Below are 144,179 nucleotides of genomic sequence, written 5' to 3'. Positions count from 1 at the left end.
ACGAAATGTAATTTACTCTCTCTGAACCTCAGTTTCCTCATCTGTAAAATGGGAATGATAATATCTTATAGTAGACACTTCACAGCATCAATCAATAATATGTATTACATATGTATGAATGTAACAAATCGCCATATAAATTTCAAGCCATCCTTCCAACTTTATACTTCTATGATTCTCTTCTATGACCTATTTGGTCACAGATTTAGGTTATCCAATCTAGTCCAACCCCTCACTTAACAGAGTGGGGAATTCAGACCCAGAAAAGATCCAATGATCTCCCTACATTTCATTACTGACAACCAGATCTGCCTCTTGAGTCAGTGATATTTCTACTACAACATAAAGTCCTTTTCCTCCGAGCTTTCTAAGGTCCTTTATAAGTCTAAAATTTCACGATATAATATGTTTTCCTGAGTTCTATTGACCTCACCACCCTCTTCTCACTAATACCTGATAGATACCAATTCACATTTTCTAAAGTAAACCCACGGGGGTAATGAAGTTCCAAAGAGTTTCATTTAAGAGCCAATTTTATTTTTTTTTACATTTGCTCAATCTGTGTGGTATATAGAAAAGGTCATTTAAACAGATTCTTATGGGGGTACAGGGGAGAAATAGATGTTCTAAATCACTTCATAGACTCATAGAGCTATAAAAGACCTAAGAGATAATCTAATAGATTTTTACAGTTGGGGAAACTGAGCACCAGAGAGGCTGAACGACTTATTCAAAATCCCCCATGAACAAGAAGTAGAGAGAGAGGTTAAATCCAAGTCATTTGATTTCGAATCTAAATAGAAGTTAGGTGACTTGCCCAGGGCACACAGCTAGTAAACTTCTAAGCCCAGATTTGAGTTTTAGTTATACCTCACTGCTTCCTCAATACCTTCTGAAGAATAGAACACTACTGTATTGGCAAGAGTCTATAAACTAGGGGTCAAGAAAATAGCTTGTACTGTGACTTTGATCTCTCCCCCATCTGAGCTTCAGTTTCCTTATCTGTACCAAAAAGGGATGTAGCTATACTCCTACCTTATAGCCTATGGAGTACACAAAGAGTAGGAATTCTCTCAAAGCTCCCACCACTAAAAACACCTGAAAGAACTAACAAAGACTGGTGAGTAGATTCAGCCTGGAATGGAAATGAACGAGAGTTTTTCTAAGCCAGAGAGAACTATAAAGACCACCATTTGCATAGGGGTAGCCTACTCCTGGCCCCATAAACTTGTTCCTACAACAAGAGTATCACAGCTACTCCTCACACTTAAAGCAGGTTCATTAAGTGAGCCATGAATATGTGTTGCTAGAGAAGCTGGAAGCATGACCAGAGCAAGCAGCCAGCAACAGGCAAAGAGAATGGGTGGAGATAGGATCAGCTGCAAATGAGATGACTTGAGGAAGAACTAGTATATTACCAGATTGACAGTGACTGCCCTTAAGGAGGAGACGTAGATAAATAAAGCCAGGTATCCTAGGTCCTCCAAATAACTAGACTTGGACCCTCCAGGAGGTTTTGCTGTGAATACAACACCTTTTGGAAATGCCTGCTTGCTCCATGTAGGAACAGCTGAGAAGCAATTTTAAATCGAACTATTTCACTACTAACTGAACTGCCTGATCTAGGAGTGACTCGTACCTAGTCTCATGCAGGCACTGGTTTTGTAACGTATGTGACTCTTATTCCTTTTTTCCTCTTTGGTTGAGTAAAGAGCTGTATAAATTTATACCATGGAGGTGTGATTGAGTCTATTTAAATGCAGCAGCAAAAGGAATAGGGCAGAGTTTCTTGGATTGTGGGGACACCTTGAATAGAAGTCTAATTGAATAAATCTGCAAATCCACAAAAAGGGGGGAAGCTTAGAGATGGAGGTAGCTAGCTAGAACGATAGAGAGCTTGGTATTACCCAAGAATGCCCTCTAGTGTTGAGTAGAGAGCATTGCTTCTGGGAAGCAATGGCCAACACTTGACCCTCCTCACTGAAAAGGGTTATGTACTTGTGAGGGGGAGTTAGGAGGAATGTAAAATGTAAAATGGAGAAGTCTGAGTCTAGATGAGCTCAAATGCATTTCCAACTCCAAAATTCTATCACTATGTGATTCTATGTTTCTCTGGTCTTTCTATGGTTATATTAATCTGTGGCTTCCTCCTGATCTAAAAATCAAGATTTTGTTCTGAATGTCCAGAGTGACTCTACAAGTCTAGGAATATGGAAGCCATTGCCTATGTCTTCGTGTCCACATGCTCCAGGTCTAAATTTGATGGAACAGGCATGATGGTGGCTCTGTGGCCCCAGGCCTATCTTGATCCTGGCCACAAATTTCTTCAGACGCTGAAGGGAACCGGACAGAATAGAGGCCATAGGTCATACCTCCCTACACATTCTGCTTTCAATAACCTCTGCTTGAGATGAGCTGCTAACCACCAGTACAACCCCTCAATATAACACTTAATTCGCAATGCTCTATACCGTTCAGTAAGTATGAAAAATGAACAATTTTAATCAGCTTCTCAGATTCTTATGTGTAATAAAATGTACCGATCTTCCTAACCTGGATATATTTAAACCCCTTCCTCCAATATAAAATGTAAAAAAAAGAATTGTAGTAACTTCGACAATACAAGAATCACCCTGTCTGCCCTCTCCCCTTTTTTTTCTTATGGTTTCTTGGCATTCTTGGCAGCTGGTTAATAATTCTAGGATTCCACTGGGGGCAATTTAAAATCCATTGTCCAGGGTCAGGCTGGCTCTCCCAAAATGTGATGGGAGGTATATTGTACCCCAAGCACTACTAGCTTGCAAGATGTATGAAAGGATGCTGAGCTAGACGTCATTACAGTAGCACAGGGTCTCCAGCTGGGTCTCCAGTATGTCCATATGGACTTATAAATATCTGCTGTAAAAAAGTAAATAAGGAATTCATGCCATAGAAGGTAAAAACTCCCCCCAAAGTCCTGTGATTGGGAAATAAACATTTTAAAACAGTGCCTAAGTATGATGCAATTCACAGAGCCAACTGCAATGATTTCATATACATTCATGATCTGGTCTCTTCTCTCTTACCCTCTGTTTCTAATCATGACCATAAAAAAAAAACAAGAAAAAGTACAAAAAAAAGATAAACTTTAAAGGTCCAAATTGAAAACACAACCTATGGTTTCTAAATTGCTTAGAGACCTTAGGAGGGAATGGCAAAGAAATAAAAAAGGATTACAGAGAGTAACATTACCATTAAGGAGCAAAATTCTAAGCAGGACAAAAATGTCTGTTTGGTGGTAAACAGTTGAGAGGTTCAATACTGTCTGCATCTGAGTTGGTATCACATTATCTCTTTCTGCATTGTTCTGTACCATTGTTCAGCATGGTACAGTGGATCTGGACCTGTGTTCAAATCCTGACTCTTGTCATTTGGCCACTCATGGAACCTTGAGCAAATCAATTCACCTACGTGTCAATTTCCTCATCTTTAAAATAAAGAAGTTAGCTTAGATGATATTTAAATCAAATCGGAAGATGTGAGATCTAAATCCATGATTTGATGCTAAAAGGCTCTGAACTTGAACACTTCTGTGATATGTAAAATGTAAAATGAAGAAGTCTGAGTCCAGATGAGCTCAAATACACTTGAATGATGAGGTTTTCATGAAGTCCACATGGTTTTGGCTAAACAGAGAACGGCGGGAGGGACTGTCTTGCTTTTTTGTATTTGTACCCCTGGCTTCTAATACAGTACATGGAACACAGTAAGTACTTAATAAATGCTATTTTTATTCATTAATGCATTCATACCCATGTCTATTTCACAAGAATCTTGTGAAAATCAAATGAGATGGTATGTAAAGCCCTTTATAGTAATAGAATGTTATATAAATGTGAATGTAATGTAATAGTATTAGTATTAATATGAAGCAATATGTTAAAGAAAGATGAAGATGAAAATACAATCATGCCCACTTTAATCTTCAAGACTTAAATTGCAGTCTTATTTACAAGAGTAGTAAAAAAAAGGGGAGGAGGGGGAAGAGAGAGAAGACAATACTTTCCTCCCAAATAAAAGGCCATGATGAATAACTATGTGCAAGTGTGTATATATACACATGCTCACATGAGATTCTACCAGCATTAAGATAGCACTTCGTATCATGCATGCAAATAAGCTCTATCCCTCTTCATTCATGGGGGCTATCTAGGGAACATGCACAAAGAGGGATCTGTTTCTGGATATAAGAAACCATGTGGATGTCAAGAAGAAGGGATGGAGATGCCAAACTCCACACAGGACCTGGAGAGAGGCCTGCATAACCATATGGCCCCAACAGAAAACCATATGCACTGAAGAATCAGTACCAGCTGAAGAAACTATAAGGAAGACAGATCCACAAGGAAAAAGAAAACATCAGAAGACCTTGCTTTTGCTAGTACTAAAGTGATGGGTGTAGCAGGGGAACCAGGTGAGCTAAAAAGGGCAGCTCAAATTATGCTTTCAGTGGCTCTCGACACGGCATTCAAGGCCCTCCAACTCGGCTTCCACTTACCTTTCCAGGCCTATCTCACACTTCTCATTTCTCTATATTCTACATACACTCTACATCTCTATACACACTCTACACTCCAGACAAGCAAGCCCTCACCCCAGAGGTGCCAGTCCTTCCTGAACACCTATACACTCCAGGGTTGCTCATCCATCTTTGGTGTCTACCTTCACCCAACTCTAACCTGTGGCTCCAAGAAGCGGTAGCATGCACAGCAGTCACAACCTAGTAAACTGTCTCAGCAGACAAGCTAAGACAGGCTGAGGGTAAACAACAGGCCTCAAATCTGTCTATGAGTTAATGCAGTATCTACCCTAAGCACGTGAAGACTTGCCCTTGTGGAATGGGTGGATGAGAACAATTTGTTCCAATAACCACGAAGGTAGCTGAAGTAGGCACTGTGGAGCGCTTGAGCTTGGTCAGACATCGAAGATGCCAAGGTCATCCACTGCATCCCAAGCCACTGCCAGTGATATTGACTTTCGTCTTGCCACTGGACTTGGATGACTCTGGAAGAGAGTGAGATTGAAGATTTTGTGCAACTCTGCCTCACACAAATCCAATTCACGTGCAAGTCAAGACATCACCTCATGACGCCATTGGTCTTCTTCAAAAATGAAGGTGAACAACAACGTTCTGGCCAAACTGAGCTACTCTCAATCACCTGTTGTCATCCGGCTCTATTTGCTTTCTATACCTTTGCTTGTATCATGCTGTTCATTTCTGGGATGGATTCTCACCCCACTCCACCTCTAATCTCTCCTCTATTTCAGTCCCTCAACTTCTTTCCAGGCCAAATTCAGTTGCTGCCTTCTCTGTGAAGCCTTTCTTAATTCTCCCAGCTCAAAGTGACTCTCCAATATGAAATTTCTCATCATCCTGTCGTGGACCTCTCCTTTGCACTCCTTGAGAACAAGTAATGTACACTTTTAATAATGTCTCTGTATCCATGGTGCCTACATAATAGGTACCTAATAAATACCTGTTGAGTGAATGACTGATGGGCAGGAAACACTTTGCACAGAAACCAGGCACTGAGCAGACAAGGGATTAGAGCAGGGAGAAGCAATGCCAAAGAGAAGAATAGGCAAACCAAGGTTGGTGGCAGAAATATAGGTGGGTTGTTCAGGGTCTGGTGAGACCTCATGGGAGGTTTTCAAGAGGAAGTTGGGTGAGCATTGTCAGCAATGTTGTAGAAGAGATGCAAGAATGGGTTCAGGTTAAAGAGAGAGCCTATGAGCCACCTTTCTTCTCTGAGATTCTATGAGCCCAGGCTGACCAGAGCGAGGGATTCCTGTCTCTGAGTAATAAACAATATGAGCCTGAAAAAGCAATCAACGCAATAGTTCACATTTTGCAGCACTTTAAGGTTTCTAAAAATATCATCAGATCATAGCCCCTGAGGTTAGTAGTGTGAGTATCCCCATTTTACAGATTAGAAAATGGAGGCTCAGAAAGTGTTAGTGGGCAGCTAGCAAACAGCAGACTTTTCTGATTCGATTCCAAGCCTAGCGATCTCTCCATTAATCCCATTCTGCATCTATCAAAAAAGATCTCAGTTCAAAGAACCATTTGACCGTATTTCCAATGTATCCCTCTCTTGTAGGTCAGATAATAATAAATCATATGTGGGGAAATAGTTAGACAATCATTTGTCTTTAAGAGATCTAGATATTTACTGGGCTGCAAGCTTTATAAGTCAATGGTGTGATAGTGACAGGCCAAAATTCCATTTTGGGGTCCTTTAAGATAGGCCTAACTTCTGGGAATAAGGAGGGGACAGTCCTTCCACACTCTTCTCTGGTCTAGAGGATTGTGTTCAGTTCTAGACATACTATTTTAGGTAGGACATTGTCCAGGTCCTTTTATCATGCCTAGTGAAATGGATCACTCAGAGTCTGAAGGCTCAACCAAAAAAGTCCTTTAATAAAAACATCCAATAACCACCAGGTAAAAGGCAATCCCCAAGGCAATAAAAAGCAGTCCAGGAAAGTAAAAGCATGTAAAAGTAATCAGCAAGGAGGTTCCCTGGGGCCCCAGGGACTCTCACACCAAAGTTATAAAGCTGATTTTATATCTTCCTTGCCCAAAGAGTACACAGCTAAGTCTCAGCTCAATCCACCGGAGGGCCCAGTTAAATCAGACCGCTCCAGGTCTTCTCCACAGCCTTGGTTTACAATAGCCCTATTGATGTTATGGGACTATGGGATGTTAACTCAAGCCTCCCTGCTCTGTTAGTGTCCTGGCCCACAGCACACACTGATGAACTAGAAAACTCCAGCAGGATGGGGATGTTTACCCCCTCTGAAAAGAAGACTCAGGAGGACCTTGATTTGTAGTTGAGTCATGGCCAACTCTTCATGACCCCATTTTTTTCTTAGCAAAGATATTAGAGCGGTCTGCCATTTCTTCTCCAGTTCATTTTACAGATGAGGAAACTGAGGCAAACAGGGTTAAGTGACTTGCCCAGGGTCGCATAGCTAGTGTGAGGCCAGATTTGAACTCAGGAAAATGAATCTTTTTCGACTATCCACTGCACCATCTAGCCACCCTAACTTAGTAGCTACCTTCAAATACTTGAAAGTCTGTCATGGGAAAGAAGGGTTAGGCTTATTCTGTCTGTCTCCAAAGACCAAAAAATAAGTTAGAGTTGTGAGGAGTCAAATTTAGGATTTATATCAGGAAAATTTTCCTAATTAGAGCTATCCCCAAGTAAAATGAGATGACTTGGGAAATCATGGCTTCCCAATCATGGAGGGTCTTCAGGCAAACACTAGATAAACACTTGTTGGCTATATCATAAAAGAGTTTCTTTGGGAGGAATAGTGACCAAGTGGTCACTGAAGTCCTTCAAAAATTTTGAAATTCTGAGATTGCAAAGGGCTTTAACGTTTGCAAAGCATTTTCCTCCAAACAACCATGTAAGGTACATAGTCCCAGGACAATTAGCCCATAATACAGATGAAGAAACTGAGGTTCAGAGAGGTGATTTAACTGGGTCATAAAACTAATGAGGGCTGTAGCTAGGACCTGAACCCAGACCTTTACATGGCAAGTCCAGCACCCTTTGCACCCCTGTACACTGCTTCTTGTCTTTTTTCCTGGGAGAAAAAAGCAGTCCAGTTTTTACCTCATACATCACAGTTTCTTAACAGTGTCAGTATGCTCCCATGATCCACCAGTCACCACCTGAAAACAAACTGACATCCTCAGCCCAAGCTGAAAAAGCTTCAGGAACAGCAGAGAGGGATTAAGAATAACAGTTCTGCTTTATTCCACCCGAACACCATGGATTTGTACCAGAGGGAAAAGTGAAGTCAGCAAAGCTGACTTGGGTGTCTGACAGTTCAGTATGTGTTGCCCTTCCCTCTGAGTTAATACTGACCCCATGGCCCCATCATGCTGTTCAGGAGCTCAGGGCTGCTGAAGGAGCCATCCGTCAAAGAGGATACAATTGGAAGGTCATAACCATTTTTGTTCCTTAGAGATCTCGTGGCAGTTTCACTGATACCTTGGCCCAAGTCCAACTTGGATAATTAAATTTTACCTGCCTCCAACTCTCCTGTGATTTCCTATGGAGTAGGTATTCCTCCTTCTCCTTCTCTCACTCCTCCCTTCTGTGCTGGCAAGCAGCTGCCTTCTCAAAGACCTCTACATTTTACTGAGGGATACCATCAGGTTTCTTCCCTCATGATGCAAATCTCATTATAAATATTCATTCATCCTTTCCCCAACCATGGCTATTTTTTTCCTGCAATGTCTCTAGATTGAAATGTTATACAGCTGAAATTGGGCAGGATGTCATATCTGATTGTTCAGGGAGGCCTGGGGATCTTTAGGTAGATCGGTGAAGGGCTGACCCAGGAGAAGGTCACCTGGAATATCTCCTCTGACAGTCAAAGCCTCATAGAAGCTTCTAACCATTAAGTACAAAGGAAACAGTTTGGTTGCTAATCCACTTTCTGATTTCTCCCCTTTCTCCACAAACGACAACGCAAACACAACTTGGCATCTCTCCCCCACATTACCCTTTCTGAAGTAGGTTAGCTTACTTCATGACCAGAATCTTCCACATCCTATTATATCATTAACCTCCGACAGTCGCCTGCATCTGATTCCAAAATCTGCCAGAGCATTGCTGGCAACAGCCGGGGAGTGCAATAATCATCATTCAGCTTCTCAACAACCCTTGAGCATTGAACACTCAACAGAATGCTCAACAGAACGGGAGGGTCAAGTGGAAGACAACGCCCTGTAGTCCTATGAATGTGTTAGAGGATTTTCTCTGAAACCACCTGGGGGATACATGGACATTCTGGTCCTATTAGACTATCCAAGCCTCTCGCAACATCTGTTCCAACAACATCTCTAGACAATACATGCAATGTCATCTTTAGAACACAATTTTTTTAAAGCCCTAAACAATTGTTAAGATTTTTTTCTTCATTCAGAAAAAAAAGACCTCGTATATTTCCCTACAATCTCCAGACAAGAAAAAATAACAATAGCTAAGGTTTATATACAGCTTTAAGTTTGCAAATGCTCTATATATGTTATCTTATTTGATCCTCCCAACAACCCTATGAGAGAAGTACTATAATTATCCCCATTTTACAGATGAGGAAATGGAGGCTGAGAGAAGTTGAGAGACTTGGCCAGAGTCACACTGCTATTTATATTTCTGAGGCAAGTTTTAAATTCAGAGCTGTCTGACCTCCAAGCCTAGAGTTCTCCCCCCTGCATCACTTACCTGTCTCCACCAGAGAATGCAACAAGATGACTAAAATGATGCAGGTATTTGGTAACAGCAAAAGAAGGAAATCATATTCACAGCAAGAAAAGAAGATTCGATCACTGTGAATGAATGAATGCTGAATATTAGCATGCTCATGCAGATTCTATAATTTGACTATTTCTACATTCAACAATAAACATCAGTCATTTACCTGATCAAAACATAAAAATCACAGATTTATTGCTACTCAGAAGCTGGAAGGGACCTCAAGGCTCAACTGGTCCAACCCCCATCTGAACAGAATCCTTTTAAAATGATTTACATGAAGGGAGGGCCCTCATCCCCCATTGCCTGGGCTATTGCAATAGCCTACTAATGAACTTAATTGCTTCCTCTCCAAGCCATCCTCCACACAGATGCCTAAGTATCATTCCTTAAAAATAGATCTGACCACATCCTTCAGTAGCTCCCTATTGCCTCTACAATAAATATAAATTCTTCATCTTGACATATAAAGCCTGCTACAATATGTCTTCCCTCCTACCCATCTAGATTGATTTCATGGACTCAACATTTGGGCCAACTGGTGAAGCAATACAAAATCTTTGCACATCTATACTTTAATTGTGCAGGTAAATCTGGTCTTTACCAAAGAAAGGCAGTAGGCAGTGGAAAGTGCTCAGGATTGCAAGTCAGGAAAATTGGGTTCTAATTATGACTTTGCCACTACATCCCTGCGTGACCTTGAACTGGTAACTAAAACTCTTTGGGTCTTCTGTTTTCTTCATCCTTAAAATATAGCTAGACTGTACGATGGCAAAAGTTCTTTCATCTCTAACATTCTTTGATTTTAAATATAATAACTATCTTCAAGTGTTTGAAGGATTGTCAATGGAAGAGGAATTAGACTTGTTCTCTTTGGCTCCAAAGGGAGGACTGAGAAGCAAGGGGGAGAAGGGAATAGTTGCAAAGAGATAAATTTAGGGATTAGGTTGGAAAAAAACTTCCTACCAATTAGAGCTATCCAAAAATGGAATGATTTGTCTCAAAAGGTAGTGAGTTTCCATTTAACTGCAGGTCTTTAAGTAGAACGTGGATAACCACTTTGGGGGTATAATGTAATGGGGAATTCTTTTTCAGATGTGAGTCAGCTAGCTACTGAGGTCTCTTCCAACTCTGAAATTCCTTAATTCTGTAATATTTTCCCAATTTTCTAAAAGGGGAAAAGTGTATTCTTCAAATGGTAGTCCAGTAACTTGACGATGATTTCTGTTAAAATTTTAGAGCTCATTATCAAAGTAATAATTTGTGAATATTTAGAAAGGAAAGAGATGACAACAAGGTACCAACATGGGTTCATTAAGAATGCCATGCTAAGCTAATTTCATTTTCCTTTTTGACAAGTCTATTGAACTCTAATTAATAGCTCAGATTTATATAGCCTTAAAAGTTGACAAAGCACTTTACTAACAACAGTCCTATGAGGTAGATAGTATAATTATCTTTAACACCATTTTACAGATGAGGAAACTGATGCTCAAGGAAATTGTGACTTGCCTATAGTTATCCCAAAAACACATTTTATATATATAATACACACATATATCACACACACTATATGTATACACACACACACATATATATTATATATATATATATATGTCACAAAGATATATTAAAATAATAAGAACAAGAAAGGAAAAGAGAAAGAAAGAAGGAACAAAGAAAGAAACAAAGAAAGGTATCAGGGTTCCATGCTGGTAAATGTTTAATAACCAGCTCTACAGGAAAAAAATTATACACAATACACTTTGAAGTTTAAACTGAATCATTTAGATTTTCTCCATCACTTTCTTGAGTCTAGATAATCAATGAAACAATACATCAAGCTCTGATCTTTAGTATTTACTGATGATGTCAAAGGTATAAATGATCATACTAGAAATTTAACAATAGACTCTCCTGAGCTAGTATGGGCTAGCTCCAGTACACTACTGGTTCCAATCCAGGTTTTTTATTCAGACTGACAAATGTCTAATAAGATACTGAGGAGACTTTAGGAACAGTCAAGGCTAATGCCCAACTTTAGAAGAATCAACATCATGAAGGAAATGTTGCCCAGTCTTCCCCAAAATACATGCTGGTGTCTCTCTGAGAGATAGATTACTAGGTAGATGAGCCCCAGATCTGACCACATGGGACATTTCTTTTGTTCTTATTCTCTGTGGAAAGTGCTGGATGCTAGTCCTGACTTTTCTGCTTCCTAGCTGTGTGACATTGGACAAATCACATCAAAATCTTCGCAAGTGACATTTATCTAGCACTTCAAGGTTTGCAAAACATCTCACATATGTTACATTATCTCAGTTGATTCTCATATCCCTTTGAGAGAGATGCTATAATTATATCATTTTGTAAAGTAGGAAGCTGAAGTTTCCAAAAGATAACACAGCTTATTAATGCCAAAGGCAAGATTTCAACCTAGGTTTTTCTGACTGTAGGTCCAACATTCTACCCACTATGCCACACTGCCATTTAATTGTTCTATAAAATGGGAAACTCAAAAGATGGTTGTGAAAATCAAATGAAGTAATGGATGGATAGCAATTTTAAACTACAAAATACTATACATGTATATACTTCAGTTACGTTATCTGTTCATTAGTATTGATACTAGTCTATTATTAATAATATAATAATGCTCTTATTGTTCCCCAAAGAAGTTTGGGGTCATTAAAAACATTGCACAATTTCCCAAATGCAATCCAGTCCACTATCCTCCCCCATTCTATCCTGGGCATGATTCTTTGTTTGTCTGCAGCTTGTATCTAAAATACAGAGAGAGAAAAAGAGAGAGAGAGAGAGAGAGAGAGAGAGAGAGAGAGAGAGAGAGAAAACAGCTCTTTGACTTACCCCAAAAGTATATCATAGCATTGATAGTAGACATTCTTCATCCACTTTGTTTTTCTTCTATAGATAGCTGGGCCCCACTCTTCTGCGTAGGTCTTCCGTAGAACAGTTTTGCAGCGTTTCACACAATGCCATCAGCAGAGATAAGTTACTTGACCATGCATAATGAATCCCTCATTCATTTGATACCGCACTGCCGTCCTACATGACAGTGACAAGCACCTCTAGCTCTTGCTTGATATTTAGAATCAAAAGATTGTGATAGTTATCTCCATTGTAGTTTTCCCGGAATTTTATACTACTTTAATCCCTTGTTGAAAAATTGTCATCCACTCAAAAAAAGTTCATATTCAATAAACACCACAGTCTTGTATTCTCTAAACCTTTTAGAGAATTGTAAAGGTGTAGTCTGCTATTGTTGTTCAGTCATTTTCAGCCATGTCCCAACTTTTCATGAACCAATTTGAGGTTTTCTTGGGAAAGATACTGGAATGCCATTGCCATTTGCCATTTCCTTCTCCAGCTCATTTTACAGATGAGGAAACTCGGGCAAATAGGGTTAAGTGACTGACCCAGGGTCACACAGCTAGTAAGTATCTGTGGCCGCATTTAAACTCAGGTCTTCTTGACTCCAGGCCCAATGCTGTATCTACTGTACCACCTAGGTGCCCTTGGTCAGCTATAGATTATAATTTATGAATGCCTGTATATTCCCTTCTCATATCATTGTAAGCCATAGCCAAGAGCCCTCAAAATCGGAGGCTCATTTATGTACATTTTTTCAGTAGCTGTTACCTTTTACCAAATGTTACAAATGTTACATTTTACCAGATGTTACCAAAGAGTTACCCTTTCTCTTTGGTTCAGTGCTCCCACCTATAATAATCCAGGAAAAATCTCTAACTATCCTTAGCATGTCTAGATTTCCCCACATGTAGGTCACAGGATCCTCAAATCCCATGCAGACACTTGAGGTACCAAGTGTATATCAGGTATGAACAGCCTTTATTTCACACCCACAGAAAATGTATAAGAAGCAAGGGACTCTCAAGAGTCATGAATATAAAAACATATAAAGCACTCAAAAAGATCATTAGACATGGAAATGTTTTACATGATTGCACAGTATAACCTGTATCAGACTGCTTACCATCTCTGGGAGGAGGGAGGGAAGGGAGACAGGGATAAAATCTGAAACTCAAAACTTTTTTCAAAAATTTTAATTTTTTTACATGCAGTTGGTGGGGGAAGTAAACTATTATTTAAAAAAAAGGATTATTAAAATTCAACATATTATGTCTCCAACATGTACTAGCTGTGCAAACCTTAGTAAATCAGTTCTGAGTATTATTTTCCTCATCTCTAAAATGAAAATGTTAATGTTCACAGGAGTGCTGTAAAGAAAGCATTTTATAAACTGTAAAGTGTAATAGAAATGTGAATTATTAAGACTGATTCCAGGCTGGAAAAGAAGAAGGAATGACCAAGCTGAAAATGGCCATCCTCAAGGATAAACCCAGTTTCATAGTCATTGCTTTTTTTCAAACCCAAGCATTTTAAATCAATCCTCCTGGTCACTCTATCATACCCAGTAGAAGAACCAATTAGACTTGTGCTTAGCCCCAGAGATCAGAACTAACTAGGAACAACTGCTATATGTGTTACAGTTTGTCACAAAGGTGCCCAATACTGGAAAATCTTCCCCAATACTGAAGAATTGGGTTCAGATGTGAGGTTATCAGACATGAAATTCTGGGGCAAAATCTACAGGACACATCAGCTCTGGTCAAGTTCCCCTCTATTAATTGGATCCTATGTAAACATAGGACCTGACCATGGCCCATACAAGCCCCTCAGGGAAATACAGATACCACACAAACTCTTGACTGATTCTTTCCTATTTTGTAGTCTTGAGTCAAAATCATTTGGTATTGTAATTTGCATAAAGAGCTATTGCCACTAGGCCCTGGATGGAAAGTGGGCTTGTTCAATTCTACTCTGTTATTAGAACAATTTTAATTTTATTCTTCTCTCTCATGACCAAAATTTGCCCACTGGCCACATGCCCCAAACAGATATGCATTTAAATAATTTGTAAGGAGCCAAATGTGTGAAATTCACTCCTTTGATCTTCTCACATAAGTGAAAGAGATTTACCAGGTTTCAAGAGGCATCATTTTAAAGACGTCAAAAACAAAAACCACGAGAGGCCTTCAAAAAGTCTTCTCACCCCAGTACCACATTGCCTATAAATATATATGTATATATACACATACACACATGTTATATACAGTATATGTGTACATATATTCATACATACATATATACACATAACTACCTATGTGTGTGCATGCATATACATATATACATGTACATGCACATGCACATATACATACACATGTACATATACATACATATACACAAATACATGCAGATATACATACACATACACATATACATACACATACACATATACACACACATAGACATGCACATATACATATACATACACATATACATACACATACACATACACATGCACATACACATACATATACATATACATATACATATACATATACATATACATATACATATACATATACATATACATATACATATACATATACATATACAGTCAATTCTAATTGCCTTTGGGCTGCAAAGCTAACCTACTGATTTGGACCTCACTCATGATACAGGATTTTTCTCTTGAATCTTGGCATTTTCCTTTGGCTGAAGGCCCTCCCCCTCCTACCCTGCCCTTCAATCCACCTCCACACTCAAACTTGTTTGTTTTCAGACCCTGATTCACTGATGTGCCTATAGTAGCATTTCCATAGTACAGGTGGAGGTCCTCGGATAGTGCACTATAACCCTCTGCTCCCACTCAAAAGCCCAATCTCACTATCAACCAGGGCATTTTCACCAGTCTCATAAAAATCATGCTTAATAGACCAGCAGACTTTCCCTTCATTGAAGCAGAAAGGAAAGTAAGTCCGGGATCTTCTACAACATTTTACTTTCCTCCTGACTTCCTCTGCAGTTGAATATTGGTTATCTTCACTACCAAAGAAGAACAACAATAATAATAATACTTGCATAATTATAATAACCATCCCTGGGCCCATAGGGGCTGGGGCTCTTGTCCTCTCTGTCTCCTCTAAGAGGCCACCCTCAGGTTCAAACAATGTATGTGTCGTCAAGATACTATTAGGAGCACCCTTTTTTCCAGAGCTAAGGCCCAGCAAGGAAGCTGCGCCCTGAGCTTGGCATAACAACAGTCCTCTGCATTCACCCTCTGGATGATCTCAGCCACAACAAATCCCAGAATTGTTTCACATAATCATTGTATTGCTTTGACCAGCATCAGGTGATCTCTGACCTACAAGGTGAATGAAATATAGGGCTGCTATTTATTTCTTCTACACAAAAGAAATGCTTAACATACACAAGATCCATAAGCGTATGTTGACAGAAAAACAAACAGAAGTAGTAACATTACGATGGTTATAATCTCTTGGGAAGTTGAGACAAACTTCAGAACATGAAGCAGTTTGTGAAACCGCTAAGAAGGCATCTTAAATTTCGTTTCTGCTCTGCACTGTCCAACTAATTCCTTTCAGTTTCATGTCTTCTGACATGTGCAAGGCAGGGATTGGGCTCATCCTCTCACCAGTACTGAGTAAGAAGCACTGAGTAATTATTGAGGCATCCTCCAAAAGTGCAGCCAGAACTAACAAAGGACCAAAATCTGCATACCTCCAAAAGTCACAAGAATGCCTCCATGGCTGGAAATAGACATCTCAGTTACCTATACTCAAGAAAAAATGAAAATAGAAGTAGTCCAAAACCCAGTCTCAAGCTTATGTAGGCAGGAAACATACTCTAGCTGCCACATGCTTATGGCCACCATATTGCCAGAGTGAAACAAAAGCCCTACCCCTACACCTCCAGATATTGGCTCTAACTCATGTTTTGCTTGGAAAATAGGAAGAGAGAAATAGAAGACAGGGCTGTTCCCATTAAAATCCATTGATGGGGTCACTTCTCCTGGCTTAATGACCAATCCTCTCTGATACAGCTTTAATATAGGCTCTCCCCACCTTCAGCCATCAAAAAGTAGATGTCTGAGGGAACCTCCAGGCTTTGCTGTGTCACTCCAAAGTAATGAGTCTCTCCAAAGTGAGCATGTTTCCCCAGAAGTAGCCAGGTCATAGTTTCAGCACTCAGTGGTGTATGCCCTAGCCAGACTAGACCAAGGGACCCATTGTTTACCTGCATTACTCTCTCCCTCCAGTTGATTTGCTGTCCTCAGTGAGTCAGCTTGGGTGCATAGTTCATATCTGTCCATACCTCAATTCAAGAAAGTTCTCTAAGGTTCTAGGGAGTCTCAAGTACTATTATTTCAAATGCCTACCCCAGTGCCTAGAACTAAAAGTTCTCAATAAATCCATGTGGTATGATTCTTAATGGCCTCCTAAATGGAAATGGAAAAATACAAAATAATCCATTCAGCATGGTTCTTATGAAATTTCAAAATTAAGTGTTAAGATAAGCCCAGACTCGTGGGCTTAGAGTTTATCTTACCAATGTGGGCATCCATTTGCCATTACATTTCACAACTCCTTCTTATCTAATCCTTCTGTGATATTTGTCTTCACATAAATAATCCTTGGATAACCTACCTGAAGTTCCAGAAGATTTCCTTTAGTTCTTTAAATGGTTCATAAATGCCAGTGAAACACTAAAGCTGTACTGTTCACTGATTATTCCTTATTTTCAATACATGTGTAGGCCACCTCTTTATCTTTTATGTTATATTTTATGCACATACTTTCCTAGGAGTATAAATGGGGTAAGGGGGAGTACCCTAGACCCACTCCTACTTAAAGCAATTGGCAAGACCCTGATACCTTTGTCAAATGAGGATAATCCTTGATTGAATCAATGGCATGGACTAGTTGAAATACGAAGTCCATTCAGATTCGTTAATCTCTGCTTTGATTTTTAGAATTTCCATTTTGGTGTTTAATTGGGGCTTTTAATTTATTGTTCTTCAAGTATTTTTAGTTGCATACCTAATCTATTGATCTGTTGGGTTTTTTCCCTTTTTTGTTGATAAAGGTGTTTAGATATATAAATTTTCTCCTAAGGACTGCTTTCTATGTATCTCTAAAATTTTGATATGTTGTCTCATTTTCTTTAATGAAATTATCATTTCTATGATTTGTTCTTTGAACCATTAATTCTTTAAGACTAAGTTATTTATTTTCCAATTGATTTTAAGACTTTTTAGTGACTTTATTTTACATCATTTTATTAAATCGTGGAAAGTAAAAGATGTATACAATATCTGGGGTTGTTTAGTTTTGGGGTTTTTTTTTGCTTTTGTTCATAACGATTTCATGTCTGGAGGTATGATACTTTTTGGAAGGTGATATGCATAGCTGAGAAATATGAATACTCCTTTCTATTCACAAGAAGTTCATCATATCTAATTTTTCTAAAATTCTATTTAGATGCTTAACCTTTTTCTTTTTTTGTTAGATTTAAGTAGGAGTGATAAGACCGATGGACTGACTTAGTGACACACTGTGGGACTTGTATAAAACAAGGAAGCTTGTTTGGAATTCAGGTTTTAAGCAGCTGGTAACTTAGGTTAGATGCTTTCAAGCCAATTTCCTAAGAAGTAATTGCTTAGTGAGTAAGAGAAGAGAGCTCTTTGGCCAGGGAGAGACTTGTGATTTTTCTAGAATGTGTGGATTTGGATATTTTCATCAATATCCTCGCAATGTCCATGAGATAGCAGTGTCTGAATCAGGAGTGTAAGGCAGATTAGATGTGATGTGAAAAATGAAGATTCAGGGTTCTACAAGAATCCCAGCAGAAAATCTACACTACACCCAAAGCGAACATTTTGAGGACTCCAGAAAGAGTACTTCCAGAGTTGGAGTTCATTCCTTTGCCATATGCTTTCTCTAAAGCTGATCCCTTTCCTTTGGATTGTTTATACACTCTTAAGAGAATGTGTCACAGTTCTTTTCAGGAGGTAGGCAGGATGTTGTATACCAACCACACCACCATAATATATATCCAATTCTAAAAGCTAATTAAGTTTGTATGATTAAGTAACATCAGCTGATACTCATGGGTAGAAGCATGTGGGGGCTTATGAGCTAACAGCATTAGAAAGACACCATAACCCCTAGAAATGTTGGGCTAGGTGCAATAGCAAGCCTCTAGACATCCATTCTGCCAGTGCAAGTCAGGGTTGGGAGAATAGCTCCAGAATCTATGCTATACAATCGTCTGCTAATATGCCTCAGCCTGCTTACACCCAGGACACATCTCTCTCTGTTGCCCTCTAGGTCAACTAAAATTCTGATTCTTCTCACATACCATAGAGCACATATAATTGTATTAGCCCAACAGACTGTGTTGGTAAGCAAAATGGGCCCTTAGCATTCAGTTCAACTAAGTGCCCTTGAAGAGTTTGGCCTTTGTTTCCTTGATTAGATTTGGGTGTCTTTGGTGCCTCCTTGCCTCAGGGGAGGGCCTAGTTTACACATGAGTTTGAGTGACATGTCTGGGACAGCAGAGGTTTTTAGACCACTTGGGTTTAAGTTGCCTCTTTGTGACAATTCTAGGTCACGTGGGTGAGTCGCATGTGTGACTCACCCTTGACCCTGAAAAAGATTTAAAACCAAGGGTTGGCTTTCTCTTCTTTGGAGCTCTTACCCACAGCAGTGGTGGCGCGAGGGACTCTGGGCCAGCCCATGTTATGAGCTCCTGGGCTGAACCTAGATGTTGGTAACTATGAATCTATATTTGCTCTGTCTGTCGATGTCTGTAATTTGTGGCTCACAGAGACTCCGGGCAGCTGTAGCTAAGAGCCCTCCAGCTTGTAAACCTGGATGCTGGGACTTTGTTAAACTCTGGTAATTATGTATTGGGATTTGAATAGACAAGGTCTGTCTGTCAATGTTTGTACTTTGTTTGTATTTTGTTCCGAAGTTCAGGGTGTTGGCTTTTTCCCCTGAACTAAGTGAATGATATTTGTATGCTGAATTAAAATAAGCTTGTCAACTCCTTAACGTTGCTTTCCTTACTGAAGCAGATCAAAAGAACCTGTGCTTTTGCAGTGTGCTGGTAGCATTCTTGTTGTTGGGCTTGTGCTGGTCTTTTACCCCCACAACAGCTGCTAGCCAGATTGTTGAAACACAGACCAGTCAATATTTGGTTCCAAATCACCGAGGACAGGAGAGACTTAAGAGTGAAATGAAGTTTATTAGAAGAATGCAAAAGAATAGGTGTCGATTATCTGCCCTTTGCACTAGTGGATGCAACCTCAGCAGGCCTTGAATCAGCAACCCCAACAGCAATGCATTGAGCCAAAGCCCTGAATTCCTATTACTAGGGTCTTAATACACCCTGTCAATATGGGCAATATGCATTCTTCATCCATTTTGTTTTTCCAGTGTAGATTATTGGGCTTAATCTCTTTGGAGGGACCTCTCTGAAAAGACCTTATCAATTTCCAGGTATTGATGCAATGAATATCATATCATCCATGAACACATTTTTCCCTGTAGGCTAATAAGTGACAATATACTTTCCCAGCAACGTTAACATAGTGCTGCCAGCATATGGAGAATAAATACAGCTAGAAATCTATTTTTTGGCCCAGAAGAAACTACCCACAGTCAGTATCATTTATTTGATCAGTTACAGATGTACCTAAAGTTGGGAAGAGGCAGGCTTGGATTTGGAAGCTGATTTTTGGCATTCTTCTCTGGACGGAATAAGTTTTTCTATTAATGCATTCATTATTATATGCATTTATCCAAACTTAATCTCAATACAAAGCATTTCCATTCTAAAACACAAACCAGGAAACCTATATGGCCTCTCTGTTCAACACCCCAATTTTTACCTGAAAGCCACTTCCTGGTGTGTGTGTGTGTGTGTGTGTGTGTGTGTGTGTGTGTGTGTGTGTTCCTTGGGTTAGCTATGGTAAAATTATCTCTCTTCCCTAAAATTTCTCAAAGCACTTTGCCTGGACCTCTTTTTGGCACTTAATAGGGTTTAGAGCTGGAAGAGTCTTAGAAATCTAGTCCAACTATTCATTTTACAAATGGGAAAACTGAATCCCAGAGAGACTGTCACTTATCAAAATCACTTCTGCCTTGTATCACAGTTCATAAATCAAAAGATTTAGAGCCATATGGGACTTAACAGGTCATCTTATCCAAACCGTTCTTTTTATAAATAGGGAAACTGAGGCTTATAGAGGTTAGTTATTTGGTCAACGTCATACAGTCACAAAGCCAGGATTTTAAGCCAGGTGCTCGGACTTTAAATTCAACACTTTACTGTACCATGTTTTTGAAATTCTCATCTTTTCCCCCCAGTAGATTATAACTCCCTTGAAAGCAGGACCTTACTGGATTAATCTTTGTATTCTCTGTGTCTGGCACTTAGTAGGTATTTAATATGTTTTTAATTGAATTGCAATAGATATATTGCAGATGTTTTCTGAAAATTGCTTTCTGACTCAGAATATAAAATTGATGTTTGTCCAGGCTCCCACAGTGAGACTAATGTAACCAATAGGTTCCCATCAGAAGTTCCTATTTTTTGGCATCTATTCATCCCACACTCACTGAACTATTCACCATTCCCCTGTCTGCACCCCATCCTTTTTCTTCCACACATCTAAGAAGGCTTTTCCCACCCATCTCTACCAACCTCCCAATCCTCTTTTAGTCATCTCTCAGAAAATCAATCGACTTTAATCTGACACTTTGCCTCCTGGGCTCTTCCTCAGTTTCATTCAATCATGGATGATCATAGATTTAGGGCCAGAAGGGACCTTAGAGATCACCTAATCCAACCCCCACATTTCACAGAAGAGGAAATAAACCCTGATTAAGCACCTAAGTGATTCTTTCCCACTATATCACACATCCTGAGTAGTCCTCATACTCTTCAATACTTCACTTCAGCCACTAAAGGTACATTCAGTATCTGCCCACTGAGATTGGAGAGAGCAGATCTGCTATCCCTAATTAGCAGGCAAGCTCACCCTACAGGGAACTCAAAAATCACAGGGGCCTGGAGAAGAGCCACAGAATGGGAGGGGATCACTGACTCAATTTGCTTGGATTTTTTATAATAATCTTAGATTTGACTTAATTTGAAATTTAGATCACTTCCGATATTTTCCATAACATCCATGTAGTTAACTTTTTATCATCAGGTTGACTAAGTCCATAAATCAGCCTCCTACCTCAAAACAGATATAAAAATAGCTCATATTCACAGAGCACTTTCAGGTCTGCACAATGACATAGGGAGGGAGATAGTACAATTAATATCCCCACACAAGCGAAGAAACTAAGGCTCAGAAGAGTCACAGAATCATAGATTTAGGGCTTGATAGGATCTTAGAGGTCAATAGCAACAATCCAAATCCTCCTTATTCTGGAGATGAGAAAAATGAGACTCGCAGAAATTAAATTAGTCTTCCAGGGTCACAGAGCTAGTAAGCATTTAAAGTAGGCATTTAAATCTAATTCCTAAACACCAAATCCAGTACTGTTTCCCACCATGCAATGGTGCCTCTTAAATAGGAATCCTCTTTCTGTGAAACAATAATAATAGCTCACATTTGTATGGAGCTTAAATGTTGGTAAAGTACATATATTATCTCATTTTATCATTACAATAATCCTTTGGGGTACATACTATTATATCCATTTTACAGAAGAAACTGACACTCAGGGATGTTGAGTAATTTGTCAAGGGTGACATAACCAGTAAATGTCTGAGGCAGAATTTGAACCTACACCTTCCTTACTCCGAGCCCAGTATTCTATCATTTTGCCACACTACTTCTTACACATATTTATTTATGTATATAAATACATAATAATATAATATATAAATATATAATATAAATACATATAGACATCAATCAATAAGGATTCCTTCGTATCAATAAACATTTATTAAGCATTTACTATACACAGAGCATTGATAGGTACACAGAGATATGGCATTTAGCTAAAATAGGATTCCTTTCCTCAAAGATTTTATAGTCTCTTAGGGGTGATGATATACCAAAAGAGGTAAATACATAGCTCTACATGTGAAATGCATTAGAAAGATGAAAACAAAGGACTGTTTGAGATCCAAGGGGTCCATTGATCAATATGGGAGGAGAATATAAGCATGAACAATGAAAGTAGAAAAATGTAGGTTATTTGATGGCGGGGGGAGGGGTGGGAAGGGAGAATCAAGAAGCAGACCAGTTTGGCTGACACACAGAATGAATGGAAAAGAGTAGATTGTGGAGGGTCTTGAATGCCAAGCTAAGGAGCCTGAACTTTATACAATAAATAATAGGGAGCCACTGAAGATTTGTGAGTAGAAGAGCACATAACTAGATATGCAAACAAAGAAGATGAGTCTTAACAGTGATATAAAGAAAAGAGAAGAGAAATAGGATAAGAAATGAAGGGAAAAGATCTGTTAGGAGGTTATTTCTATAGCAAGTGGTAATGAAGGTTAATGGTAATGGACATGCTGATAAAAATTGTCAAGGAGAACAGAAACTCAATTTTAAATGAAAAATAATAGCCTATAAGCAACCTAATCATCACTTTATATGGTTTCCATAGAGATGGTAGACAACAGAGCCAACAGCTGGGCAAGGAAACAAGGTAGGTAACACAAACATGTTTACAGAAGATACCATATCCTGAAATCTGACACTGAATTTCTTTGTGCCTCTGTGAGTGTGCCTTTCTGTGCCTCTGTGAAAACCCTCCCCCTCCAAAATCACAAGTAGTTGGAGAGTATCCTTACATGACTGAGAATGGATGAACTGAAACATAATTGAATTGAGTAAAATAACATTTTTGTTGGGAAGAGAATGAAAACCAATTTTTATCAACTAAACAAATATTCCATAAGCTCCTACTAGGTGCAAAGCGTTGTGCCTGACACTGTGGGAACAAAGAAGTTCATAGGCAGACTCTGTACTCAAGATGCTGATGTTATGGTCAATAACAAGACAAGTGGGAAATAACGTGGCTTAAATTTATTACTACAGAAACTATTCTAGAAGTTGCAGCAACATCAACCATGGAAATCTAAGGGGACAAAACTCCAAGAAGTTAAAAGCTTGTACCACAAAACCGTCCAAAAATATTCTAAACATTACTCCCCATATAAACTTTTAAGAGTCTTTTGAGATTTAAAAGGAAAAGCTTTAGAGGAGACCAGTCAAGGTGGCAGAATAGGAAGCAGTACAATTCAGTTGTGCCCAACAATTACTCCACAAGGATCTAGAATACATACCACACCACACTGAATTCTATTCTGGAAATCCAAGAAAAAAAATCAGACATTTTTCTAGTCCATGTCAGCATATGGAGAGAGAAAGGTCAGTGGATATGGTTGACTAGGTCTAGTCAGGAGCGTGCCATGAAGACCTTTCGAACCTGGGAACTGAACAAGGGCCAGTGGCTGTATGCTATAGCCCAGATCTGGCACAGAGGGATCTGAGGCTTTGAAGGGAGCAGGAATAAGTACTAAGGGATGGCTCTGTCACTCATACGCCAAATCTGAGTCACAGATCCAAGGTAGATTAAGGAGGGGACATGTGCCTAGGAGTGGAAGTCTTAAGCAAAGAGCCATTCCAGGCCCTAGATTGTGTATTAAGCAAGGAATAAGTACAGAAACAAACAGAATTTGTGTAGCTCTGATACCAGGAACATAAAGGGGTCTCAGACCAGCCCCTGGTCCAACCTGAATCCTGCAGCAGGATAAAGATAGCGAGACCAGATATAGGTCCCCAAAGTGGGCAATACCACCCCTTGGGGGTGCTGGGAGGATCCGGGGGGTGGTAGTAGCCTTGGGTGCAATTGTGGGATGTTAAAAATAAAGAGGCAGTGGAAGCATAAGGAAAGAAGTTAAGAAAATTATTAAAAACCATTCCTACATATTTCATCTGTTGTATAACTGAGTTAAAGTCAAAGTGATTACATTATTTTCCAAATAAACACACAAAATGCAAGTTATAACCAATCAATGGTCAAGTCTGCCAACAGGTCTTAATAAGCAAGTGTTGGCAGGCAAGCATGTTGCTCATTACTGGGAAGTGCAGCATGCACAGGAATATGTACAAGTAATGACTTGTTTACAATATGACATCATACAGTTACATGATGCAATATTGCATCATCAAAATTTCAATGCAGGAACAAACACAAATTTACAATAAATTATTAAATTTAAGATTTGTCTTTTTTAATTTCATATTTTTTTTGAAATGACAAAGGAAAGGAAAGGAAAGGAAAGGAAAGGAAAGGAAAGGAAAGGAAAGGAAAGGAAAGGAAAGGAAAGGAAAGGAAAGGAAAGGAAAGGAAAGGAAAGGAAAGGAAAGGAAAGGAAAGGAAAGGAAAGGAAAGGAAAGGAAAAGGAAAGGACAGGAAAGGAAAGGAAAGGGAAAGAAAGGAAAGGAAAGGGAAAGGAAGAAAGGAAAGAGGAAAGGAAAAGGGAAGGGAAGGGAAGGAAAGGAGGAAGGGAAGGGAAGGAAGGGAAGGGAAGGGAAGGGAAGGGAAGGGAAGGGAAGGGAAGGGAAGGGAAGGGAAGGGAAGGGAAGGGAAGGGAAGGGAAGGGAAGGAGAAGAAAAAAGGAGCTTTCCAGGGTGCACTGAGTAATTTTTTTTTAAAGTGAACAGTAGGTCAAATAAGTTCAGTGACCTCTGGCCCAGACCAAAGGGAAAGCCTACAATTTTGTCTCTCTTCACCTTAAGAGCTTTCCAGCTAACTAACAGTGGCTGAGTCTAGCAGCAATTTATTGGAGTTCCAACCAAAGGCAATCCCAAAGTTGTATTGCTCAGATCCAAACCCACAACTTGTAGAGCTCAGACCAGGAAGGCAGCACTCAGACTTCACCCTGGATCAAACTGCTTTGGGAGCACTGAAAGCTTACAGGTCCACAGCTTGGGAATTCTCAATATTCTCAGAATGCAGCACCAAGACCCAAGGGGACACAAAACAGCACCAAGCCACAGCCCAGACATCCCCTCCAGTAATGCAGAGAGCCTGACCTTAATACAAAATCTTAAGCCAAGAAGAAAAACTGGAAGAAAGAGCAAACTAAAATAAAGACTCCTACCACAAAGAGTTAGTATGGTGATTGGGATGATCAATACATGAACCCAGACAAAGAGAATAACTCCAAAACATTTGCTTTCATGTGAACCATTCAAAGGAGGGAAGAATATACACACATAGTTGGGTGCAGAAATAAATTTTGCTTGCCAGGAGGGAAAAGGAGATGGGAGAGAGAGTGGCGTAAGTGAGAGGGTAAACTAATGGAGGAATTACTCCTAAGCAAAACTAACTCAAACCAACAGAGACTGTCTAGGGAAGAAGTGTTTGAAAAGATAAAACTCTGTGGTTGGGTTCTATGTAATGACTAGAGCAAAAACTAGAGCAAAAAACTTCTATGCAAAACTAGATTAAGGGCATTGAACACATTCCTTTCTCAACCACCCTTTTCCTCTTTATAAAGAAGAGGCAAGAAACAAAAAGGACAAGTGTGAGAGATGAGGAAAAAGGGAGATACACAATTTCAACTATGTCAAACTACATTTTGCTGAATGGTACCATGGACAATTACTTCACAGCATTACTAACATATATCCACCAAATGGCATAACATCTAAATAATTTGAGGGGAAGTTAAATGAGTTACAGGGAGAAACAGACAATAAAACTATAGTACTAGGAGACCTCAATGTACACCCCCTCCCCTTCAGACATAGATAAATCTAACCAAAAAATAAATGAGAAAGAAGGACAAAGATTTTTAGAAAAGTTATATATGATATTTTGGGGGATAACTGATAGAAAGAAATACACATATTTCTCATGTGTATATCTTTCTCAAAACTAGCCATTTATGTGGGTATAAAAACTTTACCAACAAATGCAAAAAAGCAGGAATATTAAACACTTTTCATGGATCACAATGCAATAAAAATTATATTCAATATTAAATTAGGAAATAATCAAAATCAACTGGAGACTAAAATAATTTAATCCTAAAGAATGTGTGAGTAAAAACAAATCATAGGAAAAAAATTAATCATTTCATTAAAGATAATGACAACAATGAGACAACATCCCAAAAATTTGTGGGATGGAGTCAAAATATTCCTTGAGGAAAATTTGTATCTCTAAGTACTTGCAGTAATAAAAGGGAAGAAGAACAGATTAACAAATTGAACATGCAACAAATTTTTTAAAATGAAAATTAAAAAACATTTAAAGCACAATTAAAGACCAAAATAAAAATTCTGAATGTCAAAAAAGAGATTAACAAAATTGCAAGCAAAGACTGAGTTAATAACACTGAGAGCTTGTTTTAAGAAAACAAGAAAAAAGATAGTTAATTTGATTTTTAAAAGAGGAAAACCAAATCATCAGTATCAAAAAATGAAAAAGTTGAATTCACAATAAATAAAGAAATAAAGAAAATTGTTAGAAAGTACATTTGCTTATTATATGACAAGAAAACTGTATTTACAAAAATAGAAAGTGCCAAAATTGATAGAATAAGAAATAGATGACTTAAATAGCTCAATCTTACAAAAAGTAATTGGAGAAGCTGTAAAAATCTGGGATCAAACAGATTTACAATTGAATTTTATTAAATATTTAAAGAAAAATTAATTCTAACACCTAAGCTCTTTGAAAAAAATTGGAAAAGAAATCCTACTGAATTTCTTCTGTGATACAAATGTGAGCTTGAGATCTGAACCGGAGAGAGTCAAAACAGAGAAAGAGAACTATAAACCAAAATCTATAATGAATAATAATGTAAAAATTTTAAATAAAATATTAGCAAGGAGACTACAGCTAAATATGATAAAGATTAAACACTATGATCATGCTGGATTTATGCCAGGAATGCAGCATTGGGTCAACATTAGGGAAACTATCAACATAAGAGAACATATTAATAACAAGAAGGAAAATCATATGATACCAATAGATGCATAAAAAGCTTTTGTCAAGATATGAAATACACTCCTGCTTTTAAAAATAAAACACTGGAAAGTATAGAAATAACTAAATCTTTCCTTAATATAATAAGTAGTATCTATTTAAACCAAGAGCCAGCATTATATGTACTACGTATAAATGAAAGTCCTTTCCAAAACAATCGAGGGTAAAAAAATTTCTATTATCAACATTACTATTTGATATAGTACTAAAATGCTAGCTGTACTAATAAGACAAATGAGAGAAAATGAGGGAATAATCATAAGCAAAATAAAAACAAAATTATCACTTGTTAGAGATGATATAATGGTTTACTTAGAGAACATTAGAGAGTCAGCTAAAAATAAACTAAAATAAGAATCAGCAAAGTCGCAGGATATAAAATAAACACACACAAGTCAGTGGATTTTTGTTTGCTATCAAGAAAAATCCAGCAGTAAGATACAGAAAGAGAAATTCCATTTAAAATAACTGCAGACAGTTTAAAATACTTGGGAATCTACCTGCCAAGACACACACTGGAACTATACGAATACAATTATAAAACATTCTTTACATAAATAAAGACAGAGCTAAAAGCAAAGCTGGAGAAATAGTCATTGCTTGTAGTTAGACCAAACAACTATAATAAAAATAAAAAGACAATTTGACCTAAATTCATTTACTTTTTAGTGCCATACCAACAAAAACTACCAAAGACTCACTTTATAGACCTAGGAAAATATAATAACAAAATCATCTGGAAGAACAAAAAGGTCAAGCATCTCGAAGGAAATAATTTTTTAAATGGAAGGTAGGGGGCCTAACAGTATGAGATCTCAAATTATACTACAGCACACTAATCAATAAAATTATTTGGTACTGACTGGTTAGGAAACAGGTTGATCATTGAAAGAGATTAGGTGCACAATATACAGAAGCCAATAAGCATAATAGCCTAGTGTTTGATAACAGGACACTAAAAGTTCCAGTTTCACATTTTTCTTTTTACTGTGTGAAATTCTTGATATAGGGAATGACCTAGGATATGCTGAAGTCTTCCCATGAGTTCTTTCTCTGCTGTTATCTAACAGAATTTCTATCTAATTAATAATCAACTTATTAATTAGGATAGCAAACAATCAATAAATTGATGGTCAGTGGTCTTAGTAAGCAAAAACAAAACCATGGAGATCACTGAATATTTAAATACCTTTGGAAAAGGGGTTGCCCCTGACAGGTGAAAATCAGTCCTGATTGATTAATGATTAATGAGTGGGTGGACTTTTTCTAATAAGGGAGTGGTCAGGCTAAAAGCTTTATCCAGGAGACTCAACTGCCTCCAACACTCCACACAAAAGAATTCATCTCCACCCAGACCATTCAAGTTGAACAACGAGCTGAGGGGAGTGGGGGGGGGGGGGGGAGAGGTGGGGGTGGGGGGTTCAAGGGCATGAACTTCATACTTTAGGCCAGGAATTCATCTAGATTAGATTCTCTTTACACTTTAATCAGATGTAAACTCTCCTAGTTGGGTGGGGTCCTGCCGAAAATTGAGAAGGATATTCCAAGGATTAGGCCAATCTCATCATCAGCCTGATCCTTCAGAGACTGACCTACTAGGACTGGTCCCTGAATGAGGAAATAGAAAGGAAAAAAACCTCCATCTTAATTTGGTTTTTAACATATAGAAAAATAATCACTTCTCTCATATGTTGATCAAGACTACATGGTACCATACTTAGAATCAGAGAAAGCAAACTCCAAAGTATGCCTTGAGATACTGGCTTACTTATATGCTGCTTGTCTAATCTTGGGTGAGCATTTTAACCTTGCTGGTCTACAATTTACTCATCTATAGAAAGAGGAGGTTCAACTAGATCAGCTGCCAATCAAACACAAGCGATTTTTAAACTTGTATTATATGCCAGACCCTTTGCTAGGCATTGTGGAGGGGGTTTGTAGTTTCTCAAAGGAGACAACACATGCATATATTATATGCAAATATAATTATATATTTATATTGTATTATATATGCATATATAAATTATATAGAATTATATATCAGATATAATTTTGATGGTATAATTTGTAGTTATATAATTTATATATGTGTATTATATATCTAATTTGTGTATAGAATATATAAATTTATATTTGATGTATAAATTTATGTATTACATAAATATATTGCACATAACTATATATTATATCATATACAAATTATAATATTATATTATATTTATATATTACATTATTTTATTTTATTTTCTATTATATTATATACAAAATTAATGCCAGGTAAAGTACCTGGAGATATCAGGGGAGGTATCAAATAGGAAGTGGGGTCTGAGCTAAGCTTTGAAGGAAACTAGCGATTTTAAGAAGTGATTCTGTTCTGGCCATAGGAGAAAAGGCTCAGAGATAGAAAAGGGAAAGCCATGTGGTAACAAGAAGTAAGCTAGACCCTTGGATCCTAGAAAGCATGAAGGGAATTTCGCACATTAATTATTCATCAGTAATAAGCCTGGGAAGGTAGATTGAAGCCAGGTTTATGGCCTCTGAGTTTCCTTCCAGATCTTGCTTGATCTTCCAACTCTTAAGAGTCTTTGTTTTACTTTATAAGTTGATCTAAAAGAATTACTTACTAACTGACTAATGTATCTTAAGTTCAATTTGCTTAATATTGAGATTCATTTTTATAATAATAAAGGGAAAATATGCATAGCTCTCTCTATTTTTACTAATGCTGCCTATATGGCTTAAACCTAGATGGATGAGGCAACATCAATTGACAAGGAGTTATATTGATAATAAATATTTTCTTTCTCTAATCTGTGCAAATGCGGTTTAAATACAGATGACAGACATTATCATTTTACTTTGAAATAAAGTTTTCATTCTACTCTATTGCATTTGTTTTATGAATAAAAACTAAAGCACTTCTTCAGGTGACACAGCTTAGTCCATGTCACCCCCTCTGTTTCAGATTGCACGGCCATCCTACATAACACCAGAAATCAGGTGTCAAGGCCTAAACTGCAGAGACAGCAGGACCCAAGGGTCAAAATTCATCTCTTTAAGTGCTGAAGCTGCCACACTAAAGACAGAGAATCATAGAAGCATGGACTATCAGGGCTAGAAGAGAACCATTAGAGATCATCAATGACTAACCCAGACTCTTCATTTATAGATGGAGGGGGAACATCCACAAGGGAACACAGTTTGAAGGCAAGATGGTCCATACTAGAATCTATGCCTCTTGATCCATATCCCAATGCTCCTTAAAAATAGAAAATCACACAAACTTTAGGATTGCCCCTGACCCTACCAGATCTCAACTATCACTCACTACCTGTGTTGATCTGGGGCAAGAGCTAATGATAAACACTAACATTATATAGTGCTTTTAACATCTGCACAGTGCTTTACAATTTATTGTGTCATTATATATATATATAATATATACGTTGATTAGCTTATATATATATGCTATCATATGCTATTTCATAGATATGGAAAACTGAAGCATACAGAGGGTTTTATTTGTTTGCTTGCCTGTCTGATTGCTTGGGTGATTGGTCAGTTGTTGGTTAGTTGGTTTTTGTAAGTGACATGCCGAGTTAAACAGCTAATAAGTTTCTGAGGTGAGATTCGAATTCAAGTTTCCTGACTCCAAATCCAACATAATCCATTACACCATTACATCCATTAACTGCCTCTGTCACTTAAGCTTGATTTCCTTATGTATGATAAGGGGTTGTATTAGATGACCTCTGAGGTCCTTTCCACCTCTAAATCTAGGACCCTATGATCTCTACACTTCACAGTAAAAGTGTTGCACTTTAAAACCATTCCTCATGCTGTCCTAAGAGGACACAGAGAAGAAAGAAAGCTGAGGACCCAAGTTTACAATCTTTGAAGAAAAGATAGTGGTTGTAGGGGTGGAAGTGAGTGATCCAAGCGCTGAAAGAGGTCTAGGTAAGCTGCTCTGGACCTGACTCATCACCCTTGAATTTCTGCATCCACATCACAGGTTGATCTGAGGAGCGTGGACTATAAGAGGCCATAGGGTCCTGAGTTAGGGAGGGAAAGCCTCCATTTATTCCTCCCTGGTCCAACCACATCTGGAGCATGCTGAGAACTGGGCGCCATGTTTTAGGAAATATGTTGAGAGGACAGGCACTACCCCCACCTTGAGGCATGCTCCATCACACATTGAGTGATGTGTATGTCAACACCTTCCCTACCACCACCACCTCCCTGCTTTGGAGCTTGGGCAGGAAGCAACTCTGGCCACAAGCTTCTAAGTTGTCTGGAAGAGGCCTGATATGTGGAATGGTTTCCTTTCTTTAAAAAAAAAGCAATAATGACTTTTCCACATTGATATTAATAAGTGATCAAATGGGTAACTTTTTAAAGATACAGCTTCCATAAATTCTGGAAATCCTAGTAATAGAAATACTACGAGAAAGAAATTAAGGAAAAAAAATAAGTAAAGAGGAGATAAAACTATCCCTATTTGCAAATGATTTGAAAATCCCAGAGATTCAGTGAAGATATTAATTGAGATAATTAATAGTTTTGGCAAAGTTACAGGATACAAGATAAATTCTGAGCAGTCTGGCAGAAATGAGACTTAGACCAATGCCTCAGATCCTATCACCCAATACATTCTAAATAGATATGTGACCTTAACATTAAAGACTGGCTATTTAATAATTAGATGAGAAGCAGATCATATACCTCTCACAGCTATGGGTAGGAGGTGTACTCTTATCTAAACAAGAGTAGAGGCAATTCTAGAATAAAGGTAATTGAATAGAAGAAATTGTAAAGTTGCTGTACAAACAAAATCAATGTTCCTAGGATAAGGCAGTGGTCAAGTGGGAAAAAATCTTTGTATTATAGCTCTCTGAGGGTTTGGTACATATACATGCATGTACACAATGCACATATGTGCATATATATGTATTAAGTATATATAATGTGTTACCTATATGTGTGAATACACATATAAATATTCATGTGTGTGTGTGTGTGTGTGTGTGTGTGTGTAAAACCAAAATCCCTTCTCCCATAAATAAGCAAAGAATATGAACAAGCAGTTCTCAAAAGAATTGCAAACTATCCACAACTATATAAAAGAATGCTCCTGATCACTCATAATAAGGTAAATACAAATCAAAGCAACCTTGAGGTTTCACCTCACATCCTACAAACTGGCAAAGATGACACCAAAAGAGAGGAATGATCAATGCTGGAAAGACTGTGGGAAGAAAGGCATACTGGTGCATTCATTGGTGAAGTTGTGAATCAGTTCAACCATTTTTCAAAATAATTTGGAACTATGAAAATAAAGTGACTGAAATGTCCATATCCTTGGATGCAAAGATCCCTCTACTAGGCTGATATGCCAAGAAGGTCATTGATCAGAACAGTTCCATATACACTGAAATATGTATAATAGCACTTTTCGTACTAGCAAAAGACTGGAAAAAAGTTAGTGCCCATAGATTAGGGAATGGCTAAACAAATTACAATATGTGAATATAATGAAACATCATCATGATGTAAGAAATGACAAATGTGATAAATACAGAGAAGCGTGGAAAGATCTACATGAACTGATGCAGGGTGAGGGAAGCAAAGCCAAGAATATACATGATGATAACAAATGTAAACAGAAAGAACCCCACACACACACACACACACACACACACACACACACACACACACATGCGCACATCAAAAGTAAATGCCACAGAATTATAAAGAACAAGCATGGCTCAAAAAGGATATATGAGAAGACAGTCTTACTCTGCCCTTAGCAGCAAGTAAACAGTCCACAATATATGTATATATACATATGTATATATACATATACAGACTTTTTCCCATATACTGTTCATTATGCTTATTTTTTCCTTTTTTTGTCTTTAAAATGTCATTTGTAAATATAAAAAACAAGACATCCATAAAATCATTAAAAATAAAACAAAATAAACTTTCCTGATCAGTCTATGAATACATGCTAATACGTCACGTAGCCAGCATAAATTTATCCCTTTAAGTACCCTAGCTTTTTTTTTTTTTTAATTTTAATCATTTTGTTCTTCCTTCTGGTCAAACTTTGAGTTGTCACTTTTTAACTGGAGTAACTTCCTGTTTCTAGCATTCCCTCTCTTCAAATTGCTTAATCCCCTCCAGGCTAAGGTACCAGATAGCCAAGCTTGTTAAAATTATGAGTCAACTAAGAATCAGTAAGCTCTGAGGGAGAGCCTAATGGGGTCTCTTAGGTAATACAGCTTGTGAGCTTTATCATGTTATAAAACATCAATTTTGGATGTTCGGGTGTTTCTTGCTTCCTTCTGTTTTCATCACACTCTGGACAGCCAATTCTGTTGGAAAAGTGATATCTGGATTGCGGAGGTGTTTTTATGTGGTAAAAGACACATTACTTCTATTTATAATCTAAATACTGCTCCTGACCTACAGAGATGGTGGAAATGACCCCTTTGATAAGAGCACAGATTCACTGAAGTACTTTACCTAGTGTCCAAGTTCCTTTTTCCACTGGTCTTCCTCTGATGCCTCACCATGGAATGTGGATAACATCAAGGTCATACAGCCTGTGCTGGCAGATTACAGGCCTGACTAAATTGGAAAGCCTTCAAGCCTTGCTCTTCTGACACACTACATACCTGGTCTCCAAGAACTAGCTAAGAGTAGAGAGATTTACCAAAATTGGCCACCGATCAGTCATTCTGACCACAACAACTCATTAAATCATCCAGTAAGGTATGGAGGAGCTGCCAACTCTATAGGTTCAAGGTATGCCCACTCGAAGTCAAGAATCCTTTAAGCATTAAAATATTCAGGTTCCTCATACTGTTGGTCCAACTTATTTTGGTCTTTACCAATATCGCCCCAAGCTATGTACTAAATTCCAGGTGTGATCCAGCAGAGTTCTTTCTCTTTGTATGTAGCAGAAAATACCACTAGCCTTTTCTGCTATAAAATTCCAAATATATCTAATGATCTATCCATTCTGTCCGTTGGGGTTAATTACCACTTACCAGGTGTCTTCTAGATTTTGAATATTTGTGTCTTAAATCATTCTCTTCTAACTCTAAATTCACATTTTACAAATACGCTGTTTCAGCCCTTTGAATTATATCTCCCACCACTGGTATTTCCAGCACCCAGTGTCCTCAGTACATTTCATCAAGATACTATATACTTGGGGAGCTGCTGCCAATAACGCATGCCGTGCAGCATTGTCCTCTTTGAAGGCTGCTTTGCATTTTGTATTTACGCTACAGACTGGTGAATTTGCCAACATCTTCACTGTGATTATGTGTATGTTGCTGCTTAAATTTTGTGTATGTGTATAAAAAAGCTTCACCTAGAGATTATTTCTGCAGAAATGTTTGGTAAATAAAATTTCGTGGCACATTTTCATCACTTTTTTCAAATGAACCTTTTATTTCTTTATTTGGTCTCGAACATAGCACTCCAGAAAACAAGTCTCAAGAACTCTTTGGAAATTGTTGCCACGAGCAGCCATTGCCAGTATGACATTTCTGTTTAACAGGTCAATTTTTTTGATAGGGGAATGAGTGTCATTTCTTCCTTCAGCAGCATATGCTGAAACATGTCACTTAGTTACAGTTAAAACTATTGGCCTTTAAAAATGGTTAAAATTCTAACTATTTGGATACACAGCTGTAATATGCCACAGATAATTTCTACTTGGTACCACAGAGTATTGGGGGTTTTTTTAAACATAAACATATTTAAACTTTTTTGTTAAAAAAAAAAGACCCTAGTATTTTGAATAGTGATACAAATCAGGAAATTAAAAATATCCCTTTACAAAAAAAAAGATACTACATACTTCTTCATTAGGATCATTAAGATGTCAAATATAGTAATTCCAAAGACCAACCCCCGTGACACCTAAACAGACTTCTTCCTTGGTGTATAATTAAGGCTTTTGGAAAAGGTTTCATGTCATTTCTATGGAAGTCAAAATGAAATTTGAAGTCAAACCTTGCATATTTTATATTTTATAAAAGCCCAAATACTATATCCTTTACAGTTTTCACTAATAATACAATTCAACAGAGAGAAAAAGTGTTAAAACTAATTAGTTTGGCATGTCTTTCTTCCATGGTTTTTCCTCATGATTTTTGTAGTGCACCATCCACTAGTTAGTAGAGGTGTTCTGATCTTAGGGAATCTTTTGTGCTGATTTTCAAAATTACTTCTTCAGTAAAGTCACCATGGTTGATCTCATTAAAATGGCATATCAGGTGCTTAGGTTTTCATAAATATTCTTAACTTTGCTTATGATCATAATTCATTTCAATGAAAAAGCTCTTAAGTACTTAAAATATGCAAAGCACTATGCTAAGTCCCACCAAATGAAAAGTATCACTGTGGTATGGATAAGAACTCGGTCTTGAAGAAAGCCTCGGAAGAACTACTAGCAGGTCCTACCAAGATGACAAGGTTTGAATGCAAGCCCAGGCATAGACTGTCTGTTGTCTAGAAACTAGTCTATGTTCAGAAAGGGCCAACTTAGCCATCCATTGAGTCATTCACAAAAGCACGAAAGGCCTATAACCTTCATGGATGGAAGGTGTACACGTCAATGAAATCACACTTCCTTGAGGCTTTAAAGTTAACACATCAATTCCACACATTGTGCACATGCAACATCAAGATGTGTGAAATTTGGTTACTTGCCTTTCCTATTTGAAGAGTACCTTCTTGATGGTCATGTGGGCACTGCCATGTTACCTCTTCTAGGTCTATGAGGGATCACCTCTCCCCACTCTAGGACATCCTCCACTAAGCTTTCATTTTGATCTTCCTAAAGTACAGGGTCTGGCCTCATTGCTCCTCCCCACCCCCACCCCCATAAACTACAGTGGCACACATGGCAATGCCAAAAAAAGCATGTCTGACTTTTCAAGGCCTTCACAACCTGAGCCCTGCCTACTTTTTCTAGTCATCTTACACTTCACCCCCTTCTATATACTCTGGCCCTACCTCTAAAAGACTAGGCCTGGATGGAGGGAAATACAGTTAGCAATCATAACTGTGAAAAAATTTTGAAGCAAGTTTCTCTAATAAAGGCCGCATTTCTCAAATATAGAGAAAACTGAGTCAAATTTATAAAAAATAAGCTATTCCCCAATTGATAAATGATCAAAAGATATGAAGTCAGTTTTTGGATGAAGTAATCAAATCCATCTATAGCCATATGAAAAAACGCTCTAAATTACTACTGATTGGAAAAATCCAAATTAAAATAATTCTGAGATACCACTTCAAACCTATTACATTGGTTAATAGGACAGAATAGAAAAATGACAGATGTTGGAGGGGATGTGGGAAAATTGAGACATTAATGCACTGTTGGTGGAGTTGTGAACTGATTCAACCATTCTGTAGAGCAATCTGGTACTGTGTCCAAAGTGCTATAAAACCATGTATACCCTTTGACCTAGCAATACTACTACTAGGTCTGTATCCCAAAAGAGAGAAAAAAGCAAAAAGGAAAGGACCTTTTTTGTACAAAAATATAGATAGCAGCTCTTTTCTGGTGGCAAAGAATTAGAAATTGAGGGGATGCCAATCAATTGGGGAATGGATGAACAAGCTGCAATATATGATTGTGATGGAATACCATTACGGTATAAGAAATGATGAGCAGCAGAAAAACCTGGAAAGACTTACATGAACTGATGCAAAGTGAAATGAATAGAACCAGGAGAACATTGTACACAGTAACAGCAATATTGTAATATGAATTACTTAGCTATTCTCAAGCAATATAATAGTGTCTGAATAGAGATCAAAGCATATTTTTATTTTTTTCTTGAGGTTTTTTTTTGGGGGGGGTCTGTTTTCTTCTACAATATGACTAATATGGAAATATATTTTGCATGACTACACACTACTTGCCTTCTCAGTGAGGGGAATGGGGAGGGAGGGAGAGAATTTGGAACTCAAAATTTTTAAAAATATTAAAAACTGTTTTTACATGTAACTGGGGAGGAAGGGGAATCTAGGACTTAGGATCTAGGATATCTAGGACTAGGGTCTTAGGATCCATGTACAGATAAGACACCAACAAATAGACCCCTACAGACATGGACGAGGTCCAGCGACCAGGCATAAGCAGATTAAAACCCAAGCTGTATCTCCTCCTGGGCCAGACTAGTCTGCTGGGCCTCTTCCTGGAAGCCCTCTTTGATCTCAGGTTGGGCCTCCTACCATAATTTGTTCCTCTTGCTGATGACAGGGAAGTCAATGATGAAGGCAATGAAATACACTAGACACTTGCTCTCCCATGCCTGCCCTATTTGTGTAAACACATCTACAGGGCTCTGTGCTCGTCTATCATCACTGAATTGCAGGATCTCAGATTTGGAGGGAACCTCAGCCTTTCTAGTATGATCCACACCTGAACACGAATCCCCCTGCTCTTAGGTCTGTCTTCTGGGAACACACAGTTCATTCCAGTTACAGTACACATCACCAAAGTTGACACATCTAAAACAGATGTATGCTTATCTTCCTCAAAACTCATTCCTCATCTTAATTTCCTTATTTCTATCTAAGGCATCATGCTCATCACCCATATTCGCAACCTTAGCATCATCCTTGGCTCTTGAATGTTGCCCCTTGAGGTATCCAATTATTTGCTAAATCTTATCTATTCCACTTCCATGACTCTTAACACTCCCTTTCTCTTCAAAGACATGGCCTCCATTCCAGTTCAGGCCCTCCTCACCCCTCACTTGAGACTAGTGCAATAGCTTTCCAATGGGCTCCTTGGCTCAGATCTCTCTCCTCTCCCATCTGTCCTCCACAAACTGCCACATGATATTCCTAAAATCAATTCAATACCCCCCTCATAAAGTTTCAGTAGCTCCCTATCATGTCTAGCACAAAATATAAACTTCTGACCTTTAAAGTCCTTCACAGTCAGGACCTAACCTACCTTGTCAGACTGATTCAGATTATTCCCATTCACATTCATCAGTACAGCCATGTCATCCTATATGCTATTCATCACACCATCTCCTGACTCCAGGCATTTTCACCGGCTATTCCAGATGCCTAGAATGCTCTCTTTTCACTTCCTCCTCCACACTCTAGACTCAGCTCAAAGCTCACATTCTGAAGGTCTTTATGGCCTCCCCATCAGTCCACCCTTGGATCTTCCCTCTGAAATCATCTCCTGTTCACAAATTTATAGCTCTTATACGTACATAATTATTTGCATGTTGTCTTACTCATTAGGATGAGAGCTCTTTGTGGGCAAGGGCTGTATTTTTGCCCTTCATTGTATCCCCAGCACTTAGCATAATGCCTGGCACAAAATAAGTGCTTTACAAATGCTTGTTGACTAATGGGAACCCGTAGGATTCCTTGAGATTTACAGGAATCCTGGAAAGGCTCATCTCAAGTGACATGTCCTAGGAGAAGCCTTGTCTCATCCTGCCCCCAAGTGGTTCTTCCCTTCGCCAAAATTACTTTGCATCTATTCTGTAAATACTCGTCATTCTCTCTCTACCCTACCCACCTTTGAGTAGAACATATAAGCTTCTTGAAGGCAGAAGTGTTTCTTTTGTTTTTGTATCCCCAAGACCTACAAAATTGTCTAACAGGTACTTAATAAAAGCTAGATGAACTGAATTCAGTTGTTCAAAGTCACACCATCAGCACTGCCAGGATTTGTATTCAGGTTCTCAGATTTCAAATTCATCCCCTTTTACTCAACTGAAATTTGCTTGTGATTTAGAGAAGATATTGATAATGAAAAGCCACCTAGAGGCACAGGAGTGATTTCACACGTTTAAAAAAAGAAAATGGAAAAATCTTTCAGCATACCATAAGTGATGAATAAATTACTTTAATGTTAAAAAGTCTGTATAAAACACAAACATAAAACAGCACACTGTTTCAGCTACAGTAATTTTGCAAACTTCAAGAATAATTTTTAACACTTTGTCACACACTAGCTTGGTATAAAAATGACCAGGTTATTTAGCCTGATACTTAGATCCCTTGTATTATTACGAAATGTTAAAATACTCAGAGTATCAAATGTTATACAGGACTTTACTCAATGCCTTTTTAAAATCAAAATACTAAAAATATACTTCTTACCATTCCATATATAACAAAAAGCTATGTTGTTCTTCTGTAAGTGCTTTAAGTATAGTACCTGTAGTGTTATATCTTGATAATAAAAGATTCTGGCTATCTGCAAACCAGTTACTTGGATGGAATTTTAATATTTCTGAGCCATCGAAAAATGCCAGTACTTGTTAATCCTCTGATAGCAATAAGCCCATAGTCTTAGGAGATGAAACCATATCACTAAGCCTCAAAGTATTAACTGGCACTTGAAACTGCAGTATAAAACATGTAAATCTAACATTACTTTAAAAAAATTTTTTTGCCAAAAAGGAATTAGATTTAATGCCATTATTCTGTGTTCAAATGGATTATCATGTGTTTTTATTGTTTCTGTTTGGGTATTTGGTTATAACCCCAAATTCAAGAGGTATTCAAAGAAATAACTGACATCAGAGAACGGGTATGCTACATTTTCACACGGAGGCAATTCATTTTAATTTAAATTCTGTGTATTATAAACATTAGACTCATGAAAACTGGTTTTGGAAACAGGTAGTAGGGAATATTTAGCTAAAAACAAAAAGGCCACAACAGAAAAGGATACCTAAAAGGGACTTTTTATTGCTATTTTTAAAATATGATGTACTTAAGGATTGGGATAATTCCTTTAAAATGCCAACTACCACAATGTATTCAGATTAAATTCTTCAGCCTTTGTCCTTAGTTATGTGAAATGTTGATAACAATTAATGATTTCTCCTACAGGTAGTACAAATGTAATTTATGAAAAAGGAGGGACAAATTCTTAGAATGGAAAATATGAGATTAATAATTAATGAAAAATTAAACCCCTGATTTACTTTTGAAGAAAAAAATAATTTTTTAAAAGAAAAGGTAGATTTTAGCTACAGACTCCACATCACTAATATCGAGTCTCAATAATATAATTATCTAAAATTTTAGATACATTTTATGGACAAGAGATAGAAAAATGCATCTGAAACAAACTGGTAATATAGTCTGACTCATAATGTGAAATACCTTAGTAAAGTTTTATTCTCTCCCTTCATTGCTCAAATTAAATGACTAACAAACTTCACACCTTTAAATTATAGAAGGTAATTAGCAGTGCAAACTGAAGGCACACTTCATATGCAAATAAAAATGGTACATGAGAGATGCTAAGGGAAAATGAAAGCATTTATTTTTTGTTATTTTGTAAGGACCTTTTAGGCTTATTTTCCTACCACTTGTAAAAATGCTAGCCTTATTTCATCAATATAAAACTATTAAAAATGATCACAATAGAATCTTTCACATTTAACTCAGAAAAACATTCTTACATGATACAAGAAATCACAATCTACAACACCCCTTTAAATTGTAGCCACAATGCCACAACTAGTAGTATCCCTCCCAAGCAGAAGGCAGTACTTCCTTTTTGTCACCTGCATTCCTTACATATAATCCTCACTTCACGTCATTTGCAATAGAAATATTAATCACAACTGGCGAGGTGAACAAGAAAATATTTTTGGCAACCTAGAGCTTGCCAAGTGAATTTATTCTGTCTTCTTATTATGCTTCTTCTTATTTTCAATACTGGTTGGACAGGGTATTGAGCTTGTGCTTGTGCCATTGAAAGACGGTTTCAAAGTATTACACGGCATGGCTGACGTATCGTTCTGCGAAAAGCCAAAGAGCATTCGACTCAGCATAATCTCAAAAGGAGTGAGGGGAGAAGACTCACACTCGGTAAGCATCATGATTATCTGGAAAAAACACAGTTCAATTTAAATTTCAATACAACATTTTGGTAGTTTCCATAACTGAAAAGAGATAAGTAAAAATTATACAAAGTGTGCTTATTATCATAGAAAATAGCAGATACAGTAAGAGCAAATATGTACTGAGTGTGTTGTGCACTGTATTAAGAGGCAAGCTCTAATTGGTGTGGGAGTACCACCAGAAGAGGGCACTACCCCTGGGTGGTGCAGCGGACGGGAGAGTTTTGGAGTAGCTATATGCCCAAAAGGAAGAGCAGGTCTTGGACAAGTGAAGATGCAAACAAGCGAGCAGGAAGACACTGTTGAGACAAAGAATTATAACTTCCTTCCCATAAGTGGATAGGCATAATATAAATGCTTGTACAAATTATGTATCTTAAACTTTATAAGTGAATTATAGGGCCCTCATATTTTTATTTTTACAACTTTGTTAATTTATTTTATTTGTACACATACACATTGAAAGGAAATGTGTTGTAGCAGATAGAAAGCCAGCCTCAAAGTAAAGAAGCCCTGTGTTCCAATCCCGTCTTTGCCTCATACAGGCTGCGTGACCCTAGCCCAGTCACTTAACCTCTTGGGGCTCTTAAAACTCTCTAACACGTGGCGGGGGGGGGGGGGGGGGGCAGAGCCAAGATGGCAGCTGGAAAGAAGGGACTAGCGTGAGCTCCCCGCCGAGTTCCTCCAAAAACCTATATAAAATGGCTCTGAATCAATTCTAGAACTTCAGAACCCACAAAATAGGAGAGGGAAGCAGGGATCCAGCCCAGGATAGCCTGGATGGTCTCTGGATGAGGTGTATCCTGCAAGGAGCTGGGAGCGGAGCAGAGCCCAGTGTGGGCGGCGTGGACCAATTAGACCAGAAGCCGGGCAGAGCATGCCCTAGTGCCCTGAATCAGTGAGCTACAGCAGTTACCAGACTTCTCAACCCACAAACACCAAAGACAACAGAGAAGGTTAGTGGGAAAAGCTGCTGGGGACAGAGTGAAAACAGGAGTTTGCAGTACAGCCACTGCCCCTGGGGCAGCGGAGGTGGGGCAGCTACAGAACTACAGCTGCAGTTGCTTCCGGCCCCAAGCCCACCTGGTGGGAGGAATTAAGTGGCGGATCAGAGCAGGAGTGCACAGCCTGCTGAAGATCTAAGTCCAGTCCGGGTTGGGGGTTCTTGGGGAAGGAGGAGTGCTGGTGTGGCAGAGCTGGCACACCCCCCCAAGCTTGGAACATAGTTCTCTTAACTCTACAAGCAGTCATACCCCACTGAAAAACTCAAGGGTCAAGTTAGTTAGTTGGGAATATGGCCAGGCAGCGAAAACGTACCCAGATTCAGTCGCAGACTTTGGAATCTTTCTTTGGTGACAAAGAAGACCAAACATACAGCCAGAAGTCAACAAAGTTAAAGAGCCTACAACAAAAGCCTCCAAGAAAAACATGAACTGGTCTCAGGCCATGGAAGAGCTCAAAAAGGATTTGGAAAAGCAACTTAGAGAAGCAGAGGAAAAACTAGGAAGAAAATTGAAAAGAATGTGAGAAAACCATGAAAAACAAGTCAATGACTTGCTAAAGGAGACCTAAAAAAATACTGAAAAATATACTGAAGAAAACAACACCTTAAAAAATAGACTAACTCAAATGGGAAAAGAGCTCCAAAAGCCAATGAGGAGAAGAATGCCTTGAAAGGCAGAATTAGCCAAATGGAAAAGGAGGTCCAAAAGACCACTGAAGAAAATACTACCTTAAAATTAGAATGGAGCAAGTGGAAGCTACTGACTTTATGAGAAATCAAGATATTATAAAAGACAACCAAAGAATGAAAAAATGGAAGACAATGTAAAATATCTCATTGCAAAAACAACTGACCTGGAAAATAGATCCAGGAGAGGTAATTTTAAAATTATTGGACTACCTGAAAGCCATGATCAAAAAAAGAGCCTAGATATCATCTTTCAAGAAATTATCAAGGAGAACTGCCCTGACATTCTAGAGCCACAGGGCAAAATAGAAATTGAAAGAATCCACCAATCGCCTCCTCAAAGAGATCCCAAAAAGAAGTCTCCTAGGAATATTGTCGCCAAATTCCAGAGTTCCCAGATCAAGGAGAAAATACTGCAAGCAGCCAGAAAGAAACAATTTGAGTATTTTAGAAACATAATCAGGATAACACAAGATCTAGCAGCTTCCACATTAAGGGATCGAAGGGCTTGGAATACGATATTCTGGAGGTCAATGGAGCTAGGATTAAAACCAACAATCACCTACCCAGAAAAACTGAGTATCATGCTCCAAGGCAAAATATGGATTTTCAATAAAATAGAGGACTTTCAAGCTTTCTCAGTGAAAAGACGAGAGCTGAACAGAAAATTTGACTTTCAAACACAACAATCAAGAGAAGCATGAAAAGGCAACAAGAAAGAGAAATCATAAGGGACTTACTAAAGTTGAACTGTTTAGTTTACATTCGTACATAGAAAGATGATGTGTATGATTCATGAGACCTCAATATCATAGTAGCTGAAAGGAATATGCACATATATGTACGTGTATACATATATATATATATATATATACACACGAAGGGCACAAGGTGAGTTGAATATGAAGGGATGATATCTAAAAAAATAAAATCAATTTAAGGGATAAGAGAGGAATTTATTGAGAGAGGGAGCAAGGGAGAGATAGAGTGGGGTAAATTATCACCCATAAAAGTGGCAAGAAAAAGTGGTTCTGTAGGAAGGGAAGAGGGGGCAGGTGAGGGGGAATGAGTAAATCTTCCTCTCATTGGATTTGACCTGAGGAGGGAATACCATACACACTCAATTGGGTATCTTACCCAACAGGAAAGAAGGAGGAAGAAGATAAAAAAGGGTGGATGATAGAAGGGAGGGCAGACGGGGGTGGGGGGGGAGGAGGCAATCAAAAACAAACACTTTCGAAAAGGGACAGGGTCAAGGGAGAAAATTCAATAAAGGGGGATAGGTTAGGAGGGAGCAAAACATAGTTAATCTTTCACAACATGAGTATTGTGGAAGGGTTTTACATAATGATATGCATGTGGCCTATGTTGAATTGCTTGCCTTCTTAGGGAGGGTGGGTGGAGGAGGGAAGAGGGGAGAGAATTTGGAACTCAAAGTTTTAAAAGCAGACGTTCAAAAACAACAACAACAAAAAAAAAAGTTTTTGCATGGAACTAGGAAATAAGATACACAGGCAATGGGGCATAGAAATTTATCTTGCCCTACAAGAGAAGAAGGGAAAGGGGAATGGGAGGGGAGTGGAGTGACAGATCGGAGGGCTGACTGGGGAACGGGGCAACCAGAACATACGTCATCTTGGAGTGGGGGGAGGGTAGAAATGGGGAAAAATTTGTAATTCAAACTTTTGTGAAAATCAATGCTGAAAACTAAATATATTAAATAAATTTAAAAAAAAAAGAAGTAGCTCTGAAAACAGCAGCACAGCCCCTTAAGCTTGGGACAAAGTACTCTCTACTCTACAAGCAGTCATACACTGAAAAAAAGGACAAGGGTCAAGTGGTTGGCTGGGAACATGAACAGACAGCAAAAACAGACTCAGATTCAGACTCAGACTTTGGAATCTTTCTTTGGTGACAAAGAAGATCAAAACATATAGTCAGAAGAAGTTTAACAAAATCAAAGAGCCTACATTAAAAGCCTCCAAGAAAAACATGAACTGGTCTCAGGCCATGGAAGAGCTCAAAAAGGATTTGGAAAAGCAAGTTAGAGAAGTAGAGAAAAAATTGGGAAGAGAAATGAGAAGGATGCAAGAAAACCATGAAAAACAAGTCAATGACTTGCTAAAGGAGACCCAAAAAAATACTAAAGGAAATAACACCTTAAAAAATAGAGGACCGAAGGGCTTAGAATGTGATATTCAGGAGGTCAATGGAGCTAGGATTAAAACCAAGAATCACCTACCCAGCAAAACTGAGTATCATGCTCCAAAGCAAAATATGGACTTTCAATAAAATAGAGGACTTTCAAGCTTTCTCAGTGAACAGACCAGAGCTGAATAGAAAATCTGACTTTCAAACATAAGAATCAAGAGAAGCATGAAAAGGCAATCAAGAAAAAGAACAAGAAAAAGAAATTGCAAGGGACTTACTAAAGTTGAACTGTTTTGTTTACATTCCTACATGGAAAGATGACGGATACGATTCATGAGACCTCAGTATTATGGTAGCTGAAGGGAATATGCATATATATACATATATACATATATATGTGTGTGTGTGTGTGTGTGTGTGTGTATGTGTATGTGTATATATATATATATATGTGTATATATGTGTGTGTGTGTGTGTGTGTGTGTGTGTGTATATATGGACAGAGAGGGAGAGAGAGCAGACACAGGGTGAGTTGAAGATGAAGGGAAGATACCTAAAAGAAATAAAATCAAATTAAGGGATGAGAGAGGAATATATTGAGAGAGGGGGATAGGGAGAGATAGAATGGGGTAAATTATCTCACATAAAAGTGGCAAGAAAAAGCAGTTCTGTAGGAAGGGAAGAGGGGGCAGGTGAGGGGGAATGAGTGAATCTTGCTCTCATCTGATTTGATTTGAGAAGAGAATAACACACACTCAACTGGGTATCTTACCCCACATGAAAGTAGGGGGAAGGAGATAAGAAAGGGGGGATGGTAGAAGGGAGGGCAGATAGGGGGAAGAGGTAATAAAAGCAAACACTTTTGAAAAGGTACAGGGTCAAGGGAGAAAATTGAATAAAGGGGTGGGGAGGATAGGATGGAGGGAAATATAGTTAGTCTTTCACAACATGACTATTTATGGGAGTGTTTTGCATAACGATACATGTGTGGCCTATGTCGAATTGCTTTCCTTCTTAGGGAGAGTGAGTGGGGAGAGAAGAGGGGAGAGAATTTGGAATTCAAAGTTTTAAAAGATGATGCTCATAAAAAAAAGTTGTTTTTTGCATGCAACTGGGAAATAAGATATACAGGCAATGGGGCCCAGAAATCTATCTTGCCCTACAAGAAAGTAAAGGGAAAAGGGATGGGGGAGAGGGGAAGGGGGAGTGCGGTGACAGAAGGGAGGGTTGACTAGGGAATGGGTTAATCAGAATATATGCCATCTTGGAGTGGGGAGGAGGGTAGAAATGGGGAGAAAACTTGTAACTCAAAATCTTGTGAAAATTAATGCTGAAAACCAAAAAATATTAAACAATAAAGTATGGAATAAAAATAAAATAAAATAAAGAGTAAAAGTGAGAAAAGTTATCTCCTCCTGACTCGGGAAGAATAGTTATATACTCTTTTGCTTCTTTGAAATAAAGGCTGTAGAAGAGTTGAGAGCTAAAAGTAAAGAAATGCTATACCTCTCTTTCCCCTCTTCGGTTTTTTTCTGAAGTAGCTGAGAGATATTAAAACAGTAGAAATCATTAGAAATGTTACCAGAGACAGTCAGATATCCACACAACCTAGAACCAGCAAAAAGAACTCACAAGAGTCTACTCCACACTAAGATGAACAGTATGAATCAGAAATATTCCAATCAGTTTATGTTTAAGATTTGAATTGAATAAAGTATAAGCAAAATATTTAGCATTACCAGCAAAGTTGAAAGAATCACAGAATCTAAGAGTTGGAAGAGACCTAGTTCAGCACTGATATCAACTTACTACATAACTTGTTTTAAATGGTACTTTAATAAACAACTTTTAAATATTTAATTTCAATAAAGATCAAGAGATTATTTCAATTAAATTAAAATTGTATTCTATAAAGATCTATACTATTTATAAATAGTATATTAAAATTCAGTATTATAAATCAATGATGGGAGAGAGGCTATAAGGACTTGTGTTTAGAGACACACATAAATTTTTCATCTAAACATTCACCTTGATCTTCAAACCAAGTAAGGTGCCACTCTATCTGGAAGAAAAATTCACCTTCACTGGTATTTTTTTAAAGAATTAATGAAACTCTTTAAAAGTTAAATCTACAAACCCAAAGTTATAAAATGACAAAAACATGCCTCCCAAAAATTTGGGTGAGAATAAGAGATACATCAGAGGGGCAACATGTAAGTTAGTAAGGTGAGAGATCAATGTCCTTAATTATATTTTCTCCTCATTTGAAAATATTTTCCCCCATTCTTCAAAGAATGATATGGAAAAACGGTCTTACTGTAATGTAAGTGACCTTATCAACTCCTCTGGCATCAATAATTACCTCAAAGAATCTCAGATCTGTTCAGGATAATCAGGGAAATCTAATTCAGCATGTAACAAAGAAATCCCTCCATAAAATCCATAAGAAGTGATAGATGGGAAATCTGTAGTGAAATGCAACTCACTAGTGCGGGGCAGTCCACTTTACTTTTAGATGATTCTAATTATAAGGCAGTCTTGTCCTTATATTAATCTGCCATCTCTCTCCAACCCCTACCCATCATCACTCCTAGTTCTGCCCTCCTGGGACTGCAGAACAGAGTTAATCCTTTCATTTGACAGCCCTTTAAATCTTTTAAGACTATCACATTTGCTCTAAATCTTCTCTTCTACAAGTTAAATATCCTTGGTGCCTTTACCTAATTCTCATCAACCAATCAGGTGACTCTGAGATCTCCATCTCCATTCCCAACCTGTGCCCAAAGTTTTAGTCCTACATTTCTAAATGGCAAAGGGGTATCTTGACCTGGACGTTCTGCTAGGATTTCAAGAAAGGTAGGATAGGCACACTATGGTGCAGTCTAAAATGTGGTGGGTTTAGAATGTGACAGAGCTTAATTCTGTGACTTGTCTCTGCATCCTTGAGCTAACTGTGTCATCTCTCCAGGCCTCCATTTCCATATCTGTAGAACAAGGGAACTGGATAAAGTTCCTACCGGCTCTAAATCCTATCAAAGAAAAGGAGAAAATACTCATATGTACAAAAAATTTATAGCAACTCTTTTTGTAGCAGCAAAGAACCAGAATTACCCATTAATTGGGAAATGGCTAAACAAATCACTATATAATAGAATATTACTGTGACATAATGAGGCAGCTAGATGGTTCAGTGGACAGAGCACTAGTCCTGGAGTCAGGAAGAACTGGACTCAAATCCAGCCTCAGACACTTACTATGTGAGTCTAAGCAAGACCCTTAACCTGTTTGCCTTAATCCACTGGAGAAGGAAATGGTGAACCACTCCATTATCTTTGCCAAAGAAAACCCCACAGACAACACTGGCATGCTATGGTCCACAGGGGTCACTAAGAGTCAGACATGACTGAATGACTGAACAAATTATGCCATAAGAAAAGATAAAGGGGATGGTTTCAGAGAAACCTAGAAAGATTTGTATGAACTGACTCAGAATGAAGTGAGCAGAACAAGGAGGACAATTTATGTAATAACAACTACATTGGGAAAAGAATACTTTTTATAGACTTAAGACACAACAACCAATCATAATTCTGAAGAACCAATAAGGTATGCCACCCACCTGCTAACAGAGAGATGACACACTCAGGATGAAGAATTTGACATTTTTTTGGACATGGCTAATGTGGAAATAAGTTCTACTTGGCTACGCACATTTGTTACGAGGTTATGTTTTTCTTTTTCTTTTTTTTTCAATGAGGGGTAGTAAGAGAAATAAAAGATTTCTGTTCATTTTTTTAAATTAATTTTAAAAAGAGACAATGATAAGTCTATATTCTAGGTACCAAGAATGACAAGAGATGAAAACCAAGTAAATGCCTCCCAAAATTCTTTTCAAAAAAGGAGGAAAGCCTTCAACATGTTGTGAAGATCTTCTATAGAAGATTTTTAGCAAAAGACAGATAAGAACTCACAGTATAGATAAAAAGCTGTGACAAGGAGAACACATTAAAAAAAACACATTTCTCTCTTCTAGATATCTGGAAGATGCCATCCAGAAAGGCAGGAACTACTGTGATGGAGTATTGCATACAGTGTCTGATGTGGTGTTCCTGTATCAGTGGGTTTTGCTGAAGGTGTATATCCAAAAATGTTTGCAATGTAAAAGAAGGCATCAAGAAACCTTATTTTAAGGGTTTATTATGTGTGTCATTGGAAGGAGGAGAAACAGACCACGTTTTCCCAGTTCACCTTAAATGTTTAGAGTATTTGTACCACAGACCGTTACCAATGTAGAGATTAAAAAAGTATTATGCCAATTGTTCCCTACTGTTACATACCAAACAGTATAAAATACATTAATTTTCCAAGATCCCAAAAGTAATTTTTTTTAGTGCAAAAGACTGTTTCTGTTTAATTTGAGACACAACTGAGAAATTATTCTTGGTTTAGGCAAATTTCCTTACATGAAAATATGCTCCCTGCTGATGAAGAATGGGGAATTATGCTTTCTTGTAACTTATTCTACAACAAGAGAAGCAGGGTGATGGACTGGAAAGAGCACTAGATTTTCATTCATTCATTTAACAAGCATTGTTTAAGTACCTGCTACATGCAAGGCACTGGGCTAAACACTGAGAATACAAGAAATCAGAAACAGTCCTTGTCCTTAAGAAGATTAAATTCTACTGGAGAGATGCAACAGTTATACTGCTAAGAAACACAAGAAAATCTGTGGAGGCTGAGAGCGCTAACAACTAAGGGATTTTGAGAGACAGAACCTGCATTCAAATCCCAGTTCAGTTACTGTCTGTACAACCTCTCTGGGTTTAAGTCTCCTTATCTGTAAAACAAGAGCACTGAACTAGACAATCCCTGAAGTTCCGTCCATCTGTGAATCTATGATCCAATGGGCCACCCCCAACTACTTCCTAGAGCTGCAGCGTTTTCTTTCCAAAGGATAGCACACGTACCTGAATGGTGTTGCTACCTAGCCCTAGGACACCACCGTCTTTTCCACGTTAGGCAGTGTGGACTCAACTTGTTTCAAGTTACCCAGAACTCCTCTCTTCTGGTCCCAGAAAAAGCAGTAGGGTACCAAGGGAAAAGTAATGCTTTAAGAATGAAACTCTTATTAATGACTGTCTTGGTGCCCATATGCTACTACCAACGTCCTGTTGAGCTAGTTCAGCCACCAAAAAATACTGCCGGTGCTTAAACTTCATGTAATTCTCCTAAGAAAGAGAATGGCTGATACAGGATTTGTAAAAATTAATTAAAAGGTGTTTTGGACTCTCACCTTCATGGCAACGATAAAAAAAGTGTAGCAGAACATAAGATTATGTTTTTCAATCGGCAGCTTCTCTGTGTGCTGTAATGTGAAGAGAACTGCTCCCACCAGAGTTATCTTCACAGGGCTGAAAATAAAATGAGCTTTAATTCAGTATATAATAATATCTAGATCATAAATTCATCACAACTTTAAAGACATAGTTTGAGAGTGCTGCAAAACTTTAGAACAGAGAAATCAGACTACTATAACTCATGGGTAGAACTCAGATTTATATAGCACATTAAGATTTCCCAAGCTCTTTCCCCCAACAATCCTGTGAGACAAGCAGTTCAAGCATTATCATCCCCACTTTATGGATGGGTACCCACAGGAGTGTCAAAGCTAGCTTAATACTTTCAAAATTGCCTTCTTGTCATATTTTTTATTTGTACAGAATTTTAATGATAGTACTATAATAAAATTTTATTTATCCATACTTGCAACTAAGGATAAACTTTATATAAGTAAAAATTACCAAAACTACTAAAATATATTGTATAAGCACCAAGTTATCCATATGCTTTATTACTCTGTGAAAATAACAGTTGGAATTGTTTTGTAATTTAGTCATTGAAAACTGAGATGTCAAGTAAAATAGAAGTTAGGTCTGGCCTACAGATCCTATCTGAAAAGAGGGATGTAGCAAAGTCATTTCTTGAAGGCAGAAGTCTAAACTGTTTGATTAGAAAGGATCAAGGAGGTCTTTTTGCAAAGACCAAGGCATATGAGTTAATTTCAATACATGACAAGGACTATTTAGGAGTCTCTAGAAGCAGCTACATGTAGATTATAAAAGTGATTGTTTGTTAGTTACTATGAGAAAAAGGATTTGATTTATTATTCTTGAAGTAGACACTGAAAATAATTTAAACTATACTACTTTTAACCAATGTAAAAATTAAAAAGGCTCATACACTTTACTTTTCAACCAGAAGGGACCCATCCCAAATCATCTAAGAAATATTAATCAAAATAATTCAAGGACACTGACTCTAAGGAAAACAACACCACACTATTTCCCACAAAATTGATATTTGCATATTTACATATAAGGTTTTAGTCGTCTCGAAGATCTAGCAGAATAAACAGAAAATGAATGAAAAAAATAACTAAGAAAGCAAGCACTTGTGAGTAAATATTATAAAATTATAGTAAAAATTAATAAATTTTTCAGTTGCCCAAATAAGAAATCCATAAAGCAAAATACTTTTAAAACTTCTGACAATAGAAAACTTTCAAAATTTAGAAATAGCATTGCTAACCTTTTTTGTCACCTTTTCTTACCGAAGACAACTGTATAAAAATGTAGGTCATGCGGACATTACAGCTGATACTGTATACCTGAGTACTATTCAACATGCATTTTTGGCACACTAGATATACATTCATAAGCATGCATATAGATAGCACTACAGGCCTTAAGTCTTTTAGGAATGATTTCAACTCTTTTTTTTTCTTACAACACTGACATTGAGCTCTGAGAATAAAACTTATGCTAGCATACGATAAAAGCCATTAAAAAAAAGTATGATAGGTATACAGTAAATTTATCCAGTGAGATCTAGATATATAGATATAGATATCTACATTACACACACACACACACACACACACACACACACACACACACACAGAGAGAGAGAGAGAGAGAGCAATGAGCCAATGGTCCAGTTATTTGGAGCAAGATAGAAACAACTAGTGAAGAATTATAAACTTAGGGTAAAAAAAATTTTTTTTTTACCATTTTGATATTCAGTGAATGCTGATTCTGATGTTACATGATGATGCATGACCAGATTTTAATATTAACACAAAAACAATGACAAATCATATTTTGATATGTCTTACAAAGTAGAAATATACCAGGTTAGACCACCATTCCATAAATAAGAATAATGATCATGATGATGATAATGATGATAACTCACATTTAAATAAGGCAACATGGTATAGCAGAAAGAGCACTGGACCTGATGTTAGGAGACCTGGGTTTAAATCCCAGCTAAGACACATTCTGATTTGGGGGATGTAACCGGAGTCTGCAAAATGGGGCTAACTCTTTAACTGTGTAACTGATAATGGTCACTGCTAAGAAAGTGTTGTGTAAACTTAAAAGTTTCATATAAATGCAAATTACCATTGCAAAGCATATGTTTGTTTTCTAAGATAATCAGATCAAAAGCTTAAGTTATAGCCACCAACCCAAATAATCCATTGTAGAAGTATTTATTCATTAATTTTATCGATCTTTTTAATATTACTTTGTTCTGCCAATGCTACCTCTTCACATGATAAGTGTGCTGTAAATAGTAAACATCAAAAAGCTTTCAACCTTCGAGGAGCACCCTATGAAATGGTTAACACTGAAATGGTTTTTTAAAGCCTATTTACTCTGTCTTAATTTTATGAACTTACATACTATACATAAATTTATGAACTTCCATATTATACTTTCTCATACTTCATTTTTTTTATATTACAGAGTCTTATTTTTTACAACTGTTTTCATTAGAAACCTTCCAACACCTTGATTATTCTGCAGTTCACTTTCTCTGAACCTTCTTCTTCCTTTTTGGGGTAAAGTTCCAGCATATCTGACTTCGTTTTCAGTAGCACCATAGTTTTATATAAGGATAGGGCCAGCAGATGGCAGTGGAAAGAGCACTAGATTTAAGAACCAGCAAAGACTTCGACTCAAATGCTGGTTCTGACATTACCTAGTGGTATGACCTTAAAAAAGTCACTCAACTTGTTTGAATCTCAGTTTCCTCATCTGCAAAAGAAAGATAATAAAACTTCCAATACCTACCTCACAGGACTGTTAAGAGGAAAGCACCTGCAAACCCTACAGTGCTTTATAAATTTCAGTTGCTTTTTTTCTATTATTTTTCTGATGATGCCTAACACTGGTCTACAGCAGCACACCATGTCAAAATCTTCAAAAGACATGTGACAATGACTCCAAGTTCCTTTTAATGGGTTCAAAATGACTGCTCAAACAATATCATTTTATAAACACATTTCAGGTTATTTTTCTCCATATACGTTAATGTATAATTATAATTGTCCACTATGAAATTCAACTGTCACTTTTTTTAAACCAATTCACAATATATTGTGACAACCGCTTGCTATCTGTCTCCATCAACTCAATATTTAACTACCGGGAGGGTTCCCTGGGTAACTTGTCACTGAAATCACTTATAAAAATGTTTAGATGTCCTTATTTCCTATCTAGTGACAAAATATTCTTCCCAACCCCACTATAACCCAAGGGGTTTTGTTTGTTTGTTTTTATTTTAACAAAGCTTTGTGTAAAGCCTTCAGAAAATTTTTCAAAGACCAAAAAAAATTTTTTTCATAGATCTAGAACTGCTGCAAGGGAGCTCAAAGGCATCAGTCCCACCTCCTCATTCTGGAGATGAAGAATCTAAAGCCCAAGGAGGTTACACAAATACCAAATATCAGAGGTGGGATCTGAATTGACTTCAGGGCCAGTCCCACTTCTATGATACCATGTTGCCTCCTTACTTTATTTCCTAATGCTATATGGTTTTAGTACTTAAGTTTCACAGTTTAGATTTCTCTAATTCATGTTGACTCCAATTATAACAAGATCTTATAATTACACCAACTTACTAGGATATCTCCAGCAATTTGCTAGTTTCAGGTTTCCAAGTCCCTCTTAGAAATTGCTCCAGCGTTACGATTACATTACCACCAGCACCTAAAAACCCAGAAAGTAATGTTATTTAAATTTGGTTTATTGACCCGATTGAGTAGAACCAAATGATAATAATTCTATAACATCTTCCAGCTAAAAAATCTAAAGAGAAGTTTCAAATACACAGGGGTAATTGCCTCAGCATACAATTATGGCCCAAAATTACCATACTTTCCAGATTACAAGATATCCAAAATTGACCAATATCCTAAGGTCCTGAAAAAACGGCAGTCTTGTGCTTTCATTGCCATAACATTTGTGTTTCACATTCCATTAGCAAGAGAAGTTAGGGCTACAAACCCAAATCTAAGTAGGGTTTTATAACTGACCAGAATTTTCCAGATATTTCAAAATTTCCCATAAATCTTGCTGTTTATTTCAATGTGTTCTATGTTCTAAAATATGAGAAATTCATAATAATAAGATATTTTCATTCATGCATGTATACTTAATCACCTACTATGAACTTGGGAGAATGTACTAAATTAATTGTAACTCAAACATATAGCAAAGAAATTACAAAGTACCTGAGCAGAGAAATTGCACTACTACTATTAAAATGAAAAATCCAAAAATAAAACGCAATTTATCAAGGATAACACAATTTATATTACAGAAGAAATCAAGAATTTCAAGTGGTTTTAAATACATTATTTTCCAATTATTATATCACATGTTTAAGTTGGCTTTATATCTAACACAATAAATAGCTATGAACTTTTGTGGTTGTGGGGATTCCTAACTGATTATGGCAATTTCCAAAATAAGATGATGCTTTCATGTCACAGAGAATAAGGAGTCTAAAAACAAAAATTTCTTATTTCCGAAACTTTCCCAATTCTAAAATATTAGGTAATAACTTATGACGTTAATATTACCTCGGGCCCATCCAACAGCTACCAGCACCATCCAGGCATCTGTGTAATTGCTACTAGCATGTGTGATTCCACCTACAATTTTCCAAGTTCTGGTCACTTCCTTCATTCCTGCAGCCAAGAGTTTAACAGGCGGGAAACGATAGCACTCGGAAACTATGTCATATGGGCAATAAAATACAATATACCTGAAATAAAATTTTAAATATTTTTTATACGTGAATGGGGAAAGAAGCAGAAGAGAAATAAAAATACAACGTGTCTCATCAAGCAGCATTTATTGAGCGCCCACTGTGGCAAAGCACTACACTCAGCATCTATTTGGAATTACAAAATAAATGGGGACATGAGACCTACCTTCAAGAAGCTTATGGAGGGGGAAATCTACCAAAAAAGCATTCAAACATACATAAAACAACAGAAATATCATATTGATATAGCCAGCCAAAGCTAGTAAATGACAAAAAAAAGTCGTATTTCAATTGTATGGGTAAATTTTGAATTTCTACAGATGTGATGTCTAATTGAGGCCCTTGACATGCACACGTACTGAGCTAAGCAATGAGAAAGATAAAAAGTATGAACCATAGCTCCTCTCCTCTCAGACCTTACAGATTGTAGGGGAGGGGGCTGATAAGGTGGCAGAGTAGCAGGAAGCCCAGCTGTCCACCATAACTCCTACACAGAGTCCCAGAAAAGGCATCGGACAAAATCTGATTGGGAAATCCAAGGGAAAAAAAAAATCACAGTGAATCATTTTGTCAGGTCAGGTTGACACAGGGGAAACAGAAAGTTCTATAGACAGTGGGGATGAGGTCCGGCCAGGAGCGTGAGGCTAAGCAGAGCATTCCAGTACTCAGGGACTCAGTACTTAACTCATTCTTGGAGCAGGAGGCACCAGGGCAAAAGGAGGTCCAAGGGAGTCCCTGAACTACAACAGAATGCAGGACAGGTGCCATCTAGCAACACTGTCACTATCCAGTTCCTAGGATCCGGGTGGACTAACAAGGGGATCTGAACGTAGGGGTAGTGAATCAGTCAGAAGGCCTAACTATATACTATACAACTTCAGAAGCTAGAGTTATTGTGTGGCTCCAATCCCAGGAGCACATCAGGGACTTAGTTCTACCCTCCAGCTCTGGCTAAAGTCTGCAGCATATTAACCGGAGGACATATCCCAGACAAAAGGGAGTCCCAGAGTTTGGTTACCCTGAACCTGCAGAACCCCTCAAGAAGCCAATAGTGACTAACTCCAGCAGCAGTTTACTGAAAATGTCAACCAAGGAGAAGACAAGAGAGATCTTGCTCAGACCCAAATCTGGGTCAGAAACTAACAGAGCTCAAAACCATGAGGGAAGTTACCAGACTTTACCCCAGATCACAACACTTTGGGAGCACTGAAAACTCAAAGGTCCCTAGTCAGAGTTGTCCTTCAGATCCTGGAATAACATAACATTCAATATCCCAAGAAAGCAGCAGAAGAACTCAGGAGGACAAAAGCTCAGTCCAGACATCGCCCCAGAAGTAAGCAGAGTCCAGGTATAGCCTAGAAGAATGAGCAATTAAAAAAAAAGTATTATGGCAACAGGGAAGATCAAGAAATAAACTCAGAAGATAAGAATAACTCCAAAACATATATAAGCACAGCCTCAAAGAAAAAACACAGCTTAGGTACAAGTCCATCCAGAATTCCTGGAAGAGGTAAAGCAAGAAGGCAAGGGAAAAAAAAAAGCATGAGGGAGAAAAAAACAATGAGAAAAATTATCTTAAATAAATGGGATGCACAAATAAAAATCTACACAACAAGGAAGGAGTGGGGGTCAGGTGAAACTTGAACCTCACTCTCTTCTAAACTGATTAAAGGAAAGAATACACACACATAAAGAATTGAATATGGAAATATATTTCACCCAACAAGGAAAAAGGAGAGAATGGGGGTGAATAAGAGGAAGGGAAATAAAGGGAAAGACTAATCAAAAGGAAAACAAACTTAATGACTGAGTGAGAAACAAGGAGAAAATAAAGTATAAGAGAAAAAGATGAAGGAAAATAGACAATTAACAATCATAACTATGAATATGAATGGGATGAACTCATCCATAAAAATGCAAGGAGAGCAAAATAGTTTAGAGAGTAGAATTCAAAAGTGTGCTGTTTACAAGAAACACACTTGAGATAGAACCCACAAAGTTAAAATAAGGGGCTGAAGTAGAATCCCCTTATGTTGCCCTTGCTCCTATTATGCATGTGCTACTGACTGAAGGTGGAGAAAATCATGCAACCATACAGACTAGGTTCACTACAGATTTATGTCACATAACCTGAACTGAGCCCTCCATGCCGCGAGGCAATCCTTCTACAGCTCAATAATCAAATTACTATCCCACTCACCACAGCATTTCTTCCAAACCTTTTCATCCCTTCCTCAAACATCCCATGGTTCCTCCTTTCTTCTATCCTCTCAGCTGAGAACTTTACCTCATATTTTACTGAAAAAAATTAAGGCCAAGTGGCATGAACTCCCTCCTCTCCTCTTATCTCACTCACATGACCCAGATGACTTCTACCATAGCATCCTCCTTCAACCCTGTCCTGCATAAAGGGATGTCTTTCTTCTTGCCAAAACCAACTCCTTTATGTGCATAAGTGATCCCATTTGGAAGCATGCTACGTTCAAGACACTGGTATGAGCTTTGAGATTTACAAAAATAGATAATAAGCCTCGCCCTGCATAGGACAGAGTTGTTTCTCATCCCAACGGTTAATAGTGCTTCTGGTTCTGTTTATCCATGCCTCCCTGGCTTAGCTTTGGAAGACTGAAGTGGGCCTGAGCCAGTGCAGTGTCATATGTTGTTATTTGCTATTAGCCAGCTATAATGCTGGGCATAATGGTGGCTAAAAGATGAATTTCATCATCACCATCATCGGCATCAAATACAATTGATTAAATGTGTCCATGGTTATGACTGTGTGCTAGGGATGCCACAAAGCAAGTGATGCTGATATGAATCTTGTCTTGAGCGAGGGTGGTACCTCTGAAGGATCAGGAGGAAGAGGCAATACAACAGGTAAATGCGTAGCATGGGAATGTAAAATGAGATGGCTTTCTAGCAAATAATGTAATGTCAAAGAGCTACATTCTTCATTCTAATATGGGGTCATGGAAGTTCTGGGTATAATAATTTCTGAAGTTGGGAGGGAGGCGTATAAACATCTTCATTCCTCTTCCTCACCTCCATGTGGGGTATTCGAGGGGAACTAGCACCTCTGGTGTGAGGGCTTATAAAGCCATTTTCAGGGCTGTTCATCCACCTTTGGTGTCTACCTTCACCTAACTCTAACCTGTGGCTCCAAGAAGCTGTAGCATGCACAGCAGCCACACTTCAGTAAACTGTCTCAGCAGACCGGCTAAACCAGGCTAAGGGTAAACAACAGGCCTCAAATCTATCAGTGAGTTGGGGGGTGTCTACCCCAAGCACGTGAAGACTTGCCCCGGAAGAACAAGTAGATGAGAACAAATTGTTCCAATGGCCATGAAGGTGGCTGGAGTAGGCATATGGAAAACTTAGAGGTTGGTCAGACATCGAAGACGCCAAAGTCATCCACTGTATCTCAGGCCATCATCAGTCATCTTGACTTCTGTCTTGCCACTGGACTTTGATGACTCTGGAAGAGAGAATGAGGCTGAAGACTGTGCAACTCTACCTCACTAAAATCCAATTCAGGTGCAAGTCATCAGCCATGATGTTATTGGTCCTCTTCAAAAACAAAGGACAAACAGCAACTTTCCCCCACATTCTCCTTACTTCTAAATTTCCCTATTACCACCCTCCCATTCCCCCAGCCTCATTATCTAAGTGTCATTCTCATCTCTCCTTATTCTTTCTCATCTCTATATGTAATCTGTTGTCAAGGCCTATCAAATTTTACTTTTGTAATGTCTCAAAAATGCTGCCTTCTCTCCTCCGATACATCATCATGGTATAGGTGTTCCCCTTGTCAAGCCTAGATTACTACTACACATAACTCGTTGGTCTGCCTATCACAAAAATCTTTTTGATATTCTATAGGTGGTGAAGCCAAGATGGCAGAGTAAAAACAAGGATTCACCTGAGCCCTCCTCTAAAACCCTCCAAATACCTTTCTAAAGATGGCTGTAAACAAATTCTAGAGAAGCAAACCCCATAAAAAGACAGAATAAAACAAATTTCCAGCCCAAGACAACTTGGAAGGTCAGCAGAAAAGGTCTTTTGCAGCAGGCTGAGAGAAGAGTGCAGCCCAGCGCAGGCCAGACCAGCACAGACCAGGCCCCAAGAAGCCCAGAACAGGCCGTGGGGAGACTGAACTGCAGACACCAGTGGTGCTTTCTGGAGCCCACAAACACCAGAGACAACTTGGGAGGTCAGCAGGAAGGATCTGTCACGCCAGAGTGGGAGTGGAGCACAGTCCAGTATAGGCCTTGCCAACATGGCCCCGCCAACACAGCCCGGCCCCAGCAGGCCAGTAGCAGGCCTTGGAAGCTACTGAAGCAGCAGCAGAAGCAGCTGCTTCCAGAGGTCTCAGCCCACCGGCAGTAAGGGGGTCAAACAACTGGTCAGAAGGAGATTATAGGGGTCTCTTTGCTAGCACTGAGGCAGGACTCTGTTGCTTTGCCCACACTCGGATCCAGGTCTCAGACCTGGATGGCAGTCCCAGGGGGAGGAAGAGTACTAGCATAGTAAAGCTTGGAGCCACAGTGAAGGGGGCCCCTCTTCACAGTTCTAGGGCAGAAAAGAGTGCTTGTGGTCACTCACAGACCAGAGCACAGGCCAGGAGAGTAGAAAACACCTCTCCTTAGATCATACCACTTCAGAAGAACTGAAAACTTTCAGGTCCGTAGAAGTATCTCTGCAAAGAGCTTCACAAAAATTCTGAAGCTTGGGACCGTGTGCCCTCCACCCTGGAAGCAGAGTCCTACTTTAGCAAACAGTTAAAAGTCAAGTAATAGGCCAGGAAAATGAGTAAACAACGGGGGAAAAACACCTCTGACTATAGAAAGTTAATATGATGATACCAAAGTCAAAGTTCCTACATCCAAAGCCTCCAAGAAAAAATATGAATTGGTCTCAGGCCATGGAAGAGCTCAAAAAGGATTCTGAAAATAACAGAGGGAGAGGAAAAACTGGGAAGAGAAATAAGAGTGATGCAAGAAAATCACAAGAAAAGAGTCAACAGCTGGGTGAAGGAGACATAAAACATACTGAAGAAAATAACAACTTAAGCAACAGAGTAGGCTAAAAGGCGAAAGAGGTTGAATAAAGCCAATGAGACAAATGCCTTAGAAAGCAGAATTGGCCAAATAGAAAAGGAGGTCCAAAAGACCACTGAAGAAAACAATTGCTTAAAAATTAGAATGGAGCAAATAGAAGCTAATGACTTTATAAGAAACCAAGAATCAATAGAACAAAATCAAAGAATGAAAAAATAGAAGACAATGTGAAATATCTCATTGGAAAAACAGATGCAGGAGAGATAACTTAAAAATTATTGGACTACCTGAAAGCCATGATCAAAAAAAGACCCTAGATATCATCTTTCAAAAAATTATCAGGGAAAACTGCCCTGATATTCTAGAACCAGAGAATAAAACAGAAATTGAAAGAATCCACCAATCACCTCCTAAACGAGATCCCAAAATGAAAACTGCCAGGAATATTACAGCCAAATTCCAGAGCTCTCAGGTCAAGGAGAAAATATTCAAAGCAGCCAGAAAGAAAACCATTCAAGTATTGGAGCCACAGTCAGAATAACACAAGATTTAGCAGCTTCAACATTAAAGGATCAGAGGGCTTGAAATATGATATTCTGGAGGGCAAAGAAGCTAGGATTACAAGCAAGAATCACCTACCCAGAAAACTGATTATAATCATTCAGAGGAAAAAAATGGATATTCTATGAGATAGAGGACTTTCAAGCATTCTTAATGAAAAGACCAGGGCTGAACAGAAAAATTTGACTTTTAAATACAAGATTCAAGAGAAGCATTAAAAAGTGTGTGGGATACAAGATTGTTTGTGAAAGCTTCCCATAAATAAATCAAGCAAGGTAATACTCAGATAGTACAAATTTAGTTAGGATGTAGACCTCACTAGGCCTAAGTTTCGTTTTCCTGTAAATCATATGATTTCGGGGAAATCAGGTGGTCTCCCCCTCTCCCCCTCCCCTAGCCTACTCGCATGCCGTCATCTTAACATTGAGATTTCCCTATAAGGTAATTCTGTAGTTTCTGTGCTAGTATTGGATAAACTTATTCTGGGATAGATTGTGAGGCCACCTGTCCCAGCAAATAGGGACAGGGGTCCAGCCTCTAGGGGTGGAATTTCTTAGAATTGTTTGTACAAGTTTATATATCCCCTTGCTTGCCTTCTCCCCCTTGCCTCTCTGCACTACCATCCCACCCTGGTAGTGGGAGATGCTCAATTCTCGCGAGACTTGATCAAATAAAGCTTCTGTTTTGTTTCTACCTTGAGAAAACCGAGACACCTCTGTTTTTGTTTATTTTGAGCCTGTGGTTTGTCCCACATAAAAAGGAAAACAGGAAAGGAAATCATAAGGGACTTAAGAAGGTTATATAGTTTACATTCCTACACGGGAAAGATGATATCTGTACCTTTCTTATTATTAGAGTAGTTAGAAGGAGCATATATACACAGAGGGTACAGATGTGAGGTGACTATGAAGGGATAATACCTAAAAAATAAAATTAAGGAGAGAGAGAAAAGAATGCACTGGACAAAAGAGAAAGGGAGAGGTAGAATGGGGTAAATTATCTCACATACGAAAGGCAAGAAAAAGCTTTTACAGTGGAGGGGAAGAGTGGGGAGGTGAGGGGGAACGAATGAAACTTAGTCTCATCAGAACTGGCTCAAAGAGGGAATAACACACACAGGCAACAGGGTATAAAAATCTATCTTACCCTACAGGAAGGTAGGAAGGGAAAGGGATAACAGGTGGGGTGGTGTTAGAAGGGAGGACAGATTGGAGGAAAGGGTAATCAGAAGCAAAACATTTTTGAGGAGGGACAAGGAAAAAGGAGAGAAAGAATAGAATAAATGAGAGTAGGGAGAAAAGGATGGAGGGAAATACAGTTAGCAATAGTAACTGTGAAAAAAAATTTGAAGAAATTTTCTCTGATAAAGGCTTCACTTCTCTAACATGTAGAGAACTGTGTCAAATTTATAAAAATATGAGCCATTCTCCAACAGATAAATGATCAAAAGATATAATCCGTTTTCAGACGAAGTAATCAAAGCTATCTACAGCCATGTGAAAAAAATATTCTAACTCACTATTGATTGCAGAAATGCAAATTAAAACAGTTCTGAAGTACTACCTCAAACCTATTAGATTGGCTAATAGGACATAAAAGGTAAATGACAAATGTTGGGGGAATGGGGGTAAAATGAAAGATTAATGCATTGTTGATGGAGTCGTGGACTGATTCAGCCATTCTATAGAATAATTTGGAACTAAGCCCAAAGAGCTATAAAACCCTTTGGCCTAGCAATACCACTACTAGGTCTGTATCTCAAAAGAGATTAAAAAAAAAAAACAAAAAGGAAAAGGACCTACATGTACAAAAATGTAGCAGCTCTTTTCTGGGGGTAAAGAATTAGAAATTGAGGGGATGCACATCAATTGGGGAATGGCTAAACAAGTTGTGGTATGTAATTATGATGATATATTATTATACTATAACAAATGATGAGCAGGATGCTCTCAGAAAAACCTGGAAAGATCTGTATGGGCTGATGCAAAGTGAAATGTATTGGGTACAAAGTAACAGCAATATTGTAAGATGAGCAGCTGTGAATGACTTAGCTATTCTCGCGATATAACAATCCAAGACAACTCTGAAGGCCTTATGATGAAAAATGCTATCCACCCCAGAGAAAGAACTGATAGCATCTGAATACAGACTGAAGCACACTTTTTTTTTACTTTATTTTTCTTGAGTTTTTTTTTGTCTATGTTTTCTTTTACAACATGACTATTATGGATATGTACTGCATGACTTAAAAAAAAAAAGTCTTCCTCACTCCAGTTCATCCTACACTTAAGCTACTAAAATGATTTTCCTAAAGCACAGGTCCAACCATGTCACTCCCATACTCAAACTCTAGAGGGTCCCTATCATCAATATCAAATATAAAATCCTCTAAGATCTTTTAAATAATTCTTTTATATCCTAGTGCCTCTTTAACTTCTCAGTCTTGCTACATCTTACACCCCCCTCCATATACTCTTCGATCCAGTGACACTGGCCTCCATTTTATGCTTCACACAAGACCCTCATCTCCTGACTCTGGACATTTTTAGTGGCTTTCCCCTATGTCTGGAATGCCATTTCATCTCCACACCTCCAAGCTTTCCTCAATTCTCAGATAAAATTCCACATTGTGCAGGAAGACTTTTCCAATGACAATTCATTATTGTGCCTTCTCTCTATTCTTTCCTATTTATCCTGCAATCAATCAATAAGCATTTACTGAGGGCCTACTAAGTGTCGGGGATATCTAAAGAGGTGAGAGATAGTCCCTGCCTTCAAGGAGTTATAATCTAATGAGGGAAACTGCATGTAGCTTGTTTGTACAGAATTGTTTGCATGTTGTCTCTCCTCAAGAGCAGGAGCTCTCTTTTTTCTTTCTTTCTGTCCTCAGTACTTAGCATAATGTCTGGCACACAGTAGGTATTTCATAAATGTTGATTGACTGACTTCTGCTAAAGTAAAAAAAGCAAGGGCAGCAATTATTATCTCAGACAAAGCACCAGCAAAAATAGACCTAGGAGATAAACAGGTAAATTTGCTAAAAGGTACCATTGATAGTGATGTAATATTAATATTAAATATATATGCATGCTATGTCATAGCACCTAAATCCATAAAGAAAAAGGTAAATGAGGTACAGGGAGAAACAGACAATAAAACTATTATAGAGAGAGAATCAATTTATCCTTTCAGACCTAGATAAATCTAACCAAAAAAGAAACAAAAATGAAATGAAGGCCCTAAATAGATTTTTATAAAAGTTAGATTGAAAAGACCTCTGTGGAATACTAAACGGAAAAATAAAGGACATATTTTTCAGCTGTGAATGATGCCTTCACAAAAACTGACCACATATTAGAGGATAAAAACCTCACAAACAAATGCAGAAAAGTAGAAATATTAAATGAATCTTCTACTGACCATAATGCAGTAACAGCAGTATTCAATAAAGAACGTTTGAAGCAAAAATTACAAATTAACTTGAAACTAAATAACTTAATCCCACAGAATGGGTGTGTCAAAGAACAAATAGAAATAATCAAAAATTTCATTCAACTCATATTGATTCACATTTGGGATGCAGCCACAGCAGTACTTAGGGCAAATTTTATATCTTTAAACATTTTCACCAATAAAAAGGAGAAAGAATAGATCAACGAATTGGACATGCAATTTTTAAAAGCTAGAGAAAAAGACAACAGATTTAAAACCCTCAACTACACACCAAAATAGAAATTCTGAAAATCAAAAGAGATCAACAAAACTGAAAGCAAAAAACAAAACACACTAAATAAATAAAACTAGGAACTGTTCTTTTAAATCACAAAAATAAGATAAACCATTAACTTACTTGATTTTTAAAAAGAAAATCAAATTACCAATATTAAAAATGAAAAAGGTTAAATCATAACCAAAGGAGAACAAAAGAAATTATTAGACGGTATGTCACCCAATTACATACCAATAAAACCAACACTTTAAATGATATGGATTAATATTTACAAAAATATTAATTGCCCAAATTAACAGAAGAGTACTTATATAACTCTACCTTGGTAGAAATTAAACAATCCATAAATCCATAAATGAACTCCCAAAGAAAAAGAAAAAAATCCCAAGACCAAATGAATTTATAAGTAGATTCTATCAAACATCTAGGGAATAATTAATTCCATAGATATAAAAATTGTTTCAGAAAAAATAGGAAAAGGGGGGGGCAGCTAGGTGGCACAATGAGTAGAGGATCAATCCTGCCTCAGACATTTGACACACTAGCTGTGTGTCCTTGGGCAAATCACTTCACCCCAAGTGCCCCACCCTCCCCCCTCAAAAAAAAATTAGAAAAGGGATCCTACCAAATTTCTTCTATCATATAACCTAATCTAGGAAGGAAAAAGAGAGAAGGAAAACTATAAATATCCCTAATGAATACTGATAAGAAAATAATAAATAAAATATTAGCAAGGCAACCACAGCAACATATAACAAAGATTTTAATCTTTGACCATAATGACCAGTTCAGATTTATGCCAAGAATACAGGACTGGTTCAATATTAAGGAAAGCTATAAACATAACTGACCATATTAGTAACAAAAAAAAAATCATGTCAACAGATGCAGAAAAGCTTTTGACAAGATACAACACCCATTCAAACACACACACACACACACACACACACACATACATATATACACACACACACGTACACATATAAGAAAGCAATGGAATAACTGAAGCTTTCCTCAATATGATAAGTAGTATCTATCTAGAACCAAGAGCCAGTATTATCTCCAATGAGGATAAACTAGGGGCCTTTCCAATAAAACTGAAGTAAAAATGTTCATTATCATCATTACTATTAATACTGTGCTAACAATGCTAACTACAGTAATAAAATAAGAGAAAGAAACAGGAAATATATGTAGCCAAAGTATAACTTATGATGATAATATGACAATTTGCTTAGAGAAACCTGGACACTCAAGTAAAAGACTAGCTGAAACAATTAACAACTTTAGCAGAGGTGTAAGATATAATACAAACCCACATAAATAATCAGAATTTCTGTAGTTAGCACCCAAATCCAGCAAGAAGAGATAGACAAATTGTATTTAAAATAACTACAGATAGTATAAAATATTTGGGAGTCTACCTACCAACACATACATAAAAATTCTATGAACACAATTACAAAACAGCCTTTACACATATAAGGACAAATCTAAATAAGTGGAGAAATAGTAATTATTCATGGGTAGAACAAATCAACATAATAAAATCTATTGCTTTTCTTTGCATCCTCATCATTAAGCAGAGTGCCTGGCACATGTTATTGCTCAGTCGTGTCCAATTCTTCATGACAACATGGACCACAGCACAACAAGCCCTCCTATCCTTCACTATCTCCAAAGTCTGTCCAAGTTCATGGTCATTGCTTCCATAACACTATCTATCCATTTCATCCTCTTCCATTCCCTTTTCCTTTTGCCTTCATTCTTTCCCAATATCAGGGTCTTTTCCAGTGAGTCCCATCTTCTCATTATGTGGCCAAAGCTACAGCTTCAGTATCTGACTTTCCAGTGAACAGCCAGAATTAGTTTCTTTAAGTACTGACTGATTTGATCTCCTTGCTTTCCAAGGGACTCTCAAAAGTCTTCTCCAGCACCACAATTCAAAAGCAATTATTTTGTGGTGCTCAGCTTTCTTTATAATGCAGCTCTCATAGCCATACAGTGCTACTGAAAATAATCAAAGTTTGACTCTACAGACCTTAGCTGTCAAGGTAATGTCTTTGTTTTTTAATAAGCCATCTAGATTTGCCATAGCTTTCCTTCCAAGGAGCAAGCATCTTTTAGCTTCATGGCTGCAATGGCCATCTGCAGTGATCTTTGAGCCCAAGAACACAAAATCTGACACTGCTTCCATTTCTTCTTTTATTTGCCAGGAAGTGATGGGACCTGTTGCCAAGATCTTAGTTTCTGGGTTTTTTGGTTTTTTTTAACATTATGCTTCAAGCCAGCTTTTATACTTTTAATGTAGTTCATAGTTTCATTGAGCTATACAAGCCTCTCCACCATGATAAGGCAGAGATGAGGGGACAGAGCAGGTATAGTGTTTAATAAATGTTTGTAATAAATGATTGAACAAATGCAAATATCCTCTCCAGTTTACTGAGGTCCTAAGACATAGTTCAGTAAATCACCAAGTCTTGCTGGTGGCAGAGACTGGACTACATTATAATATTTATTTCCTCTTAGGTAGTACGACTTTAAAATATTTTGTATTCATCCTCCCCACTGCTAAGAACAATGGTTCTCAACACATATCTGATGAGTGACTGAATGAATCAAATGTGTATGTAAGAACCATGTAGTGGAGAAAAAGGAAAATTATTTCATGATTAGGTGAAGATACTATGGAATCAAGTAACTTTCATTTCAGAGCAAAAGTTGTACATGATGTATTTCAAATTCTGTGGGTGGAAATAAAGATAATTTCTTAGAGTTGGAAAGAGCTGACAATAGTGAAGACAGCAGAAATGATGAAGTTGAAGAATGATAGAAGAAAAGAAGTATAAGGTAGAGTAATAAAGCATAAGAGAAGTAAAGATTAACTCAGGACAAATCATTAGTGAATAGCTTATTACTATATGAGGTATAAGTGTTTCATATACATGTCTGTGTCTGTGTGTGTATGTGTCTCTGTGTGCATGTGTGTGTGTTTTAAAGGAAGAACATTTTAAATTCAATACTTTTTCTTTTAGGTTAATATTAGTTTCCCTGACTTTTGTCTCCATCTACCCCAGTATCTCCAGCTCACTGCTATTAGATTAATTTTCCTAAAATTCTCATTTCATCTTGTTACTTTCCTTTCTCAACCCCACCCCCACCAGCTCCCCAGTGGTTTACTATCTCAGTGGGTATATGGTATGTTCCAGGAGGACTAGCACCTCCGGTGTGAGGGCTTCCCAAGCCATTTTCAGGGCTGCTCATTCACTTTTGGTGTCCACTTTTCACCCAATTCTCTCTCACCTGTGGCTCCAAGACACTGTAGCATGCACAGGAGCCACAATCTGGTAAACCATCTTGGTAGACCGGCAAAACCAGATTGAGGGTAACTGACAGGCCTCAAACCTGTCAGTGAATTAAGGGGATGTCTATTCCAAGCATGTGAAGCCTTTTTCTAGTGGAAGGGGCAGATGAGAACAATTTGCTCCACTGAAGGGCCATGAAGGTGGCTGAAGTAGGCACTGTGGGGAGCTTAGACATCAAAAAAACTAAAATCATCCACTATATCTCAGCCTATTGCCAGTCATCTTGACTTCTGTCCTGCCACTAGACTTTGATGACTATGGAAGAGACAGTGAGGCTGACAACTTGGTGCAACTCTGCCTCACTTAAATCCAATTCAAACATGAGTAAAGATATCACTTGTGATGTCATTGATCCTCTTCAAAAGCAAAAGTCAAATAAACAACAACAAGCTCAGTGGTAGTAAACAGATGCCTAAAAATTTAGCTGTGAACGAATCTCTAGCCTGTAAGCACACAACCTTGTATTCTCTCTTGGTCAGATCACATTTGGGACATTGCACTCACTTGGAGGCGCCACATTTTAAGAATAGCATTGATAAACTGAAGATCATCCAAAGAAGGACAATCAGGACGGTTGATAAAGAACTCTTGAGTTCATGCCATACAGAGAATGGCTGAAAGAGCTGGACCTTTTTTTGCCTGGAAAGAGATTCATAGGGTAAGGATGAGAACAATTGTTGCCTTCAAATATTTGGAGAATGTGATATGGAAAAAAAGAATACCTCGTAGAGGAATGGAAGAGTTTGGTTCTATTGACAGAATAAAATTGGAAGCTAAGGTATGGGTAAAACCGAAGCCAGATAATATTCCAAAGGCTGCAGAAATCATAGTGCATGGGAAGGACAATACTGTAACAGTTGTTTATTCAGGAGAAGATGATTACCAAATTGTGCCCTTGACTCATATATTTTACTGTGAATAGGGCTTTGATAGCGGGCTCGTGTACTCCAGAAGCATGGCTAATGCCAATATACTCCACAAACCACTCAGAGGGAATGCAATCTTGTACTATTAACAAATGGAAGTTCGTATCTGGGGGAGAAAAGCCGTGTGGACAATCCTAGTCTCTATCTAGGATGGGATCCTCCTAGCTTAGTTTTCCCATTGTGTTCCCCTGTACATCTGGGAAAAGGCAGTGAGGACAATCTTAGTCTCTATCTAGGATGGGATCCTCCTAGCTTAGTTTCCTCACTCTGTTCCTTTTGAAAAGAAACATTTCCCACCCGGGTCTGGCTATGGCATTGTTGGAGTCTCAGTAAAAAGAGGCAGGTGACTTTATTTGAAGGATAATAGCCCATATTTGCCTACTCTTTTTGGCCTTTGTTTTGTTTAACTTTTTTTGCTAGTTCTGTCTCCTCCAGGATTAAGTACCCTATGCCTGCAGAGGACTGATTGCTTAAGCTGGATGTCACCCACTGTCCATGACTGTGCTGTGTCATCCCTGGACCTGGCATCAATCAAGTTCCAAGTGCTAGTTTGTTAAAGAACTGACCTCTCAAATAGACTCTTGAACTCTTGGGGCAGGGACAGCTCTACATCCAATTTCAGCAGGCAGAAGTTATGCAAGACAAGACCTTTGCCCCTTACCCCAAGATTTTGAACCCCATTTGATAGAGGAGGCAATGATGATATTGTTCTGTATACTTACTTTTATACTATCCTCATTGTATCCTCATACTGTTATGGTATTTTGGCACCAGTTTCCCAATGACCTATGTAATGGATACAAAGATCTAGGGGCAGACAGTGAGCCATGTGGCCATTCTAGTTATGAGATGTTATGTTAAGTGTTTTGCAAATGGGATGTGTTTATTTTGAGGGTATTTTGTTGTACTTAAGAAATGTTAATGCCACTGGTGGAGTTGTGAGCTGATCCAGCCATTCTGGAGAGCAGTTTGGAACTATGCCCACAGGGCTATAGATATGTTCATACCCTTTGACCCAGCAATACCACTTCTAGGGTTGTATCCCAAAGAAATCACACAAGCGGGAAAAGGACCCATATGTACAAGGATATTTATAGCAGCTCTTTTTGTGGTAGCCAAGAATTGGAAATCAAAGGGATGCCCATCAATTGGGGAATGGCTGAACAAGCTGTGGTATATGAAGGTGATGGAATACTATTGTGCCATAAGAAATGGGGATGATGCAGACTTCGTAACAACCTGGAAAAACCTACACGACATAATGCTGAGTGAGCGGAGCAGAGCCAGGAGAACGTTATGCACAGCCACAGATATGTGGATCCCGTGAGGACCAACCCTGACATACTGCGCTCTTCTCAGCAACCTAAGGGGCAAGGACAACTCCAGGGGACTCAAGATGGAGAATGCTATCTTCATCCATAGAAAGAACTGTGAAGTTTGAATACAGATCGAGGCGCACTACATGCTCGCCTTTTTTGCTTCTCTTTTGTTTTTCTTTTTGGGTTGTTTTTTTTTTGTTTCTGTTTCTTCTTTCTCATGATTCATTCCATTGGTCAAAATTCTTCTCCACAACTTGACTAGTGCATAAATTAATTCAATGCAAAGTTATACATGACAGGTATATGAGATTCCATGCCGTCTTGGGGAGGGAGGGGGGAGGGAGGGGAGAAAATCTGGAACTCAAAACTATGTAGAACCGTGTGTGGTAAACTAAAAATAAATAAAGAAATAAAAAAAAAAAAGAAATGTTAATGCCTATTCAGACACAAGTGGCCTATGTACTGGATGTGAAAGATCTTGGGGCTGAATGTAGTGATAATGTGAGTGAAGATCTTTCCTACCCATTCAATAGGCCTCAGGTGAGGCAGGCCCATACCTTTGTGATGCCAATCAGTGATTAAAGATCTTTCCCACACACTTTTGCCTATTGGGCATGAAGCCCTCAGGCCCTAAAAAGAACATAGTACACCCAGAAGGTAACTATTGGGAACCAAGAATTCAGAAGTCAGAAGAGAAGCTAGACTTCAGAATTCAGCCCAACAAGAAGTAAGAACTCCAAGTCCACAGAGCTGCAGAAGAGAGTGCTGAGGGGAGAGTGGAGATCAGAGAGCTGCAGACCAGAGGATTGGGGGGGGGGGGGGGGGGGGGGGGGAATGACACAGGCAAACAAAACAGCTAGGATTTGTGAGTGATTGTTTATGGGAGGGCCCTAGCAGGGAGGAAGGTTACAGGATGACTTGGCTCTTTGCTGTGATACTGCGTTTTAATCTTGTTGCTACATTGACGTGGGCTTGCTGGTTATGGAATACAATTACTGCTATAATGAACTGGAATTACTGGTTCTGGGATCTGATTCTTTGGTGCCTAAATAAATGCTATACTTCCTTTGCCTTCTACCTGGAGTTTTTCATACTTTGCGATTCTGAACCATACAGGCATGTTCATGGTCATCCTCCAGGTCATGAATCTTGCCTTACTGATGTATTTGGTTACCAGGATGGGATCGCAGGGTATAAAATCTCTATTTAGAAGCAGAGGGACTTCAGAGGAAGAGATGACCATTCCAGGGTGGGAGGATCCATCTTATTCCTCCCTAGCAAAGGAATGGCTAAAGGAGCTGGACTCTGGAAACTGGGAACCAAGGCTACAGAGGGGAGACCCTAGGGATTTGGAAAGATGTTTGTGAGAGATTAGAATTGAGCCAGGGGAAGAACTGCCGGCATCACAATCTAGGCAAAGCTGGATGATGTTATCAGCCTACTGGCTGTTATATGAAAGACTGAAACTAAGTGAAAGAAATGGGGGTACTGCTATACCACAGCAAGATGGGGAATCTCAGGCAGCAGGAGAACAAGTTATTGCTCAAGAGTCTACTGGCCCAAATGAGAATTTTGCCGTTGATGTGGCTAGGAGAAACAGGAGGCCAAATGGCTCAAAAGTGCATCTCAACTCAGCCCAGGTTTCCTTGCCATAGTGGCAAGGAAAGGGAGTTGGGAGAGAATGAAACAATGTCAGGAACTGAGGCTCGAAATGCTACTATGGTGCATGATGTTCCTCACACAGAGAATGAGAAATTGATACATACTCATACAGAAATGCGTCCCATAGTGCGAAGGAGGAGGGAAATCCAAGATGGTAACTCAGTCACAGGGGAAGTCTTGGAAGATTTTTCACAGCAAGAAATCACAGACATTTTGAGTAGATTCACCCAAAGAAGGGAAAATCATTAATATCTTCAATAGTGAGAATCAGTGATCAAAGGGGCTGCGGGAGTATTTGTTGATTATGTGGACTGTATGAGATTCACAGATATCAGCTAGAATCCTTTCGTTCAGCAAGCTTTTAGGGATTATCATCTGCAAGGAGATGGCAACAGTATGACTAGTCTGTTAGCTGTAGTAGCTGATGGATGTAATAAAAAATATCCTGTTGATTCTATGTGGCCCACTGGGAATAAACCTTGGTATTCATTTAGAGACTGTATCATCAAGCTAAAGGAGGAGGTAATGAAGACTGCTGTTATGACAGGAATCACAGATACATACCATGATGCTCCCTTGGGGGTCTCATAGAAATTTAATAGTTAAGACAGCTCCTCCTGCTTATAAACACCTGATGTTGACTCTGCTACTTGGAGAAGTAGGTGATAGATAAGATTTCACAGTTAAATGACTTTGGAGACTGGGGAAGAGACAGATCTCCTCGAGAGCAAATTCGGAGTCAAAACAAAGTGACAAGAAAAGAAATGTTCACTGCTCTACTGAGAACAGGGGTAGAGTTTGAAATGATAGATGGTATTACGACGAATGAACTGTACAGAATGCACCGAGATAAGGGGCTTGGTAACAGACGTAATAGAGAAGAACTGCCCCTATAGATGCTACAGATGCTGAACCCTCATACCCAAATGAGTCGCATCTTCAGGAAGACTAGGAAATTGGTCACACCCCAGTACAGATTAAAGAAATACAGATTACAGACCCCACATTAATTTGACCATATATTAGAAAAATGGTTCAAGTATGGTAACTAGGGCATTAATAGACACTGGGGCAAAGGCCACCCTTATCTATGGAAATCCTGACAAGTTCAAGCATGGAACTCCTATTACCATCACAGGATTAGGAAGGGCTGAAATATCAGCCAGACAAGTTAAACTGATGATGAAAATTAGACAATTGCCCAAGAAAGAATATACTGTGGTTATTGTGCCTATTCCTGAATACATCATTGGAATAGACATATTGAAGGGTATGACCTTGAATTTACCTGAAGGGAAATACCAATTTGTCATGAGAAAAATAGGAGTTAATGCAGTTTTAGTGGGGAAAATAAAGATGGATCCAATCACTTTGCCTGAACCTTCTGAAGTAGTTACTTTGAGGCAGTATCGTGTGCCAGGTGAGCAAGATGAAATTGCTAATACTATAAAAGAACATGTTAAAGCAAGAGTGTTAGTCCCTACAACCACTCAATGGAACAACCTTGTCTGGCCAGTTCGAAAGTCAGATGGATTATAGAAAGTTGAACAAAGTGACTCCTCCCTTGTATGCTGCTGTTCCAGATACTGTTACTTTAATAGAAAGAATCCAGAAACACGAGGGGATTTGGTATGAGTTATTGATTTGGTCAATGCCTTCTTTACGATTCCAGGAGACTCCAAGCAATGGGACCAGTTTGCTTTCACTTGGCAAGGCCAACAGTATATGTTTACACGCCTGCCACAAGGACATCTTCATGGCCCAACTACTTGCCACAGGGTTGTAGCTGAACATTTAGATGAATTAAAGTTACCTGGTATACAGCTTACTCACTACATAGATGACATCATGATACAGGGAGAAAATGTAAAAGAAGTGGAGACACTATTAATTGACCATATAAAAAGTAAAGGATGGAAAATTAACCCTGCAAAGGTTCAAGAGCCAGCTCAAACTGTAAAATTTTGGAGAATACAGTGGAATAAAGGACTGCGAGAAATTCTCCCACCTTAATTGCTATTACACTGCCTCAGAGGAGATCTACAATCTAAACATGCTTAAAAATAACTGTAATGTCTAAAATTTATGAAACAAAATAGATATAGCTGTGAAGAATTATAATGACATAGAATTTTTTGTCTTAAATATTAATTTCTATTTAATTTTGGTCAGGAAAGTTTTTTGGTGATATTATCTCAATCTTACATCACTCAATGACACTGTATTTGTGAATTGTTACAAAGACAAGTATTCTGAGGGAGAGGATCCACAAGGTCTGCTATTACACATAACAAAAATTTCCTAAATTGATACGAAGATGGGACAAAATTTTGCAACGCTATAAAAAAATTAAGATCCCAATTCACAATCTTTCTAATCTTATCCCAGTGACAAATTTTATCAGAACCACAAATTATAAATTAGTATATACAATGACTAAAACCAATATACACAATGGACAACAATCATGTAAATGAAAACACCAAACCTTGAAATCAAAATTATCATAATTTTCATTTCTACAGTTTTAAAATGAAAATAAATATATTTAATCTTAACACTCCTTCCCAAATGCTTTAGAAAAATTAAAATCAATATACACAATTACAATTTGTGTAAATGGAAAAAACAACAATTAAAGAAAAAACCCTGAGTCCTTCATGATTATAATAAAAAAGCCTGGCACTGAATAAGAAATGAAAAACTTAACTACCTCTCCCTCCCTTCTTTGTAGAGTTTGAGAAATAACTATGGGGGTGGAATTATCAGGCTCCTTTGATACCTGAATTACTTTGAATTACATTCTCTCTCTCTCAGGTCACTGGGTGGAGAAGGGAAAAGGGATAGACTGGAAAAGTAAGGTTATATACAAACAGAAAATAGCAATAAATGTTTTTAAATATGTATAAATCAGAAAAAGAACATTCATCTTCAGCACATGCATTCAGCTAAAACATTAGCATAATTACAGTACTTTAGAACTGAAAGGTTCGCAGGGTCATAAGCTTACAGATAAGGAATCTACTCCAACCCCACATTTTGCAGATCAGGAAACTAAAGCACAGAGACATTCAGTTATTTGCCCAAGGTCACATAGCTAGCAAGTAGAAATACTAGGATTCAAACCCAGGTCCTCTGACTCCAAGTTCAGCACACTTTCCACAGCACTGTGCTGTCTCTAAAGCATCTTACATATCATCATGCCATCACTTTAGAAATAAAAGAAATGAGTGGCAGAAGTGTTATTTAATATAGTATTGTGAGGTTGCAGAGCAATGTGCTAGGCCTTGAGGGGACACACACACACACACACACACCACACTTGCCCTTATGACACTTACCTAGAAACATACACAAATATCTATAATAGACAAGAGAGTATTATAAATACATAATAAAGGTCCAAAGTACTGTATGAGGTCTTACAAAGAAACACCCATTTCCGAAAGTGGAAAGCAAAGAGGCCTCATGAAAGAGATGGCATTTGAGCTAGGGTTGAAGCCTGCACATGAATTCAAAAGGCAGAGATGGAGGAAAGGGGTATTCCAATACAGTACATAGCTTGAGATAAGATATAGAAGCAGGAAAGGATAGAATTTATACAAGGGATTCTAAGTCAATGAGTTGCATGAAGAGTCCAAGGTTGAATGAGATAAAACGATGGTAGGGTGGCAAAATAGTGTGAAAGGCCTGATTGCCAAACTGAGTCTAGACTTTATTCAGAAAGCAACAGGGAAACAACCATTGAAGGGTTTTGAGCACACATGATATAATCAGATCTGTGCACAAGGAAAATGAATATGGCAGCTGTGAGAGACTGGAAAGAAAAAAGGCTTGAAGCAGAGAAACTTAAAAGACTAATGCAATAGTTAAAGTGGTAATGCATGAGTCCAGCCCTCCCATATACTCCTCAACAGAGAACTAAAAGGGCACCAGATGGACCAATGATCAAAAAGACCAAAGGTAGAGGGCCAAGAAGCTCCTCTATCCAGTCCAGGACTGCACTAGATAGTCAAAAACCTGTGGATGCTTAAAGAGAAGAGACATAGCAGTGGAGGCAGAAACCAGCACAAGCCCCCATAAAGGGGACCCAGGACCAACAGAATTTTGGTCCTGGCTTATGGGCACAACAAGAGACAGAACTATCTTCAAATAGGTCATTTTGCAAGAAGAAAGAGCTAGAGAGTATACATTTTTGGGGTTCCCCAAGAAGGCAAAAGCTCTCATTAAGGCCATGGCAAAAGACAGGGCCAATGAAGGGAGTGTGAGCAAAGGAAGATAATTTCAAAGAGGCCTGAATCCAACTCTCTTTTCACAGCCATAGCAGAAAAGTGGTCAGTACAGCACCTGGCCAGAGGCAACTAGAAGACCTGAAGCCAGAACTTTGCTAGAGCCACAGAAGCAGACAGGATACCCTCAGTACTCAAGCAGCCCTCATGGTAGGTTAGGGGAGGAGGGAGGGAAGTTAGGGAGTGAGGTTAGAATTGCCATGGTACAGGATAGCCTCCAAGAGGGCAGAAGTCAGTGATCATGTCAGAGCCATAGCAGGATATGAGGCCAATGCACTATGAGGTCTCTAGGAAACCTGTACCAATGTGATCTCCACCATCTGGTTGGGGCCTGTCAAGGACATAGCAGAGAATGGAGCCAACTCCTAATTCCAGATTATGCAAAGAGAATGGTACTCAGAGCCATGGCCAAATCCCACATTGGGCTACCAGTTGAGAAAGGCATAAACCAGGAATTATGGCAGAGGAAGTGAACTAATACCATCCAGCCCACCCAAACTACAAAATGAAAAGGATCAAACAAAATCTACCCACCCCATGCAAAAGTACAGGCAAGGGAGAAGCTGGATCTTAGCCTTGGCCATAAAATCCAAATCCAAGAATGGAAGCTGGAAATATACATCAACAGATGAAAATTCTGAATACAATGAAGAAATAGTACAGCTTAAGAGAAGCCTAAGAGATAAACCCAAAAAGAGGTTATTCTACAACAAGCTAAGTATAGCCTCTGGGCAAAGAGCAATTAGTCACAAGGACACTAAGAGAAGCTGGGAGAAGTGAAATGAGATTTTTAAAAATGAAATTAGCACTCAAGGCAAAAAAATGGAGGAAGAATACGCAGCTTAGAACAAGAGTTAAAAAAAACCTTACCCAAGAAGTAGTAGACTCCCTGAAAAATAGAACAGAACAAAGATTAGTCAGTTATTCCATAGCACAAGGAATACCAGAACAATGAAAGGACTGAAAACTTACAAAGAAATGGGAGGAGGAAATCTACTATCAAAAACAAATAGAAGAGAGATCATTTAAGAATCAATGAACTTCCTGAAATCTATAACCCAACAAAAAACCTGAACATCATATTTTGGGTAACCATAAAAGAAACTGTCCCAGAGCTATTATAATCAAGACAAAGTGAAAATTAAAAATGACCAGTCATGTCTCGAAACTCCAAATTAAAAACATTCAAGAATGTCACAGTCAGAATTCAAAGTTCCCAGTCAAAAAAAAAAAAAGGTACTAGAAGCAACCAGAAAGAATTCATAAACTAAGAACCACAGTCAATATCATACAAAACTATTCAGCAACTACTACAAAGAACATATTAAAATAATATTTACCAAAAGGCTTACAACTAATTATATCTTACATATTAATAATTAGTATAAGCCTAAGCTTGGTTGGGGGGAGGGGAGAAGAGGGAGAGAAGGGATTGGAGAGAGGGAATGGATCTTTACTATAAGAGGGGATTTTCAAGCATTCTTGACAAAAAGACCAGAGCTGAGAATAGTCTTCAAAATGTATTCAGATTCAGAGTAGCAGGAAGCAGACTAATGAACTCCCATCACCTTGCTACCTCCACCTCCCAACCTCCTAGTCAAAAAATAAAAACCTTCGAAACATATGTAGAAAATGCCCCAGACCAAATTCCAATGGACAAATCCAAGAGTGAGTAATATGTCCAGCATAGGTCAGCACAGAGACAGAGAGACCTGCTGATGCTGCAGATGGGGTCTGGCTGGGAAGCATAAGCCTGTGTAAAACACTCCACCACCCAGGGAAAGGCTATGAACCAAGACAAGACAAGGTCCCAGACCCATAGTAAGGCATCATGTACAAGGTCTGTGAAAAAGTGCCACCCAGTAATTTTGTCTCTTGCTACCACCCTGGTTTAGAGATACAGGGTGAACTGAGGAAGGAAAATGCACCCTAGGGTGGCATTCTGTGGCCACACCTAAGCTGTGTACTGAACAAGAAGCAAATCAGATCCCAGGAGTAGAACAGGGTTTCCCTTCCACTTTCGAGCCCAGTCTGAAGCCTAAAGACTAACAACAAGGCCAGGAATCTCAGACCAAAGAGAAGTCTGTAGCTCTAGAACTCTGAAGCAGGAAAGACTCCCAGCTGGCTGATAAGGGCTCAGGCTAGCAGCAATCTATTGTTGCTCAGACCAAAACCCAGGTCAGGGACTTGCATAGCTCAGACCAGAGGGGGCAGCAATCATACTTCACCCTGAGTCAGATCATTTTGGGAACACTGAAAGCTTGCAAATCCCAAATCTGAGCTGTCTCTAAGATTTTGGAATAACACAACACTCAAAACACTAAGAAAGCAGCAACAGGACCAGCCAAGACCTTCCCTTTAGAAGTGCACAGAAGCCAACTCAACATCAAGTTTAGAGTCAGAAGGAAGGATGGAAGAATGAGCAAATAGCTACTATGGTGTTGGCACTGATTCAAGACACAAATCCAGAAAAAGATAATGACTCCAAAAATATATACAAGGAAAGTTTCAAAGAAAAACACAGCTTGGACAAAAATTCAACTAGAATTCTTGGAAGAGATGAATCAAGAGTTTTTAAAAAAGAATTTTAGGGTCAGCTAGGTGGTTCAGTGAGTAGAGCACTGGCCCTGGAGTCAGGAGGATCTGAGTTCAAATCCAGCCTCAGACACTTGACACACTTACTAGCTGTGTGATCCTGGGCAAGTCACTTAACCCTAATTGCCTTGCTTTCCCCTCACCAAAAAAAAAAAATTTTTTTTAAATGTTTTTATCATTGAGAGTGCTAGAAGAAAGAAAAGTTGGAAAAGAAATGGGAGTTATAGAAGAAAAAAATTAGAAAGGGAATTAAACATTTTGCACAAGAGGTATAAAACTTTGCCTAAGCAACAAACTCCCTGAAAATTAGAATGGGTCAAATAAAAGCCAATGACTCCATGAAACAACAAAAAATATCAAAACAAAATGCCGGAAAAAACAGAAGACCAGAACCAAAAAAAAGAACCTAGACATTGTATTTCAAGAAATCTCAAAATATAACTGCCCAGATTTCTTAGAACCAGAGAATAAAGTGGAAATAGAAGGAATCTTCTAGTCATCTCCTGAAAGAAACCCCAAAATGAAAACTCTCAGAACAGTAAAGCCAAAATCCAAAGTTTCCAGGTAAAAGAAAAAATACTGCAAGCAGTCAGAAAGAATTAAAGTATCAAAGAACCAGTTAGGATCCCATACAACTTAGCAGCCACTATTTAGAAATGGAGAGCTTAGAACACAATATTTCAGAAAGCAAAAGATATAGACTTACATTAACTTACCACTGAAACCAAATTTAATCCTACAGGAGGAAAAAAAATGATGTTTGATGAAATAGAAGACTTCCAAGTATTCCTGATGAAGAGATCACAGCTGCATAGAAAAAAATCATAGCCAGTAGAAGAGAATGAAAATAAGACAACATACTACAATTTACGGGATGCAGCTAAAGCAGTTCTCAGAGGAAAAATTATCTCTGAAAAACATATTAATAAAATTTAAAAGATAGTATTAGTGAATTGAGTATGCATTTTTAAAAACTAGAAAATTAACCAAAACAATCCAAATAGGAAATCTTGAAAAGTTAAGCAAAAATAGACAAAACAGAAAAAGACTACAGAAAATGGTAAAGAAAACTAAAAGCTGATTTTCTAAAAAGACTAACAATAAACTATAGGAAACCTGACTTTTAAAAGAAAAAGAGATAACCAAATTACCAAAATAAAAAACAAAATGAAATCACAAAAAAGAAAAGGATTAACAAATTATTTTGCATAATTAGATGCTAAGAAAAAGAATTTAAAAGAAGTAGAGGATTATCTACAAAATAAAAATCTCCAAATTAACAGAAGATGAAATAGATATCTTAAATCCAAACACAGAAAATGAAACTGGAGAAATCATTAAGGAATTACCAATTCTATCACACATGTAAAAGGCACTTAATATCTATGTTAAAAAAATTATTCTCAAAAATTCAGAAAGAACATGTTACAAAACTCCGTTTATAAGATAAATTATACTCCACTTACCCAAAATATGAAAGTTCATATTAAAGAAAAAACACCATCCAGAGGTTCCCAAAGTGGGTGATACCACCCCCGGGGGGCATTTGAACAATCCAGATGGGGATAGAAGATTCAGGTGCAATGAGGGGGGGACACTGAATAAAAATAAGGGGGCAGTGGAAGCATAAGGTGAGAGAAGAAAAATTTGAAAAACTGTTGGCAACATGTTTCATCTGTTGTGTAAGAGAGTTAAAGTCACTGTGATTACATTATTATCCAAATAAACACAACATGCAAATTATAACCTATCAGTGGTCAAGTCTACCAACAGCTCTTAACAAGCAAGTGTTGGCAAGGTAGCATGTCAAATACTATCAAGAAGTCCAGCAAGCAGGGGCAGAGCCAAGATGGTGGCTGGAAAGCAGTGACTTACCTAAAGCTCTCCCCAAGATCCCTCCAAACACCTATAAAAATGGCTCTGAACAAATTCTAGAACTGCAGAAACCACAAAATAACAGAGGGAAGCAGGGCTCCAGCCCAGAAAAGCCAGGATGATCGCTGGGTAAGGTCTATCCCACCAAGCAGAGGAGAGCACAGCCCAGCATGGGCCATGCCAGGACAAACCAGACCGGGAACTAGGCAAAACAGGCCCTAGCACCCTGAATCAGTGAGCTGTGGTGGTTACCAGACTTCTCAGCCCACAAACGCCAAAGACAACAGAGAAGGTTAGTGGGAAAAGCTGCTGGGACAGAGTGAAAGGGGTTCTTGGTCCGCCCCTGCCCCAGGGGGTGGCAGAAGTGATGCAGCTCTGAGGGTGCTTCCAGAGCTACAGCTACAGTTGCCTCTGGACCCAGGCCTATCTGGTGGGAGGAATTAAGTGGCAGATCACAGCAGGAGTGCAGAGCCTGCTTGGATCTGAGTCGAGGTCCAGGTTGGTGGCTCTTGGGGGATGAGGAGCGCTGGTGTAGCAGAACTTGCTGTGTAGAAATAGCTCTGAAAACAGCAGTGCAACCCCTCAAGCTTAGGACAAAGTACTCTCTACTCTACAAGCAGTCATACCCTGACGAAAAGCTCAAGGGTCAAGTAGTTGGCTGGAAACATGAACAGGCAGAGAAAACACTCTCAGAATCAGACTCAGGAATATTTTTTTAGTGACAAAGAAAACCAAAACATACATCCAGAAGAAGTCAACAAAGTCAAAGAGCCTACAACAAAAGCCTCCAAGAAAAAATATGAATTGGGCTCAGGCCATGGAAGGGCGCAAAAAGGATTTGGAAAATCAAGTTAGAGAAGTAGAGGAAAAATTGGGAAGAGAAATAAGAATGATGCAAGAAAACCATGAAAAACAACTCAATGACTTGCTAACGGAGACCCAAAAAAAACTGAAGAAAATAACACCTTAAAAATAGACTAACTCAAATGGCAAAAAGAGTCAATAAAGAGAAGAATGCCTTGAAAGGCAGAATTAGCGAAATGGAAAAGGAGGTCCAAAAGACCACTGAAGAAAATACTGCCTTAAAAATTAGACTGGAGCAAGTGGAAGCTACTGACTTTATGAGAAATCAAGATATTATAAAACAGAACCAAAGGAATGAAAAAGTGGAAGACAATGTGAAATATCTCATTGAAAAACCAGTGACCTAGAAAACAGATCCAGGAGAGACAATTTAAAAATTATTGGACTACCTGAAAGCCATGATCAAAAAAAGAACCCAGATATCATCTTTCAAGAAATTATCAAAGAGAACTGCCCTGATATTCTAGAGCCAGAGGGTAAAATAGAAATTGAAAGAATCCACCAATCGACTCCTCAAATGGATCGCAAAAAGAAAATTCCTAGGAATATTGTCGCCCAATTCCAGAGCTCCCAGATCAAGGAGAAAATACTACAAGCATCCAGAAAGAAACAATTTGAGTATTGTGGAAACACAATCAGGATAACACAAGATCTAGCAGCTTCGACATTAAGGGATCCCAGGGCTTGGAATATGATATTCTGGAGGTCAATGGAGCTAGGATTAAAACCAAGAATCACCTACCCAGAAAAACTGAGTATCATGCTCCAAGGCAAAATATGGACTTTCAATAAAATAGAGGATTTTCAAGCTTTCTCAGTGAAAAGACCAGAGCTGAATAGAAAATGTGACTTTCAAACACAAGAATCAAGAGAAGCATGAAAAGGTAAACAAGAAAAAGAAATTGCAAGGGACTTACTAAAGTTGAACTGTTTTGTTTACATTCCTACATGGAAAGATGATGTGTATGATTCATGAGACCTCAGTAGTAGGGTAGCTGAAGGGAATATGCATATATATGTGTGTGTGTGTGTGTGTGTGTGTGTGTGTATACACATATATGTGTGTGTATATACATATACATATTTATATGTATGTATGTATATGTGTGTGTGTGTATATGTATATATGTATGTGTATATATATAGACAGAGGTCACAGGGTGAGTTGAATATGAAGGGATGATATCTCAAAAAATAAAATCAAATTAAGTGATGAGAGAAGAATATATTGAGAGAGGGAGAAAGGGAGAGCTAGAATGGGGTAAATTATCTCACACAAAAGTGGCAAGAAAAAGCAGTTCTGTAGGAAGGGAAGGGGGGCAGGTGAGAGGGAATGAGTGAATCTTGCTCTCATCGGATTTGACCTGAGGAGGGAATACCATACATACTCAATTGGGTATCTTACCTCACAGGAAAGGAAGAGGAAGAAGATAAAAAAGGGGGGATGATAGAAGGGAGGGCAGATAGGGGGAGGAAGTAATCAAAAACAAACACTTTTGAAAAGGGACAGGGTCAAGGGAGAAAATTCAATAAAGGGGGATAGGTTAGGAAGGAGCGAAATATAGTTAGTCTTTCACAACATGAGTATTGTGGACAAGTTTTACATAAAGATATGCACGTGGCTTATGTTGAATTGCTTGCCTTCTTAGGGAGGGTGGGTGGGAAGGGAAGAGGGGACAGAATTTGGAACTCAAAGTTTTAAAAACAGATGTTCAAAAACAAAAAAAAAAAGTTTTTGCATGCAACTAGGAAATAAGACACACAGGCAATGGGGCGTAGAAATTTATCTTGCCCTACAAGAAAGGAAGGGAAAAGGGGATGGGGGGGAGTGGGGTGACAGAAGGGAGGGCTGAGTGGGGAATGGGGCAACCAGAATATATGCCATCTTGGAGTGGGCGGGAGGGTAGAAATGGGGAGAAAATTCTCAATCAATGCTGAAAACTAAATATATTAAATAAATTAAATAAATAAATTTAAAGAAAAAAACAAAAAAAGAAAAAATCTATAAAACATATATAGAAAGGTTAAATGTTAAAAAAAATCTCTCAAACCAAAACTACAGCATTAGAATGGGAAATACTCAAAGCATTCTCAATAAACAGAGGTATAAAGCAAAGATACTCCATTCTCCCAATTATTATTTGACACAGTTCTGGAGATACTAGCAAAAGCAATATGATAAGAGAAATAAATTAAAGACATAAACGGTGTTAAGGAAAACACAAAATTAACCTTCTGTGAAAACGTCATGATGATTTACTTAGAAAACCCCAGAGAATCAATAAAGAAATTGAGACAGTTAATGGCTTCTGTAATGCAGCAAGGATTCAAAATAAATCACCAAGATATTGTTAAGCATAGGTACTCTGCAAAGTGATAGAAATAAAAAGACAAAAACAAAAAGTCTCTCTGCCCTCAAGGAGCTCCCAATATGTCAGAGGAGAAAGCATATACAAAAATAATGAGTTATATTCACTTGGGCAAGTCACTTAAATTCTCTGGGCTTCCATTTCCTCATCTTTCCAAAGAAAGGGTTGAAATAGATGTACAGTGAGGTCTCTTCCAGCTCTAGATCTATGACTACATGATATACCCAGGTATATTTTTGGTCTAAATCTGTGATATATAAAATCTGTGATTTTATTGTTTAGGAAACTCCCAATGAGTATGTTCCCTCCACCTATGCAAATCAGCAACTACTTTGCAACTTAAAGTCTTAAAGAATAATCTTAGAAGCTGAAAGGCTTAAGAATTTTGGGAAGATGGCAAAATAAGGCAGGAAATTACCTGGCTCTCCTAAATTCCCCCCCACATAATTTAAAATAATGCCTCAAAGTGAACTTTAGAGTGGCAGAAATAATTAAAAGTATGAGTAAAGCAGTGGTTCAGCCTAAGACAACTTAGGAAGGCATTAGTAAAAAATCTGACCTCCTGGAGTGGTGGTGTGGCGTGACTGAAGTGCAGACACCTCCATGTCAACAAACAAGTCCTGGGGGCAGCTGTGTGGGTGGAGGTACCACTGTCCCAAGCTGTGGCTGTAGATGAGGAGGAAGCAAGCACATGCTGGTGAGTGTAGCTGCTGAAGGGTAGAGGCCCTGCTGCCTGTGGTCACTTGCAAGAGAACAGAGACCTTGGTTTTGGTTCCAGGGCAGAGGGGTAAGCGGAAGTTTGCAGCCACTGGACCAAAGGGAACAAGAGTATTTGAGGTGACAGCATTGCTGGAAGCCCAGGCTCAAGAGTAGAAAGAGTACCTGACATCACTCATATATCAAGGCATGAGCAAGAAGAGCAGTGATAACACCTGGCCTTGGATTACAGAACATCTGAAGAACCAAGAGGTCAAAGGCTCCTACATAGGGCTCAGAAAATAACAGCATGAAAAACCTAAAGCCTGAGACATTATCCCCCACACCTTGGGACTAGAGCCCAACTCCAAAATAAAATTTACAGCCAAGAAATAGGCTGCTAAAAAAATAAAAATGAGCAAGCAAAAGAGAAAGAACTCAACCATAGATAGCTACTATGGTGATAGAGAAGATCAGGGTTCAAACTTAGAAGAAGATAGTGAAGTCAAAACAATTACTTCTAAAGCTTCAAAGAAAAACGTAAAATGGTCACAAGCTCAAAATGAGTTCAAGGAAATTAAAAAAGACTTTAAAAATCAAATAAGAGAGGCTGAGGAAAAATTAAGAAAAAATAAGGGTAATGCAAGAAAATCAAGAAAACTATGAAAGAAAGTCAATCAATCGGAAAAAGAGATTCAAAAACTTATGGAAGAAAGTAACTAGTAACTTCTTAAAAATTAGGCAAGAGGAAGGTAATGAAGACACCAAAAAAAATAAAAAACAAAGTGAAAAGAATGAAAAGTGAATGCAAAATATGTCATCACACAAACAACTGAACTAAAAAACAGAGCAAGGAGAGAATAAGAATTAATGGTCTACCAAATGAGAATTAATGGTCTATCTACAAATTATGATTTAAAAAAAAGTTTAGACACTACTTCAAGAATTAGTAAGGAAAATTGCCCTGACATTTTAGACCTAAAGGGTAAAATAAGAATTGAAAAAAATCTACTAATAACGACCCAAAAGAGATTCCAAGATGAAAACTTACAGATACATTATAGCTAAGTTTTGAAGCTCCCAAGTCAGGGAGAAAATATTACAAGCAACTAGAAAGAAATAATTTAAATACTGTGGAGCTACAGTTAGGATAACACAAGATTCAGCAGCTTCTATGTTAAAAGATCAAAGGCCGTGGAATAGGATATTCCAAAGGGCAAAGGAACTGCGTTTGTAACCAAAAATAGCTTGCCCAGCAAAGCTGAGTATAATCCTGCAAGGAAAAAAAAAGATGAATGTTAATGAATTAAAGGACTTTCAGGTATTCTTGAGGAAAAGACCAGAACTGAACAGAAAATTAGATGTGCAAGAATCAGGAGAAATATAAGAAGGTAAACATGAAAGAACAACTATAAAGGATTTAGTAAGGTCAAACTGTTAACTTCTTATACAGAAAAATGTTATCTTTAACTCTTAAGAGTGTTATCATTACTTGGGTAGCTTGAAAAAGCATACATAGATAGAAAGCTAGGAGTTTAGTTGAGTATGATGGGATGATTTTAAAAAACAAATTTGGTTAGGGAGAGGTAAAATGATAACAATTTCATATAAACAAGGCTTTCAATGGAAGAACTGTTACAGTTGAGAATAGGAGTGGGTGGACGGCTAGTATTGCTAGAACCAGGAAAAAGAAGGAATAACATAGGCATTTATAATGGTAAAAGTATTCTTAACCTACAGAGAAATAGCAAATCAAGGAGAGAGGCTATGGGATGGACTCTTAGAAGGGGTGTGGATTAGGGAGGCAGTGATCGGAAGTAAATTATACATCTGAGGAGGGATGGGGTAAAAGAGAGGGAGAAAAGGATAGAGAGTGAGGAAAAATAGGATGAAGGGAGATGCACAACCAGAAATTATAACTTTGATTGTGAATGAGATGAACTCACCCATAAAATGTAAATGGATAGCAGAATGGACCAAAAACCAGAATTCCATAACATGTTTTTTACAATAAACACATTTAAAAATTAGAGACACACTGAGTAAAAATAAAGGGCTAGAGAAGAATTTATTGTGTTGCAGTTGACAAAAAAAAAAAAAACAGGTAGCATTCATGACCTCAAAGTTAAAGGTAGAACAGATTTAAATAAAAGAGAAAATCAAGGAAACTACATGTTAAAAGATAGATAATGAAGTATTATCAATACCACAGCTATATGTAACAAATGCTACAGCATCCAGATTTTTAAAGGAAAAGGTAAATGAATTGCAGGTGCAAATGGATAACAGAACTATAATAGTGAAGGTCTTCAACATTCTCAGAACTAGATGGATATAACCATAAAGTAAATAAGAAAGAAGTCAAGGAGATGAATAGATTCTTAGCTAAGCTAGATATGATAGTTATCTGGAGACAACTGAATGGGAACACAATAGAATATGTTTTCTCAGTGGCACATAGTCCCTTTGCAAAAACTGACCACACAGAAACTTTATAATTAAGTGCAGAAAAGCAGAAATATTAAATGTATCCTTTTCAGATCATCATGCAATAAAAATTATACTTAATAAGGAACTGTGGAAACACAGATTAAAAATTAATTGGAGAATAAAAAACCTAATCTTAAAGAATAAGTCAGTTAAAGAACAAATCATAGAAACAATCAATAATTTTATTAAAGAGAATGGTAATGAGACAACATACCAAAACCTATGGGATGCAGCACAAGCAAGTAATCAGAGGAAAATTTATATCACTAAATTCTTACATCAGTAAACTAAAGAGCAGATCAATGAACTGAGTATGCAATTTTTAAAAACTAGAACAACAAATTAAAAATCCCCATATAAACACCAAATTGGAAATTCTGAAAATTAAAGGTTAGATCAATAAAACTGAATGTAAGACAACCAGTGAAATAATAAATAAAACTAGGAGGCTGTTTTATAAAAAAAAAAAACAATAAAATAGATAAACCACTGGTTAATACGATTTTTAAAAAGGAGAAAACTCACTAGTATCAAAAGGGTTAATAAACCACTAATGAAGATGAAATGAAAGCATTTATTACAAGTTATTCTGCCCAATTATATGCCAATAAATGTAACAAATTTAAGCGAAGTGGAAGAATACTTACAAAGATATAAACTGCCTAGATTAAAAGAGGAAATAGACTAAATAAACCTACTTTAGAAAAAGAAATTGACAAGTCATAAATGAGCTTCCTAAGAAAAAGTATCAGTACTAGATGGATTTACAATTGAATTCTACCAAACATTTTAAAAGATCAACTAATTCCAATATTAAATAAATTATCTGTGATAACAGGCAAACTCCTCATAAATCAAATATGGTGCCGATACCTAAACCAAGCAGATTAAAAAAAGAGAAAGAAAATTATAAACCAATTTCACTAATGAATATGGGTGCAAAAATCCTAAGAAAAATACTAGCAAGGATTCTACAAACACAGTTTTATTTGATTCTACAACAATATGTCGTAAAGATCATACATTGTGACCAAATGGGATTTGAACTAGGAAGGTAGTGATGGTTTAATATAAGGAAAACTTATCAAAATTGACTATATCAATAACAAAAGAAACAAAAATCATATGACTATATCAACAGATAAAGAAAAAGCTTTTTGACAAAATATAACATCCATTCCTATTAAAGCATAAATACAAATGGATTTTTCTTAAAGTGGTAAGAAGCATCTACCTAAAACCCTCGGCAAGCATTATTTGTAATGGAGATAAGCTAGAAAACTTCCCAATAAGATCAGAAACACAGATGCCCATCATCACCAGTATTGTTCAATATTGTATTAGAAATGCTAGCAATAGCAGTAAGAGAAGAAAAAGAAACTGAAGGAAACAGAATGGGTAATGAGTCAATAAAGCTATCTCTTTTTACAAACAATATTATGATATACTTCGAAAATCCTGGAGACTAAACTAAAAAAACTAGTTGAAACATTTAATAATTTTAGTGAAGTAGGGGGATATAAAATAACTCCACCTAAATCATCAGCATTTCTATGTATCACCAACAAAACTCTACAATGAGAGATAGGAAAGAGATACTCCACTTAAAATAATTGTAGACAACATGAGCACATGAGATAAAATAGATAACTTTCATTATACAAAATTGAAAAGCCTTTGCAAGAATAAAATCAGCACAGCAAGGTTAAAATGAGAAATAGTCAATTTGGAAAAAAAAAATCTTTGCATTAAACACCTCCAGGAAGGTTCTGATATCCAAGACACATAGGGAATGAGCATTAAATATAAGACCAAGAGCCATTCCCCAATGGGTAAGTGCTCAAAGGAAATGAAATTCTCAAAAGAATTAAAATACATCAATAATATTTCTATGAAAGATTGCTCCAAATCACTAACTGTAAGTAAAAGACAAATAAAACAATATAAGTTTTACCTCACTCCATGCTAAATGATAAAAAAAAAGACAAAAAATGAAAATGGTCAATATTACAAGGGCTAAAAAGGAAGACAGATAACTAATACAATGTTGGTGGAGTTACCACTGGTCCAACCATTCTGAAAAGCAATCTGGAATTATGCTTTTAAAATAAGGACTAAAATATGCATACTCTTTGATCCCAAGATCTCACTCCTAGGCATATACCCTAACATAAATGAAAACATCCATAGTAGCATATTTTGTGGTAGCAAAAAATCAGAACAAAATAGATGCTCATCAACTGAGAAATGGCTAAACAAATTAATCATAGTATACTATGATCAATTATTATCCTGCCATAAGAAATTACAAGTAGGATAAATTCTGAGAAATTTGGAAAACTTATATGATAACGAATACAAAAGGAAATTAACAAAATCAAAACAATTTACAATATGACCACAAAAATGTAATGAAAAAAACAATTTTGAAAGACTACAGTACTCTTATCAATGCAATCATGACTTCAGAAGACTAATAATGAATCATGCATGCCACCCCACTTGTGGCAAAATGGTAAGAAACTAAAGGTATAAAATGAAACACAGATTTTTAGACATGGCCAATGTACTGAACTGTTTTGCTTGACTATACTTATTTGTTATATGAGACTTCTACTGAGGGGAAGTGGGTTTGGGGGGAGGGGATTTTTACTGGGTAGTGATAAAGACCAAAAAGGAAGAAAAAAGAGTCAATAAAACATTAAAAATAAATAGAAAAAAAAATTCAGAAGGGAAGACATATAAACAGAGCAATTTTCTTACCATCATATTAAATTTAATATATGCTTTAAAAAAACAATGTAACCAAAGTTCAAGTTTCCATATACAAGTTTCCTTTTTGTTCTTTATATACAAAAATGTTTGCTGATGGCATATAGTAGGCACTTAATAAATGTTTAGTGTCTATTCTTCAATAAACATTTATTAAGTGCTTACTAAGTGCCACGTTTGTTGATGATTACGTTCATAATAAAATGTAATTTTTTTAAAAATTACAAATGTGAAGAATTCAGAGAAATCTGACAGGACTTAAACTAATGTAGAATACAGTAGGAAGAAACAGAAAAACAAAATACACAATAAATATAACAGAAACAAACAAAAAAGAAATAATACTATATAATATTCAAGTTTGGCCCCATGATAGAGTTGAGAAAATGTATCTCCCTCCCTCCCTTAATGGCAAAGGTGGGAGACTATGTATATAGGATTTAACATATGCTGCCAGGCGTAATTGTTGAGTTGGTTAATTTTGTTGAACAACCTCTTTTTCTTCTTAAATCTCTGTTACAAGCGATAGCTCACAGGTAGGAAAGTGGAGGGAGAAGATATCTCTGGGAATGATTGTAACGTAAAAGCAAATGACATTTTAAAAAAAGGCATTTTATAAAAAGAATTAAACAGAAGAAAGATAGTGGGCTAGAATGAATGAGAGATTATGCAAACTTTTTACAGTACCAAGTTGCTACTTGACATAAAATTCTACCATATTCCAACATACTGGCAATGCTCGTGGCTATGAATGATGGTGAACACTCCAAGCCCCAAGAAATCAAAATGGCCAGTAACTAAAAGGGCAAGGAAGAGAGATGCATGGTAAGTATGAGCATGCTACAGCATGTTACTAATAATGATTTTATGCAAGAAATTATGTAAAATTATATGAAAACATGATTAGAACAAGTGGTTTGATTATGTAGTGAGAATCAGTGATAAATGATGGATATCTTAAGCGTTCTCCTCACAACCATAAAATGTTAAGAGTTCTAGAAAAATCCTTCTTCATACTAAGTATCACTTCTGTGGGGGTCTTAGGGAAGGCATGAACAAAAATAGCACAGGATGAGAGAGACAGTAAATGGACTACTACCTGCAAAATTGAAAGGCATACAGATATCAGTGAGATTCAAAATCCACTGAAGCACTGAAGCATAGCATAGCTAAAGGCTAGCAATTCTACTTAAGTGGATTATTAGTACCACTCAGGGTATGGTATTCATATTGTCTGAACACATCCGAAAAAGCGTTTCCTCTTGGTGCTTCTTGTTAAGAAGTTTTACTAATAAATACAGGTATGCACTGCCTGTCACCATTAACTGGGTTTGAATGTGGTAGAAGCAAAATAATGGCATACATAAACAATCAGTCAAACAATATTATTGTAAAGTTTTATGATTTTGTATTGGATTTTGACCATAATTTCTTAATGGATGTATTATTAAGTTGTACTGTCAGGGCAATATTATGTGGAGCACGTAACAAGACAGCTAATGTGACTATTTAAGCATTCCATTATAGAATCAATGACAATGATCAATAAAACAGGAGTTGATTCTGATGTATCTTAATGTATTTTTAACATAATTATTATCCATTTGAACAAAGCCCTCAGATTGACAAAGCTCACCCCATGAAGTAACTAGTGGAACTCTCATTTGTAATTTTTATGATTCCTTAGGAACTTTCCAATTTGAGGTGCTTTCAATACAACAGCAGTTCTGAAAACATTTTTATGAATGTGTCATACTCTACTATAGCTGCTACTTACCAGACTGAAGACGCCAATAAGACATTAGTGTTATTGTCAAGGAATTTTATTGGAGCCTCTCCAAGCAGAAAAGCAGACAAAATTCCCCCTCCAAAGCAGTGCATCATAGCGCTAAACCAGCTTATTAAAGGGCTCTGCCATGCCACCGCAATAGCGCCTGAAATGAAAAATCAAAAAAGGGGGTCTCAGATAATTATATATATTTTTTTAAAATACAGACGTGTCAAATATAACTAGCATAACCAAACTATAACAAAATGTTAATAGCTTATAGTTTTCAAATATTCAGTAATTTTCATTTATAGGTCAAAAAGTTAAATATATCCATTTAGCAAATACTGTATTGATTAAAAACTGTCTGGACAAACTATTTAATAACATTTTGTTCTCCATTAGTTGTATTACTAAGTACAATTCCAAAAAATTACAGTAAAATTCACATTTTTCTTAGAGCAGACATCCAGTTCTATCAATAAGCATTCTTTAATGCTTATTCTGGGGCTAACAATTAATGAGATAAATGAATTATTTTTAATGAGAGCAATATTTTCAATGCCACTCCACAAAGTCCAATTTCAATGCCTCATAGTGGTGTGGAGATGAACTGAGGTTCTCAGGCAGATGCCAAAAGGAGCTCAAAGCAGAGTCTACTGTGTCTAGAAAGGTTTCTTTAGCTCTGGTGTCTGCAAAAGACTGCGTCAATTTTTCAAGTGTTGACTTATTTAAATACAGAAATGTGCATCACTATGAGGCTGGCCACTTAAATTCATTGGCAGTCCACAAAACAAAGACAAATAAATGTGAAATTTTTTTTGAAGTTTCTGAGGCAGAGTGGTGGCAATGGCGGCAGAGTACTAACAATCACCAAGTTTCTACACAGTTTACAAATGCAGCTTATAACTATTGGAACTCTAAATAGTAGATCTCTGTCCAATGAACGGAAGTGGACATACCATTAGAGGAAATGAAATCTTAGCAATCTTTACTTTCTCACCATAAACAAAGGCCAAAGAAAGAAGAAACCCATAGCAAAATGTAATTAAGGGTGATTCATAGGTTCTTCTTGAAAAGGTAAATAAATAAATCCTAATTCTCTCAAACTTGCTAGTATCTTCCTTTCCTCACAGACCACATTTAAGCAGCTTGTGTTCATTCTATATGTACTTACCTATGTACACATAATTCCTTCCCAAAAAGTATCACTTCATAAGACATTTGGTGATTTCATTTTACAATGCTCATAAGAATTAGCCAAAATAATGAAAATAATGGCAGCTTATGAAAGAGAAAATTTCCATAAAGGAGTAAGAAAAACCTCTGAATTAAATATAATTTAAATATTCAGTGACTTTAATGCAAAGGTATAAATAGGTGAGGAGGAAAGGATAAAAATAAACAATTCTCAAAAGAATTACAAACTATAAACTATATTGTGTTAAAGACTGTTCCAAGTCACTACTAAGATAAATGAAAATCAAAACAACTTAAGGTTTTACCTGAAATCTAGCCAAATAGCAAGGATGACAAAAGATGGGAATAGTTAATGTTTAGGAGCAGTACAAAATTAACACACTGCGGCTACAGCAAAGATTCTGAACTGCAATTTGAAATTACACTAAGAAAGTGACTACAACAGCCATACCCTCTGACCTAGAGATTCTACTGCTTGGCGTATGCCCCAAGGACAGCAAAGATAAAGACCCCATTTATACCAAAATATTTATAGTGGCAATTTTTATCATAGCAAAGAAATAGAAACAAAGTTAATGTCCATGAATTGGGGAGGCTAAACACACTGTAGTACTTGAATGCAACAGAATATTATTGCTGCATAAGAAATGATAAATATAAAGAATATAGAGAAACATGAATTATTAAGAAAATTGTTAAGAACTGATGAAAGTGAACAGAGCCAGGAAAACAATACACATAAAAACTATAATGATTTAAATGTAAAGTCCAAAAAAACCAACATTATTTAATCAAAACTAAGCTTGTCTCCACGGTAGAAAAATAAAAAAGTACTTTCTCCCACATTTCAAGAGGTGGGGACTAATACGCTATATACTAGAGGGGGGGGAAGAGGGACAAAGGGAAAGAGAAAGAAGACTATATATACTATATATTATAGTACCTGGTTGACATGGGTTGTTGTTTGTTTTGTTTTTTTTTACTGAACTATGTTTTTCTTTTTCGTTTTGTTTTTGTTATAAGGGATGCCAGGGAGGGGGGAGATGTATTTGAAAATGAAGGTGATATAAAAATGTAAATTTGGCTTTGAATGGCTAACGGAGGAATCTATATTTGATCCTGGAGGCACTGGAGCATAACTGCAGCTTCCGAGTATTGGAGTAGCATAAACATTAGTCCACTAAATGTTAACACACAGCCAAAATGCCCATACCCTAAAAACTGACTATGATTACAATAATGCTTCAAATGACACAAAGAAGCAAGAATAATAGAATGTTCTCATTCTCCAAAGAATAATGGTATTGCAACGATCCAAGACAACTCTGAAGGACTTATGATGAAAAATGCTACCCAATCCCGGAGAAAGAACTGATGGTGTCTGAATACTGATTGAAGCATACCTTTTTTTAACTTTATTTTTCTTAAGTTTTTTTTTGTCTATGTTTCTTTTTTTTCCACAACATGACTATTATGGATAAGTTTTGCATGACTACACAAGCATAGCACAAAAGTAGAAACAAAGTAGATACCTATCAACTGAAGAACAGTTGTTATTTTTAATTATGGTACATGAAAAAAATTGTGGTACATGAATGTAGCAGAATATTACTGTGGTATAAAAAAATAAGAGGGTGATAAAGACAAAGCATAGAAAAATTTACACAATCTGACACAAAGTAGATTGAGCAGAGCCAAGATACAATATGTATATACAATGACTACAGTAATGTATATGGAGAGAACCACAAAACAATTAAAAGTAAATGTTGCAAAATTATAAAGAACAAGCAAGGCTCAAAAGAAGAGATATAAAAAGACATCCATCCCACTCCTTTGTAAAGGTGGGTAGTACATTGTACATATTTTCAGACTTTTTGCAGTATTTATCAGTTTTGCTGATTTTTTTTTCTCTTCTTAAAATAGGAGATGGCTCTCTAGAAGGAAAGGGCAGTGGGTAAAATTTTGGTGATGTAAAAAAACCAAAAAATGTCAAAAATTTATTTAATAAAAAGAAAATTAAAATTATGGAAATAAGTTTTGTATGACAAAAATTAGATAACAATTGGAACTATGGGATAATTCCATTGACACAGACTAGCTATTATAGAAAACACACAAGTTATATAACCTTTGTCAGTGCCTCAGAAACTTTAAAACTGTAAGCTGCAAAACAGTTGCTGCTATGTATTAATAAAGGGAATTTCCTTCCAGGAAACTCATAACACCAATGAAATCACAGGTCTAGACTAAAACAAAAGACAATCTGTATTTTAGGGGCTCATAATTAAAAATTGGGCAAAGAGGACCTTCCAGCATCATACAATCTGCGGTCTCTCCCCTCTCCAATCCATCGTCCAGGGATTGCCAAAATAATCTTCCTAAAACACATCAGACCATGGCCCTAGTCTACTGCTCAAGAACCTTCTATTGTACTCTATTACTTTTAGGATAAAATACAAATTCTTCAAGTTGGCATTTAAAGTCCTTTATAATCTGGCTCCAGCCTATTTTTCCAAGCTTCCTGCATCTAATTCCCTTTACACACTCTACACTGAAGCCAAATTAGTCTACTTGCTGTGTCCCATAACATGGTACTCCATCTCCTGCCTCTATGCCTGTGTACAGGCTAACCTCCATACCCAGAATGCAATCCCTCCTTATCTCCCCTCCTAAGAATTCTTAACTTCCTTCAAAGATCAGTTCATTCATATCTCTTACCAGCAGTTTCCAAGTCTTATTAACACTCCACCTTTTTTAGACATAAAATTATCCTGTGTCTATCCTCATTTTTCACAAAACAGTCTACTCAATTTTCTGAGCTCACATTGTCAAAATAAAATTAAGTACTTAAACATATGAGAAAAGCAGTGTAACATACAGATATATATTGATAACATCCTTTACAGTCTTCATGTCTGGACCATAAAAATAATAACCATAATTATAATATTATTAATATAATAGGTAGACGTAGTTTTGGTAGTTTCTCAAAAACGTGCTATCACTGGAGATATTGCTACTTATAATTATTTTTCAGCCACTAAAACTTTGGTCTTTATAACAGCTACAGCAGCTCACCACATTTCATACCAATAAAATGTGAGGATAACAGACTTAAAGCTGTAAGGAACCTTATAGGCCATCCGGTCCTACCTTTTCATTCTAAAGATAAGGAAACTAAAGCCCAGGGAGGTTACTTGCCCAAGGTCACATAAGCAGTAAATATCAGAGCTGAAACCTAAAGCCAGAGAAAGTGCTCTGTTAGATTTATAACAAATTCTATGATAAACCAGAGAACTCTTTATTCACCAATAGCCAGATTATAAGACTTTCAAGTTTAAATGCTTGTTTCAATATACAACAAGCCTATGAACCACTGGAGTTCAGAGTCATTAAATGTATGAAGTATGCCTACAGCAAATGGTTTCATAATTGATTCAAATTAACAAATATCTGGATCTTTAAAACAAAATATAAATTATTTCTGAAGACTGGTCAAGTGATTAATATACAGGTCTTCACTTTCTTCCATTTCACATGCAGGACAGTCATTTGTAGTCACAAATAATTTTGTAAATGTATTAACTAGCTTTAATATTTCTGTAAATTCAGTACCTTTATGTTTCTGGATCAGAGTATGAATCTGAGAGTCCTTCACTGATTTAGAGTGCTCGATTTTTTTCAAAAATATCCAATGAATGTGCAAGCTTCACAAGGAAAATCTGGCAATTTTTTCATCTTTATAATCATCACTATGAAAAATGGCAATTTCTTCTTTTAGATCAAATAGGCTTTAAATTAGCACCACAGACTTAGAACCAGAGGAAACCTTAAAGAGCACACTCAAATCCAACCCCCGAATTTTATAAATGAGGAAACTAAGGCTCAGAAAGGCTAAGTGATAAATTTACCCAAGATCACATAGCTAGTAAGACTTTTAGCACAAGTAAGGCAATTCATGTCCTATTAATGGGATTTTGGGGGCTTTTATAATAACTTGAAAAATTACATATAGCTCTTTATTGCTATTTACCCCCCGCCAAAAAGAGTAATTGTAAAGCATGTCTAATTGCCATGTTTGTTACTTGTGTTTGTGGACCTATATTTCATCCTGACATCAATTAAGCCAGTAGAGCTTAATAACTAGTGATAATAACTTAACAACTAGTAAAGTACAGAATTCCAATGCAATTCATGTAAATTGTAAAAACTGTCAACTATACTAAAAATTTCCCCTGACATGGCAATGCCATCAATAGGTTACAAGGTGACAAACCCCACACCACCACAAGAAGTTCAACAACACATCTTCAAATACATCATTTGCTTTATCCACTTGAGCTTTATCCACAAGTTAAGTGACTAGCCTGAATTCTCATTCCCGATGCATTATCTACAAGTCAAACTAATGCCAAGAGTCATTTTAACCACATCAATAGCTGCAGGTAGCACCAGGATTTCTTCTGTCAAATAAGGCTTTTATGCTTAGCAATTCTATAAGCAACATTATGTGATGAAGCAATCCTTGCGATGTCACCAAAATGGCTTTTGAACAAGTTTGGTTTTTGCTAAGTAAAAGAACCTAATTTGCTATAGAAAAATATCCTGTGTTGTCACTACATAGACACTTTAAAGATGTCACTTCAAATTATTAGATTCCATGCTATCTGGAGCTAAGGCATTTGCAACGAGCTAACAATGGCCTTTCTGTATCCATCAGTAGTATCACTTGTGAATCCAATGAAAAATGTAGCACATGATAATTTAGGGACTTGGCCTTTGTAGTTTCTGTGCCTGTTTTTTAGCTAACAATTCTCTATTGTCCTTTATACTCGTTTCAACTACTGAAATAGGCTTTCTCTTCAATAAGTTATATAATTATCTATCACATTAATTAACTTTTAAAAATTAAGCAATAAAATGTGATAATTTTTAAATGTTGCCTTTGGCAGGGGGCAGGCAGCAAGAGAAGAAACCATTTTATTACATATATATACATATATATTCTCCTTACTAAAATTAATGATGTTGAGAAATATAACATTATTGACTCAAACTTCACTGAGTTTGCATGTACAGTATTACACAATAGCTGCAAGAACTTATCGAATTTAGTTCTTACTTCTGTTGACTTTGATTTGATTTGAACTTTGTTTTAATTTTAACAGGTAAATGTACCTAGGACTTAAAAGTATTTTTTTAAATAGCCATTGTTTCACTCTTCCTTATAGGGGGAGTACCTCACTTTGGAAAACTGTTACTCTGGCCTACAAGAAGCCTTTCCTGATCTCACTGGTGTAAGGATTCAATCCCTACTTTCTCAAATTATCTGTTTACATGTTATATCTCTCCCCTCCCCTGCAGAATGTAAAGCCCTTTATGGAAGGGACTGTTTTTTCCAATTCAATCATCCTTTTATTGCTGGGTCCAAGGACAATGCCTTCTACATAACAGCCACTTAATAAATGCTTGTTAGATTGGCTTGTAACTTCCTTTGGTAGAAACCAAAGAGGATACCAACACAACTCCTAGCCCGGAGGAATTTAAAATCCACTTGGAAAGATAATCTAGGGAATAATATAAACAAATTAAATAAATCAGATGGGTCTGTGAGCTCACTAATTGGATAACATCCAATGATGCAGACAGCATCCCGTCCATACCTATCCTGTGGTTTAGGGATTCTTTGTTTTGTGTGGCTTCCAACCACACCACTCTAAATTGCTCTCTCCAAGGTTACCAATAAATAAATCCAAAGCTCTTTTCTTCATCTTCAGCCTATGCATCCTCTTTTCAGCTTCGGACACTATCAACTATCTCCTCTTCCTAGATACTCTCTTCTCCCTCAGTATCTGACACCACTTTCTCCTGCTTCCTCCTCCTGCTCTCTGTCTGAGGGCTCTCAGTGTCCTCTTCTTTAACATCATATATTTCCTGCCCACTAAGTACTGGGTCTATACCAACCTCCAACCTCAAAGCTCAGACCTGGACCCTTTTCTTACTCTGCCTTACAGCTATCATCTCCCACATGTTCAATAACTCTCTCTATGCAGATGACTCCCGTATCTCTCACTTAATCTCTCTACTGAAGCCCTCAATAATTCCATGTTAGACATTCGCATTGACATCCAAGTCTCAACAAGTCTAAACAACTCATTAACTTTCCCACTAAACCTATACCTCCTCCAAATGTCCCTCTTTCTGTTGAAGGAAACCTTTCTGTATAGCATTTAGCACACAGTGCCTGACATGTAGCAGTTGTTTAATAAATGTTTGTTCTCTTCCCTGCCTTCTTCTCCTTCACCTCCCACATACAATCAGCTACCACATCCTGACAATTATACTTCCACACCATCCTTCAAATAAGTCTTCTCTCTCCTACTGCATGGCCAGTATTCTGAGGGCCCCACTATCTCTCACTTGGACTCTCCCGGTGGGTCTCTCTCTGCTCTAGTATCTTTCTTTTTCCTCTAGATTCCTAGGGGAATCTACCCACCAAACAGCTGCAAAAACAATCTTTCTAAAGCACAAATCTGACCATGCCACTCCTCTGCTCAAAGTCTTCAGCAGCTCCTTTGTTCCAAACCTCCAAGATAAAATACAAGTCCTCAGCTGACACTTTAAAACCTCATAATCTGAATTCCTTCTATATTCTTCCTGACATTTCATATTATTCCCTTGCACATATTCTTCATTTCAGCCAAACTGACCTAGTAATCTACAACTTGATATTATTTACACCTCCAGTTTCCATTTCTTTATACCAGGCATCCTCCATTATACTCCATGTTTGGAGTATAGTCTCTCTTTTCACGTCTGCCTTTTGGATCTCATCAAATCCTTCAAGGTTCAGCTGAAGTACCTTTCCTGAGACCAACTATTAGTGCTCCTCTCCTATGATTTTCTTAAATTCACTTCTCTGTGTACATGATACAGTACATCCACTCTTCAGCAGACTGTAAAAAGGGATTATTGTTTTTGTATACTCAACACCTAACACAGCACCTTGCTTGTGCTTGTCTAAATTGGTTTTTGGCAAAGCCCAGATCAAATCATACTTTCCCTATGTTCTCAGTATTGTTCAGCCAACACTGATCTCTCCTCTTTAAAATTCTTGAGCAGCTATATAAACTATGCCACCTGATTTAACACTACTTTAAAACTATTTTTTATAAAGCCATGATGAAGTTTTGTGAAGAGAAATCTGAACTTGAACAATGATGGGTATGGATTATTGCGTGTGCTGGCAGACACTGGAAAGTTGCTGCTTTGAGTTTGTTAAACTGTCTTCCTCCCACTTTTTAAAATTTCTGCTTCAAGGGATGGCTCACTGGGGAGGCAAAGGAACATATGTGGAAATTAATATGATACAAAAACAAAAGACACCAATAAAAAGAAAAAAAGACTTGAAAGAAGGCATAATTTGGATAGGCAAAGCAGTGGGAAGGATACTGCAGGGTACTGGCAGTGATACTGTTACCAGTGGAGTTTCAGATAAGAGTTTAAATTAATACTTCTAATTATTCCTGCTTCTAACATTAACACCGTAGTTACCTAAGATGAATTGTGCACTTGACAAGGTTGACAAGATAAATGATCTGGATGAAATTATCAGAATTGCTTACTAGCAATAGTGAAGGGTATAAGAAGTATCACTACATTCAAATACTAGGCATTAAGTCAAACATACACTTAGATTACAGTTAGCAAAAGAACTAGATGGTTAGAAATTTTTTTAATATTACTAGCTAGTAATTTATACATTTTTCTAATAAAAACTAACAAAATCTAATAAAATCTGAAGAACTGTCTCTAAATATCTGTTTAATGTAATGAATCATTTTCTCCACTGCAAGATAAAACTGCTCTAATTTGGAACTATGCCCAAAGGGCTATAAACCTTTGCATGCCTTTTGACCCAGCAATACCACTTTCTGGGTCTATACCCCAAAGAGATCATAAAAATGGGAAAGAGACCCACATGTACAAAAAATGTTTATAGCAGTTCTTTTTGTGGTGGCAAAGAATTGGAGATTGAGGGGATGCCCATCAACTGGACAAGTCATGGAATATGAATGTAATGAAATACTATTGTTCCTTAAGAAATGCTAAGCAGGTAGACTTCAAAAAAACCTGGAAAGGCTTACACGAACTGATGCTGAGTGAAATAAGCAGAACCAGGAGAACACTGCACACTGTAACAGCAACATTACCTCTTCTCAGCAATATAATGATCTAAAACAATTCTAAGCGACTCATGATAGAAAATGCTCTCCACATCCAGAGAAAGAACTGTGGAGTCTGAATGCAGATCAAAGCATACTATTTTCTCTTTTTTGTTGTTGTTATTTCTTTTATCTTGCAGTTTTTCCCATTGGTTCTAATTCTTCTTTACAACATGACTAATGTGGAAATATGTTTAATATGATTGTACATGTATGGCTTATGTAAGATTGCATGCTGTCTTGGGGAGGGGGGAGCGGAGGGAGAGGGAGAAAATTTAGAACTCAAAACCTTATAGAAGTGAAAGCTGCAAACTAAAAACAAATAAATTTTTTTAAAAAGATAAAACTGCTCTCATTCACATCACTGAGTAGAACAGAAGCAGGCAGGAACAAAACCTTTGCAAAGTTTATTTCTGAAGCTGAAGTAAAATTCTAAATCAGAGATAGGTTGAGAAGGAAGAAATAGATTTATTAGGCAATACTCCTCCATTTAAGAAGCAAAGCTGCCTATAGCTACAAGAAGAAAATGTATATGTTTCTCTCATTTCTACAATCCAGTCTGAACAGCAATCCCCTCACCTCTTCCATTGTACCAACCACTTCCTAAAGATCTAAGGACTGGTGAGAAATCTTCTGAGATCAACCAATTTCCCCTACCAAATTGCTAGCGTTTCCTGAAAACTGACAGATAAAAGGCTCGAACACAAACAATAAAGATTGAGTTTGTGTAGGCAGATTTGAAATTATTTTGATTTAATGATTTAATTGATTTAATTAACTGATTTCAATAATTTAACTACTGGGTTTTATTTTTCACTAGAGGCAGTTGGTGGTGCAATGGAGAGAGTGCTGAAATCAGGAAGACTTATCTTCCTGAGTTAGAATCTGGCCTCAAACATTTACTAGCTGTGTGATCCTGGGCCAGTCATATAACCTTGTTTGCCTCAGTTTCCTCATCTGTAAAATGGGCTGGAGAAGGAAACCACAGTATCTTTGCCAAGAAAAGCCTAAATGGGGTCATGAAGAGTTGGACAAAACTGAAAACAACTGAACAACATTTTAAATTATTTTAATAATTTAATTTTTAATAACAAGCCCCTTTACTTGAGTTATATCTACATAAATTCTTAAATACCATCACACATCACAAATAACCAATTAAACTACTAATGAACAAAGAACTAGAAATTCATTAAGGATTTCATTGCTTCCCAAAGAAAAAGCACTTCTCAAACCTAAACATACTGAATCTAAATTTCTAATCTTGGTCTCTCAATCCCCATTCTGACTCATAGGTATTTCCATATGGAACTCTAGCCACTACCTGAAACTAATATGTGTCACTCACTTTACATTCATGTGTCTTTTGTGTTTTAAGCATTTCTTTTGTGATGAAAGAAATATATTTGTCCCATACCTTATCTACTTTGTACACTGATTAACTTTCTAGAAGATCTAGTTGTAATCACTGTTGGAGAGACCTTTAGGTATGAGCACCATACCTAAGCTTAAGATTTTCCCAAGAAACTCAAGGGCAAGAGCATAATGAACCAAAAAGAAAAGAGAAGTCTGACTCTCCTCTTTGGAGCTAGGCTCACTTAGTACTGAATTCAGTCTTCATGAAGTCAGAAATTGGACTCTTTGGCAGAAAGAGTGAAACCTTGGTGTCATCCTTGACTCTTGACTCTTGTTCAAGTCACATATCCAATTAGTTGCCAAATCTTGTCATTACTACTTCCATGTGTATCAAATAAGTTCCCTTCAGAAGAATTTATGACCATACAAAAGATAAAGAACATCATGAAATGCAAAATGGATAATTTGGGGGGAAAATAGATAATTTTGATTATATTAAATTAAAAAGGTTTTGCACAAAAACCAATGCAACCAAGATCAGAAGGAAAGCAGAAAACTGAGAAGATTTTTAAAGGCAATGTTTCTGATAAAGGCGTCATTTCTCAAATTTGTAAGAATACAAGTTATTCCCCAATTGATAAATGGTCAAAGGATATGAACAGGCAGTTTTCAGACAAAGAAATCAAGCTATCTATAGTCATATGAAAAAAATGCTCCAAATCGCTATTGATTAGAGAGATGTAAATTAAAACAACTCTGAGGTCCACCTCACATCTATCAGATTAGCAAATATGAAAGAAAAGGAAAATGATAAATGTTGGAGAAGATGTGGGAAAATTAGAACACTAATGTACCGGTGGAATTGTGAACTGATCCGACCATTCTGGAAAGCAATTTGGAACTATGCCCAAAGAGGTATTAAACAGTGCATACAATTTGATGCAACAATAGCACTACCAGGTCTGTATCCCAAAGAGATCATAAAAAAGGGAAAAGGAACCACATATACAAAAATATTTATAGCAGTTCTTTTTGTGGTGGCAAAGAACTGGAAATTGTGAGCATGCCCATCAACTGGGAAATGGCTTTAGAAGTTGTGGTATATGAATGTAATGGAATACTATAGTGCTATAACAAATGATGAGCAAGTGGATTTCAGAAAGATTTACATGAACTGATGCTAAGTGAAATGAGAAGAACCAGAAGAACATTGTACACGGTAACAACAACACTATACGATGATCCACTATGATAGACTTAGCTACTCTCAGCAATACAATGATCCAAGACAATTCAAAGACTCATGATGGAAAATGCGATCTATATACAGAGAAAGAACTATGGATCTGAATGCAGATCAGAGCATACTATTTTCACTTTTTTGTTGTGTTTTGTTTTTTCTGTCTCATGGTTTTTCTCTTTTGTTCTGATTCTTCTTTCACAACATGACTAAAATGGAAATGTGTTTAACATGATTGTACATGTATAACCTATATCGGATTGCTTGCTGTCTTGGAGAAGGGGAAGGGAAGGCAGGAAGAAAAATTAAGAACTCAAAATCTTACAAAAAATGAATGTTGAAAACTATCTTTACATGTAATTGGAAAAAAATAAAATACTATTAAGTGCAAAAAAAATAGGTTCACTTCTCTCCAATTAGGATCCCTTCTCTCTACTGACATGGCTACCACCCAAGGTCAAGCCCTCATTAAATCTCATTTGGACTATTGCCATAGTTTCCTAATCCATATCTTTGCCTCTATGTCTCTCCCCATTCCAATCCATCCTTCACACTGCTACCAAAGTGACTTACTTAAGCACAGATATGACCATGTTATCTTTCGCTTCTCAAATTCTAGTTGGCCCCTACTACCTCTGGGATGAAATATAAACTTGTCTCTGGCATTTAAAGCTCCTAACAATCTGGCCTGTTCCTATTTTCCAGTTTTCCTGTACTTTCCTGTACTCTGTGTACCTTCTGCCCCCTGCTACTTCCCCCTCTGATTGGCTGGTTCTGTCCATAACCTCCATTTTAAAAAAGATGCCTGGGCCAAACAAGTCTTCATTCCTCTCCAAGCTGCACTATACTCTCCAGTAATTTCTCTACAATACTTCAGTCTGGGTACTTTCATCTCTTCCCCCAATCCCTCAGTTTTCAGCTGCCTTCCCCCATTAGAACATAAGCACTCTAAGGACAAAGATTCTTTCTGCTTGTGTTTATATTCTCGGTGATTAGCACAGTGCCTAACACAAAGTAAGTGCTTAATAAATGCTTGTTGACTTGATAAATCACTTTGAGTTACTAAGGGATCTATTTATCAATCTGATATAAATAATGGAAAGGTCTGCCATCCTGAGGCAAGTATCTGGGACATGACAAAGAACCTCCAAAGACTTGTCAAACAATGTTCACTACCATCTTCAACATCAGTCAACTGGGGAATGAGTGAATCAATTAGGGACAAATGATACAATTAGAAGGAACCTACAATGTATTGCTAAGAATTCTGAAATTTTACGCAAAAAAATAAAATAAAATTGAGACCATAGGAGCTTAAGTTATGTATTATCACTATTGTGGTGGTTGATTAAAAGGAGAAAAACAGATACGGAAAGACAAAGAGTGTTTATGGTATCTGATATTGAGTTGAAGTTGCCTACAGGACGTCCACTTCAAGATGTCTAACAGCAAGTTGATGTTGTAGAACTAGAACTGAGGAGAGAGAGACTAAGGTTAGACAGATATGAAGATCTGGAAGTCATCAAGATAGCAATGAAAACTGAACCTGTGAGAGCCAAAAAGATCATTAAATAAAAGAATACAGGAAAAAGAGAGAGAAGAGGATCAGAGACTGCCTTGTAGGACATCCTCAATTATGATATGAAGAATCAACGAAGGAGATTAGGAAGCAGCAGTCATATAAGTAAAAGGATAACCAAGAGAGAGATCAAGAAGCATAAACACTGAAAAAAGGATATTAGTTGTGCTATTTGGAGTAACTTTGGAGAAAGCAGTTTTAGCTGAAGGATGAGATTTGAAGCCAGATTTCCGAGGATTTAGAGTACAGTGTGAGGAATACACCACATTCCTACCAAGCATAGACAGCTTTTTCAAGGCATTTAACGAAAAAGGGAGGAGAGGTAAAGAACAAACTGATAGCAGACATGATAGGATCTAGATGGAGGTTTTTTTCTGAGAATAGGAGAGATTTGGGCATGTTTCTATAGGCAATAAGGAAGGAGCCAATGGAGAAGAAGAGATTGAAGATGAGAGAAAGAGTGGGGATGATAGGAGAAGTGGTCTACTGAAGACAGGAGGGGATGTGAGAAAACAAGTTTCATGAGTTACAGATATCATCTGCCCTAATATTCTAGGGCCAGAGGGTAAAATAGAAATTGAAAGAATCCACCCATCACCTCTTGAAAAAGATCCCAAAAAGAAAATTCCTAGGAATATTTTCGCCAAATTCCAGAGCTCCCAGATCAAGGAGAAAATGCTGCAAGCAGCCAAAAGAAACAATTTTAAGTATTGTGGAAACACAATCAGAATAACACAAGATCTAGCAGCTTCTACATTAAGGGACCAAAGGGCTTGGAATATGATATTCCTGAGGTCAGTGGAGCTAGGATTAAAACCAAGAATCACCTGCCCAGAAAAACTGAGTATAATACTCCAGAACAAAATATGGATTTTCAATAAAAGAGAGGACTTTCAAGCATTCTTCATGAAAAGACCAGAGCTGAAGAGAAAATCTGACTTTCACATACAAGAATCAAGAGAAGCACAAAAAGGTAAACAGCAAAGAGAAATCATAAGGGCCTTACTAAAGTTGAACTGTTTTGTTCAATCTACTCAATTGAGATTTGTTTATGTTCCTACATGGAAAGATGATATCTGTAACTCATGAAACCTTTCTAAGTATTAGGGTAGTTGAAGGGAATATACATATATATACTTGGTCAAAGGGCACAGGGTGAGTTGAATATGAAGGGATGATATCTAAAAATAAATAAATAAAATTAAGGGGTGAAAGAGAAATATATTGGCAGAAGAAGAAAGGGAGAAATAGAATGGGGTAAATTATCTCACATAAAAGTGACAAGAAAAAGCAATTCTATTGGAAGGGAAGAGGCGGCAGGTGAAAGGGAATGAGTGAATCTTGCTCTCATCAGATTGGACTTGAGGAGAGAATAACATACACACTCAACTGAGTATCTTACCCTACAGGAAAGTAGGGGGGAAGGTGATAAGAGAGGGGGGATGATAGAAGGGAGAGCAGATGGGGGAGGAGGTAATCAAAAGCAAACACTTTTGAAAAAGGACAGGGTCATAGGAAAAAACTGAATAAAGGGAGACGCAATAGGATGGAGGGAAATATAGTTAGTCTTTCACAACATGACTGTTATGGAAGTGTTTTACATAATGACTCATGTGTGGCCTATGTTGAATTGCTTGCCTTCTCAAAGTGGGGGGGAGGGGGAGGGGTGGAGAGGGAAGAAAAGAGAAAATTTGGAAGTCAAAGTTCTAAAAACAAATGTTCAAAAAAAAAAGTTGTTTTTTACACGCAACTCAGAAATAAGATAAAAGAAGCAATGGGGTTTAGAAATCTATCTTGCCCTACAAGAAAGCAAGGGGAAAGGGCATAAGGGGTGGGGGGGGAAGTGTGGTGACAGAAGGGAGGGTAGACTGGAGAAAGGGGAAATCAGAATATATGCAATCTTGGGGTGGGGGGAGGGTAGAAATAGGGAGAAAATTTGTAACTCAAAATCTTGTGGAAATCAATGTTGAAAGCTAAAAAATATTAAATAAAAAAAATTTTTAAATCATCCAAAGTATTAAAAAAAGATGTTTTAAATAGATGACCTACTTTATAAATATTTTACTACTTCTGTTTATCCAAGAGAAATTGGTATCAGTATTGCCTTTTAAAGTCAACTGTCCCACACATGCTATTTTAAGTACAAAAGAAGCTGGATTTGTTCATTTGTTTAAAGTAAGCTATGCTATCTAAAAAAGAAGCTCATCATTTTTTTTTTCGCAAATAGTATGGGCGAATCTAAAACATGAGAGTCACAGATACTACAGTTAATACAAATTCCTTATGATGAATCCAAACTATAACAGATTTAGAATAAAATATTTAACCATGATGTGTGGGATGGTGAGACCACCTGAGTACCCCAATAATTAACTGAGGCTTCTCAGGCAGGGACAGAAAAGGAATTAAGGCGGGGGGCGGAGCCAAGATGGTGGCTGGAAAGCAGGGACTTGAGTGAGCTCCCCGCCAGGACCCTCCAAACACCTACAAAAAATGGCTCTGAACAAATTCTAGAACTGCAGAACCCACAAAATAGCACAGGGAAGCAGGGCTCCAGCCGAGGACAGCCAGGATGGTCGCTGGGTAAGGTCTATCGCACCATGCTGGGAGCGCAATGGAGCAGGGCCCAGCATGGGCTGCGCCCCAACCAATCAGACCTGGGGCCGGGCATAACAGGCCCTAGCACCCTGAATCAGTGAGCTATGGCAGTTACCAGACTTCTCAACCCACAAACACCAAAGACAACAGAAAAGGTTAGTGGGAAAAACTGGGGGGGACAGAGTGAAAGGAGCTCCCTGTTCAGCCACCACCCTGGGGGCAGCACAGATGGTGCAGCTACAGAACTACAGCTGCAGTTGCTTCAGGCCCCAGGCCCACCTGGTGGGAGGAATTAAATGGAGGATTAGAGCAGGAGTGCAGAGCCAGCTTAGGTCTGAGTCAGGTCCGGGTTGGCGGTTCTTGGGGGAGGAGGAGCACTGGTGTGGCAGAGCTTGCTGTGTAAAAATAGCTCTGAAAACAACAGTGCAACCCCTCAAGGTTGGGACAAAGAACTCTATACTCCACAAGCAGTCATATCCCAACGAAAAACTCAAGGGTCGTGTAAGTTGCCTGGGAATATGGCCAGGCAGCGAAAACGGACTCAGATTCAGACTCAGACTTCAGAATCTTTCTTTGGTGACAAAGAAGACCAAAACATACATCCAGAAGAAGTCAACAAAGTCAGAGACCCTACATCAAAAGCTTCCAAGAAAAACATGAACGGGTCTCAGGCCATGGAAGAACTCAAAAAGGATTTGGAAAAGCAAGTTAGAGAAGTAGAGGAAAAATTGGGAAGAGAAATGAGAGGGATGCAAGAAAACCATGAAAAACAAGGCAATGACCCAAAAAAATACTGAAGAAAATAACACCTTAAAAAATAGACTAACTCAAATGGCAAAAGAGCTCCAAAAAGCCAATGAGGAGAAGAATGCCTTGAAAGGCAGAATAAGCCAAATGGAAAGGGAGGTCCAAAAGACCACTGAAGAAAATACTGCCTTAAAAATTAGATTGGAGCAAGTGGAAGATAGTAACTTTATGAGAAATCAAGATATTATAAAACACAACCAAAAGAATGAAAAAATGGAAGACAATGTGAACTATCTCACTGGAAAAACCACTGACCTGGAAAATAGATCTAGGAGAGATAATTTAAAAATTATTGGACTACCTGAAAGTCATGATCAAAAAAAGAGCCTAGATATCATCTTTCAAGAAATTATCAAGGAAAACTGCCCTGATATTCTAGGGCCAGAGTTTTCAATTTCAATAGAAATTGAAAGAATCCACCCATCACCTCTTGAAAAAGATCCCAAAAAGAAAATTACTAGGAATATTGTCACCAAATTCCAGAGCTCCCCGATCAAGGAGAAAATTCTGCAACAGCCAAAAAGAAACAATTTTAGTATTGTGGAAACACAATCAGGATAACACAAGATCTAGCAGCTTCTACGTCAAGGGACTGAAGGGCTTGGAATATGATATTCCTGAGGTCAGTGGAGCTAGGATTAAAACCAAGAATCACCTACCCAGAAAAACTGAGTATCATGCTCCAAGGCAAAATATGGACTTTCAATAAAATAGAGGACTTTCAAGCTTTCTCAGTGAAAAGACCAGAGCTGAATAGAAAATCTGACTTTCAAACACAAGAATCAAGAGAAGCATGAAAAGGTAAACAAGAAGAGAAATCATAAGGGACTTACTAAAGTTGAACTGTTTTGTTTACATTCCTATATGGAAAGATGATGTGTATAATTCATGAGACCTCAGCATTAGGGTAGCTGAAGGGAATATACATAATTAGAGAGACAGAGGGCACAGGGTGAGTTGAATATGAAGGAATGATATCTAAAAAAATAAAATAAAATTAAGGGATGAGAGAGGAATATATTGAGAGAGGGAGAAAGGGAGAGATAGAATGGGGTAAATTATCTCACATAAAAATGGCAAGAAAAATCAGTTCATTGTAAGGGAAGAGGGGGCAAGTGAGGGGGAATAGGTGAATCTTGCTCTCATCAGATTTGACCAGAGGAGGGAATAACATACACACTCAACTGGGTATCTTACCCCACAGGAAAGAAGGAGAAAGAAGATAAAAAAGGGGGGATGGTAGAAGGGAGGGCAGATAGGGGGAGGAGGTGATCAAAAACAAACACTTCTCTTTCCCGTGGCAGGTCTGAAGCAGGCGGCTGTGTAAAGATGAAGCTCAACATCTCTTTCCCAGCCACTGGCTGTCAGAAACTCATCGAAGTTGATGATGAGAGAAAGCTACAGACTTTTTATGAGAAACGGATGGCCACTGAAGTTTCTGCCGATGCCTTGGGTGATGAATGGAAGGGTTATGTGGTCCGAATCAGTGGTGGGAACGACAAACAGGGCTTTCCCATGAAGCATGGTGTTTTGGCTCATGGACGTGTGCGCCTGCTGCTCAGTAAGGGCCATTCTTGCTATCGCCCTAGAAGAACTGGAGAAAGAAAACGTAAATCTGTTAGGGGCTGTATTGTGGATGCCAACTTGAGTGTCTTCAACTTGGTTATCGTGAAGAAAGGTGAGAAAGATATACCAGGACTGACAGATACAACTGTGCCTTGTCGCCTGGGGCCCAAAAGAGCTAGCAGGATCCGAAAACTTTTCAACTTGTCCAAAGAAGATGATGTTCGGCAGTATGTTGTGAGAAAGCCCCTCAACAAGGAAGGTAAGAAACCCAGGACCAAGGCTCCTAAAATTCAGCGTCTGGTGACTCCCCGTGTTTTGCAGCACAAACATAGACACATTGCTTTGAAGAAGCAACGTACCCAGAAGAACAAGGAAGAAGCAGCAGAATATGCTAAGCTTTTGGCCAAGAGAATGAAGAAAGCTAAAGAAAAACGACAAGAACAGATCGCTAAGAGACGACGTCTGTCTTCCCTGAGAGCCTCCACCTCGAAATCTGAGTCCAGTCAAAAATGAAATTTCTAAAAATGTGTTAGAAATAAATAACTTGTCAAGTGGGAAAAAAAAACACTTTTGAAAAGGGACAGGGTCAAGGGAGAAAACTGAATAAAGGGGGACTGGATAGGAGGGAGTAATATATAGTTAGTCTTTCACAACATGAGTATTGTGGAAGGGTTGTACATAATGATATGCATGTGGCCTATGTTGAATTGCCAGCCTTCTTAGGGAGGATGGGTAGGGAGGGAAGAGGGGAGAGAATTTGGACTCAAAGTTTTGAAAAACAGATGTTCAAAAAAAAAAGTTTTTGCATGCAACTAGGAAATAAGATATACAGGCAATGGGCCATAGAAATCTATCTTGCCATACAAGAAAGTAAGGGAAAAGGGGATGTGGGGGAGTGGGGTGACAGAAGGGAGAGCTGACTGGGGAATGGTGCAACCAGAATATATGCCATCTTGAAGTGGGGGGGAGGGTAGAAATGGGAAGAAAATTTGTAATTCAAACTCTTGTGAAAATCAATGCTGAAAACACAAATATTAAATAAATAAAGAAGAAGAAGAAGAAAAGGAACTAATTTTATTTTACAAATCTCATGAGATTTAGGCATCACCTCCACTAGGAAGAACTAGTGGACAGAGGCGGATCACAAAGGCAAAGCACCAACATATCACAAAAGAACTCCCACCCACCACTATCCCTCCTCTGCATTGGCTGGAAGGCAGACTCACAATCTAGGCCCGAAAAGCTAGACAAAGAACCAGCCAATCCAAAACATATCTCCTTATTTATTAACTAGCTGCTGATATGGCAATAATATGGCTAAGGTAAAGAGGAGGAATGAGGAAAGAGGGAGGGGTTTTCCTGGTACAGGGAAGGAACAAGAACAACTGGTAGGCACTTATTGCTCCAGGCCTGGAATCCCTGACAGTTAGGTAATCACATTCCTACAGGATTAAATCCCAAGGTCCATTCCATCCTCTCATTGCCCCTGTTTATTCCAGAAATAAAAAAAAGTAATTTTTATATTTTCTCTCTCTGTGAAGTCTTCACAAGAACTATCTCCCACTCAATGACAAAAACAGAAATGTATATTCTAAAACAAGAAGAATCTATCATGATGACATGATGACACTCCATCTTCAGTCTCCACAACCTGCAGGAGATCGATCTGAAGGACAACAACCTCAAGACCATAGAAGAGATCATCAGTTTCCAGCACCTGCATCGCCTCACCTGCCTTAAGCTGTGGTATAACCAAATCGCCTACATCCCCATCCAGATCGGGAACCTCACCAACCTGGAGCGGCTCTACCTGAACCGCAACAAGATAGAGAAGATCCCTACCCAGCTCTTCTACTGCCGCAAGCTACGCTACCTGGATCTCAGTCACAACAATTTGACCTTTATTCCTGCTGACATTGGACTGCTACAGAACCTTCAGAATTTGGCTGTGACAGCCAACCAGATTGAGGGCCTTCCACCTGAACTCTTCCAGTGTCGGAAGCTTCGGACCTTGCATCTGGGTAATAACGTGTTACAGTCACTGCCACCCCGGGTGGGTGAGCTGACCAACCTGACCCAGATTGAGCTTCGGGGCAACCGGTTGGAATGCCTGCCTGTGGAGCTAGGGGAGTGTCCCCTGTTGAAGCGGAGCGGATTGGTGGTGGAGGAGGATCTCTTTAATACCCTGCCCCTGGAGGTGAAGGAACGGCTGTGGAGGGCAGACAAGGAGCAGGCCTGAACCCCCTCTGGAGAGTCCAGGGGATGATTCCCAATGCTGCTGGCGTAGGCAATGCTGAGCCCATTCCATTCCAGGCCCGCTTCCAAACTCACCTCCCCCCCTACCACCATCCTCTCACGTCAGACTAGCCAAGAAATCCTTGAGTATTGAGGCCAGAGATAAACCAAGCAGGCCCAGCAGAGTAGAGAGCAGGCTGATCCTCCTGCACCAATCGAGGGAAGCAAGGCTCCAAGATCATAGAGCTGAAGAGGAAACAGGAGCCAGTGGAAACTGCCATCAGATTGGGCACAGGCAGTGAAAAGAGGCTGGTCCTGCTCTGCCTGGGGCAGACCAGAGGGCCGTGCAGTATTTGGACAGTCAGGGTCAGTGGATCAGGACAGCCTCTTCTGGTGATGTCTCTCTCCAAGCAGCTGAGTTAGGGCCGGGGGGCCTCTGCTCACATTAGGGGAGCTGATGGCTATTATCTAGCTATCCATCTCAAACTGCTATTACCATTCATTCCCCTACTTTATAACAACTAAATTTTCTCCAAATTAATAATTCATTTTCTCATATTAAAGAAGCAAAGAAAACTAAAAACTATGCTGCTTAGCACAGTATTTTCAGTAAGATCTAAATATTTTCTAAATCACATATGTATTTGTCATCTCCCCTGTAGTGACTGTTTCATTCATTTTATCTGTGTCCTCAGCTCCTAGTAAATAGTGTACTCTTAATTAATACTTGCTGACTGACTGACCAAGAGTTCAATAAACCACTTGTCCCAATACTTTGAGAATGTATTAATGTTCTAGCTATAGAAATCCTTCCATGAACAAGATCTAAATATTTTCTAAATCACATATGTATTTGTCATCTCCCCTGTAGTGACTGTTTCATTCATTTTATCTGTGTCCTCAGCTCCTAGTAAATAGTGTACTCTTAATTAATACTTGCTGACTGACTGACCAAGAGTTCAATAAACCACTTGTCCCAATACTTTGAGAATGTATTAATGTTCTAGCTATAGAAATCCTTCCATGAACAAAGATGATACAGTTTAAAGATACATTTTGTTATCAAAAATGTCATTAATTTGTAGAAATCATGCAGAAGGCATAGGGATTTAAGTATGCCAGAAACAGGGACTTATGATGTGAAAATATAATGCTAACAAAAATAAAGCCAATATGAAGTAATGCTACAAATGAAACTAATTCACGTTATAATTATTCAATTGTAAATACTGATACTGGGTCCTCACCTACACTTAAGAGAAAAGGAGAACAGCATATTAAATAGAGGAAAATTTAGCTAAGTCACAGCTAAATGGCATAGTAGATAGAGCACTTGGTCTGTAGTCAGGAAGACCTGAGTTGAAAAGCAGCCTTGAATATTTATTATCTATATGTCCTTGGGCAAGTCACTTAAACTCCATTAGCCTCAGTTTCCCCAACTATAAACCGGAGATGATAATCGTACCTTCTTTTCAGTATTGTGAGGATCAAATGAGACATCTTTGAAGGGTCTAGCATAGTACCTGGCACTACAAAAAATGCTTAACCCTTCCCCTTCTTTATTACCAGCAACAACAATGACTACTACAAAACAGCCCTGAGCTTATGAAAGATGGAAGGGTGACAAACCAACGCATCCTGTTTCTTTTACCTCATCAGAGTCGAATCCCTATTATGTCTGCATGTGTCCATCACAGCAGCAGGACTACAAGTTCCTGTCGGTCAAGGTTTGGCTTTAATTTCTCTCTTGTACCTCTCCCAGTCCCTTGCATACAGTTCATTGTACAGAGCAGATGTTGCTAAGTTAAGCACAAATGACTGACATAAATTCCTTTCACCAACTGCCACCACTGGGAAAGGCAAGCTGGCCTAGGAAAAGCAGCATGACATTCTGAGGCTGGAGGAAGCCATGAGATACTCAAACCACTCAATTCCCCTCAGACCCCAAACAGGAAAACCCAGGACCCAGCAATCAAGAGCCCTTGAGATAGTAGGGCCCCACACACCATCTATGTTGGCAAGGCTGTGAGAAGACAAACACATTAACATTCTGTTGGCGGAGAGACAAACTCATTACAGCCATGCTGGAAAACAATTTGGAATTATGTGAAAAAAATAACCAGCCCATTCACATCCTTTAACCTAGCCAAAAGGTTACTGTGCATAAACTCCAAGGAGGTAAGAGAAAAAAGAAAGGTCCCATATATACCACAATATATACAAGCAAGCAGGACAATTATTAGCACTGTGCTAAATTACATACTTTCCAAAAATTAGCTGTATTTAATAGAGTCACAACTTCACATACAACCCTCTTTTTCTGTTCTCTGTATATGAAAATATTCATTCTTGTTATTTAAATTCTTAATTTTTAAAAAAGAAAAATTCTTTTAAAAGGTAACTCAAAGATATGGTATAGCTAGAAGAGTAAGCACATGTAAGTTGTTACTGATGTTCCTCACTTTACTTTTTTTAATACCAATAAGGTCAAAGATTTGTTCCACAACTTTGGTATCTTTGCCTCCTTCAATACCCTCACAATTGTGCTGCCTCCAGTACAAGTCTCCTCTTTAATACTTGGTCTCGTTTGGATGCTTTTGCAGCCCTTTCTCTCTAATAATTTCTGCATATTCATCATCACTATCATCACGGCAACAGTAATATTGATATAGTATTTATATAGTACTTTAAGGTTTACAAAGCACTTTACAAATATTTCATTTTATCTTCACTTATAAGTTCTTTTACATTGCAGCTGAGAAGCAATTTGGTATAGAATGAATAGAGCCGTCAAGTCAAGGTGGGCCCCCCCCAAGGCCCAACTCAATTGCCTTTCCTCACCACTAAGGCTGAAAACGAACCTTCAAACCCCTTGAATTAATCTAAAGCACTCTGAATCTTTCCTTTAACTCTACCTTTCTGCTTTATGTGGTACTTATCTAGGCAAATGTCTCGTTCTCCCAGCTAAAAGGTAAGCCTTCTGAGGGCAAGGCCTGCCATTTTTTGCCTGGCACATAATAGGCTTGCTGAATAATAAATGCTTGCTGAATTGAATTGTTCCTGCCTCCATCCTTTGTTCTCATTGAGACCTCCAGTCTCTATACCTCTCAATATTTTCTCAGATCATTATACCTACTCTGACTTCACTTTCATCAATTCTTAAAAGAAAGAACGAAACCAATGCAACTAAAAAAAATTAACAAAACTGAACACAAAAAATGAAACAATAAACACAATCCTAGAATAGCTGGATTTACAAATGAATTCTATCAAGATGCTAGCAAATACTAGAAGGCTTAAATGCAACACTAAGAGTTTGCAAAAAAGAGGAAAATAAGGGATCCTACCAAATTCTTTCTATGACACAAATTGTAATCTTGAAACTTAAACCAGGGAGAGACCAAAAAAAAAAAAACCTCTACGGGCCAATACCCTTAATGAATGTCAATGCAAAAAAATTAAATAAAATATTAGCCAAGAGGCTACAACATGCCAAAAAGATTACACACTGGGTTAATAGGAAGAGTGCAAGGTTGTTTCAATATAAGAAAAACTACATAATAAACCATATTAATAAGAAACAATTAAATGATATTATTATATTAGTATAATAAATAGATAACAGAAAAGGCTTTTGACAAGACACATTTCTGTTAAAAACACTAAAAAGCACAGGAATGAGTAAGCCCTTCCTTAATGTGAAAAAGAGTATATATCTAAAACCAAGCATTAATATTGTGATCTTCCCAAAAATAACAATAACTAGCATGTTCATAATGTTTTAAAGCTTGCAAAGCACTTTGAAAATATTATCTCATCTTATAAAATAACAATAGGAAATAAGTACCAATTGCCTAACCACCTGGGAAAGGAGGTGCTATTATTATCTCCCATCTTATAAATGAGGAAGTTGAGTGAGAGGTTAAGTGATTTGTACAAGTCACACAGTTAGTGACTGAGGTCACATTTGAATTCTGGTCTTTCTAACTCCAAGACCAAAGATAAAGCAAGAATCTTAATTATCACATTATTACCTATTGGTGCTAGCTAAAGCATTAAGATAAGAAAAAGAAATAATGGCATACATGAAGAAAACAAACATCATTTTTGAAGATGACAGTCTACTTAGGGAACCTGAAAGATTCAATTAAAACAATTAACTAAAACAATAACCATTAAGATATCAGTATATAAAATAAATCCATGTCAGTCATCTGTATATTACCATCAAAACTCAGCAGGAGGACACAAATTCCATTCAGAATAACTGCAAAACATTATAAATATACAAAAATTTCAATATAAAATATTTGAAGTTCACCTAACCAGACGAAGACATCAGGCTGTCAACAACCATTTATACTACTAGGTGCCAGGGAACTGTGTTAAGTGCTGAGGATACAAAGAAAAGCAAGAAGCTCACAGTCTACAGACAACATACAATCATGCGCAAACATATGTGTATATGTGTGTGTATATGTGTAAGTATGTGTATCAGTCAGTAAATAACTTATTAAGTGCCTAGTATGTGTCAGGCAGTGTACTAAGCACTGGGGATACAAAAAGATCCAAAAGGCTGCCCTCAAGAAGCTCACCATCTAATTGAGGAGACAACAAGTAAACCAATATGCATAAATAAGCTATATATGGGAAACAGTTAAGAGATCGAAGATACCATTACATGACTTTGGAAAGGCTTCCTGTAGAAGATAGAATTTTGGTTAAAGGAAGCCAGGGAGAGATGAGGAGGGAGAGCACTCCAAGAAAGAGAAAGAGCCAGAGAAAATGCCCAAAGCCAAGAGATGTAGCATCTTATTCATGGAACCATCTGAAGGTCACTGTTGTTGGATCAAGTGTGTGTGTCAGGGAGTAAGGTATAAGAAAGAAGACTAGAAAGTAGGAAAGGGGCTGAATTATGAAGGCCTTTGAATGCCAAAGAGAGAGTTTTGTATTTGATGCTGGAGGCAAAGGAGCTACTTGGTCAGACCTATGCTTTAGGTAATTGAATAGAGGATGGAATGGAGTGGGGAGAGATTTGAGGTAGGCAGATCCACCAGCAGGCTATTTCAGTAGCCCAAGTATAAAGTGACAGGGCATGCACTAGAGTGGTGGCAGTATCAGAGGAGAAAAGAGGGCATATTTGAGAGATGGTGTTAAGGTGAAATCCACAGGCCCTGGGAAGAGATTAAGTATGAGGAAGTGAGACAGTGAGTGATGACATCTAGACTGTCGACCTTGGTGCCTGGGAAAACAGTGATACCCTTGACTGTAAATGGGAAGTTAGGCAGAGCAAAGGGTTTGGAAGGAAAAACGATGAGTTTCATTTTTAACATGTTGAGTTTAAACTGAATAAGAGTTTAAGATGTATGGGCAGTTAGATGAAATTGGAAGTTAGGAGAGAATTTATGGGTGGATAAATAGATCTAGAATCATCTGCAAAAGAGCTGACAATTGATTCCATAGGAGCTGACAAGATCACCAAAGGAAAGAGTTTAGAGGGAAAAGAGAAGAAAACCCAGGACAGAGCCTTAAGGAACACCCAACATTATCGGGTCTGGCCTGGGTAAAGATCCAGCAAAGACGATTAAGAAGAAAAGGGATCCAACAGATAGGAGGAGAACCAGCAGACAATGTCACAAAAACCTAAAGAGAAAAATCAAGGAGAAGAGAGTTAACACTGTCAAAAGATACAGAGAGGTCAAGAAGGGTGAAGACTAAGAAATGGCCAGTAGATTTGGCAATTAAGAAATCTCTGGTAACCTTCTAAAGAGTTGTTTCAGTTGAATGATGAGGTTAGAAGTCAGACTGCAAAGTTAACAAAATGAAAAGAAAGCAAGTGGAGATACCAATTGTAAATGGCCTTCAGCCTTCTCCAGGATCAAATATAAAATACTGTTCGACACCCAGAGCCCTTCATCACCTGTTTCCCTCCACCTTTCTGGTCTTCTTACACCTTATATTCCTTCCCCTACACTCCTCATGCACTCTCCAAACCAGTAACATTGGCCTCTCCCAACTGACACTCCATCTCCCAACTCTGGGCATTTTCACTGTTTCTCCATTCCTGAAATGCTCTCCCTCTTCATCTCTGCTTCCGGATGTAAGAAATGGTGGAAACAGTTTTGTTTCCACAGAGTTGAAAGTATCCCTCTCCCCCCTCCCCATCCCCCAGCTTTAGCAGAATGTAAGTTGGGTGAGTGATTAGAATCAGAGCTGTGATCTAGCAGACACCAGGCTTCTGGTCAGGTAAAAGGTCGGAGGCTTGCATGCGCATGCTTAAACCAGTCATTTGAGGTCATGACATAGGCAATCAGGGGGCTGCATCTGGCCAATGAAGAGCCTTGCGGGAGATTCAAATTGGGAGTCAATAAAAGAACTGGCATCTATCTGAGTCCTTGTACTCTCCTGTATTCTGTTCAGACCAAATAAACGTAAAATATAATTAAAACATTCCTGGCTTCCCAACAAGTATTGTTTATTCCTAGACAACATGAGTATTTTTATAACACTGACTTCCTTGGCTCCCTTCAAGTCTAAAATCTCATCTTCCAAAAGAAGGCCTTTCCCCATTCCCTTTGATTCTAGTTTCTTCTCTCTGTTGACAGCCTGCTGGTAGACCTGCCTAAGCCAACACAGTAAACTGAGTCATTTAATCTGTCTGCCTCAATTTCTTCATCTGTAAAATGGGCTGGAGAAGGAAATGGCAAACCCCTCCAGTATCTGCCAATAAACCCTAAATGGGTTCTTGAAGAGTTGGACACAACTGAAAAATGAATGAACAACAACAGATCTGCCTACAAGTCTCTCCCAGCTCCATCCAATCCATTCTCCATTCAGCCATTAAAGTGATTTTCCTAAAACTCAAACCTGATAGGAGAACTCCACCTCATACTGCTCACACACCTCCTACCCCACCTCTAAATAAACTCTAATGCAATAAACTTAGTAAACTCACCACAACAATAAACCCCCCATCCCGGCTCTAATGGCTTCCTTATTGCCACTGGGAGTAAAACCAAAACCAAAAGGGCATTCAAAGCCCTTCATAACCTAGCCCCCTCCTACCTATTTAGTCTTCTTACACCATACTCCTCAAAATCTACACTTCAATTCAGCGACAATGGCTTCTGAGCTAATCTACAAACAAGACACAGATCCCTAGGCTCCAGGTACTCCGTGCGCAATGGTCTCCCTCCCCCACTCCAACTACTGAGCTCCCTGGCTTCCTCTTAAGTCCCAACTAAAATCCCACCTCCTACAAGAAGCCTTCCCCAACCCCTGTTAATTTCAGTGCCTTCCCTCTGTTAATTATTTCCTACTTATCCTATATATAGCTTGCTTTCTATTATTTGGTTGCATATGGTCTCCCACACTAGACTGCAAGCTTCTTGAGGGCAGGTACTGTCTTTTTCCTCTTTTTATATCCCCAGGGCTTAGCACAGTGCCTGGAATGTAGCAGGTGCTTAATAAATGTTTGCTGAATTGAACTGATCATTTCCAATTTAACCTGTCTATATAATATATATATAATATGTGTATATATACATACATACATTTACATATATAATTTATGAATAACAATAGCTAGCATTTATATAGAGCCTACTACATGCCAGGCACTGTGCAAGAAGCCCCTAACAAATATTATCTCATTTAATCCTCATAACAACCTTGGGAGGTAGGTGTGATTATTAACCCCACTTTACAGATAAGGAAACTGAGGCAAATAAAGGTTAAATGACTTGCCTAGGGTCATAACTAGACAATATCTGAGGACTGATCTTCAATTCAGTTGTTCCTAACTCCAGGCCTAGAACTCTATCTCCTGCTGCCACCTAGCTGCCTCTACTACTGTATAATAGTTTGCATGTTATCTCTCCCATTAGACTTCAAGTTCATTGAGAGCAGAGACTGTCTTTTACCTTTCTTTGGTATGCTCAGCACTTAGGACAGTGCCTGGCACAACAGCAGGTATTTAACAAAGGTTTGCTGATTTACTAACAATTGCATACGGCCCTCAGCCTTCTCAAAGCATTTAGCCATGAAAGGGAAGCCATATGAGATGACAGCTAATGGTATGGGAGGACAGCTAGCAGGGATAAAGTGAGGGTTTCTTTAAGGCTTGGAGACACGGATGTGTTTATAGGAAGAAGGGATGCAACCAATAAGGAGATTAAAAAACAACTGAAGATTAGAGATGACAAAAGGGGCAATAAGATGGTGAAGGAAAGACGGGAGGGGGATCACTGGTGCACAGAAAACAATTCGCCTTGGCAAGAAAATATGAGACAAGGGGGAAGCAAAAGACATTTGAGGGATATGAGATAACAAAGAGATGATAAAGGGAGTTCTGAGAAAATGCCCTCAATTTTTTCAGTGAAGTTTTTCTCCCAATTTCCCACCAGTTTGACTGCTTTGACCTCTCTGTATGTACCTCTCCATGCACCTTCCTTCCCCAGGAAAAGGCATCACTGGGAAATTTCATTATGCTGCCAAGTTTGAATCTGCCTGGTCCTCACATCTCTTCAGCGCCTTCTGCCCTTCTGATTTGACCCTCTGACTAGAGTGAGAGCATAGGCTCCAGGGCTTCTACTTGTGGAAGGGGCTCGGCACAGTTTTCCTCCTGATTTCCCACTAGCTCCACTGCTTTCCTACTTCTCTACCCCTCCCCATCACCCTTCCCAGCCCCCTTAGATTCCTTTTAGTGTGTTGTCTTCCCCCAGGAGATTATAAACCCCCAGAAGGCAGGGCCTGTCTTTGTTTCTCTCTATATTTGCATTCTCAGCCCTCAGCACCATGCCTGGCACATAGTAGGCTCTTAAAAAACGTTTACTGACTCACTGACTGAAATATTTAGACAAAATTCTCAGTTGAAAGAGTAAGGAGAAGAAAAGCCGAAGGATGTATGAAAAAGAAGAAAAGGTTTGTAAAAGACATACTTGAGAACGCTGCCAAATCAGATAGTAATAACTCACTTCCAATTCAAACTCTACAATTCTTTTACTTTCAGACTACTACTTTAAATATTTACAGAACTTTCAGAGTTGCAAAGTGCCCAAAAACTTCTTTTTTTTTTTGGAGGGGAGAGGGCTGCGCAATCGGGGTTAAGTGATTTGCCCAAGGTCACACAGCTAGTATGTCAAGTGTCTGGGACCGGAATTGAACTCAGGACCTCCTAACTCCAGGACCCGTGCTCAACTCACTGAGCCACCTAGCTGTCTCCATGACTTCTTCAATACAGGGTGTTCCTAAAGTCTGGACACATAGGCAAAAATGCATATTTTCAAGAAATGAAATAAATGAAATTTTTATTTAATTGTAATATTAACAAATAACATCTTCAATATGATATCCATCATTTGTGATGCAAAGGTTGATGCGCTTTGCAAGATTCATGTGAACTCGACGCAATAACTCCACGTTGCCGTCAACTGCCTATGTGTCCAGACTTTAGGAACACCCTGTATTTAAAGAGATGACATTTTTTTTAAATGGGGAAGAAAAAAAATCTCAAGCACACTTCTGATTTGGGACCATCAACTGCGAACCTTGTGTCTCGGCTTCTAAATACTTTACAAGAACATGACTTCCACCAACACTGGGCAAAATTTTAGATCCGTAGATTGCAAAAGAAACATTGTAGCCACAAATTCTGACTCTAGGCCACTTAGCCACCTGTCTTAAATGGCACATCAGGCAAGAGCCAAGACTGCATGTGTTTCCTGGACGGCCCAAGTTAATTATATACAGACCGGGAGACAAGAACCAATTTGTCAGGGGTGCTCATTACCCATTTTAAGAACGTATCCATTAAGCACCATGTAAGGGCAAGGTCCTATGTCTGACCCTGAGGAGGGGGGAAGGTGGGGCCGAGAGGGGTCTGAAAGACGGGGAAGTGGATCTCTATTACCGGTATAATTTACTTCCTGGGAGGAAACAACTCTACCGATAAAATCGCTAACCTTTCTACAACTCCATTAAGGTCTGAAAAGGGTTTGACCAATACTGCCGAATTGTACACTCCACCACCCTGGGGGGCGTAGAAGATGAAAGGTCACAGCTGCCAGAGCTAAGGCGCTCACAGTCTGGGGATGTTAAGCACAGGTGACCGAGGGGCCGAGGAAAGGGGGAAGGGGCCAGGAGAGGAGTTAGGAGGAAACTGAGGCGGCGAGCGACGCCCTTCCCCGGGCAAGACTGGTCCGCGGCTCCCCACGGGCAGACCCTCGTACTGGGAGTCCCGGGCTCCTCCCGGCCAAGGGGACTCACCGAGCTGCTGCCTCAGCGTCATCACAGACACCAGGTAGTGGGCGATATCGAAGAAGGGGAACATGGAGACCCGGGAGAAGGCGAGGGTCAGCTGCTCCCACCCACATTCCATAGCGACGGCGGAGGGTTCCCCGCCCATCTTCGGGGCCTGGGCTCCAGCCCCAGCGGGTCGCTCCGCTCTAATGGGGGCGTTCCTCCTCCGCCAGCCCCCTCCTCAGCTCACCTCGTAAAGCACTGCGCGCATGCGCTCGATACCCCGCGGGACCGTCGGGAGGAGGGGGTGGAGAAGGGCAATCCGGGGGCGGGGCGGAGGCCTAGCGCGCGGGCGGGGGCGGGGCACCAACAGTCGCGGAAGGCGGTTGGCCAGGAGGGATAAGCCCCGCCTCCTCGCTCCCTTCACCGTGGCCACTTAAGGTCCGGTCCTCCTGAGGAGGTGGGGGCCGGCTGTCGCTGGGCGGAGCGACTTTTGCTCTTCTCAGAGGTTCCTTGACCTCCAGCCCCTTGAGATCACCTGGTCCGGATTTGGAAAAGACCTGAGAGACCTCTGAGTCCGACCTTCTAGTATTACACTCCGTGATTCAGCGCCCCACTGCCCCCCCACACCTGCACCCCCCAACACACGCCGGGCCCTCGAGGGCTGCGGATGGATGAGGCGCCAAGTGGCGTCGTTTCATTGGCCTCGAATTCGGGAGCCTGGGGCTGGGACGGGGGAGACCTAAGTCTCTGGCTATCTGCCACCGCTCTCTCTCTCTCTCCTGGGAGCCCCGATTAGAATGGTTTCACATTTCAAAACACCAGTCTGCCCCTCCAGAGGCCAGAGTTCTGTGCAGGGATATTTGCTTTCATTCAGTTCACCAGCAGATGTATTACCACTGTGTGAAGAATCAAGACGCATTTATTAAGTGACTGCTGTGTGTAACGGCCCGTACTAAGAAAGAAAAGAACCAAGCAGGTCCTTAGTTGCAAGGGGTTCAGTCCAACATTACATTGTGCTAAACTCTGGAGGAGATTCAAAGTTTAGATAAGACTGGTTCTGTTGCGCTCAGGGAACTTAGCCTCCAATAGAGGAACAATCAAGTGAAATTAACAAGCATTTATTAATATAATATAATTACTCCGGGCCAAGCACTGGGGATACAAAGAACAGCACAAAACAAACAGGCCCAGTTCCTGCGGTGCACACAGTCCAATGGGGGAGAGAACATGCAAACAAATTATGTACAAACCGAATAAATTGGATGTAATCTCAAAGGCAAGGAACTAAATTTAGGCGAAGAGGTCCTTGCAGAAGGTGGGACTTTAGCTAAAACTTGAAGGAAACCAGGTGGCGGTGATGAGGAAGGAGAAAAATCCAGGTAAAAGGGACAGCCTGGGAAAATGTCCTGCAGTCCGGAGATAGGGTGTCTTTTGCTAGGAAAAGAATTTAAAATTTGCAGAGCATTTTACACAAGTTATCTCATTTGGTCTTCATAACAACCCTGTGAGGAAGATGCTTTTTTCCCCATTTTACAGATGGAGAAATTTAACATTATTTGCCCAGGGTCACACAGCTATTAAGTGTACTGGTAGAATTTGAACTCAAGTCTTCTTGCTCCAAATCCCCAGAACTCACCACGTGAACAGAAGTGATTGTTTAGCAAATGAGATAGCAGAATTCCTTTGAAGAAAAGCTTTCTCTCTCTCTCTCTCTCTCTCTCTCTCTCTCACGTACCTACATATATACGCACACATATATCTCAACCCCTACTAAGAGACTGTTTTCGAGTGATATTATAAACAAAGCATATAAAAATGGAAAGGCATTCAGAATGAAAATAAGCAAAAGTTAAAGATTTTCCTAAGTTATCTCAATGTATTTCTGATTCTTCTTCCCTCTGTCGTCTCCCTCCGTGGACAGTCAGTTCCCTATCTTACCTTTTTTTGTATCCCCAGTGCTTAGCCTAGTGTCCGGCCCATAACAGGTATTTAATACATGCTTATTGACTATTTGATTTATATTTGACACCTCATTTTATTGGATCAAGCAAATAAGCTTTGCTAAGTTTGAGTTTGGTTTGCAGTTCTCTTTGTTTTTAATAGTGTATTGTGGATTTAAGAATTATACCTGGATGTCATTTTAATCCTAAAATAAATTGTAATAATTAAATTTCAAAAATATTTGTTTCATTCAAACATGGACCCATAGGATCATAGATTGGACTGGAAAGGATTCCAAGGATCATCTATTCTGACCCCCTCATCCTACTGAGACCCAGAGAGGTTAAGGAATTTGCCCAAGGTCACACCATCACTATTAAATTTCAAACTCCTGAGCCTGGATTCAAATTCAACTGCCCAAGTACATAGAATATGGGAAATGTTTAACTGCAGCTCATGTCCATGTGCAAAGTACCTGGGTGCTTTGATGATTTGAAAGGTCAAAGTGTGTCGAGTGACACTGATTTATGTGGAAAAAGCCTAGGAATTTTAGTGCAAAGTTCAATGTAACATAAGTGTAACAGGACAGTCAAATAAGCTAATACAATCTTAGACTGCATAAATAGAAAAATAGTATTCAGAATAAAGGAAGCTAGTCATTATACTGTACCCTACTCTGGTCAGGCTACATTTGTAGCACAGTGTTCAATACCAGATCAGGTGACACAGAGGAATTAGTTTTGGAGACTCTACACTTTTATATTCATAAAGGTACAATAGTTGTGAGATTCCTGTGACCTCGCTTTCTCCTTGACACATATTACAATAACATGACTTCTTCATTCACTTTTAATAGTATTTCATTTTTCCTAATTACATGTAAAGATAATTTTTAACATTCATTTTTTATAAAAATTTGAATTCCAAATTTTCTCCCTCCCTACCTATATTGGGAATCAAGATAGGCTCTTAGCACTTATTCAACTAAATGCCCTTGAAGAGTTTGGCCTTTGTTTCCTTGATTAAATTAGGAGTCCTTGATGACCTCCCTGCCTCAAGGGAAAGCCTAGTTTACATGGGTTTGAGTGATATGTTTGTAACATCAGAGGCTTTTGGACCACGTGGGTTTAAGTCACATTTTTGTGACAATTTTAGGTCACGTGGGTGAGTTGCATGTGTGACTCATATTTGACCCTGAACAAGATATATAAACACAGAGGTTGGCTTTCTCTTTCGGAGCTCTGAGCCACAGCAGGAGTGGCGTGTGACTCTGAGCCAGCCATTGTTGAGCTCCCGGCTGAACTCAGATGTTGATGGTTCCTTGGTAACTATGAATTGTATGTGGTCTGTTCATAAATGTATGTTTGTAATTTGTTTGTGTTTGCTCTGAAGTTCAGGGTGCTGGCTTTTCCCCCAAACTAACTGAATGATATTTGTATGCTGGATTAAAGTAAGATTGTTAACCCCTTAACGTTGCTTTCCTTAGTAAAGCAGATCAAAAGAACCTGGGCTTGCAGCATTCCTGTTGTTGGGCTTGTGTTGGTTTTTCACCCCCACAGCAGCTACTAGCCGAACTGTTGAAACACTACCCCCCCCCTTCCTAAGACAATAAAGAATCTGAAAAAAGTTATATATGTGCAATCATGTAAGATCTATTTCCATATTAGTCATGTTGTGAAAGAAGAAATGATTTACAAAAGGAAAAAAACAAAAAAAAGTGAAAATACATGATCCAATCTGCATTCAGACTCCATAGTTCTTTCTCTAGATGTGGATAGACTTGTCTTGGAAAATTGTGTCGCTAAGAACTAAGTCAATCATGATTTTCACTCATTTTAACTGTATGGAGTTAAACTAAAAATCATTCAAGTTTATTCACTTTTTAAAAGTAGATCTCTCATTTATTGATCTATAATAAATGTAATTGAATAAAGCTGTTCCCAAAGATCCCATATGTGCAAAAATCTTTATAGCAACACTTTCGGAATAGCAAAGAACTAAAAACAATGTAAGCATTTCTTATTTGGGGAATAGATTAACTAAATTATGCTATATGATTATAGTGGAATATGATTTCACAGTAAGAATTAGCAAATATGAATATTTTTGAGAAACTCTGGAAAACTTCTATAAAATGATGCAGAATGAAATAAGCAAAACCAGAACAATTTACACAATGATCACAATAAAGTAAAAAAAAAAATTCAGAACTTTGATAAATACTGTGAACAATCATGAATTCAGAAAATTGGTGCAGCATGCATCCCGGCTCTCTATAGAGAGTTGGACTAGAGGTAAAGAATCAGGAATGTATTTCATATTAATTTGCTTTGGTTGACTACATTTTTTTTAAAGCAAGGAAGTGAGAGGAATTGATAGGAAGTAATAATGCTACAAAAAATAAAAACACCAGTGAAACTTTTAAATATACAGATGTGGATTTATTATTGCATTACACATATGCACATATACATATATTTAAATGTTTTGATGATAAACTTTCTTTTTTTCATGATTCAGAGTCTTCAGATAGAACCTTAAGAACTACTTGTCCAGGATGTTGTCGAGGATATTCACGTCTCAGATATGGCTATGTAAGGGAGGAGAGGGGGAAGCAATTGAATCAACTACCCCCACCCCACTTAGAGTAACCAACAATGGATAGAGGACTGGACCTGAAGTCAGGAAAACCTGAGTTCAAATTATGTCTCAGACATTTACTAACTGTGTGACCCTCAGCAAGTCATTTAATCTCTGTCTGACTCAGAGGATATGAGGATAATAATAGCACCTACCTACCAGGATTGTTGTGAAGATAGAATTCAATAATATTTGTAAAGCCTTTTTCAAACCTTAAAAGGCTATAATGAATATTAATTATTACTATTGATGTAGTTGAATTTCCTCCCAGAGAGTAACCTGCACCAATAAAATCGTGTTTGTACCAAATGTTCTTTCTATACTTCCCTAGTAAATACTCATTTGTAAAAGCTAATTATGTCTGGCTGGCTAATTGATATCAACTAGAAAATCAGTGCGGAAAAGCACACTGCTGGGAGCTCGAGAGTTTTATAAAACATTAGGAAGATACTCCTAACCCTGAAGGGAAAAGGCTCCCAGTGCTGGTGAGTGAGGGGTGGGAGAAGGAACCCCAGAGCCTGAGCTTTACCTGACCCCCTGCAGTATCCCTTCTAGCTCTGAGGTTTTATGATTCTGTCATTAATTCTTGATTCTCTCCTATTATATTGTAAATGTCTTGGGGGAACAGGGCCTGAGAAGGAATGGACCAGACAGACCCTTGTCTTGTTTCTCTTTGAATCTCTTCTAGCACCCAGCAGTATGCATTGTGTATAATAGATATTCTGTGTTTACTGAATGAATGAATTGATGAATGAATGAATGAATTCACACTAGTGGAGGGGCACAGTGATATTTTAGATTAGAAAAATATTCTGGAAATACTATTTGCCCTTTATCAGGTATAGGGAATGTGCTTAGCAATAGAGAGTCATCAGAAATCAATTTACGCTCTCTAGATAATTTGAAATTTTTAATTTGAAATTTTGTTAATTTGTCCATGAATTAATGGAGGTTAATTTTAAAACTGCAACTAAGCACTGGCCCACCTGCCTAGGGCCTAATGAAAGCAAAGAAGACCTAAGGGAAATGAGATCATAATCCTACAAAGGTTAGAATCTTTATATATTTGCCAGAAGGCTTAGTGTATTTGATCCTGGCAGATGCTTATGTTTTTAGCCTAGTGATAGGGAGACTAACAGAAGGAAGTGGGGACAGTAGGAGGGAAATCTAGCTTAGCAAAAGTAAATGAGATTGAGGCTTGTATAAATTTTATGAGCCAATTCAATTGTTTTTCTCATTTCTGAAAACTTCTTTTTCAAAATACAAAGTTAATACTTAACATTGAATTAGTCCATTTAAACATTATATCAGCTATGATCTCATACCAATATGTAAAAGTGATAGATGAAAAAGATTAAAAGGCCTGAGAGTTTTTAATGTGTGCCATAGTGGACAGAGCACTGGACTTGGAGTCAAGAAAACTTGGCTTTAAACCCCATCTCTGACACTAGCTATGTAACCATGAGCAATTTGCTTAAGTTTTCTGAGTTTTAGGCCACTCTCTAAGACTATGAATTATAGGTGAGTTGACATCTATAAAGAAAGTTGTCACAGAAGGAGAACCCACAGCTATGAAATCACAGGTCCTTGATTTAATGATATAAGCTTTCTGTGTGGAATTAAACATCAAGGTGACGCAATAAATAGAGTGTTGGGCCTAGAGTGAGGATGACGCAAGTTCAAATTCATCCTCAGACACTTACTAGCTGTGAGACCTTGGACAACTCACTTAATCTGTTTGCCTCAGTTTCCTCAACTCTAAAGTAGGGATAATAATAGCACCTACCTCCCAAGGTGATTGTGACCATGAAGTGAGATAATACTTGTAAAATGCTTGGCCTGGTTCCTAGCACATAGTAAGCTCTATATAAATACTAGCTGTCATTATCCTTATTATTAATAGTAATAATAATAAATCATTTAATGTTTGCCTTAGTGTATCTTCCATTATTGTCTTTATTAGGAAATGAGCACTTATTAAGAACCTACTATGTACCAGGCACTTTGCCATTATTATCCCCATTTTAGTGTTGAGGAAACTGAGGCAAAGATAGGTTAAGTGATTTGCGCAGAGTCACACAACTAGTGTGTATGAAGATAGATTTGAACTCAGTTGCTCCTTACCCTGAGTCTATTCTCTATCCATTATAATCTACTATATGTCTGAAGATATATATGGATATAGATAGATACAGCTATAGATACATATGGGGAGAGAGAGAGAGAGAGAGAGAGAGAGAGAGAGAGAGAGAGAGAGAGTTATATTCATGTTTTTTAAATGGAAGCTAACACCTTGACCTTTTGCATTAAGTAAACTAACTGGGCGTGTAATATTCCTGACACAATGTATCACACATATTCTATTTCCATGATGATTGATCAATGAAGGAATTTTGTTCTGCCATTTGCCTACCTCCATACCCAGTTGATTAGCCAAAGCCTAGTACCAGGAATTTGTTTAGCTTGCCAACACAGAGACAAGCTTATATCAGATAGATAAAGTGGGTGTTTGAAAGTAGTTGTGGTTGCCATATGTTGCCATGGCCTCCAGGAGAAATATAAAAACTTAGCTCCAAAGCAGTCTGGTGAAGATGGTCAACTAGCCTTATGACACCTAACATTGATCCCAAACTGATGGCATCTCCAGAGAGAGGCAAACTGAGGTCTGGGATGGTTATGTAGGAATCTTCAGCTAAGGATCATTGAAGAGAGACCCTATTTACCAGGATGTGAGAGCACCCATTTTCTTAGGCTACATGAGCACTGATCTTACAACACCATGTGAATGGTCTATTTCTTGTATAACTGTGTAGCCCAAACTTACAGTACTGAGCACCATGTGGGTGGCATGCTTGTGGCTTTACTGTGAACTCACCTTTTTTTTAAAGTCCCTAATAAGGGCCTTTGTGCTCCCGAAGGTAAGTGTACTCATTACTTTTTGTATCAAAGGTCTAAATAAGAGTTAATGAACTAAGGCACCTTTCCCAGTTATTGCCCTGCATTCTCAGGCAAGTTACTGAACTTTCCTGGCCTCTGTTTCCTTGCCTATAAAACAATAAGCATGTTGGACTTTCTGATCACTAACATAACTTCTCATTCTAGCATCTCTTCATTTATATATCTTAGCTCAAGCTGGCAATGACCAGAAATTCTACTAGCTATTTTTACCTTGCAGTAATGTTTCTTATCCACTGAGTGGCATTAGCTTCATTTCTGGGAAATCAGTAAAATTCAACCACATATTTAACAATGACAGGTTTTTAACGAGAAAATCCACATTTGGGAAGTCACAGTAAAAATACTAATTGCATTATTAAACATCAGTATTCTGATTATAGATTTCATATGTATTTTTAGAGAACTTGAGGACTATATTATTTCAAATTATGTTATGCAGAAGTGTGACATATAGGCTTTAAGCTATGATGTTTTATGTTATTTAAATCCTTTTAAATGCTCAACATAAGTAAGAACATTTAAGTCACTCTTTATTACCTTTGAGATACATTAAGTTATAAGTATTGTCTACATCTGAATTTTATAAGCCCCAGTTACAAATGCATATGCATTAGTCACACTTACTTACAGAAACTCAATGTAGTTTTACTAATTGTGCCCCTGAAATGGTACATTTAAAAAGATGAGTCGTTTCAACTGTTTTTCTACTCTGGACGCTGAATCATGATTTTCTTAAGTATAATAAGTACCACTTATATTGTTTCATGCAAACTAGTAGGTTAAAATAGTGTGCTATGGTTGCCTAGCATCACGAATTATATTATTAATACAACCACATGCCATATTTCCTCCCCAAATCTAGCTTATGTGAAACTGAATGTGGCCTGTAATGGGGAGCAAAGGTAAAGAAGGGGTTTTTCATATATCTATATGCATTACATAGGCCTAAAAATTCTTTTCCTTTCAAGACTCATTCTAGGGTTACAGCCTATAATCAGGACCTGTATAGGAAAATTTAACTTTAAAAAATCTGATATAGATGTGTTGATATTGTTTTTAAACATCTTGATAGTGTAGAGATTGTTAGAAGCCACTGCTGTTTGTAAAATAATTGCCAAGTCCCCTTAAGTAACCAAATTCAGAACTACCATAGACTTTTTATCTAAAAATATTATTTGACATTTCTGCTAATAATATCAATAACAACAGGCTTCTACCTCTGACCTTACAATCTCTTACTGACATTGGCACATTGGGGATTTTGTTAGAAAATCCCTTGTTGATAACTGTAACATTGACAGAGGGACACCTACTGTAGTACCAAAATAGGATAGATTTTTTTTCTTCTTACAAGTACTCAGTGATATGCAATGACTTCTATTAACTTTAACTTCTGTCCCACCAAGATAGTAGGTTGCAACAGGACAAGCAGAGGACAGGACCAGACCAACTCTTGAGTAATTCAGCATACGTATCTAGAATGAGTACTACAGATGAGCTATGGATTGGGTCCAGAACTAGCTAGAAGAAAAACAGAAGGACTGATTTCATTTAGAAATTGTGTAATGTTTTCAATTATCTCAAACTGCTTCCCATCTCAAAAAATATCTTTTGGCACTGATATCCTTCCAGTGGCCAAAAATAATGGCATATCACAATCTCTGAGGAATCCAATTTTTCCCCAAGAGTAACAGTTAGATTCTTGGTGGGAAGAAAGTAATGTGGTTCACATTAACAATTATGACTTGCTCATTAGAAGTGCCATAAAAGACATAAAGAAAGAAAGGTAAGACTGGAAAATATAATGGGTCAGTCATGTAGTAAGAATGGAGTTTTGTATGGTGTCATATATAAAAAATTAAAAGATCTAGAAGCATTATACCTCCAATATATTGGATAGCACTCTTTGCTAAATATATATCAGGACATTAACAAGAATTACATAGGATAAGAAAGTTTGGCTGAATTATAATCTACCCTAGTAGAGAGAGTCACCATATAAATAGATCATAGGTGTCAAATTATCAAAGTAGGAATTTACTGGCAAATTTTCTCACCTTTCTAAAGAAAAGCACTATCAAGGAGAGCCAGGAAACAGATTGTGGTTCAAGCCAACTACGTTAGGACTCTGAGCCCAAGAGCCCCAGGAACAGCAGTGACCCCCAAAACACCAACTCTGCTTCCAGCCTAGCCCAGGCATCCTCAGCAGCCTTAACTACTAAAGACCCAGTGGAGGGGAAGGGGGCTGGTGGGCAGGAGAGGAAGTTCTTGCCACCGATGCCCTTGCCACTAACAAATGGTTCAGAATCATAAATGGAAATGCCATTACCATCTACTTTACCATCTACTTTAACACTGAACCCTAAGGACCACTAGACCTGTCCTTCTGACTTGAAAATAAAATCTCCTATAGGTGCTGGCTCCCCCATTGGAATGTGACCTCTTTTGCTTTTCTACTTGCATGCCCAGCACTTATTATATTGCTTAGTGGTCTCCAAATAAATGCTTTTTTGGGGCAGCTAGGTGGCACGGTGAGTAGAGCACTGGCCCTGGAGTCAGGAGGACCTGAGTTCAAATCTGGCCTCAGACATTTGACACATGTACTAGCTGTGTGACCTTGAGCAAGTCACTTAACCCCAATTGCCGTGCCCCCCCAAAAAAACAAAAATAAATAAATGCTTATTTATTTATTCATTCATTCAATTAGAGTACATTGCAACTAAATGGTAAAAGTTCCTCATTTATTGCCACATGGTTTAGTCAATGTCTTACACAATGAAAATGTTTTCTTAGAGCTAAGTAGTTAATAAAATAAGCACATATTCATTCCTTTCTAAAATAAAACATTTAACTCCATATTAAAAACCTTGACTTATTTCATCTCACCAAAACTATATTCAGAAATTATAAACATAAAGAATTATTTTAAAGAAACCCTTGGTATAATGTAGTACTTTCCTTACTCATTTTGATTACTTCTAATGATACCTTAATGTAACACAGATTCTCCTTCTAAAATTATCACTGATCCTTTTTGGAGTGAGATCCCTCTGATTCTCCTGGAAGTTTTGTTCTGCACTAACAATAGCTTCTCTCTGCCACAGTAAGAAAGGAATAATTCATCTTGCTTGGGCTATTAGAACTGGTTAAAAGGAGGGCCTTAGTCTACTTTTCTGGTACGATTTATTAGTGAGAAATTTTTTGACTCCTCTGCTCCTTAACACACAAGGTATTGGGGGGGAGTACATTGTGCGTGTATGTATGTGTGTATTATATGTGTATGTGTGTGTGGTATGTGTGTGTGTATGTGTGTGTTGGGGGGGGTATCTGTGTGTGTGTGTGTGTGTGTGTGTGTGTGTGTGTGTGTGTGTGTGTGTGTGTGTTCTACCAGCAGATTTCCTGCCAATTTGCTTTCGCTTTCACTCTGTCACCAACTGGCAGTGCAACTTAGATAAGTTGCTTTCATTCTATGGTTCTTAGTTTCCTTATTTAATAAGTTTGTTGTAATAGATTATCTTTAAAGTCCCCTCAAGCTTTAAGATCCTATGATTTTTATGACAGTAAAATGTCACAAGCCCCTTTTAGCTGTAATGTTGTATATTCTACTTGTTTGATTTTTCTTCTCACATAAAAGTCCTCTCCCTCACTAGATCCTTATATAATTTGCAAAGATTATTTGGTAACCACCTATCATTCTGCATACCTGGCATTACCTCTGATACAAGCTATTTTTGTCTTTTATCATAGAGCACAGCATCTTCAAAATATAAAAACAGAAAAGTTGGGACTTGAAAAAAGAATGTTAAAATGGTTTCTTTTATAACCGAACAGGGAAATAGCACCATGGCCAGAAGTCAGTGCAAAGCTAGACTAAGCGACACAACACCAAGTTTTGGGGAGTGGAATACATTTCTCTATCATTGGGGGAGGGAGGGGAGGATTAATTTACATATTTAAGGGGGATCAAAGGCAGTTACCAATGTCTTTGATTTAGTAAAACCTAGATTTGGTTAGGCTGACTGATTTTTTAAAAATTTCTAATAGCAAGAATAAGCCTCATTAAGCATGAGGCACTATTATATCTCTTGGTTTGCGGATGCGAGCATATCCTTGTCTTTTTTCTTTGGTACACCAGCTGGGAAGAAGCCAAGGGCGTGCATATATGTATCTTTTCTCCAATTGTCTTGAACACTTAGTACCACCCCAAGGTCTTTCAGATATCTTCAGTTGTATTCTTGATATGATCATTGTTCCAAGGCTCCTTCCTCTCCATCAACTTTATTGAATATTTTGAGAGTTGAGATGTTGTAATCTTATGAAAATCCTTGACTGTGTATTCTCAACACACTCAGGAAGATACTTTGGGAACATGCCATGAGCTCAAAGAGTAGAAACATGGAGAAGAATCAGGATAAGAGAGGCCCCAACATAGTCTGTTTCTATTATTGGCTTTACCATGATTCTTTTTACAAAAGTTTATAATTCCTTTTAATGAAACATTCATGTTTTTAGGAAGAAGAGTAAAGTATAGTAGCTGCAAAGTTCTCTAAGGAATCTGCTGAGCTTAGAACTGCCTGGCTGTGACTCTGGCTTAGTTTCAGAGACAAAGTATTTTGAGGTCCAACATCTATAGCTCTACAGGGAGGAAGACTAAAAAAGGTGTGTGCGGTCTAGCCCTTAACAGTACTCAGCATCCTCTTTGAAAGGTTTTCAGGATCAAAATAATGGGACAGAAAATGAAATTCAAAACATCCTATCAAGCAAACACTGTGATAAGAATAAAAGCTTTTTCAAATATTGTACTCAAAATCAGAGTTGGAAGATACTTCAGAGATCATCTTGACCAAAAGAATCTGAACAGAAGTACCTACAGTATTCCTAACAAGTAGTTGTTAATCCTCTGCAGGAATGAGAAATTTACTGCCTTATGAGGAAGCCCATTGTTCTTTGGACATCTCTGATTATTAGGAAGTGTTCTCTTATTTAAAGCCAAAATCTCTCTCTATATAACTTCTGTCCCTTACTTGTTCTGCCCTGAGGGGCCAAATACAATAAGTCAGATTTTTCTTCCATGTGAGAGAACTTCAAATACTTGGAAGCAGCTATGATCTGCATCACCTGCTCCCCAAATATTCTCATTTCCAAGCTAAGTAGCCCTAGTGCTTTCAAACAATCCACCTACAACATGACATGAAAGCCCCTAGTCCTGGTTGCCCTTCTATGGACTCACTCTAGTCTATCATTGTCCTTCCTCTATTATGATGCCCAGAACTAACCTCTTTTGTAAATTATTATTTATTTATTTAATATTTTTGTTTTCAGCATTGATTTCCACAAGAGTTTGAATTACAAATTTTTCCCCATTTCTACCCCCCCCCCCACTCCAAGATGGCATATATTCTGATTGCCTCGTTCCCAAGTCAGCCCTCCCTTCTGTCACCCCACTCCCCTCCCATCCCCTTTTCCCTTACTTTCTTGTAGGGGAAGTTAGATTTCTATGCCCCATTGCCTGTATATCTTAATTCCTACTTACATGCAAAAAACTTTTTGTTTTGAACATCTGCTTTTAAAACTTTGAGTTCCAAATTCTCTCCCCTCTTCCCTCCCCACCCATCCTCCCTAAGAAGGCAAGCAATTCAACATAGGCCATATGTGTATCATTATGCAAAACCCTTCCACAATACTCATGTTGTGAAAGACTAACTATATTTTGTTCCTTCCTATCCTATCCCCCTTTATTCAATTTTCTCCCTTGACCCTGTCCCTTTTCAAAAGTGTTTGCTTTTGATTAGCTCCTCCTGCATCTGCCCTCCCTTCTATCATCCCCCCTTTTTTATCTCCTTCCTCCTTCTTTCCTGTGGGGTAAGATACCCAATTGAGTGTGTATGGTATTCCCTCCTCAGGTCAAATCCAATGAGAGCAAGATTCACTCATTCCCCCTCACCCGCCCCCTCTTCCCTTCCAACAGAACTGCTTTTTCCTGCCACTTTTATGTGAGATAATTTACCCTGTTCTATCTGTCCCTTTCTCCCTCTCTCAACATATTCCTCTCTCATCCCTTAATTTTATTTTATTTTTTTAGGTATGATCCCTTCATATTCAACTCACCCTCTGCCCTCTGTCTATATATACGTATATATGTTACATATACACATACATATATGTATATATATCATATATACTCCCTTCAGCTACCCTAATACCGAGGTCTCATGGATTATACACATAATCTTTCCATGTAGGAATGTGAATAAAACAGTTCAACTTTAGTAAGTCCCTTATGATTTCTCTTTCTTGTTTACCTTCTCATGCTTCTCTTGATTCTTGTGTTTGAAATCAGATTTTCTATTTGGCTCTGCTCTTTTCATCAAGAATGCTTGAAAGTCCTCCATTTTGTTGAAAATCCATATTTTGCCTTGGAGCATTATACTCAGTTTTGCTGGGTAGGTGATTCTTGGTTTTAATCCTAGCTCCATTGACCTCCAGAATATCATATTCCAAACTCTTCGATCCCTTAATGTAGAAACTGCTAGATCTTGTGTTATCCTGATTGTGTTTCAACAGTACTCAAATTGTTTCTTTCTGGCTGCTTGCAGTATTTTCTCCTTGATCGGGGAGCTCTGGAATTTGGCAACAATGTTCCTAGGAGTCTTCTTTTTGGGATCTTTTTCAGGAAGCGATTGGTGGATTCTTTCAATTTCTATTTTACCCTTTGGCTCTAGAATATCAGGGCAGTTCTCCTTGATAATTTCTTGAAAGATGATATCTAGGCTCTTTTTTTTTGATCATGACTTTCAGGTAGTCCAATAATCTCAAAATTATCTCTCCTGGATCTATTTTCCATGTCAGTGGTCTTTCCAGTGAGATATTTCACACTGTCTTCCATTTTTTCATTCCTTTGGTTGTGTTTTACAATATTTTGATTTCTCATAAAGTCACTAGCTTCTACTTGCTCCAATCTAATTTTTAAGGTAATATTTTCTTCAGTGGTCTCTTAGACCTCCTTTTCCTTTGGCTTATTCTGCCTTTCAAGGCATTCTTCTCCTCATTGGCTTTTTGGAGCTCTTTTGCCATTTGAGTTAGTCTATTTTTTAAGGTGTTATTTTCTTCAGTATTTTTTTGGGTCACTGCCTTGCTTTTCATGGTTTTCTCACATCACTCTCATTTCTCTTCCTAATTTTTCCTCTACTTCTCTAGCTTGCTTTTCCAAATCCTTTTTGAGCTCTTCCATGGCCTGAGACCAGTTCATGTTTTCCTTGGAGGCTTTTGTTGTAGGCTCTTTGACTTTGTTGACTTCTTCTGGCTGTATGTTTTGGACTTCTTTGTCACCAAAGAAAGATTCTGAAGTCTGAGTCTGAAACTGAGTCCGTTTTCACTGCCTGGCCATGTTCCCAGCCAACTACTTGACCCTTGAGCTTTTTGTCGGGGTATGACTGCTTGTAGAGTAGAGAGTACTTTGTCCCAAGCTTGAGGGGATGTGCTGTTGTTTTCAGAGCTGTTTCTACACAGCAAGCTCTGCTGCACCAGTGCTCCTTCTCCCCCAACAACCACCAACCAGGACTGCAATTCAGATCTAAGCAGGCTCTGCACTCCCCCTCTGATCCACCACTTAATTCCTCCCACCAGGTGGGCCTGTGGCTGGAAGCAACTGCAGCTGTAGTTCTGTACCTGCACTTCCTCTGCCGTCCCCGGGGCAGTGGCCGAACCATGAACTCCTTTCACTCTGTCCCCGCAGTTTTTCCCACTGACCTTCTTTGTTGTCTTTGGTGTTTGTGGGTTGAGAAGTCTGGTAACTGCCACAGCTCACTGGTTCAGGGTGCTAGGGCCTGTTCCACCCAGCTCCCGGGTCTGGTTGGTCTGGGCACAGCCCAGGCTGGGCTCTGTTCTGCTCCGCTCCAAGCATGATGTGATAGACCTTACCCAGAGACCATCCAGTCTGTCCTGGGCTGGAGCCCTGCTTCCCTCTGCTATTTCCTGGGTTCTGCAGTTCTAGAATTTGTTCAGAGCCATTTTTATTGGTGTTTGGAGGGTCCTGGGAGAGAGCCCTAGGCAAGTCCCTGCTTTCCAGCTGCCATCTTAGCTTCCAATATTAAGTTATTTTAATTTCTAATATGGCAAATATTGGCAGATCCAACCCAAACAAACAAAAGTTATTTGGAGGGGGATCCTCACTAATTTTTAAAAGTGTAAAGGGGTCTCAAAACCATAAAGTCTGAGAATTGCTGAATTACATCATGGGATTTCTAAGTGGAAGGGACATTCTAGATCTTCTAGTCTAGTCTGGTCATTTCATAGGTGAGGAAACTGAGACATAGAGGGTTTAAGTAATTGCCAAATCTCACACCTGATATGACCTACAAGATATTTTTGATCTTTAAATTTATGCTCCTATGATTCTAGTTCTGAATCTTATACCTCCTTAATGAAGACTAAAATCTCATTAGGTTTTTTGCTTCTATATCACATAGTTGACCAATATTGATCTTATAGTCTACCAAAGCTCCCAGATATTTTTCCTGATGAACTTCTTTCTAGACACACCTTCTCCATCTTGTGCTTTTGAAGTTGATTTTTTTCTGATAAGGGTGTAAGGTTTTTATATTCATCTCTATGAAATTTCTTCTTATTAGGTTCACAACTTCTAGCCTTGTGTCATTTGCAGGCTACAATCTGCAAATGAGTACAAATCTAATTGTATTTTCAAGGCATAGATTCAGTAAGAATACTATCCATGTCTTTATCCAAATGATTGATTAAAAACATTAAATAGCACAGGGCCAAATACATCCCTGAAGCACTCCCATCAAACTATTAACGACTGCTTTTTGGGTCCAACCATTTAATCAACTAAATCCATTTAGCTGTACTATTTTTAGCCAGTATCTATCTTGTTAACAAGAATTGCATGAATGACTTTGTCATATATTTTGAAAAAATCCAGGTAAGTTGTATCTACATTTTACTGATCCTCCAGTCTAGTTACCTTGTTCAAAAAAGGAAATAATGTTAGCCTGGAATGATCTTATTTTTTAATAAATCATGATGCCTGATCATTACCTTTTCTAGATATTCATTAACCATCCTTTGGATAATGTGTTCTAGAATTTTGCCAATAATTAAAATCAAGTCCACTGGCTTATATTTTTCATACTATTCTCTTTCCTTTTCTGAAAATCAGGACAATGTTTGCTCTTTGGTTTTATATAACTCTCTCATTCTCTATAGTTTTTCAAACACCTTTGACAATGGCTAAACAATTAGTTTGGCCAGTTTTTTCAGGATCTTGAGATATAGTACATCCGGGCCTGTTGAGTTGAACTTATCAAGGGTAATCCTATTTTTTTCTCTTAACATCTCACTATGTTTGGCTTCAACTACATATGAGCCATTTTTGTTTTGTCCTTTTAGCTATTTTTGGTCCATAAATATTATTCTTTACAGAAGACCACATCACAATTGGCTGAAAGGATGAAAAAACATTTGATTTAGTGGGGAAAAATGTTACCTCATAGCCTATATTCCAATAAAGTGCCTCTCAGGTACATTTCAAGACTATATAAGATTACTTGAAAGATTTTATAATTATACCTTTGAAAAGTGTCTGGTTATTAATATAAAGAGAGGCATAAAATAAGAAGACATGAATTCACCAAAGGTCTTTGCAACTGTCACAGAATTTATACAAACATAGAGTCCAAGTGGCAAAAGACCATAGATGACTATGTCCTCCAAATGTTTTTGATTATAGATGACACTGTGATGGCTGTTCTCAAGTCCCAGAATGTCACAGAGCCTGGGGCTAGAGAGGAGTTCAGGTAAAAGAGAGTTGGAGATTTTAGTGGACTGCTAGCTGAAGTTGAGTCACCTAAAAGTATTTTGTATGATAACCTAAAAGTCCTTAGGCTTCAGTGATAGAATCCAAGTGTTTACAGCAAAAGAAGCCATAGTTCTATTGAATTTTACCCTACTTAGGTGATATCTATAGTAAGAGGTTAGTTCTGGGGGTTGGAGCCAAGATGGTGGCTGAAAAGCGGGGACTTACCTAGGGCTCTCCCCCAGGACCCTCCAAACACCAATAAAAAATGGCTGCGCCCAGACCAACCAGACCCGGGAGCTGGGTGGAACAGGCCCTAGCACCCTGAACCAGTGAGCTGTGGCAGTTACCAGACTTCTCAACCCACAAACACCAAAGACAACAAAGAAGGTCAGTGGGAAAAACTGCGGGGACAGAGTGAAAGGAGTTCATGGTTCGGCCACTGCCCCGGGGACGGCAGAGGAAGTGCAGGTACAGAACTACAGCTGCAGTTGCTTCCAGCCACAGGCCCACCTGGTGGGAGGAATTAAGTGGTGGATCAGAGGGGGAGTGCAGAGCCTGCTTAGATCTGAATTGCAGTCCTGGTTGGTGGTTGTTGGGGGAGAAGGAGCACTGGTGCAGCAGAGCTTGCTGTGTAGAAACAGCTCTGAAAACAACAGCACATCCCCTCAAGCTTGGGACAAAGTACTCTCTACTCTACAAGCAGTCATACCCCGACAAAAAGCTCAAGGGTCAAGTAGTTGGCTGGGAACATGGCCAGGCAGTGAAAACGGACTCAGTTTCAGACTCAGACTTCAGAATCTTTCTTTGGTGACAAAGAAGTCCAAAACATACAGCCAGAAGAAGTCAACAAAGTCAAAGAGCCTACAACAAAAGCCTCCAAGGAAAACATGAACTGGTCTCAGGCCATGGAAGAGCTCAAAAAGGATTTGGAAAAGCAAGCTAGAGAAGTAGAGGAAAAATTAGGAAGAGAAATGAGAGTGATGTGAGAAAACCATGAAAAGCAAGGCAGTGACCCAAAAAAATACTGAAGAAAATAACACCTTAAAAAATAGACTAACTCAAATGGCAAAAGAGCTCCAAAAAGCCAATGAGGAGAAGAATGCCTTGAAAGGCAGAATAAGCCAAAAGGAAAAGGAGGTCTAAGAGACCACTGAAGAAAATATTACCTTAAAAATTAGATTGGAGCAAGTAGAAGCTAGTGACTTTATGAGAAATCAAAATATTGTAAAACACAACCAAAGGAATGAAAAAATGGAAGACAGTGTGAAATATCTCACTGGAAAGACCACTGACATGGAAAATAGATCCAGGAGAGATAATTTTGAGATTATTGGACTACCTGAAAGTCATGATCAAAAAAAAAGAGCCTAGATATCATCTTTCAAGAAATTATCAAGGAGAACTGCCCTGATATTCTAGAGCCAAAGGGTAAAATAGAAATTGAAAGAATCCACCAATCGCTTCCTGAAAAAGATCCCAAAAAGAAGACTCCTAGGAACATTGTTGCCAAATTCCAGAGCTCCCCGATCAAGGAGAAAATACTGCAAGCAGCCAGAAAGAAACAATTTGAGTACTGTTGAAACACAATCAGGATAACACAAGATCTAGCAGTTTCTACATTAAGGGATCGAAGAGTTTGGAATATGATATTCTGGAGGTCAATGGAGCTAGGATTAAAACCAAGAATCACCTACCCAGCAAAACTGAGTATAATGCTCCAAGGCAAAATATGGATTTTCAACAAAATGGAGGACTTTCAAGCATTCTTGATGAAAAGAGCAGAGCCAAATAGAAAATCTGATTTCAAACACAAGAATCAAGAGAAGCATGAGAAGGTAAACAAGAAAGAGAAATCATAAGGGACTTACTAAAGTTGAACTGTTTTATTTACATTCCTACATGGAAAGATGATGTATATAATCCATGAGACCTCAGTATTAGGGTAACCAAAGGGGATATACATACAGAGGGCACAGGGTGAGTTGAATATGAAAGGATTATATCTAAAAAAAAATCAAATTAAGGGATGAGAGAGGAATATGTTGAGAGAGGGAGAAAGGGACAGATAGAATGGGGTAAATTATCTCACATAAAAGTGGCAAGAAAAAACAGTTCTGCTGGAAGGGAAGAGGGGGCAGTTGAGGGAGAATGAGTGGATCTTGCTCTGATTGGATTTGACCTGAGGAGGTTATACCACACATACTCAATTAGATATCTTACCCCACAGGAAAGAAGAAAGAAGGAGATAAAAAAGGGGGGATGATAGAAAGGAGGGCAGATAGGGGGAGGAGGTAATCAAAAGCAAACACTTTTGAAAAGGGACAGGGTCAAGGGAGAAAACTGAACAAAGGGGGATAGGATAGGAAGGAGCAAACTATAGTTAGTCTTTCACAATATGAGCATTGTGGAAGGGTTTTACATAATGATACACATATGGCCTATGTTGAATTGCTTGCCTTGTTAGGGAGGAAGGGTGGGGAGGGAAGAGGGCAGAGAATTTGGAACTCAAAGTTTTAAAAGCAGATGTTCAAAAAAAAGTTTTTGCATGCAAGTAGGAAATAAGATATACAGGCAGTGGGGCATAGAAATCTATCTTGCCCTACAAGAAAGTGAGGGAAAAGGGGATGGGGGGAGTGGGGTGACAGAAGGGAGGGCTGACTGGGGAATGGAGCAATTAGAATACATGCCACCTTGGAGTGGGGGGGGGGAGAGTAGAAATGGGGAGAAAATTTGTAATTCAAACTCTTGTGAAAATCAATGCTGAAAGCTAAAAATATTAAATAAATAAATTTTTAAAAAATTTTAAGATATCTTAATATTATTATGAAAATAGCTTTGATATTGCTGGCCTCTAAAACCATCTCAGGAACACCCAGGGGTCCCCAGACCACACATGAAAAAATTCTGTTCTATTCCAACCCTTTCATTTTGCATGTAAGGAAATTAAAGCCCAGAAAGCAAGGTGATTTGTCTAAGATTGTTCAGTCAACTGTTCAGTCATGTCCAGCTCTTCATGACCCTGTGTACCATAGCATGCCAATGGAGTTTTCTTGGCAAAGATACTGGAGTGGTTTGCCATTTCCTTCTTCAGTGAATTAGGGCAAACAGAGGTTAAATGACTCACCCTCTGTCACACAGCTAGTAAGTGTCTGATGCTGGATTTGAACTCAGGTTTTCCTGACTCCAAACCCAGTATTCTTTCCACTGAGCCACCTAGCTGCCTCCTGTCTAAGTTTATACAGATATTGAGAAGAGTCAGAATTTGATAGTCCTGTCGTACTCTACTCTAGTCAGAACATATCTGACATATCTGGATACCATATTTTAGGAAGGATGTTTATAAGTCAAAAGGAGCCATCCAGAGAAAGGTGACAAGGAAAATGAAAGGCCTTGAGATTATGCCACATGAGGATTTATTGAAGGAAATGATTAGCCTGGAGGAGAGAAGATTTAGGGAGGCCATGATAGTTGTCTTTGAGTATTTTTAGAGCTATTATGTAAAGAAAAAAGTGATTAGATTTGTTCTATGTGGTCCTGAAGGGCACAGCACTAGAGATAATGGATAAAAGTCACAGAGAAGTAGCTTTTGACTTCATATTAAGAAAAGTTTTCTAACAATTACATCTAGACAAAAATTGAATGGGCTGCCCCAGGATGTGGTGGGTTCTCCCTCACAAGGGATCTTCAGGCAAAGGCTTGACCTGGGACTCATTGGCTATATTGTAGAGGATAGTCATGTTCAAGTACAGGTTACAATGCATGACACTAAGGTACCTTCCAATTCAGAGAAGAAAAAATACCTCAAGGCCTCTGCCTTTGGTGACTTTGCAGTGTATTCTTTGTTTATGAAAAATAATATTAATATTAGGAGGTGATGAATTAGGATCTTACAAAAGCTAGTATTTTGGACTAAGGAATTAGATTGCAGAATAAAGGACATCTTGAGATGCTTGAGAGGATGCTTCAATTATTTAGGTTATAAATGTGCAGTCATGAGAAATATATTTCCATACTAGTCATGTTGTGAAAGAAAAGGGATGGAAAAAAACAAGAAAAATAAAGAAAGTTTTAAAAAAAGTATGCCTCGATCTATATTCAGACTCCCCTAATTCTCTTTCTTGAGACAGATAGCATTTTTCATCGTAAGTTCTTCAGAACTGTCTTGGATCATTGAATTGCTGAAAATAGCTAAGTCATTCACAGGTGAACATCGCTACAACATTGCTGTTACCCCGTCCAATGTTCTCCTGGTCCTTTTCACTATACTTTGTATCA

General features: G+C 38.2%; 2 protein-coding genes across 2 annotated transcripts; one reads left to right on the top strand and one right to left on the bottom strand.

Annotated features, from left to right (window-relative positions):
* Window positions 1-39,163: 39,163 nt before the first annotated feature.
* Window positions 39,164-122,841, bottom strand: TMEM38B (transmembrane protein 38B). The gene is made up of 6 exons (XM_036738198.1): window positions 122,573-122,841; window positions 91,507-91,663; window positions 54,972-55,156; window positions 54,009-54,096; window positions 50,337-50,454; window positions 39,164-41,181 (listed from the first exon to the last, which is right to left on the bottom strand). The coding sequence occupies exons 1-6, from the start codon at window positions 122,709-122,711 to the stop codon at window positions 40,972-40,974; spliced, it is 897 nt and encodes a 298-aa protein (XP_036594093.1). The 5' UTR covers window positions 122,712-122,841; the 3' UTR covers window positions 39,164-40,971.
* LOC118831030 (40S ribosomal protein S6-like) lies at window positions 109,798-110,626 on the top strand. The gene has a single exon (XM_036738199.1). The coding sequence runs from the start codon at window positions 109,835-109,837 to the stop codon at window positions 110,582-110,584; it is 750 nt and encodes a 249-aa protein (XP_036594094.1). The 5' UTR covers window positions 109,798-109,834; the 3' UTR covers window positions 110,585-110,626.
* Window positions 122,842-144,179: the final 21,338 nt, after the last annotated feature.

Source organism: Trichosurus vulpecula, chromosome 9 (assembly GCF_011100635.1).
Source record: "Trichosurus vulpecula isolate mTriVul1 chromosome 9, mTriVul1.pri, whole genome shotgun sequence".
NCBI classification, from domain to species: Eukaryota; Metazoa; Chordata; class Mammalia; order Diprotodontia; family Phalangeridae; genus Trichosurus; species Trichosurus vulpecula.
Note: the sequence above shows the minus strand (reverse complement) of the source record. Positions and strands in the feature narration are given on the sequence as shown.

What these genes read in the sequence shown, in the direction of transcription:
- LOC118831030 (XM_036738199.1), top strand. Translation starts at nt 109,835, where the DNA reads ATGAAGCTCAACATCTCTTTCCCAGCCACTGGCTGTCAGAAACTCATC.
- TMEM38B (XM_036738198.1), bottom strand. Translation starts at nt 122,711, where the DNA reads ATGGGCGGGGAACCCTCCGCCGTCGCTATGGAATGTGGGTGGGAGCAG. An exon ending in GACGCTGAGGCAGCAGCTCG is followed by an intron (nt 91,664 to 122,572) that starts GTGAGTCCCCTT and finishes TTTTCATTTCAG; the next exon opens with GCGCTATTGCGGTGGCATGG. An exon ending in AGCTGTTGGATGGGCCCGAG is followed by an intron (nt 54,097 to 54,971) that starts GTAATATTAACG and finishes CTGGGTTTTTAG; the next exon opens with GTGCTGGTGGTAATGTAATC.